We start from the raw sequence: 144,179 nt of genomic DNA, 5'->3' as shown, positions 1-144,179 counted from the left end.
ATTACAATTTAGCAGATTAACACTGGAGTGATAAATCATCAGATAATCATGTGCAGGTAGAGATACTGGTGTGCAAAAGAGCAGAAAAGTAAATAAATAAAAGCATGGACTATATACAGCTGCAGCGATCGGTTAGCTGCTCAGATAGCAGGTGTTTAAAGTTGTTGAGGGAGATAAAAGTCTCCAACTTCAGTCTCCTCAAACATTATAAGTAAATCAATATGCCCTGAATGCCCGTCTTTTATTTCTTTCTTAATTCTCCCTGACTGTCTAGCTTTTATTTGGTTGTTAGTTCTCAAAGATGGTATTATTAAAATGTATATATAAACTCAGCAAAAAAAGAAACGCCCCCTTTTCAGGACCTTGTCTTTCAAAGATAATTCCGTACAATCCAAATAACTTCACAACTTCACAGCTCCTGGCTGTTGGCTGTTGGCTCCTGGCTGTTGGCTGTTGGCTCCTGGCTGTTGGCTGTTGGCTCCTGGCTGTTGGCTGTTGGCTCCTGGCTGTTGGCTGTTGGCTCCTGGCTGTTGGCTGTTGGCTCCTGGCTGTTGGCTGTTGGCTCCTGGCTGTTGGCTCCTGGCTGTTGGCTCCTGGCTGTTGGCTCCTGGCTGTTGGCTGTTGGCTCCTGGCTGTTGGCTGTTGGCTCCTGGCTGTTGGCTGTTGGCTCCTGGCTGTTGGCTGTTGGCTCCTGGCTGTTGGCTGTTGGCTCCTGGCTGTTGGCTGTTGGCTCCTGGCTGTTGGCTGTTGGCTCCTGGCTGTTGGCTGTTGGCTCCTGGCTGTTGGCTCCTGGCTGTTGGCTGTTGGCTGTTGGCTCCTGGCTGTTGGCTGTTGGCTCCTGGCTGTTGGCTCCTGGCTGTTGGCTGTTGGCTCCTGGCTGTTGGCTCCTGGCTGTTGGCTCCTGGCTGTTGGCTCCTGGCTCCTGGCTCCGGGCTGTTGGCTCCTGGCTGTTGGCTCCTGGCTGCTGGCTGTTGGCTCCTGGTTCCGGGCTGTTGGCTCCTGGCTCCGGGCTGTTGGCTCCTGGCTCCTGGCTGATGGCTACTGGCTCCTGGCTGATGGCTCCTGGCTGATGGCTCCTGGCTGTTGGCTCCTGGCTGGTTCCTGGCTGACTGTTGGCTGACTCCTTGCTGACTCCTGCCTGACTGAGATACCACAGCAGGTACTGTTGCAAAGTCATTTAAACAACATAGCACCAACATCATGAATAAAGACGACTTTACCCGGTTGTAATCTAATCTGGTGCCTGCGCTACTTCTACAAAACCAGTATACAAACAGGAAATAAAGTGATTCTGCCATCCCGTACCAAATTTTACACAAGCAGGGCACAATCCTTCCAAACACAGTTCTACCCAGGTGAAACCCTCTGTGAGAGGAGGGACATTACAAATGAGTGAAAGGAGCTTAGAAAAAGAAGCGGGAGGAGGGAGCCCCTGGCTATGCAAGCTGTCTCAATTCCCAATGACCAGAAGCACAGGTTACATAAACCAGCCAGTCACAGTGTGGTGTCTGTCTGTTCCTAGGCCCTGTGATCACTGTTCAACACAGTGAAGACAACACTACAAACCCCACATGCAGACACTGTTTGGTTTTTGTCTCTTGATTTTCTTAATTGAGGACCTTTGTTACTGTTAATAAGTTCTCATGCCAGGATGTAGAGAAAACAACCCATTCATTTCATTAGTTTCATTCATTCATTCCGATCCTGTCCTGAGACATGATTCTGTATGTTCTCACATGATGTCTGTAGAGAGCCCAGTGTCATCCCCCTTCTACAAGCCAAGCCCAGTGTCATCCCCCTTCTACAAGCCAAGCCCAGTGTCCTCCCCCTTCTACAAGCCAAGCCCAGTGTCCTCCCCCTTCCTTCTACAAGCCAAGCCCAGTGTCCTCCCCCTTCTACAAGCCAAGCCCAGTGTCCTCCCCCTTCTACAAGCCAAGCCCAGTGTCCTCCCCCTTCTACAAGCCAAGCCCAGTGTCCTCCCCCTTCCTTCTAAAAGCCAAGCCCAGTGTCCTCCCCCTTCTACAAGCCAAGCCCAGTGTCCTCCCCCTTCCTTCTAAAAGCCAAGCCCAGTGTCCTCCCCCTTCTACAAGCCAAGCCCAGTGTCCTCCCCCTTCTACAAGCCAAGCCCAGTGTCCTCACCCTTCCTTCTAAAAGCCAAGCCCAGTGTCCTCCCCCTTCTACAAGCCAAGCCCAGTGTCCTCCCCCTTCTACAAGCCACGCCCACAGCAGGCAGATCAGTCCTGTGTGGGCTCTAAAGCCCTCTCTCTCTCTCTCTCTCTCTCTATCTCTCTCTCTCTCTCTCTCTCTTTCTCTCTCTCTCTGGAAGTTAAACAGATTTATTTCCCAAGTTAAATAAAGCCAGTATCTAGCGGCAGTAATCTTGGTGCCAGGGAATGAGCCTTGTGGTGAGATGTACCGGATTTAAAGGGTTTCAGTCATCGTGTAGTCCCATCGATGAATCTGGTCCCGCTGTAGTGTGTCTGGACATTTCTGAGAAGAAGAGGCTTATTGTTTCTAAACATACTGCACTGTCATTATAACGATTACATTTCATTCCACTGTCACCATTATCACAAAGACAGACAGACAGGCAGACATACACACACACACACACACACACACACACACACACACACACACACACACACACACACACACACACACACACACACACACACACACACACACACACACACACACACACACACACACACACACAACGCTGATCTGATCCCTCAAAGCAATTTATTTTCCCTCTAATCACTTATCTGTCCTTTCTATCACATCCAGCTTCACTAACGAATGATTTCCACTTTGTGTTGATCACTGATGACATGATCACATGATCACATGATGAAATGATGACATGACATGATCACATGATCACATGATCGCATCACATGATGACATGATGACATGACATGATCACATGATCACATGAAATGATGACATGATCACATGATCACATGACATGATGACATGATGACATGATCACATGATCACATGATCGCATCACATGATGACATGACATGATCACATGATCACATGAAATGATGACATGATGACATGATCACATGATCACATCACATGATGACATGATGGCATGATGACATGACATGATCACATGACATGATGACATGATGACATGACATGATCACATGATCACATGATGACATGATGAAATGATGACATGATCACATGATCACATGATGACATGATCACATGATGACATGATCACATGATGACATGATCACATGATCACATGATGACATGTCACATGATGACATGATCACATGATCACATGCACAGTGTAGCATGGAGAGGAACCAACCAAGGAATGAGACCTCAAACGGGGGCATCTCCATGCCTCCATACAAATTGCCTTTTCTGAAAATGTATGTCCGTAATATTCTGTGAAGGCTAGCTTCTGAAATGTCAACAACAACAAAAAACACTGCCTTCCCCCTCTATTGCAGTTGTGTGTACTTAACATGGCCTGGCATGACTTTAGTCCAGAGTCAATGAGCCGGGGGGAGATTAATACAGAGTTAAAGCAACACAAACCCCAACATGCAGATTACAGCAGAAAGCAGGGGTAGTGTTATTCCTCTGAGATGGACTCATTCACTAATTTGATGGTGAATTTTTCTGTTAGATTGATTTCCCTCTCCGTGGATCTTCTGAGTATAATTCTGTGTTACAAACCAGCCCTCCGTCCTTGTATAGATAAAAGGAGAACTGAAAGTCCCACCCAAAGTCCCACCCGGTTCACTTCCGGGCGCCGAGCGAGATGGCTGCCACGCTTCGCGTTCCTTGGAAAATATGCAGTATTCTGTTTTTTTATGTGTTATTTCTTACATTGGTACCCCAGGTGATCTTAGATGTCATTACATACAGTCGGGAGGAACTACTGAATATACGATTAACGTCAACTAACCACCGTTCCTACCAGGAATATGACTTTCCCGAAACGGATCCAGTGTTTTGCTTTCCTCCCAATACAATGGACCTGATCCCAGCCGGCGAAGCTACACGACGCCGTAAAAGGGGAAAACGTAGCGGTCTCCTGGTCAGGCTTCGGAGACGGGCACATCGCGCTCCACTCCCTAGCATACTACTCGCCAATGTCCAGTCTCTTGACAATAAGGTCGATGAAATCCGAGCACGGGTAACATTCCAGAGAGACATCAGGGATTGCAACGTGCTCTGCTTCACGGAAACATGGCTAACTCAAAAGACGCTAACGGAGTCGGTGCAGCCAGCTGGTTTCTTCACGCATCGCGCAGACAGAAACAAACATCTTTCTGGTAAGAAGAGGGGCGGGGGGGTATGCCTCATGATTAACGAGACGTGGTGTGACCATCATAACAACACTCAGGAACTCAAGTCATTCTGTTCACCTGATCTAGAACTCCTCACAATCAAATGTCGACCGCATTATCTACCAAGGGAATTCTCTTCGGTCATAATCACAGCCGCATATATTCCCCCCCAAGCAGACACATCGATGGCCCTGAACGAACTCTATCTGACTCTCTGTAAACTGGAAACCACACACCCTGAGGCTGCATTCATCGTAGCTGGGGATTTTAACAAGGCTAATCTAAAAACAAAACTCCCTAAATTCTATCAGCACATCGATTGTCCTACCAGGGCTGGCAAAACTCTGGACCATTGTTATACTAACTTCCGCGACGCATATAAGGCCCTCCCCCGCCCTCCTTTCGGAAAAGCTGACCCACGACTCCATTTTGTTGATTCCAGCCTACAAACAGAAATTAAAACTACAAGCTCCCGCGCTCAGGTCTGTTCAACGCTGGTCCGACCAATCTGATTCCACGCTTCAAGACTGCTTCGATCACGCGGATTGGAATATGTTCCGCATCGCGTCCAACAACAACATTGAAGAATATGCTGATTCGGTGAGCGAGTTCATTAGGAAGTGCATTGACGATGTCGTACCCACAGCAACGATTAAAACATTCCCAAACCAGAAACCGTGGATTGACGGCAGCATTCGCGTGAAACTGAAAGCGCGAACCACTGCTTTTAACCAGGGCAAGGTGACCGGAAACATGACCGAATACACACAGTGTAGCTATTCTCTCCGCAAGGCTATCAAACAGGCTAAGTCCCAGTACAGAGACAAAATTGAATCACAATTCAACAGCTCAGACACAAGAGGTATGTGGCAGGGTCTACAGTCTATCACGGATTACAAAAAGAAAACCAGCCCCGTCGCGGACCAGGATGTCTTGCTCCCAGACAGGCTAAATACCTTTTTTGCCCGCTTTGAGGACAATACAGTGCCACTGACACGGCCCGCTACCAAAACCTGCGGGCTCTCCTTCACTGCAGCCGAGGTGAGTAAAACATTTAAACGTGTTAACCCTCGCAAGGCTGCAGGCCCAGACGGCATTCCCAGCCGCGTCCTCAGAGCATGCGCAGACCAGCTGGCTGGTGTGTTTACGGACATATTCAATCAATCCTTATCCCAGTCTGCTGTTCCCACATGCTTCAAGAGGGCCACCATTGTTCCTGTTCCCAAGAAAGCTAAGGTAACTGAGCTAAACGACTACCGCCCCGTAACACTCACTTCCGTCATCATGAAGTGCTTTGAGAGACTAGTCAAGGACCATATCACCTCCACCCTACCGGACACCCTAGACCCACTCCAATTTGCTTACCGACCCAATAGGTCCACAGACGACGCAATCGCAACCACACTGCACACTGCCCTAACCCATCTGGACAAGAGGAATACCTATGTGAGAATGCTGTTCATCGACTACAGCTCAGCATTTAACACCATAGTACCCTCCAAACTCGTCATCAAGCTCGAGACCCTGGGTCTCGACCCCGCCCTGTGCAACTGGGTCCTGGACTTCCTGACGGGCCGCCCCCAGGTGGTGAGGGTAGGTAACAACATCTCCACCCCGCTGATCCTCAACACTGGGGCCCCACAAGGGTGCGTTCTGAGCCCTCTCCTGTACTCCCTGTTCACCCACGACTGCGTGGCCATGCACGCCTCCAACTCAATCATCAAGTTTGCGGACGACACTACAGTGGTAGGCTTGATTAGCAACAACGACGAGACGGCCTACAGGGAGGAGGTGAGGGCCCTCGGAGTGTGGTGTTAGGAAAATAACCTCACACTCAACGTCAACAAAACAAAGGAGATGATTGTGGACTTCAGGAAACAGCAGAGGGAGCACCCCCCTATCCACATCGACGGGTCAGTAGTGGAGAAGGTGGAAAGTTTTAAGTTCCTGGGTGTACACATCACGGACAAACTGAATTGGTCCACCCACACAGACAGCGTTGTGAAGAAGGCGCAGCAGCGCCTCTTCAACCTCAGGAGGCTGAAGAAATTCGGCTTGTCACCAAAAGCACTCACAAACTTCTACAGATGCACAATCGAGAGCATCCTGTCGGGCTGTATCACCGCCTGGTACGGCAACTGCTCCGCACACAACCGTAAGGCTCTCCAGAGGGTAGTGAGGTCGGCAGAACGCATCACCCGGGGCAAACTACCTGCCCTCCAGGACACCTACACCACCCGATGTCACAGGAAGGCCATAAAGATCATCAAGGACAACAACCACCCAAGCCACTGCCTGTTCACCCCGCTATCATCCAGAAGGCGAGGTCAGTACAGGTGCATCCAAGCAGGGACCGAGAGACTGAAAAACAGCTTCTATCTCAAGGCCATCAGACTGTTAAACAGCCACCACTAACATTTAGCGGCCGCTGCCAACATACTGACTCAACTCCAGCCACTTTAAAAATGGGAATTGATGGAAATTATGTAAAAATGTACCACCAGCCACTTTAAACAATGCCACCTAATATAATGTTTACATACCCTACATTACACATCTCTTATGTATATGTATATACTGTACTCTATATCATCTACTGCATCTTGCCATCTTATGTAATACATGGACCACTAGCCACTTTAAACTATGCCACTTTATGTTTACATACCCTACAGTACTCATCTCATAGGTATATACCGTACTCTATACCATGTACTGCACCTTGCCTATGCCGTTCTGTACCATCACTCATTCATATATCTTTATGTACATATTCTTTATCCCTTTACACTTGCGTGTATAAGGTAGTAGTTGCGGAATTGTTAGGTTAGATTACTTGTTGTTATTACTGCATTGTCGGAACTAGAAGCACAAGCATTTCGCTACACTCGCATTAACATCTGCTAACCATGTGTATGTGACTAATAAAATTTGATTTGATTTGATTTGAAAGAACAGGAAACTATAAAGATGTGCGCATATCACCCAAATGCTTCGGAATTCAGACTGTCTACACTGCGCTGTGTAAATCTGTTATTCTCCTGAGCTCTGAAAAATAAACAAGCAAATCTTTATTTTATAATATCCACCACAATGGTTAGCTAGCACTGAATTCATCAGTGTTTATGGTTATGTCCCCCCAAGGAGGAACCATCATAGCTTTTGAAGTACCTGGTTTAAAACAGACTGAGAAACGCTGCGGTAGCCCACTGTGAACTTCCATTCGTACTGTAGTGTGGCTGGCTGACTCCCTCCACTGCTGAATGACATCTGGCCTGTCTGACTGGTGCTATCATCTGGCCTGTATGACTGGTGCTATCATCTGGCCTGTCTGACTGGTGCTATCCTCGGGCCTGTCTGACTGGTGCTATCCTCTGGCCTGTCTGACTGGTGCTATCCTCGGGCTGTCTGACTGGTGCTATCCTCTGGCCTGTCTGACTGGTGCTATCCTCGGGCCTGTCTGACTGGTGCTATCCTCTGGCCTGTCTGACTGGTGCTATCATCTGGCCTGTCTGAATGGTGCTATCCTCTGGCCTGTCTGACTGGTGCTATCATCTGGCTTGTTCACACTATTATTCCCATGCAGCATCACGTCTGGGGTTAAACACATCTCTCTGGACTACAGTGACGAAGAATTCAGGGAGGACAGGAAGGAAGGGCTGGAGGGAGATACAGACACAGGAAGGATGGGGCTGGAGGGGGATACAGACAGAGAAAGGAAGGGGCTGGAGGGAGATACAGACACAGAAAGGAGGGGCTGGAGGGAGATACAGACACAGGAAGGATGGGGCTGGAGGGAGATACAGACACAGGAAGGAAGGGCTGGAGAGAGATACAGACACAGGAAGGAAGGGCTGGAGGGAGATACAGACACAGGAAGGAGGGGCTGGAGGGAAATACAGACACAGGAAGGAAAAGAATGGAGGGAGATACAGACACAGGAAGGCAGGGCTGGGGGGAGATACAGACACAGAAAGGAGGAGCTGGAGGGAGATACAGACACAGGAAGGATGGGGCTGGAGGGAGATACAGACACAGAAAGGAAGGGGCTGGAGGGAGATACAGACACAGGAAGGATGGGGCTGGAGGGAGATACAGACACAGGAAGGAAGGGCTGGAGGGAGATACAGACACAGGAAGGATGGGGCTGGAGGGAGATACAGACACAGGAAGGAGGGGGCTGGAGGGAGATACAGGCACAGGAAGGAAGGGGCTGGAGGGAGATACAGACAGAGAAAGGAAGGGGCTGGAGGGAGATACAGACACAGAAAGGAGGGGCTGGAGGGAGATACAGACACAGGAAGGATGGGGCTGGAGGGAGATACAGAAACAGGAAGGAAGGGCTGGAGGGAGATACAGACACAGGAAGGAAGGGGCTGGAGGGAGATACAGACACAGAACGGAGGGGTTGGACGGAGATACAGACACAGGAAGGATGGGGCTGGAGGGAGATACAGACACAGGAAGGAAGGGGCTGGAGGGAGATACAACCAAAGGAAGGAGGGGCTGGAGGGAGATACAGACACAGGAAAGATGGGGCTGGAGGGAGATACAGACACAGAAAGGAGGGGCTGGAGGGAGATACAGACACAGGACGGAGGGGCTGGAGGGAGATACAGACACAGGAAGGAGGGGCTGGAGGGAGATACAGACACAGGAAGGAGGGGCTGGAGGGAGATACAGACACAGGAAGGAGGGGGCTGGAGGGAGATACAGACACAGGAAGGAGGGGCTGGAGGGAGATACAGACACAGGAAGGAAGGGGCTCGAGGGAGATACAGACACAGGAAGGATGGGGCTGGAGGGAGATACAGACACAGGAAGGAAGGGCTGGAGGGAGATACAGACACAGGAAGGAAGGGGCTGGAGGGAGATACAGACAGAGAAAGGAAGGGGCTGGAGGGAGATACAGACACAGAAAGGAGGGGCTGGAGGGAGATACAGACACAGGAAGGATGGGGCTGGAGGGAGATACAGAAACAGGAAGGAAGGGCTGGAGGGAGATACAGACACAGGAAGGAAGGGGCTGGAGGGAGATACAGACACAGAAAGGAGGGGCTGGAGGGAGATACAGAAACAGAAAAGATGGGGCTGGAGGGAGATACAGACACAGGAAGGAAGGGGCTGGAGGGAGATACAGACAAAGGAAGGAGGGGCTGGAGGGAGAAACAGACACAGGAAGGATGGGGCTGGAGGGAGATACAGACACAGGACGGAGGGGCTGGAGGGAGATACAGACACAGGAAGGAGGGGCTGGAGGGAGATACAGACACAGGAAGGAGGGGCTGGAGGGAGATACAGACACAGGAAGGAGGGGGCTGGAGGGAGTTACAGACACAGGAAGGAGGGGCTGGAGGGAGATACAGACACAGGAAGGAAGGGGCTGGAGGGAGATACAGACAAAGGAAGGAGGGGCTGGAGGGAGATACAGACACAGGAAGGATGGGGCTGGAGGGAGATACAGACACAGGACGGAGGGGCTGGAGGGAGATACAGACACAGGAAGGAGGGGCTGGAGGGAGATACAGACACAGGAAGGAGGGGGCTGGAGGGAGTTACAGACACAGGAAGGAGGGGCTGGAGGGAGATACAGACACAGGAAGGAAGGGGCTCGAGGGAGATACAGACACAGCAAGGAGGGGCTGGAGGGAGATACAGACACAGGAAGGAAGGGGCTGGAGGGAGATACAGACACAGGAAGGAAGGGCTGGAGGGAGATACAGACACAGGAAGGAAGGGCTGGAGAGAGATACAGACACGGGAAGGAAGGGGCTGGAGGGAGATACAGACACAGGAAGGAAGGGGCTGGAGGGTGATACAGACACAGGAAGGAAGGGGCTGGAGGGAGATACAGACACAGGAAGGAAGGGGCTGGAGGGAGATACAGACACAGGAAGGAAGGGGCTGGAGGGAGATACAGACACAGCAAGGAGGGGCTGGAGGGAGATACAGACACAGGAAGGAAGGGGCTGGAGGGAGATACAGACACAGGAAGGGTGGGCTGGAGGGAGATACAGACACAGGAAGGAGGGGCTGGAGGGAGATACGGACACGGGAAGGAGGGGCTGGAGGGAGATACAGACACAGGAAGGAAGGGCTGGAGGGAGATACAGACACAGGAAGGAAGGGGCTGGAGGGAGATACAGACACAGGAAGGAAGGGCTGGAGGGAGATACAGACACAGGAAGGAGGGCCTGGAGGGAGATACAGACACAGGAAGGAAGGGGCTGGAGGGAGATACAGACATAGCAAGGAGGGGCTGGAGGGAGATACAGACACAGGAAGGAAGGGGCTGGAGGGAGATACAGACACAGGAAGGAAGGGCTGGAGGGAGATACAGACACAGGAAGGAAGGGCTGGAGAGAGATACAGACACAGGAAGGAAGGGGCTGGAGGGAGATACAGACACAGGAAGGAAGGGGCTGGAGGGAGATACAGACACAGGAAGGAAGGGGCTGGAGGGAGATACAGACACAGGAAGGAAGGGGCTGGAGGGAGATACAGACACAGGAAGGGTGGGCTGGAGGGAGATACAGACACAGGAAGGAGGGGCTGGAGGGAGATACGGACACGGGAAGGAGGGGATGGAGGGAGATACAGACACAGGAAGGAAGGGCTGGAGGGAGATACAGACACAGGAAGGAAGGGGCTGGAGGGAGATACAGACACAGGAAGGAAGGGCTGGAGGGAGATACAGACACAGGAAGGAGGGGCTGGAGGGAGATACAGACACAGGAAGGAAGGGGCTGGAGGGAGATACAGACACAGGAAGGAGGGGCTGGAGGGAGATACAGACACAGGAAGGAAGGGCTGGAGGGAGATACAGACACAGGAAGGAGGGGCTGGAGGGAGATACAGACACAGGAAGGAAAAGAATGGAGGGAGATACAGACACAGGAAGGCAGGGCTGGAGGGAGATACAGACACAGAAAGGAGGAGCTGGAGGGAGATACAGACACAGGAAGGATGGGGCTGGAGGGAGATACAGACACAGAAAGGAAGGGGCTGGATGGAGATACAGACACAGGAAGGATGGGGCTGGAGGGAGATACAGACACAGGAAGGAAGGGCTGGAGGGAGATACAGACACAGGAAGGATGGGGCTGGAGGGAGATACAGACACAGGAAGGAGGGGGCTGGAGGGAGATACAGACACAGGAAGGAAGGGGCTGGAGGGGTATACAGACACAGAAAGGAAGGGGCTGGAGGGAGATACAGACACAGAAAGGAGGGGCTGGAGGGAGATACAGACACAGGAAGGTTGGGGCTGGAGGGAGATACAAACACAGAAAGGAGGGGCTGGAGGGAGATACAGACACAGAAAGGAGGGGCTGGAGGGAGATACAGACACAGGAAGGATGGGGCTGGAGGGAGATACAGACACAGGAAGGAAGGGGCTGGAGGGAGATACAGACACAGGAAGGAGGGGCTGGAGGGAGATACAGACACAGGAAGGATTGGAATGGAGGGAGATACAGACACAGAAAGGAGGGGCTGGAGGGAGATACAGACACAGGACGGAGGGGCTGGAGGGAGATACAGACACGGGAAGGATGGGGCTGGAGGGAGATACAGACACAGAAAGGAAGGGGCTGGAGGGAGATACAGACACAGGAAGGAGGGGCTGGAGGGAGATACAGACACAGGAAGGAAGGGGCTGGAGGGAGATACAGACACAGGAAGGAGGGGGCTGGAGGGAGATACAGACACGGGAAGGAGGGGCTGGAGGGAGATACAGACACAGGAAGGAAGGGCTGGAGGGAGATACAGACACAGGAAGGAAGGGGCTGGAGGGAGATACAGACACAGGAAGGAAGGGCTGGAGGGAGATACAGACACAGGAAGGAGGGGCTGGAGGGAGATACAGACACAGGAAGGAAGGGGCTGGAGGGAGATACAGACACAGGAATGAAGGGGCTGGAGGGAGATACAGACACAGGAAGGAGGGGCTGGAGGGAGATACAGACACAGGAAGGAAGGGGCTGGAGGGAGATACAGACACAGGAAGGAGGGGCTGGAGGGAGATACAGACACAGGAAGGAAAGGGCTGGAGGGAGATACAGACACAGGAAGGAGGGGCTGGAGGGAGATACAGACACAGGAAGGAAGGGCTGGAGGGAGATACAGACACAGGAAGGAGGGGCTGGAGGGAAATACAGACACAGGAAGGAAAAGAATGGAGGGAGATATAGACACAGGAAGGCAGGGCTGGAGGGAGATACAGACACAGAAAGGAAGGGGCTGGAGGGAGATACAGACACAGGAAGGATGGGGCTGGAGGGAGATACAGACACAGGAAGGAAGGGCTGGAGGGAGATACAGACACAGGAAGGATGGGGCTGGAGGGAGATACATACACAGGAAGGAGGGGGCTGGAGGGAGATACAGACACAGGAAGGAAGGGGCTGGAGGGGTATACAGACACAGAAAGGAAAGGGCTGGAGGGAGATACAGACACAGAAAGGAGGGGCTGTAGGGAGATACAGACACAGGAAGGATGGGGCTGGAGGGAGATACAGAAACAGGAAGGAAGGGCTGGAGGGAGATACAGACACAGGAAGGAAGGGGCTGGAGGGAAATACAGACACAGAAAGGAGGGGCTGGAGGGAGATACAGACACAGGAAGGATGGGGCTGGAGGGAGATACAGACACAGGAAGGAAGGGGCTGGAGGGAGATACAGACACAGAACGGAGGGGTTGGACGGAGATACAGACACAGGAAGGATGGGGCTGGAGGGAGATACAGACACAGGAAGGAAGGGGCTGGAGGGAGATACAACCAAAGGAAGGAGGGGCTGGAGGGAGATACAGACACAGGAAAGATGGGGCTGGAGGGAGATACAGACACAGAAAGGAGGGGCTGGAGGGAGATACAGACACAGGACGGAGGGGCTGGAGGGAGATACAGACACAGGAAGGAGGGGCTGGAGGGAGATACAGACACAGGAAGGAGGGGCTGGAGGGAGATACAGACACAGGAAGGAGGGGGCTGGAGGGAGATACAGACACAGGAAGGAGGGGCTGGAGGGAGATACAGACACAGGAAGGAAGGGGCTCGAGGGAGATACAGACACAGGAAGGATGGGGCTGGAGGGAGATACAGACACAGGAAGGAAGGGCTGGAGGGAGATACAGACACAGGAAGGAAGGGGCTGGAGGGAGATACAGACAGAGAAAGGAAGGGGCTGGAGGGAGATACAGACACAGAAAGGAGGGGCTGGAGGGAGATACAGACACAGGAAGGATGGGGCTGGAGGGAGATACAGAAACAGGAAGGAAGGGCTGGAGGGAGATACAGACACAGGAAGGAAGGGGCTGGAGGGAGATACAGACACAGAAAGGAGGGGCTGGAGGGAGATACAGAAACAGAAAAGATGGGGCTGGAGGGAGATACAGACACAGGAAGGAAGGGGCTGGAGGGAGATACAGACAAAGGAAGGAGGGGCTGGAGGGAGAAACAGACACAGGAAGGATGGGGCTGGAGGGAGATACAGACACAGAAAGGAGGGGCTGGAGGGAGATACAGACACAGGACGGAGGGGCTGGAGGGAGATACAGACACAGGAAGGAGGGGCTGGAGGGAGATACAGACACAGGAAGGAGGGGCTGGAGGGAGATACAGACACAGGAAGGAGGGGGCTGGAGGGAGTTACAGACACAGGAAGGAGGGGCTGGAGGGAGATACAGACACAGGAAGGAAGGGGCTGGAGGGAGATACAGACAAAGGAAGGAGGGGCTGGAGGGAGATACAGACACAGGAAGGATGGGGCTGGAGGGAGATACAGACACAGGACGGAGGGGCTGGAGGGAGATACAGACACAGGAAGGAGGGGCTGGAGGGAGATACAGACACAGGAAGGAGGGGGCTGGAGGGAGTTACAGACACAGGAAGGAGGGGCTGGAGGGAGATACAGACACAGGAAGGAAGGGGCTCGAGGGAGATACAGACACAGCAAGGAGGGGCTGGAGGGAGATACAGACACAGGAAGGAAGGGGCTGGAGGGAGATACAGACACAGGAAGGAAGGGCTGGAGGGAGATACAGACACAGGAAGGAAGGGCTGGAGAGAGATACAGACACGGGAAGGAAGGGGCTGGAGGGAGATACAGACACAGGAAGGAAGGGGCTGGAGGGTGATACAGACACAGGAAGGAAGGGGCTGGAGGGAGATACAGACACAGGAAGGAAGGGGCTGGAGGGAGATACAGACACAGGAAGGAAGGGGCTGGAGGGAGATACAGACACAGCAAGGAGGGGCTGGAGGGAGATACAGACACAGGAAGGAAGGGGCTGGAGGGAGATACAGACACAGGAAGGGTGGGCTGGAGGGAGATACAGACACAGGAAGGAGGGGCTGGAGGGAGATACGGACACGGGAAGGAGGGGCTGGAGGGAGATACAGACACAGGAAGGAAGGGCTGGAGGGAGATACAGACACAGGAAGGAAGGGGCTGGAGGGAGATACAGACACAGGAAGGAAGGGCTGGAGGGAGATACAGACACAGGAAGGAGGGCCTGGAGGGAGATACAGACACAGGAAGGAAGGGGCTGGAGGGAGATACAGACATAGCAAGGAGGGGCTGGAGGGAGATACAGACACAGGAAGGAAGGGGCTGGAGGGAGATACAGACACAGGAAGGAAGGGCTGGAGGGAGATACAGACACAGGAAGGAAGGGCTGGAGAGAGATACAGACACAGGAAGGAAGGGGCTGGAGGGAGATACAGACACAGGAAGGAAGGGGCTGGAGGGAGATACAGACACAGGAAGGAAGGGGCTGGAGGGAGATACAGACACAGGAAGGAAGGGGCTGTAGGGAGATACAGACACAGGAAGGGTGGGCTGGAGGGAGATACAGACACAGGAAGGAGGGGCTGGAGGGAGATACGGACACGGGAAGGAGGGGATGGAGGGAGATACAGACACAGGAAGGAAGGGCTGGAGGGAGATACAGACACAGGAAGGAAGGGGCTGGAGGGAGATACAGACACAGGAAGGAAGGGCTGGAGGGAGATACAGACACAGGAAGGAGGGGCTGGAGGGAGATACAGACACAGGAAGGAAGGGGCTGGAGGGAGATACAGACACAGGAAGGAGGGGCTGGAGGGAGATACAGACACAGGAAGGAAGGGCTGGAGGGAGATACAGACACAGGAAGGAGGGGCTGGAGGGAGATACAGACACAGGAAGGAAAAGAATGGAGGGAGATACAGACACAGGAAGGCAGGGCTGGAGGGAGATACAGACACAGAAAGGAGGAGCTGGAGGGAGATACAGACACAGGAAGGATGGGGCTGGAGGGAGATACAGACACAGAAAGGAAGGGGCTGGATGGAGATACAGACACAGGAAGGATGGGGCTGGAGGGAGATACAGACACAGGAAGGAAGGGCTGGAGGGAGATACAGACACAGGAAGGATGGGGCTGGAGGGAGATACAGACACAGGAAGGAGGGGGCTGGAGGGAGATACAGACACAGGAAGGAAGGGGCTGGAGGGGTATACAGACACAGAAAGGAAGGGGCTGGAGGGAGATACAGACACAGAAAGGAGGGGCTGGAGGGAGATACAGACACAGGAAGGTTGGGGCTGGAGGGAGATACAAACACAGAAAGGAGGGGCTGGAGGGAGATACAGACACAGAAAGGAGGGGCTGGAGGGAGATACAGACACAGGAAGGATGGGGCTGGAGGGAGATACAGACACAGGAAGGAAGGGGCTGGAGGGAGATACAGACACAGGAAGGAGGGGCTGGAGGGAGATACAGACACAGGAAGGATGGGAATGGAGGGAGATACAGACACAGAAAGGAGGGGCTGGAGGGAGATACAGACACAGGACGGAGGGGCTGGAGGGAGATACAGACACGGGAAGGATGGGGCTGGAGGGAGATACAGACACAGAAAGGAAGGGGCTGGAGGGAGATACAGACACAGGAAGGAGGGGCTGGAGGGAGATACAGACACAGGAAGGAAGGGGCTGGAGGGAGATACAGACACAGGAAGGAGGGGGCTGGAGGGAGATACAGACACGGGAAGGAGGGGCTGGAGGGAGATACAGACACAGGAAGGAAGGGCTGGAGGGAGATACAGACACAGGAAGGAAGGGGCTGGAGGGAGATACAGACACAGGAAGGAAGGGCTGGAGGGAGATACAGACACAGGAAGGAGGGGCTGGAGGGAGATACAGACACAGGAAGGAAGGGGCTGGAGGGAGATACAGACACAGGAATGAAGGGGCTGGAGGGAGATACAGACACAGGAAGGAGGGGCTGGAGGGAGATACAGACACAGGAAGGAAGGGGCTGGAGGGAGATACAGACACAGGAAGGAGGGGCTGGAGGGAGATACAGACACAGGAAGGAAAGGGCTGGAGGGAGATACAGACACAGGAAGGAGGGGCTGGAGGGAGATACAGACACAGGAAGGAAGGGCTGGAGGGAGATACAGACACAGGAAGGAGGGGCTGGAGGGAAATACAGACACAGGAAGGAAAAGAATGGAGGGAGATATAGACACAGGAAGGCAGGGCTGGAGGGAGATACAGACACAGAAAGGAAGGGGCTGGAGGGAGATACAGACACAGGAAGGATGGGGCTGGAGGGAGATACAGACACAGGAAGGAAGGGCTGGAGGGAGATACAGACACAGGAAGGATGGGGCTGGAGGGAGATACATACACAGGAAGGAGGGGGCTGGAGGGAGATACAGACACAGGAAGGAAGGGGCTGGAGGGGTATACAGACACAGAAAGGAAAGGGCTGGAGGGAGATACAGACACAGAAAGGAGGGGCTGTAGGGAGATACAGACACAGGAAGGATGGGGCTGGAGGGAGATACAGAAACAGGAAGGAAGGGCTGGAGGGAGATACAGACACAGGAAGGAAGGGGCTGGAGGGAAATACAGACACAGAAAGGAGGGGCTGGAGGGAGATACAGACACAGGAAGGATGGGGCTGGAGGGAGATACAGACACAGGAAGGAAGGGGCTGGAGGGAGATACAGACACAGGAAGGAGGGGCTGGAGGGAGATACAGACACAGGAAGGAAGGGGCTGGAGGGAGATACAGACACAGAAAGGAAGGGGCTGGAGGGAGATACAGACAGAGGACGGAGGGGCTGGAGGGAGATACAGACACGGGAAGGATGGGGCTGGAGGGAGATACAGACACAGAAAGGAAGGGGCTGGAGGGAGATACAGACACAGGAAGGAGGGGCTGGAGGGAGATACAGACACAGGAAGGAAGGGCTGGAGGGAGATACAGACACATGAAGGAAGGGGCTGGAGAGAGATACAGACACAGGAAGGAAGGGGCTGGAGGGAGATACAGACACAGGAAGGATGGGGCTGGAGGGAGATACAGACACAGGAAGGAAGGGCTGGAGGGAGATACAGACACAGGAAGGATGGGGCTGGAGGGAGATACATACACAGGAAGGAGGGGGCTGGAGGGAGATACAGACACAGGAAGGAAGGGGCTGGAGGGGTATACAGACACAGAAAGGAAAGGGCTGGAGGGAGATACAGACACAGAAAGGAGGGGCTGTAGGGAGATACAGACACAGGAAGGATGGGGCTGGAGGGAGATACAGAAACAGGAAGGAAGGGCTGGAGGGAGATACAGACACAGGAAGGAAGGGGCTGGAGGGAGATACAGACACAGAAAGGAGGGGCTGGAGGGAGATACAGACACAGGAAGGATGGGGCTGGAGGGAGATACAGACACAGGAAGGAAGGGGCTGGAGGGAGATACAGACACAGGAAGGAGGGGCTGGAGGGAGATACAGACACAGGAAGGAAGGGGCTGGAGGGAGATACAGACACAGAAAGGAAGGGGCTGGAGGGAGATACAGACAGAGGACGGAGGGGCTGGAGGGAGATACAGACACGGGAAGGATGGGGCTGGAGGAAGATACAGACACAGAAAGGAAGGGGCTGGAGGGAGATACAGACACAGGAAGGAGGGGCTGGAGGGAGATACAGACACAGGAAGGAAGGGCTGGAGGGAGATACAGACACATGAAGGAAGGGGCTGGAGAGAGATACAGACACAGGAAGGAAGGGGCTGGAGGGAGATACAGACACAGGAAGGAAGGGGCTGGAGGGAGATACAGACACAGGAAGGAGGGGGCTGGAGGGAGATACAGACACAGGAAGGAAGGGGCTGGAGGGAGATACAGACACAGGAAGGAAGGGGCTGGAGGGAGATACAGACACAGGAAGGATGGGGCTGGAGGGAGATACAGACACAGGAAGAAAGGGCTGGAGGGAGATACAGACACAGGAAGGATAGGGCTGGAGGGAGATACAGACACAGAAAGGAGGGACTGGAGGGAAATACAGACACAGGAAGGAAGGGGCTGGAGGGAGATACAGACACAGGAAGGAGGGGGCTGGAGGGAGATACAGACACAGGAAGGAAGGGGCTGGAGGGAGATACAGACACAGAAAGGAAGGGGCTGGAGGGAGATACAGACACAGGAAGGATGGGGCTGGAGGGAGATACAGACACAGGAAGGAAGGGCTGGAGGGAGATACAGAAACAGGAAGGAAGGGGCTGGAGGGAGATACAGACACAGAAAGGAGGGGCTGGAGGGAGATACAGAAACAGAAAAGATGGGGCTGGAGGGAGATACAGACACAGGAAGGAAGGGGCTGGAGGGAGATACAGACAAAGGAAGGAGGGGCTGGAGGGAGATACAGACACAGGAAGGATGGGGCTGGAGGGAGATACAGACACAGAAAGGAGGGGCTGGAGGGAGATACAGACACAGGATGGAGGGGCTGGAGGGAGATACAGACACAGGAAGGAGGGGCTGGAGGGAGATACAGACACAGGAAGGAGGGGCTGGAGGGAGATACAGACACAGGAAGGAGGGGGCTGGAGGGAGTTACAGACACAGGAAGGAGGGGCTGGAGGGAGATACAGACACAGGAAGGAAGGGGCTGGAGGGAGATACAGACAAAGGAAGGAGGGGCTGGAGGGAGATACAGACACAGGAAGGATGGGGCTGGAGGGAGATACAGACACAGAAAAGAGGGGCTGGATGGAGATACAGACACAGGACGGAGGGGCTGGAGGGAGATACAGACACAGGAAGGAGGGGCTGGAGGGAGATACAGACACAGGAAGGAGGGGCTGGAGGGAGATACAGACACAGGAAGGAGGGGGCTGGAGGGAGTTACAGACACAGGAAGGAGGGGCTGGAGGGAGATACAGACACAGGAAGGAAGGGGCTCGAGGGAGATACAGACACAGCAAGGAGGGGCTGGAGGGAGATACAGACACAGCAAGGAAGGGGCTGGAGGGAGATACAGACACAGGAAGGAAGGGCTGGAGGGAGATACAGACACAGGAAGGAAGGGCTGGAGAGAGATACAGACACGGGAAGGAAGGGGCTGGAGGGAGATACAGACACAGGAAGGAAGGGGCTGGAGGGTGATACAGACACAGGAAGGAAGGGGCTGGAGGGAGATACAGACACAGAAAGGAGGGGGCTGGAGGGAGATAGACACAGGAAGGAAGGGGCTGGAGGGAGATACAGACACAGGAAGGAAGGGGCTGGAGGGAGATACAGACACAGGAAGGGTGGGCTGGAGGGAGATACAGACACAGGAAGGAGGGGCTGGAGGGAGATACAGACACAGGAAGGAAGGGCTGGAGAGAGATACAGACACAGGAAGGAAGGGGCTGGAGGGAGATACAGACACAGGAAGGAAGGGGCTGGAGGGAGATACAGACACAGGAAGGAGGGGGCTGGAGGGAGATACAGACACAGGAAGGAAGGGGCTGGAGGGAGATACAGACACAGAAAGAGGGGCTGGAGGGAGATACAGACACAGGATGGATGGGGCTGGAGGGAGATACAGACACAGGAAGGAGGGGCTGGAGGGAGATACAGACACAGGAAGGAAGGGGCTGGAGGGAGATACAGACACAGGAAGGAAGGGCTGGAGGGAGATACAGACACAGGAAGGAAGGGGCTGGAGGGAGATACAGACACAGGAAGGAGTGGGCTGGAGGGAGATACAGACACAGGAAGGAGGGGCTGGAGGGAGATACAGACACAGGAAGGAGGGGCTGGAGGGAGATACAGACACAGGAAGGAAGGGGCTGGAGGGAGATACAGACACAGGAAGGAAGGGGCTGGAGGGAGATACAGACACAGGAAGGAAGGGCTGGAGGGAGATACAGACACAGGAAGGAGGGGCTGGAGGGAGATACAGACACAGGAAGGAAGGGGCTGGAGGGAGATACAGACACAGGAAGGAAGGGGCTGGAGGGAGATACAGACACAGGAAGGAAGGGGCTGGAGGGAGATACAGACACAGGAAGGAAGGGGCTGGAGGGAGATACAGACACAGGAAGGAGGGGGCTGGAGGGAGATACAGACACAGGAAGGAAGGGGCTGGAGGGAGATACAGACACAGGAAGGAAGGGGCTGGAGGGAGATACAGACACAGGAAGGATGGGGCTGGAGGGAGATACAGACACAGGAAGGAAGGGCTGGAGGGAGATACAGACACAGGAAGGATAGGGCTGGAGGGAGATACAGACACAGAAAGGAGGGACTGGAGGGAGATACAGACACAGGAAGGAAGGGGCTGGAGGGAGATACAGACACAGGAAGGAGGGGGCTGGAGGGAGATACAGACACAGGAAGGAAGGGGCTGGAGGGAGATACAGACACAGAAAGGAAGGGGCTGGAGGGAGATACAGACACAGGAAGGATGGGGCTGGAGGGAGATACAGACACAGGAAGGAAGGGCTGGAGGGAGATACAGACACAGGAAGGAAGGGGCTGGAGGGAGATACAGACACAGGAAGGAGGGGCTGGAGGGAGATACAGACACAGGAAGGATGGGGCTGGAGGGAGATACAGACACAGGAAGGAAGGGGCTGGAGGGAGATACAGACACAGGAAGGAGGGGCTGGAGGGAGATACAGACACAGGAAGGATGGGGCTGGAGGGAGATACAGACACAGAAAGGAGGGGCTGGAGGGAGATACAGACACAGGAAGGAGGGGCTGGAGGGAGATACAGACACAGGAAGGAGGGGCTGGAGGGAGATACAGACACAGGAAGGAGGGGCTGGAGGGAGATACAGACACAGGAAGGAGGGGGCTGGAGGGAGATACAGACACAGGAAGGAGGGGCTGGAGGGAGATACAGACACAGGAAGGAAGGGGCTGGAGGGAGATACAGACACAGGAAGGAGGGGCTGGAGGGAGATACAGACACAGGAAGGATGGGGCTGGAGGGAGATACAGACACAGAAAGGAGGGGCTGGAGGGAGATACAGACACAGGAAGGAGGGGCTGGAGGGAGATACAGACACAGGAAGGAGGGGCTGGAGGGAGATACAGACACAGGAAGGAGGGGCTGGAGGGAGATACAGACACAGGAAGGAGGGGGCTGGAGGGAGATACAGACACAGGAAGGAGGGGCTGGAGGGAGATACAGACACAGGAAGGAAGGGGCTGGAGGGAGATACAGACACAGCAAGGAGGGGCTGGAGGGAGATACAGACACAGCAAGGAAGGGGCTGGAGGGAGATACAGACACAGGAAGGAAGGGCTGGAGGGAGATACAGACACAGGAAGGAAGGGCTGGAGGGAGATACAGACACAGGAAGGAAGGGGCTGGAGGGAGATACAGACACAGGAAGGAAGGGGCTGGAGGGAGATACAGACACAGGAAGGAAGGGGCTGGAGGGAGATACAGACACAGAAAGGAGGGGGCTGGAGGGAGATACAGACACAGGAAGGAAGGGGCTGGAGGGAGATACAGACACAGGAAGGAAGGGGCTGGAGGGAGATACAGACACAGGAAGGGTGGGCTGGAGGGAGATACAGACACAGGAAGGAGGGGCTGGAGGGAGATACAGACACAGGAAGGAAGGGCTGGAGGGAGATACAGACACAGGAAGGAAGGGGCTGGAGGGAGATACAGACACAGGAAGGAAGGGGCTGGAGGGAGATACAGACACAGGAAGGAGGGGGCTGGAGGGAGATACAGACACAGGAAGGAAGGGGCTGGAGGGAGATACAGACACAGAAAGAGGGGCTGGAGGGAGATACAGACACAGGATGGATGGGGCTGGAGGGAGATACAGACACAGGAAGGAGGGGCTGGAGGGAGATACAGACACAGGAAGGAAGGGCTGGAGGGAGATACAGACACAGGAAGGAAGGGCTGGAGGGAGATACAGACACAGGAAGGAAGGGGCTGTAGGGAGATACAGACACAGGAAGGGTGGGCTGGAGGGAGAAACAGACACAGGAAGGAGGGGCTGGAGGGAGATACGGACACGGGAAGGAGGGGATGGAGGGAGATACAGACACAGGAAGGAAGGGGCTGGAGGGAGATACAGACACAGGAAGGAAGGGGCTGGAGGGAGATACAGACACAGGAAGGAAGGGCTGGAGGGAGATACAGACACAGGAAGGAGGGGCTGGAGGGAGATACAGACACAGGAAGGAAGGGGCTGGAGGGAGATACAGACACAGGAAGGAAGGGGCTGGAGGGAGATACAGACACAGGAAGGAGGGGCTGGAGGGAGATACAGACACAGGAAGGAAGGGGCTGGAGGGAGATACAGACACAGGAAGGAGGGGCTGGAGGGAGATACAGACACAGGAAGGAAGGGGCTGGAGGGAGATACAGACACAGGAAGGAGGGGCTGGAGGGAGATACAGACACAGGAAGGAAGGGCTGGAGGGAGATACAGACACAGGAAGGAAGGGCTGGAGGGAGATACAGACACAGGAAGGAAGGGGCTGTAGGGAGATACAGACACAGGAAGGGTGGGCTGGAGGGAGATACAGACACAGGAAGGAGGGGCTGGAGGGAGATACAGACACGGGAAGGAGGGGCTGGAGGGAGATACAGACACAGGAAGGAAGGGCTGGAGGGAGATACAGACACAGGAAGGAAGGGGCTGGAGGGAGATACAGACACAGGAAGGAAGGGCTGGAGGGAGATACAGACACAGGAAGGAGGGGCTGGAGGGAGATACAGACACAGGAAGGAAGGGGCTGGAGGGAGATACAGACACAGGAAGGAAGGGGCTGGAGGGAGATACAGACACAGGAAGGAGGGGCTGGAGGGAGATACAGACACAGGAAGGAAGGGGCTGGAGGGAGATACAGACACAGGAAGGAGGGGCTGGAGGGAGATACAGACACAGGAAGGAAGGGGCTGGAGGGAGATACAGACACAGGAAGGAGGGGCTGGAGGGAGATACAGACACAGGAAGGAAGGGCTGGAGGGAGATACAGACACAGGAAGGAGGGGCTGGAGGGAGATACAGACACAGGAAGGAAAAGAATGGAGGGAGATACAGACACAGGAAGGCAGGGCTGGAGGGAGATACAGACACAGAAAGGAGGAGCTGGAGGGAGATACAGACACAGGAAGGATGGGGCTGGAGGGAGATACAGACACAGAAAGGAAGGGGCTGGATGGAGATACAGACACAGGAAGGATGGGGCTGGAGGGAGATACAGACACAGGAAGGAAGGGCTGGAGGGAGATACAGACACAGGAAGGATGGGGCTGGAGGGAGATACAGACACAGGAAGGAGGGGGCTGGAGGGAGATACAGACACAGGAAGGAAGGGGCTGGAGGGGTATACAGACACAGAAAGGAAGGGGCTGGAGGGAGATACAGACACAGAAAGGAGGGGCTGGAGGGAGATACAGACACAGGAAGGTTGGGGCTGGAGGGAGATACAGACACAGAAAGGAGGGGCTGGAGGGAGATACAGACACAGAAAGGAGGGGCTGGAGGGAGATACAGACACAGGAAGGAAGGGCTGGAGGGAGATACAGACACAGGAAGGAAAAGAATGGAGGGAGATACAGACACAGGAAGGCAGGGCTGGAGGGAGATACAGACACAGAAAGGAGGAGCTGGAGGGAGATACAGACACAGGAAGGATGGGGCTGGAGGGAGATACAGACACAGAAAGGAAGGGGCTGGATGGAGATACAGACACAGGAAGGATGGGGCTGGAGGGAGATACAGACACAGGAAGGAAGGGCTGGAGGGAGATACAGACACAGGAAGGATGGGGCTGGAGGGAGATACAGACACAGGAAGGAGGGGGCTGGAGGGAGATACAGACACAGGAAGGAAGGGGCTGGAGGGGTATACAGACACAGAAAGGAAGGGGCTGGAGGGAGATACAGACACAGAAAGGAGGGGCTGGAGGGAGATACAGACACAGGAAGGTTGGGGCTGGAGGGAGATACAGACACAGAAAGGAGGGGCTGGAGGGAGATACAGACACAGAAAGGAGGGGCTGGAGGGAGATACAGACACAGGAAGGATGGGGCTGGAGGGAGATACAGACACAGGAAGGAAGGGGCTGGAGGGAGATACAGACACAGGAAGGAGGGGCTGGAGGGAGATACAGACACAGGAAGGATGGGAATGGAGGGAGATACAGACACAGAAAGGAGGGGCTGGAGGGAGATACAGACACAGGACGGAGGGGCTGGAGGGAGATACAGACACGGGAAGGATGGGGCTGGAGGGAGATACAGACACAGAAAGGAAGGGGCTGGAGGGAGATACAGACACAGAAAGGAGGGGCTGGAGGGAGATACAGACACAGAAAGGAGGGGCTGGAGGGAGATACAGACACAGGAAGGATGGGGCTGGAGGGAGATACAGACACAGGAAGGAAGGGTCTGGAGGGAGATACAGACACAGGAAGGATGGGGCTGGAGGGAGATACAGACACAGGAAGGAAGGGGCTGAAGGGAGATACAGACACAGGAAGGAGGGGGCTGGAGGGAGATACAGACACGGGAAGGAGGGGCTGGAGGGAGATACAGACACAGGAAGGAAGGGCTGGAGGGAGATACAGACACAGGAAGGAAGGGGCTGGAGGGAGATACAGACACAGGAAGGAAGGGCTGGAGGGAGATACAGACACAGGAAGGAGGGGCTGGAGGGAGATACAGACACAGGAAGGAAGGGGCTGGAGGGAGATACAGACACAGGAATGAAGGGGCTGGAGGGAGATACAGACACAGGAAGGAGGGGCTGGAGGGAGATACAGACACAGGAAGGAAGGGGCTGGAGGGAGATACAGACACAGGAAGGAGGGGCTGGAGGGAGATACAGACACAGGAAGGAAGGGGCTGGAGGGAGATACAGACACAGGAAGGAGGGGCTGGAGGGAGATACAGACACAGGAAGGAAGGGCTGGAGGGAGATACAGACACAGGAAGGAGGGGCTGGAGGGAAATACAGACACAGGAAGGAAAAGAATGGAGGGAGATATAGACACAGGAAGGCAGGGCTGGAGGGAGATACAGACACAGAAAGGAAGGGGCTGGAGGGAGATACAGACACAGGAAGGATGGGGCTGGAGGGAGATACAGACACAGGAAGGAAGGGCTGGAGGGAGATACAGACACAGGAAGGATGGGGCTGGAGGGAGATACATACACAGGAAGGAGGGGGCTGGAGGGAGATACAGACACAGGAAGGAAGGGGCTGGAGGGGTATACAGACACAGAAAGGAAGGGGCTGGAGGGAGATACAGACACAGAAAGGAGGGGCTGTAGGGAGATACAGACACAGGAAGGATGGGGCTGGAGGGAGATACAGAAACAGGAAGGAAGGGCTGGAGGGAGATACAGACACAGGAAGGAGGGGGCTGGAGGGAGATACAGACACAGGAAGGAAGGGGCTGGAGGGAGATACAGACACAGAAAGGAGGGGCTGGAGGGAGATACAGACACAGGAAGGATGGGGCTGGAGGGAGATACAGACACAGGAAGGAAGGGGCTGGAGGGAGATACAGACACAGGAAGGAGGGGCTGGAGGGAGATACAGACACAGGAAGGAAGGGGCTGGAGGGAGATACAGACACAGAAAGAAAGGGGCTGGAGGGAGATACAGACAGAGGACGGAGGGGCTGGAGGGAGATACAGACACGGGAAGGATGGGGCTGGAGGGAGATACAGACACAGAAAGGAAGGGGCTGGAGGGAGATACAGACACAGGAAGGAGGGGCTGGAGGGAGATACAGACACAGGAAGGAAGGGCTGGAGGGAGATACAGACACATGAAGGAAGGGGCTGGAGAAAGATACAGACACAGGAAGGAAGGGGCTGGAGAGAGATACAGACACAGGAAGGAGGGGGCTGGAGGGAGATACAGACACAGGAAGGAAGGGGCTGGAGGGAGATACAGACACAGGAAGGAAGGGGCTGGAGGGAGATACAGACACAGGAAGGATGGGGCTGGAGGGAGATACAGACACAGGAAGAAAGGGCTGGAGGGAGATACAGACACAGGAAGGAAAGGGCTGGAGGGAGATACAGACACAGAAAGGAGGGACTGGAGGGAAATACAGACACAGGAAGGAAGGGGCTGGAGGGAGATACAGACACAGGAAGGAGGGGGCTGGAGGGAGATACAGACACAGGAAGGAAGGGGCTGGAGGGAGATACAGACACAGAAAGAGGGGCTGGAGGGAGATACAGACACAGGAAGGATGGGGCTGGAGGGAGATACAGACACAGGAAGGATGGGGCTGGAGGGAGATACAGACACAGAAAGGAGCGGCTGGAGGGAAATACAGACACAGGAAGGATGGGGCTGGAGGGAGATACAGACACAGGAAGGAAGGGCTGGAGGGAGATACAGACACAGGAAGGAGGGGATGGAGGGAAATACAGACACAGGAAGGAAGGGGCTGGAGGGAGATACAGACACAGGAAGGAGGGGCTGGAGGGAGATACAGACACAGGAAGGAAGGGGCTGGAGGGAGATACAGACACAGGAAGGAGGGGCTGGAGGGAGGTACAGACACAGGAAGGAAGGGTTAGAGGGAGATACAGACACAGGAAGGAGGGGCTGGAGGGAGATACAGACACAGGAAGGAAGGGGCTGGAGGGAGATACAGACACAGGAAGGAGGGGCTGGAGGGAGATACAGACACAGGAAGGAAAAGAATGGAGGGAGATACAGACACAGCAAGGAAGGGGCTGGAGGGAGATACAGACACAGAAAGGAGGGGCTGGAGGGAGATACAGACACAGGAAGGAGGGGGCTGGAGGGAGATACAGACACAGAAAGGAGGGGCTGGAGGGAGATACAGACACAGGAAGGAAGGGGCTGGAGGGAGATACAGACACAGGAAGGAGGGGGCTGGAGGGAGATACAGACACAGGAAGGAAGGGGCTGGAGGGAGATACAGACACAGAAAGAGGGGCTGGAGGGAGATACAGACACGGGATGGATGGGGCTGGAGGGAGATACAGACACAGAAAGGAGGGGCTGGAGGGAAATACAGACACAGGAAGGATGGGGCTGGAGGGAGATACAGACACAGGAAGGAAGGGCTGGAGGGAGATACAGACACAGGAAGGAGGGGCTGGAGGGGGATACAGACACAGGAAGGAAAAAAATGGAGGGAGATACAGACACAGGAAGGAAAAGAATGGAGGGAGATACAGACACAGGAAATAAGGGCTGGAGGGAGATACAGACACAGAAAGGAGGAGCTGGAGGGAGATACAGACACAGGAAGGATGGGGCTGGAGGGAGATACAGACACAGGAAGGATGGGGCTGGAGGGAGATACAGACACAGGAAGGAAGGGCTGGAGGGAGATACAGACACAGGAAGGATGGGGCTGGAGGGAGATACAGACACAGGACGGAGGGGCTGGAGGGAGATACAGACACGGTAAGGATGGGGCTTGAGGGAGATACAGACACAGAAAGGAAGGGGCTGGAGGGAGATACAGACACAGGAAGTAGGGGCTGGAGGGAGATACAGACACAGGAAGGAAGGGCTGGAGGGAGATACAGACACAGGAAGGAAGGGGCTGGAGGGAGATACAGACACAGGAAGGAATGGGGTGGAGGGAGATACAGACACAGGAAGGATGGGGCTGGAGGGAGATACAGACACAGGAAGGAAGGGCTGGAGGGAGATACAGACACAGGAAGGAAAGGGCTGGAGGGAGACACAGACACAGGAAGGAGGGACTGGAGGGAGATACAGACACACGAAGGATGGGTCTGGAGGGAGATACAGACACAGGAAGGAAGGGGCTGGAGGGTGATACAGACACAGGAAGGAGGGGGCTGGAGGGAGATACAGACACAGGAAGGAAGGGGCTGTAGGGAGATACAGACAAAGAAAGAGGGGCTGGAGGGAGATACAGACACAGGAAGGAAGGGCTGGAGGGAGATACAGACACAGGAAGGAAGGGGCTGGAGGGAGATACAGACACAGAAAGGAGGGGCTGGAGGGAGATACAGACACAGGAAGGATGGGGCTGGAGGGAGATACAGACACAGGAAGGAAGGGGCTGGAGGGAGATACAGACACAGGAAGAAAGGGGCTGGAGGGAGATACAGACACAGGAAGGAGGGGGCTGGAGGGAGATACAGACACAGAAAGGAGGGGCTGGAGGGAGATACAGACACAGGAAGGAAGGGGCTGGAGGGAGATACAGACACAGGAAGGAGGGGGCTGGAGGGAGATACAGACACAGGAAGGAAGGGGCTGGAGGGAGATACAGACACAGAAAGAGGGGCTGGAAGGAGATACAGACACAGGATGGATGGGGCTGGAGGGAGATACAGACACAGAAAGGAGGGGCTGGAGGGAAATACAGACACAGGAAGGATGGGGCTGGAGGGAGATACAGACACAGGAAGGAAGGGCTGGAGGGAGATACAGACACAGGAAGGAGGGGCTGGAGGGAGATACAGACACAGGAAGGAAAAAAATGGAGGGAGATACAGACACAGGAAGGAAAAGAATGGAGGGAGATACAGACACAGGAAATCAGGGCTGGAGGGAGATACAGACACAGAAAGGAGGAGCTGGAGGGAAATACAGACACAGGAAGGATGGGGCTGGAGGGAGATACAGACACAGAAAGGAAGGGGCTGGAGGGAGATACAGACACAGGAAGGATGGGGCTGGAGGGAGATACAGACACAGGAAGGATGGGGCTGGAGGGAGATACAGACACAGGACGGAGGGGCTGGAGGGAGATACAGACACGGTAAGGATGGGGCTTGAGGGAGATACAGACACAGAAAGGAAGGGGCTAGAGGGAGATACAGACACAGGAAGGAGGGGCTGGAGGGAGATACAGACACAGGAAGGAAGGGCTGGAGGGAGATACAGACACAGGAAGGAATGGGCTGGAGGGAGATACAGACACAGGAAGGATGGGGCTGGAGGGAGATACAGACACAGGAAGGAAGGGCTGGAGGGAGATACAGACACAGGAAGGAAAGGGCTGGAGGGAGATACTGACACAGGAAGGAGGGACTGGAGGGAGATACAGACACACGAAGGATGGGTCTGGAGGGAGATACAGACACAGGAAGGAAGGGGCTGGAGGGAGATACAGACACAGGAAGGAGGGGCTGGAGGGGGATACAGACACAGGAAGGAAGGGCTGGAGGGAGATACAGACACAGGAAGGAGGGGCTGGAGGGAAATACAGACACAGGAAGGAAAAAAATGGAGGGAGATACAGACACAGGAAGTCAGGGATGGAGGGAGATACAGACACAGGAAGGAAGGGGCTGGAGGGAGATACAGACACAGAAAGGATGAGCTGGAGGGAGATACAGACACAGGAAGGATGGGGCTGGAGGGAGATACAGACACAGGAAGGAAGGGGCTGGAGGGAGATACAGACACAGGAAGGAAGGGGCTGGAGGGAGATACAGACACAGAAAGGAGGGGCTGGAGGGAGATACAGACACAGGAAGGATGGGGCTGGAGGGAGATACAGACACAGGAAGGAAGGGGCTGGAGGGAGATACAGACACAGGAAGGAAGGGGCTGGAGGGGGATACAGACACAGGAAGGAGGGGGCTGGAGGGAGATACAGACACAGGAAGGAAGGGGCTGGAGGGAGATACAGACACAGAAAGGAGGTGCTGGAGGGAGATACAGACACAGGAAGGATGGGGCTGGAGGGAGATACACACACAGAAAAGAGGGGCTGGAGGGAGATACAGACACAGGAAGGAGGGGCTGGAGGGAGATACAGACACAGGAAGGATGGGGCTGGAGGGAGATACAGACACATAAAGGAAGGGGCTGGAGGGAGATACAGACACAGGAAGGAAGGGGCTGGAGGGAGATACAGACACAGGAAGGATGGGGCTGGAGGGAGATACAGACACAGGAAGGAAGGGGCTGGAGGGAGATACAGACACAGGAAGGAGGGGGCTGGAGGGAGATACAGACACAGGAAGGAAGGGGCTGGAGGGAGATACAGACACAGAAAGGAAGGAAGGGGCTGGGGGGAGATACAGACACAGGAAGGAGGGGCTGGAGGGAGATACAGACACAGGAAGGATGGGGCTGGAGGGAGATACAGACACAGAAAGGAAGGGGCTGGAGGGAGATACAGACACAGGAAGGATGGGCTGGAGGGAGATACAGACACAGGAAGGAAGGGCTGGAGGGAGATACAGACACAGGCAGGAAGGGGCTGGAGGGAGATACAGACACAGGAAGGAAGGGGCTGGAGGGAGATACAGACACAGGAAGGAAGGGGCGGAGGGAGATACAGACACAGGAAGGAGGGGGCTGGAGGGAGATACAGACACAGGAAGGAAGGGGCTGGAGGGAGATACAGACACAGGAAGGAGGGGGCTGGAGGGAGATACAGACACAGGAAGGAAGGGGCTGGAGGGAGATACAGACACAGGAAGGAAGGGGCTGGAGGGAGATACAGACACAGGAAGGAAGGGGCTGGAGGGAGATACAGACACAGGAAGGAAGGGGCTGGAGGGAGATACAGACACAGGAAGGATGGGGCTGGAGGGAGATACAGACACAGGAAGGAAGGGCTGGAGGGAGATACAGACACAGGAAGGAAGGGGCTGGAGGGAGATACAGACACAGGAAGGATGGGCTGGAGGGAGATACAGACACAGGAAGGAAGGGCTGGAGGGAGATACAGACACAGGCAGGAAGGGGCTGGAGGGAGATACAGACACAGGAAGGAAGGGGCTGGAGGGAGATACAGACACAGGAAGGAAGGGGCGGAGGGAGATACAGACACAGGAAGGAGGGGGCTGGAGGGAGATACAGACACAGGAAGGAAGGGGCTGGAGGGAGATACAGACACAGGAAGGAGGGGGCTGGAGGGAGATACAGACACAGGAAGGAAGGGGCTGGAGGGAGATACAGACACAGGAAGGAAGGGGCTGGAGGGAGATACAGACACAGGAAGGAAGGGGCTGGAGGGAGATACAGACACAGGAAGGAAGGGGCTGGAGGGAGATACAGACACAGGAAGGATGGGGCTGGAGGGAGATACAGACACAGGAAGGAAGGGCTGGAGGGAGATACAGACACAGGAAGGAAGGGGCTGGAGGGAGATACAGACACAGAAAGGAGGGACTGGAGGGAGATACAGACACAGGAAGGATGGGGCTGGAGGGAGATACAGACACAGGAAGGAAAGGGCTGGAGGGAGATACAGACACAGAAAGGAAGGGGCTGGAGGGAGATACAGACACAGAAAGGAGGGACTGGAGGGAGATACAGACACAGGAAGGATGGGGCTGGAGGGAGATACAGACACAGGAAGGAAGGGGCTGGAGGGAGATACAGACACAGGAAGGAGGGGGCTGGAGGGAGATACAGACACAGGAAGGAAGGGGCTGGAGGGAGATACAGACACAGAAAGAGGGGCTGGAGGGAGATACAGACACAGGAAGAATGGGGCTGGAGGGAGATACAGACACAGGAAGGAAGGGGCTGGAGGGAGATACAGACACAGAAAGGAGGGACTGGAGGGAGATACAGACACAGGAAGGAAGGGGCTGGAGGGAGATACAGACACAGAAAGGAGGGACTGGAGGGAGATACAGACACAGGAAGGATGGGGCTGGAGGGAGATACAGACACAGGAAGGAAGGGGCTGGAGGGAGATACAGACACAGGAAGGAGGGGGCTGGAGGGAGATACAGACACAGGAAGGAAGGGGCTGGAGGGAGATACAGACACAGAAAGAGGGGCTGGAGGGAGATACAGACACAGGAAGAATGGGGCTGGAGGGAGATACAGACACAGAAAGGAGGGGCTGGAGGGAGATACAGACACAGGAAGGATGGGGCTGGAGGGAGATACAGACACAGGAAGGAAGGGGCTGGAGGGAGATACAGACACAGAAAGGAGGGACTGGAGGGAGATACAGACACAGGAAGGATGGGGCTGGAGGGAGATACAGACACAGGAAGGAAGGGGCTGGAGGGAGATACAGACACAGGAAGGAGGGGGCTGGAGGGAGATACAGACACAGGAAGGAAGGGGCTGGAGGGAGATACAGACACAGAAAGAGGGGCTGGAGGGAGATACAGACACAGGAAGAATGGGGCTGGAGGGAGATACAGACACAGAAAGGAGGGGCTGGAGGGAGATACAGACACAGGAAGGATGGGGCTGGAGGGAGATACAGACACAGGAAGGAGGGGCTGGAGGGAGATACAGACACAGGAAGGATGGGCTGGAGGGAAATACAGACACAGGAAGGAAGGGGCTCGAGGGAGATACAGAAACAGGAAGCAAGGGGCTGGAGGGAGATACAGACACAGGAAGGATGGGGCTGGAGGGAGATACAGACACAGGAAGAAAGGGCTGGAGGGAGATACAGACACAGGAAGGAAGGGGCTGGAGGGAGATACAGACACAGAAAGGAAGGGGCTGGAGTGAGATACAGACACAGGAAGGAGGGGCTGGAGGGAGATACAGACACAGGAAGGAAGGGGCTGGAGGGAGATACAGACACAGGAAGGAGGGGCTGGAGGGAGATACAGACACAGGAAGGAAGGGGCTGGAGGGAGATACAGACACAGGAAGGAAGGGGCTGGAGGGAGATACAGACACAGGAAGGAGGGGCTGGAGGGAGATACAGACACAGGAAGGAAGGGGCTGGAGGGAGATACAGACACATGAAGGAAGGGGCTGGAGGGAGATACAGACACAGGAAGGAGGGGCTGGAGGGAGATATAGACACAGGAAGTAAGGGGCTGGGTTGGCATGATAAGCGAAGCTGTAGAACTCTACTGTGCTCACCGGTTTGGGATTTACTTGTGGTGATGACAGCGTTTTGATCTTGAATTGAACAGTAACTTTACCCGCCTTTTCTTTTATTCAACAGTGACGTGGCTTGTCTAATGAAAACCTTACGACAGATGTTGTCATAGTAACACGGGTAAGTTATTTCTGATGTAATGGAGAAACGTATGAATGAGATTGTACTGAAGTAGGAACAAGGAACCGAGTGGCTGACAGCCAATCACTGAATGTACGCTGCTCAAAAAAATAAAGGGAACACTTAAACAACACAATGTAACTCCAAGTCAATCACACTTCTGTGAAATCAAACTGTCCACTTAGGAAGCAACACTGATTGACAATAAATTTCACATGCTGTTGTGCAAATGGAATAGACAAAAGATGGAAATTATAGGCAATTAGCAAGGTAGCGCCTCCATGCTCTGGACACTACGCTGACAGACACAGCAAACCTTTTTGCCACAGCTCGCATTGATGTGCCATCCTGGATGAACTGCACTACCTGAGCCACTTGTGTGGGTTGTAGACTCCGTCTCATGCTACCACTAGAGTGAGAGCACCGGCAGCATTCAAAAGTGACCACTATCTTCATCACCAGTCAATCCTCTGGTGTCTCATCACCTGTCTGTTCACTACTCGCCACTAGTTTAAAAGCATTGGATTGGTGTAGGCATGGGCTAGAGGGAGTTTCCATATGCCGGTCGTTTCCTTTGGGGAATAAGAGAGATGATTGAAAATAATGGAGATGTCTGCTGTTTTACGATCCCGTAACCAATTGTACCATTGTGTATGTTTTTTTTTGTGTTATTTGTAACTTATTTTGCACATAATATTTCTGCCACCGTGTCTTTATGACCGAAAAGAGCTTCTTGATATCAGGGTAGCGATTACTCACCTCGTACTGGAGGAATTCTTCTTCAACAAGTCGGACAGGAAGGATTTACTTCAGATGCCCGACAGGGCCATAATTCCTGTCATTTGCAGGAGGAAAAGACTGAGATATCATGGACAACGGTCCGGGTGCCTTGTAAGGATCCGTCGCCGAGAGGGTCATCTACTTTTACCATCGGTCCTATTAGCCAACGTACAATCAGTCGATAATAAAATAGACGAGCTACGAGCACGTAAACTCAGCAAAAAAAGAAACGTCCTCGCACTGTCAACTGCGTTTATTTTCAGCAAACTTAACATGTGTAAATATTTGTATGAACATAACAAGATTCAACAACTGAGACATAAACTGAACAAGTTCCACAGACATGTGACTAACAGAAATTGAATATTTTGTCCTTGAACAAAGGGGGGGTCAAAATCAAAAGTAACAGTCAGTGTCTGGTGTGGCCACCAGCTGCATTAAGTACTGCAGTGCATCTCCTCCTCATGGACTGCACCAGATTTGCCAGTTCTTGCTGTGAGATGTTACCCCACTGGGGGGGAAATGGCCATAGCCCTCACCCTCCGATCCAACAGGTCCCAGACGTCCTCAATGGGATTGAGATCCGGGCTCTTCGCTGGGAATGGCAGAACACTGACATTCCTGTCTTGCAGGAAATCACGCTCAGAACGAGCAGTATGGCTGGTGGCATTGTCATGCTGTCATCCCGCTCCAGACCATGACAGACCCTCCACCTCCAAATCGATCCCGCTCCAGAGTACAGGCCTCGGTGTAACGCTCATTCCTTCAACGATAAACGTGAATCTGACCATCCCCACTGGTGAGACAAACCCGCAACTCGTCAGTGAAGAGCACTTTTTACCAGTCCTGTCTGGTCCAGCGACGGTGGGTTTGTGCCCATAGGCGACGTTGTTGCTGGTGATGTCTGGTGAGGACCTGCCTTACAACAGACCTACAAGCCCTCAGTCCAGGTGCTGACTCATCTTGGCCTCTCTAGCCCTGTAGAGCTGTCCTTGGTGCTGACTCACCTTGGCCTCTCTAGCCCTGTAGAGCTGTCCTTGGTGCTGACTCACCTTGGCGTCTCTAGCCCTGTCCATGGTGCTGACTCACCTAGGCCTCTCTAGCCCTGTAGAGCTGTCCATGGTGCTAACTCACCTTGGCCTCTCTAGCCCTGTAGAGCTGTCCATGGTGCTGACTCACCTTGGCCTCTCTAGCCCTGTAGAGCTGTCCTTGGTGCTGACTCACCTTGGCGTCTCTAGCCCTGTCCATGGTGCTGACTCACCTAGGCCTCTCTAGCCCTGTAGAGCTGTCCATGGTGCTAACTCACCTTGGCCTCTCTAGCCCTGTAGAGCTGTCCATGGTGCTGACTCACCTGGTCCTCTCTAGCCCTGTAGAGCTGACCATGGTGCTGACTCACCTTGGCGTCTCTAGCCCTGTCCTTGGTGCTGACTCACCTTGATCTCTCTAGCCCTGTAGAGCTGTCCATGGTGCTGACTCACCTTGGCCTCTCTAGCCCTGTAGAGCTGACCTAGATCCTGCTCCTTCCTTTGTAGCTCCCTGCTGCTGCTGCTGCCCCCCCCCCCCCCCCCCCCCCCAGAGTGTAGCTCCCCCCAGAGTGGAGACTATTGTACTCCACTCTGTGCAGTGGATCTAGGGTTATTAAATTAGCATTATATAAAAAAAACTATTTGCTTGAAGCTGATTCATAGACTGAAATAAATCCTCATTGCAATATCTACAGACTGGAATCTAGAGTAGTTCATATGATTAGCCACGTCCATTGTTGGAGTACGGTATTCCTTTTTTCAATGGCAGAAACTTAAGCACCCTCGAGGAAAGTTAAAAGGCTTGTCTTCAAAGCTATAAAGCTACAATGAACACAGTGTTTCTCTCTGGAAATAATGTTCTCTCTCAAGCAAGCGTTTTTGTCATACAGTAAATTTATCTCAACGTTCAATGACTGCCTGAACTCTCTTCTCTGTGGATTACGAAGGCTGTGTTTCAGCCTCTCCCTCAGAGAGATCTATTTTAAGCTTCCTTCTCTTTTCCCAACCTCCTTGCAGCTACTACTGATTTGAATAATAATAGTTATAAAACAGCCGGCCTCTGAAATTTGAGACGCAGCAACTCACACCTTCAGTTCTGTTTTTATTTTGGAACACCATTACGAGTATGATGACCTGTGTCTGGTGAGGTGCATGCTGGGATGTTAGATGGTATTCACTATGGACCAAATGGAAGCAAACTGTCTGAAACAGGCAGGGACTATTTGGAAATGTTTTGATACAGTACGCACCAGCCCAGTAAGCCTCGTTCAGGAAAGTAGAACATTATAGAATGTTCATGTACAGTATTGAGTAGAATAGAATATCTGTCCTTTTTAATTACATATAACATTTAATTTAATAAAAAAATATCTAGACCTCGTCTAGTGACTATGGATTAATGTCAGGGGGTTTGATACTGATACCAGTTACTCTGTATAAAATGTAATGTTTTAGTGCCATCTGGTGTTGAAATGATGTAACTGATCTCTCCTTGTCCTAGTCCACAGGTGTCAAACTCATTCCACGGAGGGCCGAGTGTCTGCGGGTTTTCGCTCCTCCCTTGTACTTGATTGATGGATTAACATCACTAATTAGTTAGGAACTCCCCACACCTGGTTGTCTAGGGCTTTATTGAAAGGAAAAACCAAAAACCTGCAGACACTAGGCCCTCCGTGGAATGAGTTTGACACCCCTGTCTAGTCTGTAATCCCAACATGTTTCAAACTGACCACCATTGTCCCTGTCCCTAAGAACTCAAAAAGGTAACCTGCCTACATTACTAATCGCCCCGTAGCGTTCACATCTGTAACTATGAAGTGCTGATGAAAGGCTGGTCAACGGTTTCTGCAATGATGGTGTTGATGTGAGCCATGATAACCAGCCTTTCAGTTACAGATGTTAGTGCTACGGGGCGATAGTCATTTAGACAGATTACTTTGGCGTTCTTTACCAATTCTTTCCCTTTAATAATTTATACCATTTGATAAATGATACATAACATTTGACCTTTCTCTCCAAATAAAATGAGTGAATGAAGACGATAATTTGAAACATAAAATACAAGGTAAATTAAAAGCAGAACAGGAGTTCATTGACAGCTGGAAGTATTTCTTCCTTCTCATCACATTGAGGTAGAAGAGGCACGAAAAACACAAAAGTATATAAACCAGTCTTCAGTATTTTTGCATAACTGAAGTGGTAAGAACGGAAACGGTACAGAAATGTTAAGAACTGAAATGGTAGGTGACAAAGGGATGTGTCATCAATACTGTGAGGTCGGCGTGAAAAACAGGAGTCTTGACGGCTTTATTTTCTTACAACATCGTTAAAATAATATTACAAACCATGCTGCACAACAGGGGAAAAAAGGCACATTTCAAAAGAAATGACAATAAGTAGTGTAGGATTGCTTTATGGCAGGGTTCCCCAACTGGTGGCCTGCGGGCCAGATTGATGTTATTTGGCCCGCAAAGCTTACTGAGCAATTGTTCTAAATTGTTGGACATAAAAGACTCTTAGAAAAAAAAACACCAGCGAAACAGCAACAAGTGATTTTGAACATCTTTTCAAAGTAGTCAGAGCGATATGTGATCGTATTCAAATGTAAGCAAGGTTCGTAATTATGTTTCAGTCAAATACATCTGTTTGGATTTCTTGCAGTCTATAAATTATTTTTAATTTATGTTCTCTTGCCCCACCGACCATCCACAAAAACAAAAGTTAAATAAAATAAAAATCGGCCTGCAGCAGAATCAACATTAGTTGATGATGCCTGGCTTTTGGCATCAAACCATTTCAAAACGGAGTGAATATTTATTATAAATCGGCAAATAACACGCAGTGCGAGAGAATAACAGCTTGTTATTCTTGTTGTAACATTGATATAAGCACGGTTTATTTTATACAACAAAAACATCTCAAAGTAACAGTGTTAAAAAAATAATAATAAATAAAAATAAAGGGTTTCTGATCAACTAAAGAAATTTGAATAAACAGAGATGCATTTGATCGTTGCATATACTGTTTAGTTTAACAGTTATCCGCATGAAACTAAACTAGTTCTGACCTAAATGTATGGCGTTCATGGCATTCCCCCTTCCGTATTTGCCGGGTTCACTTTTATACCTATTTTAAATAACTTGAAAAATGGACCGCTTTGAACACTTTTTAATAATAAATGTGGAGCTGTCAATGCATGAAAATAAACTGTTTGCAACTTAATAAGCTACTAGAGGACATTTCTCAGCAGCATTTGCACCGAATGACAACTTAACAAGGCATTGGAAACGGTATAATGTAGGAACTACTTGGTTGGAGGGAATTTCGGGCCCGTTCCAGATCGGCTGCAAAAAGCACACACACCAAATCTCAAAACACACCTCAAAACACACACAAGTGTTTAACAAGTCAGAAATCACATTGTGGAAGTGAAGATTTGCCCCTAAGTCAAGATTGTCTACCATTGGCATCGATGCATGACTAAGAGCAAATGTGAGTCAAAGTTAGTATTCACCCCCCAAGATTGGTTAATTTCTGCAGTGCAACTGCTTTGCATGCAAACTGGAACGTAGCCGTTGACAGCAGGGAACTTGCTGCCCAGTTAGGAAGTAATGGGCCTGACACCTAAACCCTCCTCGGCGTCACCAAGGGGGTTGGCTGACTTGTGGAAGGGCGTCTCCTTAAAGATAAACCAGCAGTTACCACCCCACAATATCAGGTTGAGGAATCCAAAGATCTGCCATAGAGGGGGACAAGAAAAATATATTTTAAACAGGACAAAAAAAAAAAAAAAAAAAAGTTTCTTAGTAAGGAACAATCACATTTCTCAAATGGCAATGGCTCCACGTCATTGAGGGTATATGTACGATACATGGATTGAATTCTGCAGCCAGGGCTGTAATTGAGGGGAAACGCAATGGAACTCGGTTCTCAAGCAAAAGCTCAGGTTAACATGCAAAACTTGTTTTTGAGTCGAGTTCCCAGGGTGATTTCCCCGATTCCACCCATGTACAGATTATTCAGGAGTGTACTGTATTATTGGCTCCCTGGGTACCAAATAATTATTTTATTCAAAAATAATTGTTATTGCATGACACAAGTCATTTTTCCAACAATTGTTTATACAGATTATTTCACTGCATCACAATTCCAGTGGGTCAGAAGTTGACTGTGCCTTTAAACAGCTTGGAAAATTCCAGAAAATTATGTCATGGCTTTAGAAGCTTCTGATAGGCTAATTGACATCATTTGAGTCAATTGGAGGTGTACCTGTGGATGTATTTCAAGGCCTACCTTCAAACTCAGTGCCTCTTTGCTTGACATCTAAAGAAATCAGCCAAGACCTCAGAAAAACAATTGTAGACCTCCACAAGTCTGGTTCATCCTTGGGAGCAATTTCCTAAACGCCTGAAGGTACCACGTTCATCTGTACAAACAATAGTACGCAAGTATAAACACCATGGGACCAAGCAGCCGTCATACCGCTCAGGAAGGAGATGCGTTCTGTCTCCTAGAGATGAACGTACTTGGTGCGAAAAGTGCAAATCAATCCCAGAACAACAGTAAAGGACCTTGTGAAGATGCTGGAGGAAAAGGTACAAAAGTATCTATATCCACAGTAAAACGAGACAAACTTAGAACTGTTTTGCCATAATGACCATCGTTATGTTGTTTGGAGGAAAAAAGGGGATGCTTGCAAGCTAAAGAACACCATCCCAACAGTGAAGCACGGGGGTGGCAGTATCATGTTGTGGGGGTGCTTTGCTGCAGGAGGGACTGGTGCACTTCACAAAATAGATGGCATCATGAGGTAGGAAAAGTATGTAGATATATTGAAGCAACATCTCAAGACATCAGTCAGGAAGTTAAAGCTTGGTCGTAAATAGGTGTTCCAAATGGACAATGGCCCCAAGCATACTTTCAAAGTTGTACCAAAATGGCTTAAGGACAACAAGGTCAAGGAATTAGAGTGGCAATCACAAAGCCCTGACCTCAATCCTGTAGAAAATTTGTGGGCAGAACTGAAAGTGTGTGCTAGCAAGGAGGCCTACAAACCTGACTCAGTTAAACCAGCTCTGTCAGGGGGAATGGGCCAAAATTCACCCAACTTATTGTGGGAAGCTTGTGGAAGGCTACCCAAAACATTTGACCCAAGTTAAACAATTTAAAGGCAATGCTACCAAATACTAATTGAGTGTATGTAAACTTCTGGCCCACTGGGAATGTGATAAAATAAATAAAAGCTGAAATAAATCATTCTCTCTACTATTATTCTGACATTTCACATTCTTAAAATAAAGTGGTGATCCTAACTGACCTAAAACAGGGAATTTTTACTAGGATTAAATGTCAGGAATTGTGAAAAACTGAGTTTAAATGTATTTGGCTAAGGTGTATGTCAACTTCCGACTTCAACTGTGTGTGTGATATATATATATTTTTTTTATCCCAGCCCCAGTCCCCGCATGAGGCTTTTTTCCTAGGCCGTTATTGTAGATAAGAATTTGTTCTTAATTGACTTGCCTAGTTAAAAAAAGTTGAAATAAAAATTAAATGTTGTGGGGCAGTTTTACTTCCAAAGACCCTGGGAACCTTGGTATGACACATGGCATTATGGACTCCGTCAAGTACCGGGAGAGTTTAGACCAGAACCGGTCTGCCTCTGCCAGGAGGCTAAAACTGGGTCGTTGTTAAATCTTCCAGCAGGACAACGATCCAAAGCATTCCTCCAAATCCACACGAAAATGGTTCACTGACCATAGAATCAAGCAAAGGCCATCCCAGTCCCCTGACCTAAACCCCATTGGAAACCTGTGGGGTGAGCTGAAGAGAGTCCACAAGCGAGGACCAAGGACTGAAGGATCTGGAGAGTTTCTGTATGGAGGAATGGTCTCAAACCCCTTCCTATGTGTTCTCCCACCTCAAACAATTCTAGGAGACGACTCAGAGCCGTTACCTTGGCAAAGGGAAGATGTGTTCTCCCACCTCAAACAATTCTAGGAGACGACTCAGAGCCGTTACCTTGGCAAAGGGAAGATGTGTTCTCCCACCTCAAACAATTCTAGGAGACGACTCAGAGCCGTTACCTTGGCAAAGGGAAGATGTGTTCTCCCACCTCAAACAATTCTAGGAGACGACTCAGAGCCGTTACCTTGGCAAAGGGAAGATGTGTTCTCCCACCTCAAACAATTCTAGGAGACGACTCAGAGCCGTTACCTTGGCAAAGGGAAGATGTGTTCTCCCACCTCATCAAACGACACAGCGATATTGTCAAAGGGAGGGTGCACAAAGTACTAAATTCAGGGGTGCCAATAATTGTGACATGCATTTATTTTAAATAAAATAATTATTTGTTGATGACAGAACATGTTTGAAGAATTTTAACTCAATTAAAATGTTAGATTCATATGATATTTTGAGTGTAAGATCAAGCTGATCAACAAATACTTCCCCCCCCCCCCCCACAGACTTTTGTTCATCTAGGGTGTCAATAATTCAGGAAGGCGCTGTAAGTAGCCACCATTAATAACACTACAGGTAATAGCCTACCACAGAGGAGTTGAGTCGTCCCATATGAGGCACTGCTCCTGGTGTGCACTTGTTGCCGACGTCCTCGCAGGTGGAGATTAAGTCTACCAGGTTAGAGGGGCTGGTAGCCCACTTGACGTTAGTCAGGCCTTGACCCCAGGCAGAGGAGGACACCAGCCACAGGAAGGTAAAGGCTGCTGTCACCAGCAGGTCCTGTTGAAAGGACAGGAGACATTGTAAATAAAAGTATATAAAATGCAGGTTCAAGAGGAAGGTTAGAACATAAAATCAGACAAACACGCATACAAACAGTATGTAAACAGCCCATATAACAAACCTCACTTGTTGGTAACAGCTTACTCCTCCTGCATCCCACCCCCAAATCCAAATAATTAGTCAACGTTTGATTTGAATTGTTATGCATCTGATTATGTGAAACTTGAATTAGTGAAGCAGACAACGTCAAAGATTTGAAATTATTTGATGTTCGCTTGATTCAGCTTTGATTTTGCACTTTTGGAAATAATATATTAGTTCCATTGTACTGGGGAAACTAAATCAAGTGCTAAATCAAATATCTGACAACGTACTTGACCCAGATCCATTGGTCCACAAGAAACCAAAATGTTCAATGACAGTTTCTTGAAATATGACTAGCAGCTTCATTATTGCTAGAGGAGTCGACTTCATGAGGAACACACCCCTGACCCCCCCCCCCCCCCCCCCTTCCCAGAGGAACACACCCCTGACCCCCCCCCAGTTCTGGTTCTTCATTTACAGACCACTGTTAAGTGCCCATCTCACGCAGATGTCAAGTGTCGATAGCTATTCCGTGCCACTGCTCTTTAGCCTTGTTGGGATCTGAGAATATGAAATAAACTTATTCATGTCACTGAGGGAGAGAGGGTAATGTATAATGTTTACACTATGTCAGGATATGTTATTGTTAGCCATCAGGGGTCCTCTGGGAGGAGAAGAGACCCAGTCTGCTACCAATTACCATGACAGCCGTGAGTTGGGGAGGAGTGAGCACTTTGGGGTAGCGGTCAGGTTAGATGAAGTGAGGAAGAACAGATATCACTAAGGCTCTGTCGAGCAACAGAGATGCATTGGCTGTTCAGATGTGTAGAAGGAGACTCAGCATAGGAGAAAGGGTTAAATATCAGTGTTTGTGTGAACAATGTCTTTGTCTAATGCAGCTGTATTGATCCTCTGGGAAGAATAAACTTGGTTTAAGCTTTCATAGTGTCCGTCGAGTTTTTAACTCAGGATTAGAACCTAACAGCCTTCAAGTCATTCTATAGACTGGGATTTTGCTCAACGCCTAACATCAACACCTTCCATTGAACACTACAAAGAGCATGAACAAAACAATTCCCAGTTAACTCACCACAATGGGGCCACGGCTGGTCTGCCTGTAGACGTGCTGGTAGCCCAGGTAGATCACCAGGCTGGCGATGCTGTAGAGGAAGGCAAACACCCCGATACAGACGTAGAACTCAGCTGAGGAAGAGTAGTCGCCGGTCAGATAGAGCTGGATAGTACTGGAGTCGTTCATACAGGAGGGGACGCTGTATGGATGGACCATCAGCCTGTGAGAACAGAGATACGTACCAGAGAGGGTGGTGTTCAGTAAGGAGAATACAAAGTGAAACAGGGATGTACTACCAGAAATTGTCCAATAAGAACACATGATCTTTTGAGTGTAGAGACATGTAGTATAGGGTCATGTTCAGTAGGGAGACGTTTAGGAAATGTTTTGTATCGGGAGGAAAAACAGCGAGGTACTCGGCTGAGCTTGTCCAGTAAAAATATAGATTTTTTATGTTTTGCTTCAAAATATTTTGCTTCAGTGTGCCCCGCTGAACACGACTAAAATAATAACAACAAACCACTTAAAACAGAAACATCACACACCCATACGAATCATCCGTTCACTCCTCTTCTGCTTACCTGAACGGGTAGTGAAAGACAGCAGTGATTTCTTGGCTGGTGCTGCTGCCCTGGCACTGCACATTGACGCTCGTAGCGCCGGCATAACCAGACGTCGTAGCGAAGGCAAATATGGAGAAGATCTGCAGACAGACGAAGCCAAATAAGGACATGACACAATGTAATTAAAGAAACAGTTGACAGTTTATAACTGGATATATACACACACAAACACACCTCTTTCTGAAATGACATCCAATCCAAACAGGGCAGATTAGAACATGTGACTATGCTGCTCTAACAAGCAAATAAAAAAAAGCCACTGACTGCTCATTTGGTCAAAAATGTGTTAATGTCATTTTTTGTTACATTAAATACATGCTTAATCATGTGGACAAGTATCCTGCCTCTATTGTCTTGTGTTTTGGAGAAATAGGGGGGTCATGTTAGCAGTAACTGCATAAAGTTACTGTGAAACCAAGGCAAAGAAACGCCCCCCCCCTCCCCTCCCCTCAGTTCCACGCTATGAGCAGAGTGCCTTTTTGCTTGGTAGGGCAGTAGGGTACCCTGTGCTATAACTAAGGGCAGTTTGCTTTACAGGTTCAAAGCAGTGGGAAGGTGTGACGGGAGTTGAGCGGTCAGGTAACAGTAGAATGTTGAACAAGACAACTAGAACTCAAAATCATGCCCAGCGAGTCATCGTGGATGATTCACAGGCTTCCCTCTCCCTCACACACACACAATTTCCTCTACAGAAGGGCATCCTTTCCTCACAGGAAGTGATTATCACTAGCTTATAGAAAAGCAGGAAAACCACAGTAGAGAAATCAACTAGTGGTCGTACTGTCATGACGGTCTTACGCCGTAGGGAGCAGTAGATTTTATTAACCTCAATAAAACAATCCTTTAATAAATGTGGTACAGGATTCATGTCTAAAAACACTTTTCTCAAGAGACGCCACCTCACATATGGCTGTGTAGAGCCTTGGATTGATACACTACAGAGGCCATAGTATAGGGTGGTGAATACTGCAGAATATTAAGCATTTACTGGTAGAATATCACATTTCAGCTAGATCTAAAGGAGACTGGAGTCGGTCTATGTCTGGTGCCACACTAGTCACAGACAGTCAACATGATTTGCAGAAAATATATATATATTTGTAGCATCTTGTAAATGATCAGATTGCTACAATGTTTCATATTTAGTTTGCAACAATTAAGTTGTTACAGCCTAGGTCGGGACTCCCAAGTTGTTACAGTCTAGTCTAGGTCGGGTCTCCCAAGTTGTTACAGCCTAGGTCGGGACTCCCAAGTTGTTACAGCCTAGGTCGGGACTCCCAAGTTGTTACAGCCTAGGTCGGGACTCCCAAGTTGTTACAGCCTAGGTCGGGACTCCCAAGTTGTTACAGCCTAGGTCGGGACTCCCAAGTTGTTACAGCCTAGGTCGGGACTCCCAAGTTGTTACAGCCTAGGTCGGGACTCCCAAGTTGTTACAGCCTAGGTCGGGACTCCCAAGTTGTTACAGCCTAGGTCGGGACTCCCAAGTTGTTACAGCCTAGGTCGGGACTCCCAAGTTGTTACAGCCTAGGTCGGGACTCCCAAGTTGTTACAGCCTAGGTCGGGACTCCCAAGTTGTTACAGCCTAGGTCGGGACTCCCAAGTTGTTACAGCCTAGGTCGGGACTCCCAAGTTGTTACAGCCTAGGTCGGGACTCCCAAGTTGTTACAGCCTAGGTCGGGACTCCCAAGTTGTTACAGCCTAGGTCGGGACTCCCAAGTTGTTACAGCCTAGGTCGGGACTCCCAAGTTGTTACAGCCTAGGTCGGGACTCCCAAGTTGTTACACCCTAGGTCGGGACTCCCAAGTTGTTACACCCTAGGTCGGGACTCCCAAGTTGTTACAGCCTAGGTCGGGACTCCCAAGTTGTTACAGCCTAGGTCGGGACTCCCAAGTTGTTACAGTCCAGCCTAGGTCGGGACTTCCTAGTTGTTACAGTCCAGTCTAGGTCGGGACTCCCTAGTTGTTACAGTCCAGTCTAGGTCGGGACTCCCTAGTTGTTACAGTCTAGGTCGGGACTTCCAAGTTGTTACAGTCTAGGTCGGGACTTCCTAGTTGTTACAGTCCAGTCTAGGTCGGGACTTCCTAGTTGTTACAGTCTAGTCTAGGTCGGGACTCCCAAGTTGTTACAGTCTAGGTCGGGACTTCCTAGTTGATACATGATGAATAGGTGAACTGCAGTACATCACAACACCAGCTAGTTTCAATCGATTTGAAACCCATTCTGCTTCTATGCAGGGTGGCTGGTGACACAGCTATTAAAAAAAGGCACTGTCTGTAATACATACAGCCTAAATCAAATGACTGCAACGTCATGCAGATGTTCCTTACAAGCCAGAATGATGAATTGAATTACATTTGAACTTACTCTACCGGTTATCTGTGCATTTTAATACTTCATTTGAGAACATTAACATTTCTCTTACCTTGACCATGTAAATACCTGCTGATTTTAAGTTCGTATGCTTGCATCGCGTGCACACGTTCGCTCGTGACTGAAGGTATGTGCACAAGACGTAAGTACATGCACACATACTAACCATACCGTAGTGATACAAACTGAAGTCAGCAGGTGTTTACTTGGTTTTAAACATGTTCCAGGTGAAAGAAATTTCACAACTTCCATACCAGCACTCTAAAAAAAAAAACGTTGGGTAAACATAACAATGCTTTCCTTTGGATATTTTGTCTCAAATTTCAGCCATCTGGACGAAACGCCACAGACAACCAGTAGAGTCATTTAAAATGTAACTGTATTCAACCATATGACTTGTAAAGAGCATTTACACAATTTTGCCGTCTTATTTTCACGCTCTATATACCAATTAATTGTGTTTTACAGTCTGATTAATCAGACTACCGCTACATAGACCGAGCATTACATATTTATGCAAAAAAAAACATGAATTTCAAGGCATTGAAGTTCTCCCTATAATGTCAGATGATAGTGAGCCCTTGATTTATTCCATTCCACATAAGGGTCATTGGACTAAAGGCATCTTCTGTGCGGGGGGTTTTAAGAGCCAGACACTAAACTGAACATTAACACACTGTTTGCGGTACGGTTTTTTTGTTGCATAAGAACCTTATCTTTCATATCAGCAAGGAATTATATTTAAAAAAAAATGTTAAAACGTTCAATTGACATACACCTTTATTTAACTAGGCAAGTCAGTTAAGAACACGTTCTTATTTACAATGACGGCCTATCCGTCATTGGTCCTTAAGGGGTAATTGTCTAGTTAAGGTCCTTAAGAGTACATTTGAGCTACATAGCATAATAATAATAATAATAATAATAAGTATCTAGATAAACAAACTTACCCATTCGAGCACTCTAATAAATGCCAGGGGCTCTTTCAAGGGTCCCAAGTCCATTGTAAATCCTGGAGTCTGAATGTTCTTTTGATATTCAACAAACAAACAAAAAGGTAAACCGTTTATTAGCTAACTCAGTAGACAAAGTTGAGTTGTCATTCGAGGATAGGCATGCAACCAAACACACAAATAGATTACCACGCAATCCTTTTGCGCAATAGAAGAAAATGGAATTTAGCAAACATAAACATTTTTTTCAGAAGCTGTTTTTACCTGGGATATCCCGTCCATTGTACCACTGTCGCAAGTCAATTTTCTCCGACAGTTTGCAGTACTTTCTCTTTAGACGATTGTTGGTAGGGGAGAGGAAAAAAATTGGATGACTTCCTTGGTAATTTCAGAAATTTATGTCAAACTTTATTTTTCTCCAAGTGAAGAGCGCTGCACACGTGTTCCCCGACGTTCTTAAAGTGACACGTCCACCCAATTGTATTCATTTGTATTAACAAGAACACACACATACAAAAGGTACATGGGGAATATAACAGTACCAGTCAAAAGTTTGGACACACCTACTCCTTCCAGGGTTTTTCTTTATTTGTACTATTTTCTACATTGTAGAATAACAGTGAAGACATCAAAACTATGAAGTGACACATATGGAATCATGTAGTAACCAAAAAAAAGTGTTAAACAAATATTTGAGATTCTTCAAAGTAGCCACGGTGTCACCAGCCACCCTGCATAGCAGCAGAATGGGTTTCAAATAGATTGAAACTAGAAGACTTGGTTGATCTACGAGGACAGGTTCTCAACTGGTTCAAATCATACCTCTCTGAGCGGTATCAATTTGTTCAGATGGGCAACAATTCATCTGGATGTTTCCAAGGTATAGTGTGGTGTTCCCCAAGGTTCTGTGCTTGGACCCCTTTTATTTTCCTTGCACATGCTACACCTTGGTAATCTCTTTAAGTATGCACATCATGCACTTTGTTTGCTACGCTGATGATACCCAATTGTATTTATCTTTTAAACCAGACAATGCTTTTACAGTCAGCCCGCCTTGTGACTTGCATCACAGATGTTAAACACTGGATGCCAACCAAACTTCTTGCTTTTACATTCTGATAAGACGGAAATGATGCAACCTGGCCACAAGAAACTTACAAACAACGTGTCAGACCTCACGCTCAACATTTGATGGTTGCCTCTGTAACGGATGTGAAATGGCTAGCTAGTTAGCGGGTACGCGCTAGTAGCGTTTCAATCAGTTACGTCACTTGCTCTGAGACTTAAGTAGTGTTGCCCCTTGCTTTGCAAGGGCCGTGGCTTTTGTGGAGCGATGGGTAACGCTGCTTCGTGGGTGACTGTTGTCGATGTGTGCAGAGGGTCCCTGGTTCGCGCCCGGGTCGGGGCGAGGGGACGGTTTAAAGTTATACTGTTACATTGGTACCGTGACCCGGATCACTGGTTGCTGCGGAAAAGGAGGAGGTTGAAAGGGGGGTGAGTGTAACGGATGTGAAATGGCTAGCTAGTTAGCGGGTACGCGCTAGTAGCGTTTCAATCAGTTACGTCACTTGCTCTGAGACTTAAGTAGTGTTGCCCCTTGCTTTGCAAGGGCCGTGGCTTTTGTGGAGCGATGGGTAACGCTGCTTCGTGGGTGACTGTTGTCGATGTGTGCAGAGGGTCCCTGGTTCGCGCCCGGGTCGGGGCGAGGGGACGGTTTAAAGTTATACTGTTACACCTCATTACACCAAACATGGTTGTTAAAAACCTTGGTGTTACCTTTGACCCCGGCCTAACTTTTGACAACCACATAAAGAGCACATTCAAAACAGCATATTTCCATCTCAGGAACATTTCCAGAATTACACACTTCATCTCTCAGCCAGATTTTTAAAAACATTTTATTTAACTAGACAATTTACAATGACAGCCTAGAAACCGTGGATATACTGCCTTGTTCAGGGGCAGAATGACAGATTTGGGGATTCTATCTAGCTTGGGGATTCTATCTAGCAACCTTTCGGTTACTGGCCCAATGCTCTAACCACTAGACTACCTGTCGCCCCAGATGCCGAGAAACTGGCCCATGAATTTGTTTCATCTAGGCTAGACTACTGTAATGCCCTCCTCTCCAGCTGGTCAGACTTTACTATTAGAAGCCTGTGGAGGCTAGGTCATCTGATGCAGCACTGCATCACTCTCCTTCTTGGTCAAATAGCCCTTACACAGCCTGGAGGTGTGTTGGGTTATTGTCCTGTTGAAAAACAAATGATAATCCCACTAAGCGCAAACCAGATGGGATGGCGTATCGCTGCAGAATGCTTTGGTAGCATACTGGTTATGTGTGCCTTGAATTCTAAATAAATCACTGACAGTGCCACCAGCTAAGCACCCCGACACCATCACACCTCCTCCTCCATGCTTCACGGTGGGAACCACACATGCAGAGATCATCCGTTCACCTAGTCTGCGTCTCACAAAGACACGGCGGTTGGAACCAAAAATCTAAAATTTGAACTCATCAGACCAAAGGACAGATTTCCACCGATCTTAAGTCCATTGCTCGTGTTTCTTGGCCCAAACAAGTCTATTTTTCTTATTGGTGTCCTTTAGTAGTGGTTTCTTTGCAGAAATTCAACCATGATGGCCTGATTCATGCAGTCTCCTCTGACCAGTTGATGTTGAGATGTGTATGTTACTTGAACTCTGTGAAGCATTTATTTTAGCTGCAATTTCTGGTAACTCTAATGACCTTATCCTCTGCAGCAGAGGTAACTCTGGGTCTTCCTTTCCTGTGGCGGTCCTCATGAGAGCCAGTTTCATCATAGCGCTTGATGGTTTTTGCGACTGCACTTGAAGAAACTTTCAAAGTTCTTGAAATTTTACGTATTGACTGACCTTCATGTCTTAAAGTAGTGGTGGACTGTCGTGTCTCTGCCGTGTCGTGTCTCTGCTTATCTGAGCTGTTCTTGTCATAATATGGACTTTCACCAAATAGGGCTATCTGATGTATACCATCCCTACCATGTCACAACACAACTGATTGGCTCAAATGCATTAAGAAGGAAAGAAATTCCACAAATTAACTTTTAACAAGGCACACCTGTTAATTGAAATGCATTCTGGGTGACTATCATGAAGCTGGTTGAGAGAATGCCAAGAGTGTGTAAATCTGTCATCAAGGCAAAGGTTGGCAACTTTGAAGAATCTCAAATAAAAAATATATTTTGATTTGTTTAACACTTTTTTGGTTACTACATCATTCCATGTATGTTATTTAATAGTTGTGATGTCTTCACTGTTATTCTACAATGTAGAAAATACTCCAAATAAAGAAAAACCCTTGAATGAGTAGGTGTGTCCAAACTTTTGACTGGTACTTTATATACATTATTTTAATAGCAGGATACTGTAAAGTCCATTCTTCTTCTGAAGAGTATGAATTAGGCTGTTTGAGAAAGTCTGAATCCGTAGCAACCTGCATACACATAGCTTGAAGTACAATACCAACATCGCTACTGTAGTAGGTCAAAGCTGTGTGCTGAAAAACCTTTTACACTGGATGGTGATTATTTGAAAAAAAGTATTTCGAAAAAATATTTCGAAAATGACATTTGCGCTTCAAATTATGTAAAAAAATATATATATTTTTGTCTCACATAGTTTATTGTTCAGGGCCCGGTTTCCCAAAAGCATCTTAAGGCTTAAGTTCATCCTTAGAACCTTCATAGGTGTATCGTTAAATCTCTGAGCTGTTTCCGTCACTAATAAAGTTTGTCGACTTGTTCAACAGAGGACATAGTGATCAATATTGTGAACGTTTTATTGTCAATTTTTGGCTTCAGGCCAATGTCTACTTTTCACATAAAACACAGTATTATGTTTTTATTATGTTTTACGACCATTAATAAAGTTGCACTTGAAAACCCTCGTTATTTGCCGACTGCCTCAGACCACTTGGCTGTTCTATTCAATCATCCGACTACGAGCAGCTGGGGACAACTGTTATGAGCAGCTGTGATGTGAACAGACATTATGCTGCATGGCATCTATTCAACTCTTAATAATCACTTAAATTCAGCCAATCTAGGAGATAAACACATTCAATTTGACTAGAATTTAGGATTTTGCATGGGATTTAAATGCCTGATATGACCGAATTTAAATTACCCCCGATCACAATGGTGATAGGAGTGCTGTATTACTCCGCTAAATAATGTCAGGGGACACAGGCAGCTCTTCAGCACAAGGGGGCGCTACTTCTACATACAGCAAGGCAAATGTATTTAATGAAATTGTCCCATCTCATTCATATCAGAAGATTAGAGAGTGTGTTATAATTAACCTCTAACAGTTCTGTCCCATATATACTCTTTCCAGTTATTGACCCTGTTAAAATAGTCAGTTATGAAGTAGGTAGGCTAATCGGTTTACTCGTGACGTATTAAAGACAGATGCATGACAATAAAACGTTGTTCACAATATTGCACTATGTATCTAGTCCCCCCATTTTTGATGGTGTCATAAGTATTTTGACAAATTCCCTTGTAGTATTAAAGTATTCAAAATTGTAGTATTTGGTCACATTCCTAGCATGCAATGACTACATCAAGTGACTACAAACTTCTAGGATGCTTTTGCGGTTTGTTTTGGCTGCGTTTTCATATTGTTGTTCGCAATAGAAATGAATGGTAAATGTAAACTATATCCTCTGTTGAACAAGTCGACAAACTTCAGTGACGAACCTTCCTTCCTCTTAATATCTATGACTCAATTTCACTGGTTTCTCCCTGAACACAGAAGCCTAGCCCACCTTGTGGCCAGACCAGGAATTATTGTTAGAAAGGGCACAGTCACCAGTCTTCATATCGTGGAGCACATCTCCAAGAAGGAATGAGAGTTTCTTTGTTCTCCACCTTTTGACAGTTGACTGGGCGGCCATTTTGGGGCCGTGGGGGAGGAGTTGCCTGTGTATTGTACAGTTCTGGGTTAGGTTCCAAATGACACCCTTTTCTCTAAAATAGTGCACCACCTTTGGCCAAAAGCAGTGCACTTTGTAGTTAATAGGGCTCCAGTTGGGATACAGCTTTCCATCTCACAGGAATGCTGCTCTGCAGATCATTGTGCTGCTGTGAGCTTCGGTGGAATGGCCTCGACCAGACCGGTTGCTTTGCTTTTTTTGTTAATAGTGAATCTGGGAGAGAGAGAGAGAGAGAGAGGAATATGTAGCCGGGAACCACTATAGAGTGGTTGGGGTTGTTTTTCAGAAAGAGAAGTAACTCACCACGCCGGGTAACTCACCACCGTGGATTCACGTGGCCAATGTTTTGACAGTAGGTCACACGGAGACACGGTTGTTGACCGTTCTCAGGGCATCTTACTTCAGTAGACTTATTAGGGTCAAGTTTTGGTTCACCAACTTCAACAGTTTCAGTAAATCTGTCTCACGTTGTTTGTTTACCATGTTTCTGTCCTTCTGTCTCTAGTTCTGAAACTATTGTCACCAGTAGATGTTAAATAGTGGGTGTAACAATATATCTTTAGTCCGTAACCCTCGCGAACCAGGGACCCTCTGCACACATCAACAACAGTCACCCACGAAGCATCATTACCCATCGCTCCACAAAAGCCACGGCCCTTGCAGAGCAAGTGGAACCACTACTTCAAGGTCTCAGAGCAAAGTGACGTCACCGATTGAAAGGCTATTAGCGCGCACCACCGCTAACTAGCTAGCCATTTCACATCGGTTACATGGGCTTAGATATGGTATCAAGAGTCCAACACAATGTGGGAAATTACACTCAATCTATGGATGGGGATTGTGTGGATCCACTCTGACTGTTTGGATATTGCAATGTTTTTGGACAACAGGTCACACAGGCTTTTGTAGGGTTATCATCCCTGTCATCTAAATTCTCAAAAGAGACTGTGGTTAGGGTCAGGTTTACAGAACGGGTCAGAAAATTAGTCAGGTAGCCAAACAGGTTTGTCTGACCCATGTTGTTTATCTTGACCATTTGGAGTTCTGGAACTGTTATGTTCATGTTTTCACTGTACACATGTTTGCGGGCGTGAAAACATGGGATCAAAATGAACAGTATAAACCAACGTGTAAAATCTGCCTGAAACTATGGGTGGGGATTGGATGGACACCAGGTCCTCTAACATCAGCTGGCTAGAGTTTTCATCACCCTGGTTGTTATGTCTTGTGGGTTTCATAACCACGTCTTTATAACAATTAAATAATGATGAGACGGGAGACAGGAATTCAGTTCAACCATTTATATGAACACGCTCATCTCAACACACACAACTCCCATGATGCTCTGCGGCACAACTCCTATACACAACACTGGTAGTGTGAATGTACCTCTCCTCCTTTCCTCCTCCCGTCCTCTCAGCGACTTGTTGTGGAACTATTCCAGGAGTGGAGTGTGATTCAGCATTCTGAAACTCCGGACGACTCTAGAATGTCTCGGGCTCGACGTTCCGCTGCCTGGGAAGAGGGATAGGTGTTGGTGAAGGGTCCCGTGGTTGTGGTGGTCACTGAATTTTAAAGCCAGCTGGCTGGCGAGAGACTTCAGTCCTTTCTTTCTCTCCGACACCACATGATGTCCAGTCATGGGTTCACCCTGGCACAAGGGGTGTCCCATCACATGGCACATTTAAAATCTGTTTCTGACTCACTCCATCTTGTAAAATGAATTAAATCTAATTTAAGGTTGCGTACGGCAAACAAATCACGGAGTTATTTCAGGAACAAACAGGAGAATATTGTAGGGTCAATGAGGCAAGGTTTAACTTTTGACCTGAATGACCCACCCTTGCCAGCACCTCTATCAATTTAGCCTATGGAAGGATGTAAGTTACAGACGTGTGGACGGGCAGCCCAACAGACAGGCGAGTGGCCAGACAGACAGACAGACCGACAGGGCAGGTGAGTGGCCAGATAGACAGACAGGCCGACAGGACAGGCGAGTGGCCAGACAGACAGACAGAACGACAGACAGACAGACAGACAGACAGACAGACAGACAGACAGACAGACAAGGCAGGCGAGTGGCCAGACAGACAGACAGACAGACCGACAGGGCAGGCGAGTGGCCAGCCAGACAGCCAGACAGACAGACAGACAGACAGACAGACAGACAGACAGACAGACAGACAGACAGGGCAGGCGAGTGGCCAGACAGACAGACAGACAAGGCAGGCGAGTGGCCAGACAGACAAACAGACAGACCGACAGGGCAGGCGAGTGGCCAGACAGACAGACCGACGGGACAGGCGAGTGGCCAGACAGACAGACTGACAGGACAGGCGAGTGGCCAGACAGACAGACCGACAGGACAGGCGCGTGGCCAGACAGACAGACCGACAGGACAGGCGCGTGGCCAGACAGGACAGGGCAGGCGAGTGGCCAGACAGACCGACAGGACAGGCGAGTGACCAGACAGACAGACAGACAGACAGACAGACAGACAGACAGACAGACCGACAGGGCAGGCGAGTGGCCAGACAGACAGACAGACCGACAGGACAGGCTATTGGCTAGACAGACAGACAGACCGACAGAGCAGGCGAGTGACCAGACAGACAGTCAGACAGACCGACAGGGCAGGCGAGTGGCCAGACAGACAGACCGACGGGACAGGCGAGTGGCCAGACAGACAGACCGACAGTACAGGCGAGTGGCCAGACAGACAGACAGACCGACAGGACAGGCGCGTGGCCAGACAGACAAACAGACAGATCGACAGGGCAGGCGAGTGGCCAGACAGACCGACAGGACAGGCGAGTGACCAGACAGACAGACAGACAGACCGACAGGGCAGGCGAGTGGCCAGACAGACAGACAGACCGACAGGACAGGCTATTGGCTAGACAGACAGACAGACAGACAGACAGACAGACAGACAGACAGACCGACAGGGCAGGCGAGTGGCCAGACAGACAGATCCCTTTTAATTAGCTTTTTCTTAACCAACCCTTTTAATTGGCTTTTTCTTAACCAACCCTTTTAATTGGCTTTTTCTTAACCATCCTTTTTAATTGGCTTTTTCTTAACCATCCCTTTTAATTGGCTTTTTCTTAACCATCCTTTTTAATTGGCTTTTTCTTAACCATCCTTTTTAATTGGCTTTTTCTTAACCATCCTTTTTAATTGGCTTTTTCTTAACCATCCCTTTTTAATTAATTTATCGATTTCAGTCCCTCCATATGATTATTACTACCCACTGATCCAACATGGTCACATGAACTACACCTGATATCTAAAGAGCCTGACACAACTAGGCTGGCTATGCCATCACATAAACTACACCTGATATCTAAAGAGCCTGACACAACTAGGCTGGCTATGCCATCATATAAACTACACCTGATATCTAAAGAGCCTGACACAACTAGGCTGGCTATGCCATCATTTAAACTACAGCTGATATCTAAAGAGCCTGACACAACTAGGCTGGCTATGCCATCACATAAACTTGTTTTCTCATTCTTATTTTTCTCATGATTTGCATGCTTATAAACATGCATTCCTAATGATGTAAATTTAATTTGATAATTGTACATATTCGGGAATCAAACATATTAACAAATATTGACCAAGCTCACTGAAGGGACAAATCATTCCATAATGCAATAACTGTCGTGCCCTCAACCAAGCTTGGCAAAGCTATTGTGAGGTAGGATGTACTATTGAGGTCTTAACCAATCAGAAGACAAATTTCTCGTGTCAAACACAGTAAAAGCCAATCACAGTGGGCTGTCTGCAAAGGACTATCCAATATCAATGCCATTGACACAATTTCTGGCCAAGCAGTTGCACCGTGGACAAATGGACGTAATGCATCTCAGCAAATTAATGCGCCTGATTTGTTTTAATAAACGGAGTTTATGACCGGTGGAGAGGATACAGAGCCGCAGTAGGCTACCACTCGCTGTCAGGATTACTGTTTTGTTGTTGATGTCATCGGCAGCCTTGTTAGAACTGGAGCGACCGTCAATTTATAGTCAGGATTACTAGAATAAGAAGATAAAGCCGACAATAAAAGTAGCTAGTTTTTTTCCGGCGCACAGTGAGTATGGGAATTCTACCGCACTGTGTTCTACTTTTTATATTCCAGCATTTGACGTCCGCTTATGATTTTAAAGGACGACTAGACAACAACGGACAGTATGTATTTGTGAAAGATCCTAGTTTGAATATCGAAAAGAGATCTGCAGATGTAGAATTAGACCAGTTTGACTCGAAATCATCCGACCACATTCGGAGCAGGAGAAGCGCTGATCAAGGGGACTGTAAAAGTCTCCAGGGATTCGACACCAAGTTGACTAACAACACCCACACGGTAAGTTAACCCTGCAGGTCCGGTTTGACTTCTCTTCTCACCGGTATAATAGGCTAATGTTCTACAGGTGACACGTTACCGCGACAATTATCCTCACAATAAGAAAATGACTTGGGGTTTTAACAGTACAGCTGATTTTTACCGTTAACATGCAACTAACCACACATTATCTATTCGCCAGCTTCTTGCATGAGATCAATCTGTCATGTTTCACAGCTCACTCAATTGTAGTCAAGCCAGTTGATACTGACACAAGTATGCTACTGTATTTAAAGATGACTTTAACCCCATACAGAGCAGGATTATGGGTTAATATTCAGTTTAGCATTTCTGTAGCTAATTGTTTAAGGGTACTTTTAAGTAATTGATCAAATTTAATCTTTAGTGAGTTTCGCATCCAGGTGGTCTGTAATACAGGATATAGGTATACAATGATCAATTCTAAAGGTGTATCTTGCCCAGGGCCTAACTGCATTGAGGCCATTATCTAGTCAGTCTAGTGTATGTACACACTTACTTACAGTAGGGTCCTGAAATTATTGACACCCTTGATGAAGATGAACAATAATGTGTAAAATGAATCATTCAAATACTAAGCTGTTGTATGCTCAAATCTTTGTTGGGAAGTTATTTTATTTTATACTAATACAATTGCTCAGAGAAAGAGGCTATTGTTTAACAAGTCAGCTTTTATTTTCCCCTGAAAGGTCCGGGGGTCAAATTTATTGACACCCCTAAAGATTCTTCTAAAATAAATGAGTCCAAAGTGTAGTATTTGGCCCCATATTTCTATCACTCAATGACTACATCAAGCGTGTTAATCTACAAACTTGTTGGATGCATTTGTAGTTTGTTTTGGTTGTGTTGCAGATACATTTGTGCCCAATAGCAATGAATGGTAATAATGTGTTGTGTCACTTTTTTCCGTTTATCATGGTAGCATCCACATTTTAATGTAGAAGTGTTTAGACGAGTTTGTAGAGTCACAAACTTCATGTAGTCATTGGGCTCTAGAAATATGGGGCCAAATACTTCACTTTGGACTACTTTATAAGAATCTTTAGGTGTGTCAAAAAATTTGGACCCCTATTTATTTTATTTTTTTTGAGAATAAATGATTACTTGTTAAACAAAATATATTTCTCAGGTTGTATTAGTATAATATAATTTCCACATTGATATGAGCATACAATCTATCTCAGCATTTGAATTTAATTTAATACAGTCCTGTATTGCTCATCTTTATCAAGGGTGTTACTCATTTCAGACCCTGCTGAATGTCTCTCACCTGTTCCCTAACGGTTAGGAGTCTGACCTAGATTTCCTCCCAGGAATGATGCTGCTGTACTTCATACTAGGCCTGGCCTAACTGCCGTCTTTTCATTTTCTGCGTCAGTGTGTACAGAGGGGGGAAATTAGCATTATTTTTCAATAAGAGAACAGGTGAAACCTAGTGTTTGTTTGGCAATTTAGGTGACTCATAGAATCCTGCTACCTATAGTTCTGACTAGGCCTGGCCTGACTTCCTTAGTTTTTATGATCTGCCTCTGTGTGTCTGGAGGCCTATTGGTGGTTTTATATAGGCAATCTGTTTTTTCATGAATTTCTATTGCCTGTGTGTGTATAGAGGAAGTGTTTGTTTGTAAGGCGAAGCGTGTGTGTGTGCGTTTGGTTGTTAGGCAATTAGGTTACAAGATACACGCATGCAAAGTGTTTCTGCATTTTGAGAGCACATTAACATTTAGACTATACAGTAGAACAGATGCATTGTGGCTAGACCCATAATCCTATGTTTTTGACTATACATTTTGTACATTTAGACTATGCAGTAGGCCTATACTGTAGGCAGAAGTGATTTTAAATTTGGCAGTATATTATGAAGTTCTTGCCACTGACTGGCCACCCCTCATAGCATGGTTTCTTCCTATGTTCTGGCCTTTTGTAGGGAGTTTTTCCTAGCCACCGTGCTTCTACACCTGCGCTGCTTGCTGTTTGGGGTTTTAGGCTGGGTTTCTCTACAGCACTTTGTGACATCAGCTGATGTAAGAAGGACTTTATAAATCAATTTGACTGACTGTCTTTCTTAATGATGTTGTCCTCAACTACTGTGTAGCCAGCTCTAACTAAGGATGTAGTCTAATTTAGGATCACCAGATGTCTTTTGGAAGCAGGGTTATCTTACTATCCGGCTGTGTCAACACTGGACAGCTAGGCCGCGTCGACACTGGACAGCTAGGCCGCGTCGACACTGGACAGCTAGGCCGCGTCGACACTGGACAGCTAGGCCGCGTCGACACTGGACAGCTAGGCCGCGTCGACACTGGACAGCTAGGCCGCGTCGACACTGGACAGCTAGGCCGCGTCGACACTGGACAGCTAGGCCGCGTCGACACTGGACAGCTAGGCCGCGTCGACACTGGACAGCTAGGCCGCGTCGACACTGGACAGCTAGGCCGCGTCGACACTGGACAGCTAGAGTTAGTTCGTAATTCCTGCTAAGAATTTGTGTTTGTCCAATTCTTGATTCCCCCCCCCCCCCTCTCTCTACCACTGTCCTTCATTTCCTTGTAGCAACAAATTGCATTTAGTATAAACATTTAGTGGGAATTAGTACCTTTTTTAAAAATATATATGTCCTTCTAAATAATACATTCCTCCAATGTCTGACTGTGTATGATGTCATGATAATTACGTCAGCCAGCTCGACATGCGTCAGAGGAGGAGGACTAAAGATCCTCCTCCTCTTACGAGCACATGGAGGGCTGTGCGGCCCCACAGAAATGCCACCCCACACCATGACTGACCCACCGCCAAACCGGTCATGCTGAAGGATGTTGCAGGCAGCAGAAAGTTCTCCACAGCGTCTCCAGACTCTGTCACGTCTGTCACATGTGCTCATGTGCTCAGTGTGAACCTGCTTTCATCTGTGAAGAGCACAGGGCGCCAGTGGCGACTTTGCCAATCTTGGTGTTCTCTGGCAAATGCCAAACGTCCTGCACGGTGTTGGGCTGTAAGCATAACCCCCACCTGTGGACGTCGGGCCCTCATACCACCCTCATGGAGTATGTTTCTGACCGTTTGAGCAGACACATGCACATTTGTGGCCTGCTGGAGGTCATTTTGCAGGGCTCTGGCAGTGCACCTCCTTGCACAAAGGCGGAGGTAGCGGTCCTGCTGCTGGGTTGTTGCCCTCCTACGGCCTCCTCCACGTCTCCTGATGTACTGGCCTGTCTCCTTGTAGCGCCTCCATGCTCTGGGCACTACGCTGATAGACACAACAAACCTTCTTGCCAGAGCTCGCATTGATGTGCCATCCTGGATGAACTGCACTACCTGAGCCACTTGTGTGGGTTGTAGACTCCGTCTCATGCTACCACTAGAGTGAAAGCACCGCCAGCATTCAAAAGTGACCAAAACATCAGCCAGGAAGCATAGGAACTGAGAAGTGGTGTGTGGTCACCACCTGCAGAACCATTCCTTTTTTGGGGGTGTCTTACTAATTGCCTATAATTTCCACCTTTTGTCTATTCCATTTGCACAACAGCATGTGAAATTTATTGTCAATCAGTGTTGCTTCCTAAGTGGACAGTTTGATTTCACAGAAGTGTGATTGACTTGGAGTTACATTGTGTTGTTTAAGTGTTCCCTTTATTTTTTTGAGCAGTGTATTTTTGTTCAGTGTATAAATGGAATAACCTGTTGACGTCACACCATTCATTCCTATGTGAAGACTCAATGGTGCATTTGAAATCAAGGAAGTAGATTTTTACCAACAAAGATGGCATGTCGTGGAAGGATATTTTCAAGACATAACATGCCCAGTTGGAGCTAGTCCAGGAAGTGACGTTGAAGGCTAGCTCAGTGTTGCCCCCTCTCATTGAGGATCTCAAGATGAAGGCCAACTTGGGTACTGCAGGCTGCCGGTAGCAACTAAATTATCCTTAACTTCTTCTGTGGTGTTTATAATAAAAAAAATAAAAAAAATCAAGACATCTTGTGTAATAGAAGCAAGTATTCGTTCCATGATTGATTGTCTTAGAAAAAATTGTATTTATACAAATGTTGTCAATTACCGATTCACTATAATGGTAATCCTGCTTTCTGGATCTTCAAAGAGACGAGCAGTTCTCCCCTGGGTCCAATATACTGCTGTTTGGGTACCGTACAGTAGAGCTCTGCTACCCGACATTATACATTGGGTTGTGGCCGGGTAGGTCCTGGTTTTGTTTTTCATCAATAACTAGGGTACGGGTAGATATCACACAATTGTTGAAGTTGAGCCATTCTGCACATGCTCAGTCATATCTGACTAAGATCATTTAGATGATGCTATTATCCAGAGCAGTAGTGATTGCAAGCATTTTTATTGATAATGGTCCCTCCCTGTGGGACTCAAACCCACAACCCCGGCGTTGCAAGAGCCAATGCTCTACAAACTGAGTCACACGGGACCACTGTAAAGTACTTCAACCTCATCAAATATAAGACTGGAGAGATTATTTTATAAAAAATAATAATGAACCTTGAGTTTTTTGTCCTGAGTTTTATAATTATAAGTAGCTAACAGCTAGCTGTTCTCTCATGTCTTCATTTATTTATTTAGATTTATTTATTTAACTAGGCGAGTCAATTAAGAACAAATTCTTATTTTACAATGACGGCCTACCAGAAGGTAAAAGGCCTCCTACGGGGACTGGGATTAAAAATGTAGGACATAACACACGTCACAAGACACCACAACATAAAGACCTACAGTAAGACAACAGCATGGCAGCAACACATGACAACATGACAGCAGTACAACATGGCAGCAGCACAAAACGTGATACAACACAAAAGACAAGAAGGTAACAACAATCACACAAAGCAGCCACAACTGTCAGTAAGAGTGTCCATGATTGAGTCTTTGAATGAAGAGATTGAGATAAAACTGTACAGTGTTGAGTGTTTGTTGCAGCTCTTTCCAGTCGCTAGTTGCAGCGAACTGAAAAGAGGAGCGACCCAGTGATGTGTGTGCTTTGGGTAATTTTAACAGAATGAGACTGGCAGAACGGGTGTTGTATGTGGAGGAGGAGGGCTGCAATAGATATCTCAGAGGGGGAATGAGGCCTGATCAGATCAGCCCAAGTGAAGCTGTTGCTATGGATACTCAGACTCAGAGAGCCATGAGAAGACTGCATGCAGAGCAAGCTGCACGCAGGGAGTGAGTGACTGACAGAGGAGCAGCTAATGGATTTACTAACAGAATAAGTGATTTTGGGTTTCGGGCTGGGCCTTTGCTTCTGCCAAATTTAATCAGGCCTGGATAGGGTAGGGCCTGAACATTCACAGGCATGGGTAGGGCTTCAAATCATGCCCGTACAGGGCTCTACCACACAGCATAGTTCCAGAGCAGTTTATAGCAGACCTTGGTTTAAATACTATTTGAAATCTTTCAAACGTATTCGAAACTTTGAGAGTTTGCCTGAAGTGTCCAAGTGGGTTGGATGTTTTCTATTGCAACAAGCAATCTCAATAAAGCATAATGTATTTGAACACATGTCTGGTTTCTAGACCCAGCTGTAGTTCTGTTTCAGGTACGGTTCTGTTCCAGATGTATTTGAACCCCGGTCTGGTTTCTAGACCCAGCTGTAGTTCTGTTTCAGGTACGGTTCTGTTCCAGATGTATTTGAACCCCGGTCTGGTTTCTAGACCCAGCTGTAGGACTGTTTTAGGTACGGTTCTGTTCCAGATGTATTTGAACCCCGGTCTGGTTTCTAGACCCAGCTGTAGAAACTGTTTTAGGTACGGTTCTGTTCCAGAGCATTACAGGGCTACTGACTGCAGCCTGGGCCCAATCTATGGATGAGTAGAGTAACCGCAATTACACATTTAACAGACATCCTTATACAGATAGTGCATACATGTGTTGCTACCATGCTGTTGTCATGTTCTGCTGCCTTGTTATGTCTCTCTTGTTGTCATGTGTTTTTGTCCTGATATTTATATTGTATTTTTAAAATGTTTAATCCCAGGCCTGCGTCCCCGCAGGAGGCCTTTCTCCTTTTGGTAGGCCGTCATTGTAAATAAGAATTTCTTCTTAACTGACTTGCCTAGTTAAATAAAATCCATGTTCATACTGGTCCCTCGTGGGAATTAAACCCACACCCCTGGTGTTACAAGCACCATACTCTAACCAACTAAGCCACACAGAACCTCGATGAGATTTAGTTTTCTTTTAAAGTGGGTTATTCAGGCCAGCAGGACCAACAAGCTCGTGTGTACAGGGCAAAATGGTAAATTATATTTCAATCAATGTCACTTAGTTTTAAAATGTTATATGACATCGTCCCACCCATGAACTGTTATTGAAGACTTCATGACATGAAGTTTGACTTCATTTAAAGTGGGGTTGACAGTTGGGAAAGATATATGTTGGTGCAGCTTCTGCCAGTGAGGACACTGTCTTAATGAACTCTTTATGCAGACATCATGACGTGGACCTAATGATATCCAGGTTTATCCTTTCTTTTTCCAGAAGGTTTGACAGTTGATTGACAGTACTAGTGCAGCCTCAGCCTGTGAGAACATTAAGGGTCTGAAGCCTATGCTACTGGTCGGCACGCTAAGGATTAAGGGTACTTGATCATGTACACTTTAACACTTCACTGTCTACATGAGATGTTTTGTAATACTTAGTGAGGGGCGTGGCGCAGCCTTGGGGTCGTGAGGGGCGTGGCGCAGCCTTGGGGTCGGGAGGGGCGTGGCGCAGCCTTGGGGTCGGGAGGGGCGTGGCGCAGCCTTGGGGTCGGGAGGGGCGTGGCGCAGCCTTGGGGTCGGGAGGGGCGTGGCGCAGCCTTGGGGTCGGGAGGGGCGTGGCGCAGCCTTGGGGTCGGGAGGGGCGTGGCGCAGCCTTGGGGTCGGGAGGGGCGTGGCGTGGGGCAGCATTAGGTTCACGGCAGGGTGAACACATGCTACTGGAGCTACTTGTATGTGGACATTTAGGTATGTGGACACAGTCAGATTAGGGGAATTACTTTATTGCATTATCCTTTATTACTATATGAGGCCTACATTATCAGACCCACTGCTGCTAATATTAAAGATCATGTCTGAATTAAACCATTTGTGGATGACTCACACACTGCCTGACTGATGTGATGGCTTGGGTCTATACATGATGTTGTGATGGATATCAGTCTGTGAACAATAACCAGACCGTGGCTGCTTTTCTCTCTCTTCCCCTCAGTTTTCCTTCAATGACCTGAGTGGGTCCGTGTCACTGGCCTGGGTTGGAGACGCCACCGGGGTGAGTTTTACCATGTTCCATTCTGTCACTGTTACGTAATGATATAACTAAATGATCGTTATGTCAAACCTGGGTCTCAAACTTATAGATGGAATATAATTATCCTTACGGGTGTTCTGTAGTAGTCCTCACGGGTGTTCTGTAGTAGTCCTCACGGGTGTTCTGTAGTAGTCCTTACGGGTGTTCTGTAGTAGTCCTCACGGGTGTTCTGTAGTAGTCCTCACGGGTGTTCTGTAGTAGTCCTCACGGGTGTTCTGTAGTAGTCCTCACGGGTGTTCTGTAGTAGTCCTCACGGGCGCTCTGTGCCAGTCCTAAAGCTAGACTTGTTCTCTACAGGTCATCCTGGCTTTGACAACATTCCAGGTTCCATTCTTCATGTTGAGATTCGCCCAGTCCAAACTCTATCGAAGGTAAGAGCAGACTGATTCATCACCAGTTGTGTCAAGGAATTTCTGTGTTAAAATATAGCCAGATAATATTTGAGCTGATGAGTTGTTGAATATTAAGTGTGCTTCCTCAGTGAGAACTATGGGAAGTCGTTCCAGGATGTCACAAACCTCATCAACAACACTTTCATCAGGACAGAGTTCGGGATCGCCATCGGACCAGAGAACTCTGGGAAGGTAAGATACGTTTTTAGAACCTGTGAGAACTATCTTTTGTGTTAATGGCATGTTCTAGAAGAAACGCTTCTGAAAATAATGGCAACACTTTACTTTGTTTGTTTTCTAAGCATGTATGAACCTTTTACTGTCACGTGTCGAGGCTTATAATATGTTATATCTCCGTAATGTATCAAAAGACGCGTGATGTTATAGACCACTGTTGAATGTTCAGAATAGTTCAATGGGACATATCATCATTTGGTTTGCCTGTCCTGCTCCTCCCAGGTGATCCTGACAGGTGACGTGTCTGGCAGCCTGGGATCTCGTATCTTTATCTCCAGAGACTTTGGGAACAGCTTTGAACACCAGGACCTTCCCTTCAACCCCCTGATGCAGATTACATACAACCCCAGAGACTCCAACGTACTCCTAGTTATCAGCAACACTGTGAGTCTGGGGGGGTCAGGGGGCGTGTGGAGGGTGGGGAGTACTACAAAGTATTCTTACTACTTCTAACACCCAGACCCGTCGACACACAACTTATCAGTACTTTTACAACACCAGTGGTCTACCCCTCAGGGTTGATAGGAGCTGTTCAGATCCTCTCTGTCTAAATCCCTTTATTTTAGAGCTAAATTGAAATGTTTCTTACAGAAGAAATATGAGAAACATATGCATGAGCGTGGTAGCAATGGAATGGGAACAGTTTAGAGATCATGGGGAAATGATTAGACCAAAGTTGAGGACACAACAGTTCACCTGACACAAGACTGAATAGAAACATTACACTTGATTTTTTTTTTTTGGGGGGGGGATTTTACATTTACTGTAGTTTCTACTGCATTTGTTGATAAATAAATCTGAAAATTGTCTGAATCCATTCATTAGCATGATTAGAATGTCTGGATAATGTGGGGTAGGTGCAACCATAAGGATGTACATGTGACCACAAACGTTTCTATAGAAGGTGCAACGTAAGACAAAAACAAAATGACAAGTATTTCAGTGAGAGAGCTAACACCTCTCCAAAGTGTGCACAGTGCCTAAGCAAATTCAAGTCTTCAACTATTAGGTGCTTTTTGGAGCTCTCCTAGCTGTGTTGTTGAGGAACTAGAGCAAGTAACACTTGTAGATGTTTTGTTTGGAACACAACCCAGCTTCTCAGCCATCACGCAATTACTGTTTACGCAATTCAAAAATGGTTCCTTTTTTATAAACCTCAATCTAGGTCAGGTTGTCATGATATGAAAGTCTGATCTATTGCCAACATGATTTGATTAAGTTATAAAAATATGATCTTACAGTGTTAGGCTTACGCAGGGTAATTCAGGAAAAATAGACCGTAATGTTGATGCACATAGAAAAGAGGTCATGCAATTAAGGTGTGTTTTCCACTGCAAATGTTCTTCACAATAAACCCCCGGGCGCATTCTGTTTCGGAACGACCCCCCCCCCCGGGCGCGTTCTGTTTCGGAACGCCCCCCCCCCCCCCTCCCCCCCCCCCCCCCGGGGGCGTTCTGTTTCGGAACGACCCCCCCGGGCGCGTTCTGTTTCGGAACGACCCCCCCCCCCCGTTCTGTTTCGGAACGACCCCCCGGGCTCTGACGACAGGTCATCTTGTAACTGTACATCAAACATGGCGATCGTAAACGTTGACACTGTGTATAATGACGTGAGTTTTATGATATGGAAATGTGAAGTGCATATATGGACAGACGGTTGTCTGGCTTGCTTGTATGACATCAAAGCAGTATTTTATTATAAACCGTCTCATCTTTCAAAATAAATAGTCCTCTTAATTTACAGCACCCCCCCCCCCCCCCAAGTCAGACAACAATCATTTTAACAAAAGTAGCTCCATATTCTGAAGGGATGACGGGGCAACTTGCTGTGGTGCTCCAGTTCAGAACGTCTGTCAGTCTAAACCCATACAGAGGCTGTGAAGCACAGAGCCAGAGCTCTGACATCATGTTACTGTGCAGGCGCTGCATTCCAATGAAGGCGCTTATCATTTCCAACCCGGATACGAGTCTAAAGGGCTACATGTGTCAGTTGGAGCGTAAAGCTGTGGGAATCAAAACAAAACTACAGAGGACATTATTGGGGCCATATCTTTTGTTGTGTGTGTGTATAGGGGCCATATTTTATTGTTCGTGTATGGCAACAAAAGTTGTTCTTATTATTTTACCCCATTTATTTGTATTTTTTTATCTTGTATAATTGCTGCAACTCACCAACGGTTTCGGGAGGCAAAGGTCGAGTTATGCGTCCTCCGAAACATGACCCGCCAAACTACACTCCTTAACACCCGCCTGCTTAACCCGGAAGCCAGCCGCACCAATGTGTCGGAAGAAACACTGTTCAACTGACAACCGAAGTCAGCCTGCAGGCGCCTGGCCCGCTATGAGCCTAGTAAAGCTCCCCGGGCCAAACCCTCCCCCAACCCGGATGTAACCGGGCCTCCCGGTCACTGCCGGTTGTGACATCCTGGGTCTCTAGTGGCGCCTCAATCACTGCGATGCATTGCCTTAGACCGCTGCGCCACTCGGGAGGCTCAATTTATGTATTTTTAATACCCTTTGAAACCCTTTACAGAACGAGCTCTGGCTGTCCGAGGACTTTGGAGAGAACTGGGTGAAGATCCACGACATGGTGTGTCTGTTCAAATGGTAAGAGACGTCCACTTTGGGTCAAGATGTATATAGCAAAGAGACGTCCGCTTTGGGTAAAGATGTATATAGCAAAGAGACGTCCGCTTTGGGTCAAGATGTATTTAGCAAAGAGACGTCCGCTTTGGGTCAAGATGTATTTAGCAAAGAGACGTCCGCTTTGGGTCAAGATGTATATAGCAAAGAGACGTCCGCTTTGGGTCGAGATGTATATAGCAAAGAGACGTCCGCTTTGGGTCGAGATGTATATAGCAAAGAGACGTCCGCTTTGGGTCAAGATGTATATAGCAAAGAGACGTCCGCTTTGGGTCAAGATGAACCTATCCTTACATGGCTGCCCACAAGGTAAGAGTTTGTAAAAAAACAAGGATCTTTTAGCAGCCAGTTATCCCATTGCTCATGGTCTGTTTTGAGTTCCTATAATGACCACTGTTGTTATGTAGACTGAACTGTATGTTCATTCCCTCTTAACTGCAGCTCAGTCCCTGTGGTTGATTTGGAGGAATTATATTAGCTTGACCTCTGCTCCCTCAGGCAGCTAGCTGATTGGTTGATGTCGTATGTTGAATAAACCCATAGAATTTGAATACTAGACTGGATATGAACCTTATGATGGTTCAAAGGTCAGACATATTGATGGTCGACCAAGTTTTGCCAGTGCTGTGCTAAGATATTGTTTAAAACAATGAATGTATCTGTATGTTATACACTGGCAAAAACATACACTGTATGTGTTTTTAGAGGAATGATTCCATAAATGCACTGTATGTGTTTTTAGAGGAATGATTCCATAAATGCACTGTATGTATGTTAGCTAGAGGAATGATTCCATAAATGCACTGTATGTGTTTTTAGAGGAATGATTCCATAAATGCACTGTATGTGTTTTTAGAGGAATGATTCCATAAATGCACTGTATGTGTTTTTAGAGGAATGATTCCATAAATGCACTGTATGTGTTTTTAGAGGAATGATTCCATAAATGCACTGTATGTGTTTTTAGAGGAATGATTCCATAAATGCACTGTATGTGTTTTTAGAGGAATGATTCCATAAATACACTGTATGTGTTTTTAGAGGAATGATTCCATAAATCTTTCTAATTAACTGCCAATATGCCAACATTCCATTCTAACAAGGCAGTCAATCGCCAGCCATACACTGGCTCGAATCAGTTTATGATAGGATTTAGACTGGCAGGTAGCCAGTATGGTCAGGTAGCCTAGCGGTTCGAGCATTGGGCCAGTAACTGAAAGGTCGCTGGTTTGAAAACCCGAGTCAACAAGGTGAAAAATCTGTCGGCGTGCCCTTCTGCAAGGCACTTAACCCTCATTTTCTTCAGGGGTGCTGTACTACTATGGCTGACCCTGTAAAACAACACATTTCACTGTGACATATATAATAATAATTTTTTGTATAAAGTTGTAAATATACTGATTGTATCATATATTAGCACTTGCAGCTTTCCAAGAAAACCAAATCTGAGACTTTTATGGTCTGTTAACATATATATTTTAGAGGCTATTAATATAGAAAATGCGTTTACAACATTTGTAATTATGACAATATCCTAGGTTGACTATAATTCCATTACACAATTTGTGATACATCACATGCCTGTTATTGTCCTGCATCAGTAAAAGCAGGAATTGCATCACCAATGCCACTACTGCCATTCAATCCAATTAGACAGGTTTTGGATTTCTCCCTGACCAAGATGGCTGCCATTTTCACCCAGTTATGGAACTTTGAGGGTTTAGTCCCTCTAGTAATTTAATAGGATCTCTATGAATAGACCGATGAGCTAGCTGATTAGTTTTTTTAGATGTAGTATGTTGAATAAACATACTAAATGAACATCAATATTGCCCCGACTGTTATCAGGGCACCATACGCACCGTAAAACACACACCGTAAAACACACTGTAAAAGCAGGCAGTAAACTGGAATTGCAGTTATGTTAATGTTTGACTATGTGTTCTCTGGGCCCTACCCTGCAGAAGCTCTATTTTTGTGTAGAGGTATTTCCTGGTTCTGCCTGCATTGTGCTGAAAGGGCGTCAGTAGTAGCTGAGTTTTGTTTACCCTCGCTGGTTCACTTTCTGGCGCTGCGACACCCAGAGCGTCACAAGTAGTGTACACACACACACACACACACACACACACACACACACGCAGTCGATATCACACCACCCATCCTCTTCTCCCAGTCCCTAAAGACCTAACCTTGATAGAAACACAGGAATATAGGTCAAACTTAACTTAACTATGGCATGACAAGACTTTCTGAAGACAAACACAGCAAAGTAGATATTTGAGAAGGGCATGGCTGTACAGTATGTATGTGGGAGGGAATGTGTGATTTAAACTGTAACCAAGACGATAAAGCACGTCACCAAGGTCCTTTTAGGACAGCAGGATCAGCTGTTTGTCTCTATAGCCTGTCACAACTTCCATCATATCTCCAGCTGTACCCGTGTGTCCCAAACTATATCAGTCCAGTATACATTGAAAACAGTGATCTTGGTGCTGTACCAGCAACTAAACTTGTTTGGTACAGCGGCAGGTAGCCTAGTGGTTAGAGCGTTGGGCCAGTAGCCGAAAGGTTGCTGGATCGAATCCCCAAGTGGACAAGGTTAAAAAAGATCTGTCATTCTGAACAAGGACGTTAACCCACTGTTCCCCGGTAGGCTGTCATTGTAAATAAGAATTTGTTCTTAACTGACTTGCCTAGTTACAATTTCAAATAAATGTTTACAAAGCCTAGTGATGTGTGGTGACAGCTTGTCGTCTTCTCTGTTTCCAGGGGGATGGACAGTAACATATTCTTCTCCACCAGCCTCAATGGATCCTGCAGTAAGTGACACCGACACCCATTCAATAGCTAATAAACTCTAGAATGTGTATATAGTCTACAGTCGTAATAGTCTATAGTCGTAATAGCCTCTTGTGACAGACTGTCGTAAATAGTTCATGTGGTTCTGGATTCCAAGATAAATAACTTGATATTTAACTTTGAGAATAGATAAGGAGAAGATCTGTCTCTCCCTCTCAGATGACCGGGGGATGCTGGACTTGAGGAGGACAACGGACTACGGGAAGACCATCAAGACTGTTGCCACTAAGATCTTCTCTTTCGGCCTGTGGGGAAAGTTCCTGTTTGCCTCTGTTATGACTGGAACTGTAAGTATGAGGAAGTGTGTGTGGTCTACTTGTTTGCATAATGTTTGTGGTCCTGCTTTGAATGTAAGCTTGTTCTCTACGCCTAAGGCCCTTCTCACTCTCTGTTTCTCTCTCTCTGTTTTTCTCTTTCTTTCTCTCTCTGTTTTTCTCCGACCCTCCTCCAGGGCACTCTGAGAATGATCCATGTGTCGACTAACCAGGGGGAGGAGTGGAACATGGCTCAGCTGCCTCCGGTTGGCCACGAGGAGTTCTATTCCATCCTGGCAGCCAATGAGGACATGGTGTTCATGCACGTGGACGAACCAGGAGGTGAGTCAATAGCCTATACTGTGTTCTTTCTTTTTATCTTAAAGTATTTCCACAGTGTCCCTCTAGTTAACCATGTTGGATATGACCCTAACAGGACAATGTTCTCTCCTCTTCCTGTCCCTCTAGTTAACCATGTTGAATATGACCCTAACAGGATAAATGTTCTCCTCTTTTCATCCTTTCATGTCCCATTGTCCTCTACTCTTCTATTCCTGTCTTCTTCTTCACTTCTTCCCCTTTCTCCTCTTAATACAGCTCTCTAAGTTTCTAAATGCACTTCATGAACCATGCTGTAGCCTGCAGTCACTACTTCCCCATCTTAACACAGCTCTCTTTAAGTTTCTAAATGGATCGTGACTTGGTTCTGTATGTGTCTAGACACTGGCGTTGGCACCATGTACGTTCTCTATGACAGAGGTACTGTTTTAAAATTCTTAAGTCTATTGACGTACCCATCTCCATCTAAGTAACGTAAATAAATAAAAATCTCCATCATAATCCATCTGTTTTAGAGTAAATCTCTCTTCCTCTTCTACTCTCCTCCTCCCATCATCTCATCCTCTGTTCCTCCTTTCCTCATCACCTCCTCTCTTCCTCTAATACAGTAATAGAACTGTCTCTCTCCTATATGTCCCCAGACACAGGCTATGGCAGCATCTACGTATCAGACGACAGGGGTACAGTGTACTCTAAGTCTCTGGAGCGTCACCTCTACACCACCACAGGGGGCGATACTGACTTCACCAACGTCACCTCTCTACGAGGGGTCTTCATCACCAGTATACTGGCAGAGGGTAAGGTCTACACACACACCTAAATGCAAGCACACACACCTGCTTTAAATGCCCCAACACTTAGAGCACTCAGACTCCTGTGTCCTCAGTCTATGGTGTATTATATGCCAATTATGAGGCCCAGTATGACTTTCCTCAGCTGTTCAGTGTGAAATCAGCTGCATGTCTACAGCAGCTCAGAAAGACCAGTAGAACCATATACACTGGATTATATATACACTCCCCTAACTTTAAGCATCAGCTGTCTGAGCAGCTTACCGATCACTGTACATTTACATTTACATTTAAGTCATTTAGCAGACGCTCTTATCCAGAGCGACTTACAAATTGGTGCATTCACCTAATGACATCCAGTGGAACGGCCACTTTACAATAGTGCATCTAAATCTTTTAATGGGGGGGGGGGGGCAGAAGGATTGCTTTATCCTAGGTATTCCTTAAAGAGGTGGGGTTTCAGGTGTCTCCGGAAGGTGGTGATTGACTCCGCTGTCCTGGCGTCGTGAGGGAGTTTGTTCCACCATTGGGGTGCCAGAGCAGCGAACAGTTTTGACTGGGCTGAGCGGGAACTGTACTTCCTCAGTGGTAGGGAGGCGAGCAGGCCAGAGGTGGATGAACGCAGTGCCCTTGTTTGGGTGTAGGGCCTGATCAGAGCCTGAAGGTACTGAGGTGCCGTTCCCCTCACAGCTCCGTAGGCAAGCACCATGGTCTTGTAGCGGATGCGAGCTTCAACTGGAAGCCAGTGAAGAGAGCGGAGGAGCGGGGTGACGTGAGAGAACTTGGGAAGGTTGAACACCAGACGGGCTGCGGCGTTCTGGATGAGTTGTAGGGGTTTGATGGCACAGGCAGGGAGCCCAGCCAACAGCGAGTTGCAGTAATCCAGACGGGAGATGACAAGTGCCTGGATTAGGACCTGCGCCGCTTCCTGTGTGAGGCAGGGTCGTACTCTGCGGATGTTGTAGAGCATGAACCTACAGGAACGGGCCACCGCCTTGATGTTAGTTGAGAACGACAGGGTGTTGTCCAGGATCACGCCAAGGTTCTTAGCGCTCTGGGAGGAGGACACAATGGAGTTGTCAACCGTGATGGTGAGATCATGGAACGGGCAGTCCTTCCCCGGGAGGAAGAGCAGCTCCGTCTTGCCGAGGTTCAGCTTGAGGTGGTGATCCGTCATCCACACTGATATGTCTGCCAGACATGCAGAGATGCGATTCGCCACCTGGTCATCAGAAGGGGGAAAGGAGAAGATTAATTGTGTGTCGTCTGCATAGCAGTGATAGGACAGACCATGTGAGGTTATGACAGAGCCAAGTGACTTGGTGTATAGCGAGAATAGGAGAGGGCCTAGAACAGAGCCCTGGGGGACACCAGTGGTGAGAGCGCGTGGTGAGGAGACAGATTCTCGCCACGCCACCTGGTAGGAGCGACCTGTCAGGTAGGACGCAATCCAAGCGTGGGCCGCGCCGGAGATGCCCAACTCGGAGAGGGTGGAGAGGAGGATCTGATGGTTCACAGTATCAAAGGCAGCCGATAGGTCTAGAAGGATGAGAGCAGAGGAGAGAGAGTTAGCTTTAGCAGTGCGGAGCGCCTCCGTGATACAGAGAAGAGCAGTCTCAGTTGAGTGACTAGTCTTGAAACCTGACTGATTTGGATCAAGAAGGTCATTCTGAAAGAGATAGCAGGAGAGCTGGCCAAGGACGGCACGTTCAAGAGTTTTGGAGAGAAAAGAAAGAAGGGATACTGGTCTGTAGTTGTTGACATCGGAGGGATCGAGTGTAGGTTTTTTCAGAAGGGGTGCAACTCTCGCTCTCTTGAAGACGGAAGGGACGTAGCCAGCGGTCAAGGATGAGTTGATGAGCGAGGTGAGGTAAGGGAGAAGGTCTCCGGAAATGGTCTGGAGAAGAGAGGAGGGGATAGGGTCAAGCAGGCAGGTTGTTGGGCGGCCGGCCGTCACAAGACGCGAGATTTCATCTGGAGAGAGAGGGGAGAAAGAGGTCAAAGCACAGGGTAGGGCAGTGTGAGCAGAACCAGCGGTGTCGTTTGACTTAGCAAACGAGGATCGGATGTCGTCGACCTTCTTTTCAAAATGGTTGACGAAGTCGTCTGCAGAGAGGGAGGAGGGGGAGGAGGATTCAGGAGGGAGGAGAAGGTGGCAAGGAGCTTCCTAGGGTTAGAGGCAGATGCTTGGAATTTAGAGTGGTAGAAAGTGGCTTTAGCAGCAGAGACAGAAGAGGAAAATGTAGAGAGGAGGGAGTGAAAGGATGCCAGGTCCGCAGGGAGGCGAGTTTTCCTCCATTTCCGCTCGGCTGCCCGGAGCCCTGTTCTGTGAGCTCGCAATGAGTCGTCGAGCCACGGAGCGGGAGGGGAGGACCGAGCCGGCCTGGAGGATAGGGGACATAGAGAGTCAAAGGATGCAGAAAGGGAGGAGAGGAGGGTTGAGGAGGCAGAATCAGGAGATAGGTTGGAGAAGGTTTGGGCAGAGGGAAGAGATGATAGGATGGAAGAGGAGAGAGTAGCGGGGGAGAGAGAGCGAAGGTTGGGACGGCGCGATACCATCCGAGTAGGGGCAGTGTGGGAAGTGTTGGATGAGAGCGAGAGGGAAAAGGATACAAGGTAGTGGTCGGAGACTTGGAGGGGAGTTGCAATGAGGTTAGTGGAAGAACAGCATCTAGTAAAGATGAGGTCAAGCGTATTGCCTGCCTTGTGAGTAGGGGGGGAAGGTGAGAGGGTGAGGTCAAAAGAGGAGAGGAGTGGAAAGGAGGCAGAGAGGAATGAGTCAAAGGTAGACATGGGGAGGTTAAAGTCACCCAGAACTGTGAGGTGAGCCGTCCTCAGGAAAGGAGCTTATCAAGGCATCAAGCTCATTGATGAACTCTCCAAGGGAACCTGGAGGGCGATAAATGATAAGGATGTTAAGCTTGAAAGGGCTGGTAACTGTGACAGCATGGAATTCAAAGGAGGCGATAGACAGATGGGTAAGGGGAGAAAGAGAGAATGACCACTTGGGAGAGATGAGGATCCCGGTGCCACCACCCCGCTGACCAGAAGCTCTCGGGGTGTGCGAGAACACGTGGGCAGACGAAGAGAGAGCAGTAGGAGTAGCAGTGTTATCTGTGGTGAGCCATGTTTCCGTCAGTGCCAAGAAGTCGAGGGACGCATAGGCTGAGATGAGCTCTGCCTTGTTGGCCGCGGATCGGCAGTTCCAGAGGCTACCGGAGACCTGGAACTCCACGTGGGTCGTGCGGGCTGGGACCACCAGGTTAGGGTGGGCGCGGCCACGCGGTGTGAAGCGTTTGTATGGTCTGTGCAGAGAGGAGAGAACAGGGATAGACAGACACATAGTTGACAGGCTACAGAAGAGGCTACACTAAAGCAAAGGAGATTAGAATGACAAGTGGGCTACACGTCTCGAATGTTCAGAAAGTTAAGCTTACGTTGCAAAAAATAAAAAAAATAAAAAAATAAAAGTAAAATAAAAGATCTGATTGACTAAAATGATATAGTACTGCTGGCTGGTGAAGTAGCCTGGCTAGCAGTGGCTGCGTTGTTGAAAGTGAAGCTGGCTAGGTGACCTCGACAATTTCTCTAAATTTCTCTAAACTACACAATTATCATGGATACAAGGACAGCAAAGACAACTAGCTAACACTACGCTAATCAAGTCGTTCCGTTGTAATGTAAGTTTCTACAGTGCTGCTATTCGGTAGAAGTTGGCTAGCTAGCAGTGTTAGCTAGCAGTGTTGGCTAGGTAGGAGGACGGCAGCGCGGCAGGCGAAAATAGCTGGCTAGCTAACCGATAATTACTCAAAGCTACACAATTATCTTAGATGCAAAGAAAACTATGTAGCTAGCTAACACTACACAAATCAAGTCGTTCCGTTGTAATGTAATCGTTTCTACAGTGCTGCTAATCGGTACATGTACACAGCCAATCTGTAAATAGCACACCCAACTACCTCATCCCCATATTGTTATTTATCCTCTTGCTCTTTTGCACCCCATCATCATCATCTGTACATCGAACACTCCAGTATTAATACTAAATTGTAATTATTTTTGCCTCTGGGGCCTATTTATTGCCTACCTCCCTACTCTTCTACATTTGCACACACTGTACATCAATAGAAAAATATTTTCTTTTCTTTTGTGTTATTGACTGTACGTTTGTTTATGTGTAACTCTGTTGTTGTCTGTGTCGCACTTCTTTGCTTTATCTTGGCCAGGTCGCAATTGTAAATGAGAACTTGTTTTCAACTGGCCTACCTGGTTAAATAAAGGTGAAATATACAAAAATGTATTTATATGGACAGTGAAGCTACAACTTTTAGTCTCTTTACACCAGTATTTGGGATTTGTTTCATATGAGGCGACAGTACAGAATGTCACCTTTATTTTAGGGTATTTTCATGCATATTTGTTTTACTGTTTAGAAATGAAAGCACTTTATGTATCTAGTCCCCCCATTTTTGAAGATGTTATAAGTATATGGACAAATTCACTTGTGTGCATTATAATGTAGTCAAAAGTGTAGTATTTGGTCTCATTTTCCTAGCATACAATGACTACATGTACGCCCAATAGAAATGGATGGTAAATAATGTATTGTGTCATTTTGGAGTCAATTTTATTGTAAATAAGAATAAAATATGTTTCTGAACACTTCTACATTTTAAAGTGGATGCTACCATGATTTTAGTGAGAATAATGAGTGAAAGTTACAGGGGTACAGATCATACCCACAAGACATGCTAACCTCTCAGTATGACCAATAACGGGGGGAGGATAGCAGTATTTTTTTTGGTGGTGTGTGATCCTTGTTCTTACTTTAATACACTATACTATAAGTGGATTTGTCCAAATACTTATTCAAATGGAGGGACAAGATGCACAAAAGATGCATAAAGTGCTTTAATTTCTGTACTGTCGCCTCATGAAATATTTGATCGAAAATCCAAAATGCTGGAGTATAGAGACAAATAATACATTAAAAAATAGCTTCACTGTCCAAATAAATACGTAGGGGAGTGTAAATATCTCTTGTTGTATTGTTGTCCAGATGGCTCGGTGCAGTCCGTGGTGTCCTTCGACCAGGGAGGGGAATGGGTGCCCCTGCAGAAGCCTGCCAACACCAAGTGTGACTCCACAGCCAAAGACCCCGACGAGTGCAGTCTCCACATCCACGCAGCTTACAGCACAGCTATGAAGCTGAATGTCCCCATGCTGCCTCTCAGTGAACCAAACGCTGTAGGACTCATCATGGCTCACGGTAAATGGCACACATCTCCTTACTCATTCACCTGTTCATGACTGTGTCAATTTGACTAAGGAAAGAAAACGGCAGGTCGTTGTGCCAGAGTCATTATCCATTACAATTATATATATATATATATATATATATATATATAATGTCATTATCCATTACAATTATATATATATGTCATTATCCATTACAATAACATATATATGTCATTATCCATTACAATAACATATATATGTCATTATCCATTACAATAACATATATATGTCATTATCCATTACAATAACATATATATGGCATTATCCATTACAATAACAAATATATGGCATTATCCATTACAATAACAAATATATGGCATTATCCATTACAATAATATATATGGCATTATCCATTACAATAATATATATGGCATTATCCATTACAATAATATATATATATGGCATTATCCATTACAATAATATATATATATGGCATTATCCATTACAATAATATATATATATGGCATTATCCATTACAATAATATATATATATGGCATTATCCATTACAATAATATATATATATATGGCATTATCCATTACAATAACATATATATGGCATTATCCATTACAATAACATATATATGGCATTATCCATTACAATAACATATATATGTCATTATCCATTACAATAACATATATATGTCATTATCCATTACAATAACATATATATGTCATTATCCATTACAATAACATATATATGGCATTATCCATTACAATAACAAATATATGGCATTATCCATTACAATAATATATATGGCATTATCCATTACAATAATATATATGGCATTATCCATTACAATAATATATATGGCATTATCCATTACAATAATATATATATATGGCATTATCCATTACAATAATATATATATATGGCATTATCCATTACAATAATATATATATATGGCATTATCCATTACAATAATATATATATATATATATGGCATTATCCATTACAATAACATATATATGTCATTATCCATTACAATAACATATATATGTCATTATCCATTACAATAACATATATATGGCATTATCCATTACAATAACAAATATATGGCATTATCCATTACAATAATATATATGGCATTATCCATTACAATAATATATATGGCATTATCCATTACAATAATATATATATATGGCATTATCCATTACAATAATATATATATATGGCATTATCCATTACAATAATATATATATATGGCATTATCCATTACAATAATATATATATATGGCATTATCCATTACAATAATATATATATATATATGGCATTATCCATTACAATAATATATATATATATATATGGCATTATCCATTACAATAATATATATATATATATATATATGGCATTATCCATTACAATAATATATATATATATATATATATGGCATTATCCATTACAATAATATATATATATATATATGGCATTATCCATTACAATAATATATATATATATATATGGCATTATCCATTACAATAATATATATATATATATATGGCATTATCCATTACAATAATATATATATATATATGGCATTATCCATTACAATAATATATATATATATATGGCATTATCCATTACAATAATATATATATATGGCATTATCCATTACAATAATATATATATATGGCATTATCCATTACAATAATATATATATATATATATGGCATTATCCATTACAATAATATATATATATGGCATTATCCATTACAATAATATATATATATATGGCATTATCCATTACAATAATATATATATATATGGCATTATCCATTACAATAATATATATATATATGGCATTATCCATTACAATAATATATATATATATGGCATTATCCATTACAATAATATATATATATATGGCATTATCCATTACAATAATATATATATATATGGCATTATCCATTACAATAATATATATATATATGGCATTATCCATTACAATAATATATATATATATGGCATTATCCATTACAATAATATATATATATGGCATTATCCATTACAATAATATATATATATGGCATTATCCATTACAATAATATATATATATGGCATTATCCATTACAGTAATATATATGGCATTATCCATTACCGTAATATATATGGCATTATCCATTACCGTAATATATATGGCATTATCCATTACCGTAATATATATGGCATTATCCATTACCGTAATATATATGGCATTATCCATTACCGTAATATATATGGCATTATCCATTACCGTAATATATATGGCATTATCCATTACCGTAATATATATGGCATTATCCATTACCGTAATATATATGGCATTATCCATTACCGTAATATATATGGCATTATCCATTACCGTAATATATATGGCATTATCCATTACCGTAATATATATGGCATTATCCATTACCGTAATATATATGGCATTATCCATTACCGTAATATATATGGCATTATCCATTACCGTAATATATATGGCATTATCCATTACCGTAATATATATGGCATTATCCATTACCGTAATATATATGGCATTATCCATTACCGTAATATATATGGCATTATCCATTACCGTAATATATATGGCATTATCCATTACCGTAATATATATGGCATTATCCATTACCGTAATATATATGGCATTATCCATTACCGTAATATATATGGCATTATCCATTACCATAATATATATGGCATTATCCATTACCATAATATATATGGCATTATCCATTACCATAATATATATGGCATTATCCATTACCATAATATATATGGCATTATCCATTACCATAATATATATGGCATTATCCATTACCGTAATATATATGGCATTATCCATTACCGTAATATATATGGCATTATCCATTACCGTAATATATATGGCATTATCCATTACCGTAATATATATGGCATTATCCATTACCGTAATATATATGGCATTATCCATTACCGTAATATATATGGCATTATCCATTACCGTAATATATATGGCATTATCCATTACCGTAATATATATATATGGCATTATCCATTACCGTAATATATATATATGGCATTATCCATTACCGTAATATATATATATGGCATTATCCATTACCGTAATATATATATATGGCATTATCCATTACCGTAATATATATATATGGCATTATCCATTACCGTAATATATATATATGGCATTATCCATTACCGTAATATATATATATATGGCATTATCCATTACCGTAATATATATATATATGGCATTATCCATTACCGTAATATATATATATATGGCATTATCCATTACCGTAATATATATATATATGGCATTATCCATTACCGTAATATATATATATATGGCATTATCCATTACCGTAATATATATATATATGGCATTATCCATTACCGTAATATATATATATATGGCATTATCCATTACCGTAATATATATATATATGGCATTATCCATTACCGTAATATATATATATATATGGCATTATCCATTACCGTAATATATATATATATATGGCATTATCCATTACCGTAATATATATATATATATGGCATTATCCATTACCGTAATATATATATATATATGGCATTATCCATTACCGTAATATATATATATATATGGCATTATCCATTACAGTAATATATATATATATATGGCATTATCCATTACAGTAATATATATATATGGCATTATCCATTACAGTAATATATATATATGGCATTATCCATTACAGTAATATATATATATGGCATTATCCATTACAGTAATATATATATATGGCATTATCCATTACAGTAATATATATATATGGCATTATCCATTACAGTAATATATATATATATGGCATTATCCATTACAGTAATATATATATATATGGCATTATCCATTACAGTAATATATATATATATGGCATTATCCATTACAGTAATATATATATATATATGGCATTATCCATTACAGTAATATATATATATATATGGCATTATCCATTACAGTAATATATATATATATATGGCATTATCCATTACAGTAATATATATATATATATGGCATTATCCATTACAGTAATATATATATATATATGGCATTATCCATTACAGTAATATATATATATATATGGCATTATCCATTACAGTAATATATATATATATATGGCATTATCCATTACAGTAATATATATATATATATGGCATTATCCATTACAGTAATATATATATATATATGGCATTATCCATTACAGTAATATATATATATATATGGCATTATCCATTACAGTAATATATATATATATATGGCATTATCCATTACAGTAATATATATATATATATGGCATTATCCATTACAGTAATATATATATATATATGGCATTATCCATTACAGTAATATATATATATATATATGGCATTATCCATTACAGTAATATATATATATATGGCATTATCCATTACAGTAATATATATATATGGCATTATCCATTACAGTAATATATATATATGGCATTATCCATTACAGTAATATATATATATGGCATTATCCATTACAGTAATATATATATATGGCATTATCCATTACAGTAATATATATATATGGCATTATCCATTACAGTAATATATATATATGGCATTATCCATTACAGTAATATATATATATGGCATTATCCATTACAGTAATATATATATATGGCATTATCCACTACAGTAATATATATATATGGCATTATCCACTACAGTAATATATATATGGCATTATCCACTACAGTAATATATATATGGCATTATCCATGACAGTAATATATATATATGGCATTATCCATGACAGTAATATATATATATGGCATTATCCATGACAGTAATATATATATATGGCATTACAATAATATATATATATTCCATTACAATAATATATATATATGGCATTATCCACGACAATATATATATATGGCATTATCCACGACAATATATATATATGGCATTATCCACGACAATATATATATATGGCATTATCCACGACAATATATATATATATGGCATTATCCACGACAATATATATATATGGCATTATCCACGACAATATATATATATGGCATTATCCACGACAATATATATATATGGCATTATCCACGACAATATATATATATGGCATTATCCACGACAATATATATATATGGCATTATCCACGACAATAATATATATATGGCATTATCCACGACAATAATATATATATGGCATTATCCACGACAATAATATATATATGGCATTATCCACGACAATAATATATATATGGCATTATCCACGACAATAATATATATATGGCATTATCCACGACAATAATATATATATGGCATTATCCATGACAATAACATATATATGGCATTATCCATGACAATAACATATATATGGCATTATCCATGACAATAACATATATATGGCATTATCCATGACAATAACATATATATGGCATTATCCATGACAATAATATATATATGGCATTATCCATGACAATAATATATATATGGCATTATCCATGACAATAATATATATATGGCATTATCCATGACAATAATATATATATGGCATTATCCATGACAATAATATATATATGGCATTATCCATGACAATAATATATATATGGCATTATCCATGACAATAATATATATATGGCATTATCCATGACAATAATATATATATGGCATTATCCATGACAATAATATATATATGGCATTATCCATGACAATAATATATATATGGCATTATCCATGACAATAATATATATATGGCATTATCCATGACAATAATATATATGGCATTATCCATGACAATAATATATATGGCATTATCCATGACAATTGTTAGGTGGGCGGAGCAGGTGAACCCATGTGCAGACTTAGACTAGGAGACAGGGATAAGGTAACTAAGGTATTTGTTGAAAAGTTGGGGGGGGTAGATGGGGTGCAGGCCAGGGGAATCTCGGGCGCATAGCAGGGAACTGAGGCTGGGGCAAGGGGAAGCTCGGGCGTGTAGCAGGGAACTGAGGCTGGGGCCAGGGGAAGCTCGGGCGTGTAGCAGGGAACTGAGGCTGGGGCCAGGGGAAGCTCGGGCGTGTAGCAGGGAACTGAGGCTGGGGCCAGGGGAAGCTCGGGCGTGTAGCTGGGAACTGAGGCTGGGGCCAGGGGAAGCTCGGGTGTGTAGCAGGGAACTGGGGCCAGGGGAAGCTCGGGTGTGTAGCAGGGAACTGAGGCTGGGGCCATGGGAAGCTCGGGCGGGTAGCAGGGAGTTTTTCCTTCCAGGTCAAATTGTGCTGAAGGTTTCCCATATAATGTAATTTAAAGGGTCAGTCTGGGATTGGTTCATTTATTTATTTTTTTACTTAAAAATATGATATACTGTATAGCCATTGATTCTTGAAGAATATAACTTGTAAATGCCTCATGGGCATAGACGACCTACACCTTGCTGTCACTTTTTACTTGACCTCTGACCCCCTAACCCTCAGGGAGTGTGGGCGATGCCATCTCTGTGATGAAGCCTGACGTATTCGTGTCAGATGATGGAGGTTACACCTGGCTGCAGGCCCTGGAGGGACCTCACCACTATGCCATCCTGGACTCTGGTGGACTCCTGGTGGCCGTGGAACACTCTACTCAGCCCATCAAAGACATCAAGTACGTCTGTGTGTCAAAAGAAGGGCTCTGTTCTAAGTAGTGTACTATATAGGAAAAGGAAGGGCTCTGTGTTAAAAGTAGTGAACTATATAGGAAAAGGAAGGGCTCTGTGTTAAAAGTAGTGAACTATATAGTGAATAGGTCAGGGAGTCATTTCAGAGGGCGAGGCGACGCAGGTAGCCTGGATCCCAGTCTCAGCCTATTCTGCTGTAAGACAAGACTGGTATCCAGGCTAGAATGCAGAGGCCTAAAAAAAGATGAAAGAACTGAAACATCTGATAGGACTTCCGTAGAAAACCACGTTACGATTTAACACACCCCGTGGCAAATGTTCTGACTTACGGTAATGTGTTCTTTCCTGTCAGGTTTTCCACAGACGAGGGCCAGTGCTGGCACGTTCACCAGTTCACTAGCGATCCCATCCACTTCTCAGGGCTAGCGGCGGAGCCGGGGGCGAGGTCTATGAACGTCAGTGTCTGGGGCTACAGAGACGCTCTGCTCAGTCAGTACTGGGTATCAGTCACCGTCGACTTCAGAGAGCTGCTCACTAGAACCTGTGAGTACCAGGATATACAACTGAACACTTCACACTACTTAGCCAACCTGAGCTGCACTGTATTGGCCTGGTTATGCATCCGCATAACCAGTCTAAAGGAAACTGATGTAATATAGATGGGACTGACTGGGGTTCAAACCTGGTTCTCTTACACCTCAAAGAGCTGTGTTAGCCTGCTGAGCTAAAGCCTCATGTCTGTTTCTCAGGTGAGGACCAGGACTACGTGCAGTGGCTGGCACACTCTGATGACATCAGCGACCCTAACGACGGCTGCATGCTGGGTTATAAGGAGAAGTTACTGCGTCTCAGGAAGGCCTCGGTCTGCTGGAATGGACGGGACTATGAGGTCAACAAGCAACCCACCCCCTGCTCCTGCACCCTGGATGACTTCATGTGGTCAGTGGTTCAATTACTTCAACTGTTGTTTGTAAACTGTAAATCCATGAGCATATTGCAGTATTGTAATGGAGAATAGATTCAACTAGATTAGAATAGATTCAACTAGATTAGAATAGATTCAACTAGATTAGAATAGATTCAACTAGATTAGAATAGATTCAACTAGATTAGAATAGATTCAACTAGATTAGAATAGATTCAACTAGATTAGAATAGATTCAACTAGATTAGAATAGATTCAACTAGATTAGAATAGATTCAACTAGATTTAGATTCAACTAGGATAGAATAGATAAAACCAGATTAGTATAGATTAGCTTCATTTATTTTGTTCAGGTCAGCACATTAGAAACATACAAACAATTCACAATGTTGTCTGTCCCGGTCTATCCCTCCCTCCCTCCTGCTCTGTCTCTGTCCCTGTCTCTCTGTCCCTGGCTAACCTGTTCCACGCTGCCCCCCTTTAGTGACTTTGGATACTATCGTAAAGAGAACAGCTCTGAGTGTGTGGAGCAGCCGGACCTGAAGGGCCACCTTCTGGAGTTCTGTCTGCAAGGCAAGGAGGAGCTGCTGCAGACCAGAGGGTAAGGCTTTAGTCTCTGTTCCAACCTGGGTCTCCTGTGCATAACGAGACCGTGTTAGCCCACTGAGTGAAAGCCTAGGCATTAGCTTGGGGAGCTAACGCAAGCCTTCAAAGTCTCAGACAAAGCTACTCATCACACAAGTGTGGCTCACCAAACCACCTCCATGAAGATGCTCTCTTTGTGACCATGACTGACCACTAACCATGTCCTCTTGGTCCACAGCTATAGGAAGATCCCTGGGGATAAGTGTGAGGGAGGAACACAGCCGGAGAGAAAAGAGATAGACCTCAGTAAGAGGTGTGTCAGTGATCTGCTGGGACCTCAGGAACTACTGGTTAGTAGAAATATATATGTGTTAGTGAATCTCATTGGTCGTGGTCTACGATGGACCATAATCCATTGGTAGTCTGGTGAGTTTTGACTCCACCCCTAGCAGAAAAGCTGTCATTTACATCCAGTTGAATTGCGTCATAATGACGTTCTATCAACCAGTTTAGCCTGCTGGGGGTGGAGTCAAAACTCCCCAGACTACCAATGGATCTCATTGGTCCTGTTATGCAATGACTGACCACTGCATAACATGACTATGGAGGTGATGCTGCATCACTGTCAGTAGTAATGTTAACATGACTTATTTCTGTAAGTCTTACTCTACTCTCTCTTTCTCTCTCTCTCTCTCTCTCTCTCTCTCTCTCTGTATCTCTCCGCTCCTACAGATGGATGGCCATCTGTCCAGCTCTGCACCCATCATAGTGACTGTTTTAATCATTATGCTGCTCGCAATCGTAGCTGGGGTCCTCATCGTCAAGAAGTATGTCTGCGGTGGCAGGTCGGTAGAGCTGTTTTATGATTCATTATGTTTTAAATCAGGACAGTAGAGCTGTTTTTATGATTCATTATGTGGTTTTAGATCAAGAGAGTAAACTCTTCCAAGGAATGTACTGTATGTCCAGTTGTAGCCAAGTATACATTTGGAAAGTATTCAGACTACTTGACTTTTTCCACATTTTGTTACGTTACAGCCTTATTCTAAAATTGATTAAATAAATAAAATCCTCATCAATCTACACACAACTCCATAATGACAAAGTGAAAACAGGTTTTTAGATTTTTTACAAATGTATAAATAATAATACCTTATTTACATACAGTGGGGCAAAAAAGTATTTAGTCAGCCACCAATTGTGCAAGTTCTCCCACTTAAAAAGATGAGAGGCCAGAAAATCACATTGTAGGATTTTTAATGAATTTATTTGCAAATTATGGTGGAAAATAAGTATTTGGTCACCTACAAACAAGCAAGATTTCTGCCTCTCACAGACCTGTAACTTCTTCTTTAAGAGGCTCCTCTGTCCTCCACTCGTTACCTGTATTAATGGCACCTGTTTGAACTTGTTATCAGTATAAAAGACACCTGTCCACAACCTCAAACAGTCACACTCAACTCCACTATGGCCAAGACCAAAGAGCTGTCAAAGGACACCAGAAACAAAATTGTAGACCTGCACCAGGCTGGGAAGACTGAATCTGCAATAGGTAAGCAGCTTGGTTTGAAGAAATCAACTGTGTGAGCAATTATTAGGAAATGGAAGACATACAAGACCACTGATAATCTCCCTCGATCTGGGGCTCCACGCAAGATCTCACCCCGTGGGGTCAAAATGATCACAAGAACGGTGAGCAAAAATCCCAGAACCACACGGGGGGACCTAGTGAATGACCTGCAGAGAGCTGGGACCAAAGTAACAAAGCCTACCATCAGTAACACACTACGCCGCCAGGGACTCAAATCCTGCAGTGCCAGACGTGTCCCCCTGCTTAAGCCAGTACATGTCCAGGCCCGTCTGAAGTTTGCTAGAGAGCATTTGGATGATCCAGAAGAAGATTGGGAGAATGTCAGATGAAACCAAAATACACTGCTCAAAAAAAATAAAGGGAACACTTGAACAACACAATGTAACTCCAAGTCAATCACACTTCTGTGAAATCAAACTGTCCACTTAGGAAGCAACACTGATTGACAATAAATTTCACATGCTGTTGTGCAAATGGAATAGACAAAAGATGGAAATTATAGGCAATTAGCAAGACACCCCCAAAAAAGGAATGGTTCTGCAGGTGGTGACCACAGACAACTTCTCAGTTCCTATGCTTCCTGGCTGATGTTTTGGTCACTTTTGAATGCTGGCTGTGCTCTCACTCTAGTGGTAGCATGAGACGGAGTCTACAACCCACACAAGTGGCTCAGGTAGTGCAGTTCATCCAGGATGGCACCAATGCGAGCTGTGGCAAAAATGTTTGCTGTGTCTGTCAGCGTAGTGTCCAGAGCATGGAGGTGCTACCAGGAGACAGGCCAGTACATCAGGAGACGTGGAGGAGGCCGTAGGAGGGCAACAACCCAGCAGCAGGACCGCTACCTCCGCCTTTGTGCAAGGAGGTGCACTGCCAGATCCCTGCAAAATGACCTCCAGCAGGCCACAAATGTGCATGTGTCTGCTCAAACGGTCAGAAACAGACTCCATGAGGGTGGTATGAGGGCCCGACGTCCACAGGTGGGGGTTGTGCTTACAGCCCGGCACCGTGCAGGGCGTTTGGCATTTGCCAGAGAACACCAAGATTGGCAAATTCGCCACTGGCGCCCTGTGCTCTTCACAGATGAAAGCAGGTTCACACTGAGCACATGAGCACATGTGACAGACGTGACAGAGTCTGGAGACGCCGTGGAGAACGTTCTGCTGCCTGCAACATCCTCCAGCATGACCGGTTTGGCGGTGGGTCAGTCATGGTGTGGGGTGGCATTTCTTTGGTAGCCTGACTGCCATTAGGTACCGAGATGAGATCCTCAGACCCCTTGTGAGACCATATGCTGACACATGCACATTTGTGGCCTGCTGGAGGTCATTTTGCAGGGCTCTGGCATTGCACCTCCTTGCACAAAGGCGGAGGTAGTGGCCCTGCTGCTGGGTTGTTGCCCTCCTACGGCCTCCTCCACGTCTCCTGATGTACTTGCCTGTCTCCTGGTAGCGCCTCCATGCTCTGGACACTACGCTGACAGACACAGCAAACTTTTTTGCCACAGCTCGCATTGATGTGCCATCCTGGATGAGCTGCACTACCTGAGCCACTTGTGTGGGTTGTAGACTCCGTCTCATGCTACCACTAGAGTGACAGCACCGCCAGCATTCAAAAGTGACCAAAACATCAGCCAGGAAGCATAGGAACTGAGAAGTGGTCTGTGGTCACCACCTGCAGAATCACTCCTGTTTTGGTGGTGTCTTACTAATTGCCTGTAATTTCCACCTTTTGTCTATTCCATTTGCACAACAGCATGTGAAATTTATTGTCAATCAGTGTTGCTTCCTAAGTGTACAGTTTGATTTCATAGAAGTGTGATTGACTTGGAGTTATATTGTGTTGTTTAAGTGTTCCCTTTATTTTTTTGAGCAGTGTATAACTTTTTGGCAAAAACTCAACTCGTCGTGTTTGGAGGACAAAGAATGCTGAGTTGCATCCAAAGAACACCATACCTACTGTGAAGCATGGAAGCATGCATCTTCAATGCCCTTGCATTGAAGATGAAACGTGGCTGGGTCTTTCAGCATGACAATGATCCCAAACACACAGGCCGGGCAATGAAGGAGTGGCTTCGTAAGAAGCATTTCAAGGTCCTGGAGTGGCCTAGCCAGTCTCCAGATCCCAACCCCATAGAAAATCTTTGGAGGGATTTGAAAGTCCGTGTTGCCCAGCAACAGCCCCAAAACATCACTGCTCTAGAGGAGATCTGCATGGAGGAATGGGCCAAAATACCAGCAACAGTGTGTGAAGACTAAGTGGGAGAACTTGCCTAATTGGTGGCTGACTAAATACTTTTTTGCCCCACTGTAGGTATTCAGACCCTTTGCTACGAGACTCGAAATTGAGCTCAGGTGCATCCTGTTTCCATTGATCATCCTTGATGTTTCTACAATTTGATTTGAGTCCACCTGTGGTTAATTCAATTGATTGGACATGATTTGGAAAGGCACATACCTGTCTATATAAGGTCCAACAGTTGACAGTGCATGTCAGAGTAAAAACCAGGTCATGTGGTTCGACGGAATTGTCCGTAGAGCTCTGAGACAGAATTGTATCGAGGCACAGATCTGAGGAAGGGTACCAAAACAAGATTATCTGGTCTGATGAAAGCAAGATTGAACTCTTTGGCCTGAATGCCAAGTGTCACACCTGGAGGAAAATTGGCACCATCCCTTTGGTGAAACAAGGTGGTGGCAGCATTATGCTGTGGGGATGTTTTTCAGTGGCAGGGACTGGGAGACTAGTCAGGATTGAGGGGAAAGATGAATGGAGCAAAGTACAGAGATCCTTGATGAAAACCTGCTCAGACTGGGGTGAAGGGAGAAACTCCCCCAATACAGGTGTGCCAAGCTTGTAGCGTCATACCCAAGAAGACTCGAGGCTGTAATTCAACAAAGTACTTATAAAGGGTCTGAATACTTATGTAAATATGATATTTCAGTTTTGTATTTTTTATACATTTTACAAACATTTATAAAAACCTTTTTTGCATTGTCATTATGGGGTATTGTGTGTAGATTGATGAGGGGGGGGGGGACATATTTAATAAATTTTAGAACAAGGCTGTAAAAAGTAAAGGGATACTGTACATCCACAAAGAAGTGCAAAGAGGCTGATCAGTAGTTTAAGAGAGCTGTAGAGGGCTTCTAATGATCCGAGCTATTCTGAGCCGAGCTATACTAAGCCAGTTTAGTTTCTGGCACAACAATCGTGTTTTAAGGGTCTCAGTGTATCTGTGTTTTGATTGGCTCCCCCAGGTTCCTGGTACACAGCTACTCTGTCCTACAGCAGCAGGCCGAGGCCCAGGGAGTAGACGAACCCCTAGACAGCAACCACACTCAGGCCAGCAACATGGCCGACTTCCACGACGATTCAGACGAGGTAATGTTACCATAGAAACACTTACACGTCCTTTTTATTTGGTTATTTGTGTGGCCTTAGCACGTATTAAACAGATGCAATATAGGTCAATACTTAGGTAGGGCGAATGGCTGTCTTTCCATTGCCTCAGTGTTTTCTCCAGTCCTTTCTGTGAAAAGTCCACTTTCATAGAAATGTTTTTGTTCTCTGTGCTTCTGTAGGATCTTCTGGAGTAACAGGTTGAACATGCAGCTCCCAAGAGGACCTTCTCGTCTCCTGTCTGTCCTATACAACCCAGAGACTCCTGCAGCTACAAGGGGAATCTAGTCTCCTGTCTGTCCTTTACAACCCAGAGACTCCTGCAGCTACAAGGGGAATCTAGTCTCCTGTCTGTCCTTTACAACCCAGAGACTCCTGCAGCTACAAGGGGAATCTAGTCTCCTGTCTGTCCTTTACAACCCAGAGACTCCTGCAGCTACAAGGGGAATCTAGTCTCCTGTCTGTCCTTTACAACCCAGAGACTCCTGCAGCTACAAGGGGAATCTAGTCTCTTGTCTGTCCTGAGGCTCACTGCTCTACATCGAAGAACACGTTTCTTCTATCTGTACAACCAGAGGCTCGCTGCTGCTGCTCTCTCCTTCGCCTCCTGCTACTTCCTCCTTCCCTCCCTCTAACCCCTGACCTTCCAGCGCCTGGCGGAGAGTTGTTCTAGTGCAGCTCTCATCATGTGATCTGAGTGAGACACAGCCAGAATTCAGCAGGAGAGCAGTGGTGTTGTGGGTGATTTAAAAATAATAATAATAATAATAATATTCTCCAAGTTCCTTTTCTGTTGGAACGGAATGATGTGATGGTTCTGGACTGCTGGTGAATCTGGAATCATGGAACTGCTGTTTTAGAAGCTGTTTTATGGTCATTGGGAGTTTCTCTTAATATCTACTGTAGCTAGACTCTTCAAACAAGTGAATGTACACAGCACCATGACATTACGGGTTATTCATGCCTCTCCCATTGCTTGGGACTGGGGATCTTGGGAAATATTACGTATACGTTTCTATTGAAGACCTGTCCTTTTTCCCCCTCCCCTGCATTTACATAAAGATTTCTCATTGATGTGATTTGGGGTTGGGACTATGGTAAATAGGTTGCAGTTGGTTACTGTGGCTTGGTAAAATTATTCTACCAAGCCACCCTATTCTTAACTATTTTTTTAACTCTTTTGCCTAAATGATAAGATGCAAGTGGAAATATTTTATAAGCATTTAAAGTTGGATAGCAATAACATGTTAAGATCCACTGTATCAACACGCTAAGCTTTCATAGCTGGAATCAACCTCTAAAGGGACGAAATCCTAACGTGATAAATTTGTACCTAACTCAAACATTCACCTCCTAAATCATGCATTGATGTCAATGGTGTGAAAATTAGTTTTTTTTTTTATATCTCAAGTTAAGATTTGGCTATATTGGAACAATAGAATAAGTCTATCTAAATGTTGTATGCAGTTGTGACTGCCTAAAGCTGTAAAAAACATCTGTTTGAGTCAGAGGGGGGAAATGTAGTATAACAAATAGCTATTGGCCTCATGCCTCATTTCTCTAAATAAATGATGCTTATGTTTAATATAGTGAGCTAATCCTACACTGGTGAAAGTAGTGTGAAGGATGGACTATAGGAATCTATCGACGTAAACACAGGCGCTAAGAGCACATTTTTAGAAATGTAGTAATTTCCAGAGATCTGGACATCTTTGACGAAGCCATTTTGTTAGAAGAAATAGTTTTTTAAGCTAACAACGTTGCATGGATGTCCAGGCGTTCTGCCACTGGCGTGCCTGTTTTCGGTGTGTAGAACACACCTCTGTCTGTATGTACTGTACGCTCGTATCTGAATATGATGAGCTGATACTACTGAATCACACATTTTATTATGGTCACCACATTACCTGAAAAATGTCATTGACTTAAGTTTCACCTAGACTAGGGTCATTCTAGCCTCGGAAGGCCATTTGGAACGATGGCCTTAGAATGACCTGTCTCCCAACTGGGAGTATACACCTGACAGGCCGTTTCTATTTGTTCCTAATACTATAGTCAGATACAATCTGTTTTTAGAATAATAAATGTACAGTAGAAGCTAAATGACCAGTGCTTGAATGTTGAAAAACAAGACGGTTGATAGCTTCCCATTTGAACTAGGTTACTTTAAATACTGTGGAGTCACATGTTCTCTCTCTCTCAATAGTTTGCTTTTTTAAAACATTTGTTGTGCAATCCTTTCCTCTTCCTATCTCTTCTGGTGTCTTATACGTCCCTTTTACATGGTGGACTTTTATTTATTTAGAATGATCTGATTGATTCTGAGTGCAGTAATGTAACTTATTGTGTGGATAGTTATCTAAATCACATTTTATTGGTCACATACACAAATGCTTGTAAAGTGTCTAGTATGGGGGTAGGGTCTGTCTAGTAGCGGCGGGGTAGGGTCTGTCTAGTAGCCGGGGGGGGGGGGGGAGGGGGTAGGGTCTGTCTAGTAGCGGGGGGGGGGGGGGGGGATAGGGTCTGTCTAGTAGCGGGGGGGGATAGGGTCTGTCTAGTAGCGGGTGGGGGGGGATAGGGTCTGTCTAGTAGCGGGTGGGGGGGGGTAGGGTCTGTCTAGTAGCGGGTGGGGGGGGGTAGGGTCTGTCTAGTAGCGGGGGGGGGGGGTAGGGTCTGTCTAGTAGCGGGGGGGGGGTAGGGTCTGTCTAGTAGCGGGGGGGGGTAGGGTCTGTCTAGTAGCGGGGGGGGGTAGGGTCTGTCTAGAAGCGGGGGGGAGGGGGGTAGGGTCTGTCTAGTAGCGGGGGGGGGGTAGGGTCTGTCTAGTAGCGGGGGGGGGTAGGGTCTGTCTAGTAGGGGGGGGGGGGGGGCTGTCTAGGAGGGGGGTGGGGTCTGTGCCTTCCCAACGAGTGGCGAGTGTATGTACTGCCTGTTTAGATGTTTCTAAGTATCAGATCTGTCTGTGTATCCTTACCACACGTTGTCAATGACACCCCATGATTGGCTAACTACAGTAAGAGCAATGTTAATAACAATTCCATTCCAAGAATTCAAACCAATAAGACATTACATGGTGACCTACAATACCAACTACCCTGTTGTTTTGTAGAATAGTCCTCAGACTTCTCCTCTACCCATAATGCAATGGAAACAACATAACCCAATTTAATTTTACTCCCTGATCATGCAATACAGCTTCATTTGTCCATTGTGAAACAGACAAATGCAATGTTTCATCCAACCTATATTTGGTTTGTACATTACTATACCCACATTTGCACAGGTTGGAAAGAATTGGCGAAATCTCAATTGGCAGAGTCAAGCCAACACGTACTGTAGCTGCTGAAACGCTAGGAAGACACTTGTTCTGAATGATTCATTCATGAAGGTTTTATGTATTGAGATTTGAAAGGTGACATCTATTACATTTTAAAATGGCTGTATAAAGTAATAATACAACGTGAGAAAGTTCTGGAATCGTTACATCTTTGTATCTGCTGTGTAGTTCAATATATTTGAGGTGATTTTGCTTTGGGTTATTGGCTAATAAATCAACTTGTTCCTTTAAGTTTTCTGCTCATATATATTGCATAAGAGTAGATTTTATTTTGTTAACGTTCAGAAAAACAACTTGATACAAGAATGTAAAATCAAACTTTAACAGATAAATGTGGCATTATCAGTAATTGTCATCTTTAAATAAAGTTAGCATATTACTACATTACAGAGAAATCATCAAAATATAAACATCTGAACTTCAGATTCTGTACAGGAAGTTTCCCTCAGAAGAAAATAACAATTTTCCATAATGTACCACAGGCCAGGGCTTTGTAGACTGCATTAGTGCCTCCAGTTCTTCCTCTGATAACGCCGTTCCATCCCATCTCTCCATCTGCTCGTCTTTCTCCTCCTCTCTCTAGAGTTCTCTTGTCCTGAGGTGCGTCTGCTGTGCAGGGCGGGTACGGTTGAGAGCGGGTGGGTAATGAGGCCGCAGGAGCAGGGCTGTTTCCAATAGTCATGGGTCTAGGGCAATCCTCCCCTCCCTGGGTATCAGACTCTGGCTGGTCAGGAGGACCAAGGCACCGGTGCCACTTCCTTTGGGTGGCATGGCTGGTGTGCTACTACTGCTGTCCAGAGCCAGGCAGCTGCCGCCTACCCCGTCCCACCTCCACCCCCAGGAAGGACCCGCCGCCTACCCCGTCCCACCTCCACCCCCAGGAAGGACCCGCCGCCTACCCCGTCCCACCTCCACCCCCAGGAAGGACCCGCCGCCTACCCCGTCCCACCTCCACCCCCAGGAAGGACCCGCCGCCTACCCCGTCCCACCTCCACCCCCAGGAAGGACCCGCCGCCTACCCTGTCCCACCTCCACCCCCAGGAAGGACCCGCCGCCTACCCTGTCCCACCTCCACCCCCAGGAAGGACCCGCCGCCTACCCTGTCCCACCTCCACCCCCAGGAAGGACCCGCCGCCTACCCTGTCCCACCTCCACCCCCAGGAAGGACCCGCCGCCTACCCTGTCCCACCTCCACCCCCAGGAAGGACCCGCCGCCTACCCTGTCCCACCTCCACCCCCAGGAAGGACCCGCCGCCTACCCTGTCCCACCTCCACCCCCAGGAAGGACCCGCCGCCTACCCTGTCCCACCTCCACCCCCAGGAAGGACCCGCCGCCTACCCTGTCCCACCTCCACCCCCAGGAAGGACCCGCCGCCTACCCTGTCCCACCTCCACCCCCAGGAAGGACCCGCCGCCTACCCTGTCCCACCTCCACCCCCAGGAAGGACCCGCCGCCTACCCTGTCCCACCTCCACCCCCAGGAAGGACCCGCCGCCTACCCTGTCCCACCTCCACCCCCAGGAAGGACCCGCCGCCTACCCTGTCCCACCTCCACCCCCAGGAAGGACCCGCCGAGGAAGATCTGAGGAAGATGTCACGATGTCACGATGGAAAGAGAAGCCCTCGGCCATATGGTCAACGGTCCATTCCTCTGGTAGCTTCTGCTTCAGATACCTGGGGTGAGTCATTGGTGTGGTCAGTCGTTGAGGCAAAACATTCACAAAGATGCAGATAGAAATGTAAGAAATAAAGTTAACATGACTCCCTCTTCTACCTGACAGACAATCAAACATGTCATACACATTACATTTCTTTCTGACTATTTAGTAACATTTCACCTGATCTGCTGCATGGTGTCCCAGCTCAGTCTCCTCTCTTCACTGAAAACAGGGAAGGTGACAGTCGGCATTAGGCCTAGAGTGTGTGGAGTGATGACTTGATAAATATGATATTATCTTAAATGCAGTGTGGAACGATCACTGACAGGGTGAAAGTGGCTAGTGTACCATGTAAGCTACCATTGTGGCAGTGCTTTTAACCAGCACATCATGTCATTCCGCTACAGTAACGGGTATCCTACAGTAGGATAGGCACCCTTCAATAGCCTGGTGGTCCCAGATATCTTTGCATCGCCAACTGTCTCGCGGTGGTTGTCAGAATGGCCACTTAAACAGATGTGGGACCAGGCTATGCCTATGATTCAGTTTTAGGATAGATGTTTCTCAACTGAGCCCAGCTGGGACCTTGTCACCTACATCACCCATATCTTCTTTAAACCTCTCCTCCCTCCCATTTGTCTTTGTGGGCCGAGGCCCTGTGTGTCTGCCTCTGTTTTATCCAGGCATCGCTGCTTGCATGTAGACACTGTGCCAAGCCTGGAGGCTATTAGGGAGACCTGAAGGCTCACCACTGGTTACCAGACACTACTTGAATAAAACTCTAAATCGGGCTGATTTTTATTTATTTTTTCTCCCCCTGGTCTTCTATTCAGTCAGATCTAGCTAAAAAGGTAACCTAACAGAAATAACCACAATGCAATGGAAAGTAACCTTGGCTAGTATACAGAACCGAACGCCTTAGCTATCTAGATGCATACTCCTTTCCGCTAACTTACATCCATTTAACATATCACCACGTGTTCAACCACAACCAGGTGTCTAACTAACATGGATAGACAGAATTAACCATTTTATTCACCCAAATAAGATTCTCCTACTAGACCAGATATAATTTGCTTAAAAATATCTGGCTATGCCTGCTTATCTCGTGGAAACTGTGGCACTTCCGCAAACATTCTAGTCGCCAGTCCCAAACACAGCCTACATCTGCACACACTGCCACCTACTGGAGTGGGGTATAAAAATAAGTCTCTACTTGGTCGAAAATACCAGACAACAAACCATTATTTTCCTAAATGCATTGATATTGATGCATTTTTACTAATTTATGCAGTGGTAACGCTTGTTAGAGATTACATACTAAAATAAATACCGGGTGATAGATCGGCCTTTTTCGTCTATCTTCGTCTAAAAGATCACATGCATCTCTTCGACATCGCTGTTTCTTTTGCGCCATTTTGTCCGCTCACTTTGGTGATTGGGCTTTAGAACCCTGTACTGGAGCCAATCAGAAGGATACCGGACAGCGAAGACACGGTAAGAGAGGTCCGATTGAAGGCTATGCTAGTTGTCGGCACGGATTGGTTTGTCATTGACCAACCAAATTACTAACGCTACAAAATACAGGAATCGAATGTTAAATTACGAACTCTAATGATTTCAGTATGATGTTAGTAAAACTAATTCCTTGCTAGTCAACTTGCGCGACCGAGATAGAGTTGCACGATAAATGCAACGTTGGATTTGAATGAAGCCAATAAATAATGGTGTCGTTTTGTAAACAAAGCAAATGATATACGCAAATATGCATGCATTTCCAACATGCCTCCGCTCTGTATGTGAGACTTTCTACAGACTACCTTAGTTGTTTACTTGCTAGCTAGTAAACTATCCAGTTAGCTAACTAAGATCATATGTTCGCCTTTTATCAAGATATGTATACAGCTGTGTACAATACCTAGCGAAACGTTTTGCTACCAACAGTATCAAACAAAGACTGAATGTTTGGTAGGCTACATTAATTGTTAGCTAGCTAGAACAAAGACAAAACAAAACTCGGCGCAACAATATGCCCTTCAACAAATGTAGCTAGCTTTTGTATTGATTTGCTGCATGATGGTTGGTGTATGCAGGCCATTCTGCAGCATATGGTCGGCAGATGGCGATATTGAGTCGTTTCAGTTTGCTGTCTGAACGCATTGTATGCAGCCGGCAATACATTCGTATCTAAACCATTCTCAATTCAGGCTGCATAAGCTTCTATTTCCTCCTTGACTTTTATTTAATGTGACAAAATATGCATACTTTTCTTATGAAACACAAGTGGCTAAATGTTAATCCCGAATGTTTAGCCAATCAGGTTGCAGCAGTATTATTTTTTCCCCCACCTCTAACCGAATGCGGGAAATTATATAATTACTCTGTACATCATGTAAACTGAGTAATGTCCCACTACAGACAATTGTAGTGTTTAATGCAAGATGGACAAGTCTCTAACCAGAGATCGCATTGGTTTTGGGAGATAGCAAAATATTACCTTTTCATTCAAGACAGTTTCAGTTGTTTACTTGCTAGTTAGTAAACTATCCAGTTAGCTAACGAAGATCATATTTTGGCCTTTTCTCAAGCTAACTAACGTTAGCGGGTTACAGTACCTAGCGAAATGTTTTGCTAGCAACAGTATCAAACAAAGACTAAACGTTTCAGTTGATAATAAAACATATTTAGTTACTTTTTCCTCAACTTCTTTCTCTAATTTATTTCTCCAAGGGCTCCCGAGTGGCGCAGCGGTCTAAGGCAAGAGGTGTCACTACAGACCCTGGTTCGATTCCAGGCTATATCATGACCGGCTGTGATTGGGAGTCTTTAGGGCGGCACACAATTGTCCCAGCGTAGTTAGGTTTTGGCCGGGGTAGGTCGTCATTGTAAATAAGATATAGTTTTTATTAACTGACTTGCCTAGTTTGATTAAAAATAAAATAACTTTATAGCAAGTCAAGCTAGCTTGCAGAGATAAAAAAAAAGTGTCATTAATGTTACCATCACAATACACTTAGGGTGTATTCGTAAATTCGTCAGTTATTCTGCGCTCTGGCACACTCAGGCGAGAGTGCTCTGAAATCGCTGTAGATAGCCAGAGTGAATTTACAAACGCACCCTTAGAAGCAAGGCAACAGTCATGTAATATAATTGGCAACCAAAGTTTAACATTTAAAATAGTACTCACTTATAGGTATGGGTAATTGTTTACAATTTGCTAGCTATCCAATAAAACCATCACTGAAGACCACATATTTTCATATGCTTCTGTGGTTTAGCCTGAGTGCAAAGAACAGGAAACGATTAGACTGAAGACAAAGCAAAGTTAGCAAAAATGGATAGTATGCAGAGTCTGTCTCGCAATGGGGTTTTCAAGTTACCTTTTGTAGCAGGTTAGGAGAACGTAGGTAGCAGGTTAGGGTAATTAACCTCCTCCTCACCTGCCACATTAAAGTTAAAAGAGACGGGGTTCACCCTAACCGCAGGGGTTTCAGGATTATTTCCAGCAACATCAAACTGTTTTAGAGACTGACGGACAGGGCCTGGTAGTGCTCCAGTTCTCCCTGTCAGAATAAGCAACAGAGGACTTGGAAAGCGTTTCGACTCCTGTAGAAATGGCACTATGGTTATTGTGAGTAACCTAATTTAGCTTCCTCTAACTCCACCTTCTAGTGAGTTTATACAAACTGTCATTTCCTACCATTCTAAAAGATTGGAGACTGTCAGAAAATGTTCATTATTTGATTGTTATTCCATTGGTTACCTCGGCAGTGGCCCACACTCATTGAATGTGGCGCTTTTAAATGTTAGAGGAATCACAAAAAAAACCTTTCTTGTGAATGACCTCTTTTACTGAGCGCAAAGTGGATTGCATGTTTCTCACTGAAACATGGCTGTCATCCGACTAGTGCCGCTCTTATTGAAGCCTCCCCCTGGACTACAGCTTCCCCCTGGACTACAGCTTTTCATACTCTATCGGGAAACAGGTGTGGGGTGGCAGCCTCTATTATTATTATTAATGCTCTCAGCTGTAAGGACATTTTGTTTGGCAACTTTAGGTCTTTTGAGCATCATGCTATACTGTTTAAATGTCAGCCACCAGTGCTGGCTATAACCCTGTAGAGGCCAACAAAACACTGCCCCACTTTATTTACTGATTTCTCTGAACTAATGTCTGTTGTCCTTGAGAACTATGATACAAATCATTGTTTTGGGCGATTGTAATATTCATGTTGACAAAGGCCATTGAATTTATGAATCTTTTTTGCTCTATGGACTTTATCCAACATGTTACTGGGCTCAGCCATAACCACAGCCATAGTCTGGACCTGGTTATTACTAAGAGGCTTTCTACTGGGCCCAGCCATAACCACAACCACAACCATAGTCTGGACCTGGTTATTACCAAGAGGCTTTCTACTGGGCCCAGCCATAACCATAACCACAGCTATAGTCTGGACCTGGTTATTACCAAGGCTTTCTACTGGGCCCAGCCATAACCATAACCACAGCCATAGTCTGGACCTGGTTATTACCAAGAGGCTTTCTACTGACATATTCTCTATTGTTGATGTTATCTGATCAAAACTATATTTTTTTTACTGACTTGTTGCCCACAGCACAGGGTAATACTGAACGCATTATTAAGAAACGCTATCTTACCTCTGACGTTGATGCAGATTTTATTGTGTATGAACAATACACCACCACCTATTCCGCCTTCCTCATGTGATGATTTAGTTGATAACTTTAATAACAAATGAATGGCAACCACCGATGCCATAGCTCCAGTAAAGTTGAAAATGGACACATCCAAACCGAGAGCCCGTTGGATGTGGTGAGGAAACAAATACATTTAAAGGGAAATTATAGAGCGGAAGTGGAGAAAGTCAAAGTTGCAGGTCCATTGTGATATTCTGAGAGAGCAACTTGGCGTATATAACAAGGTGATTAGAAATGCCAGACGGGGTTACCCTGGCGTGATGTTTTCATAACCATGTAAATCTCTCTCGGACAAGGTGACTTTTATTCATATATTCGACTCTATTTACTCTCAGATTCAAAAATCCTAATTAGCATCAATGTAGGCATCATGCATAACTACAAATCCCAGCCAGCTCTTGCACGTCATCTCTAGCGGACACCTTTGCTAACAGTTATTTTGTCAATTTAAAACTTGCACAAGACAGTTCACAGAATTGTCCATTTATTCTTTACTACATGTAGCTAACATTATATAGTTAATCCAGAGATTTTTTTAAACCTTTGCCTCCATTCGGCAGTCTCGTCCAGATTATCATGGCATTTATAGTTCTTTGACAGCCACTTTTAGCACCTAATTTTGGAGGGGTAAATACAGGCAAATACACTGCTCAAAAAAATAAAGGGAACACTTAAACAACACAATGTAACTCCAAGTCAATCACACTTCTGTGAAATCAAACTGTCCACTTAGGAAGCAACACTGATTGACAATACATTTCACATGCTGTTGTGCAAATGGAATAGACAAAAGGTGGAAATTATAGGCAATTAGCAAGACACCCCCCAAAACAGGAGTGAATTTGCAGGTGGTGACCACAGACCACTTCTCAGTTCCTATGCTTCCTGGCTGATGTTTTGGTCACTTTTGAATGCTGGCGGTGCTCTCACTCTAGTGGTAGCATGAGACGGAGTCTACAACCCACACAAGTGGCTCAGGTAGTGCAGTTCATCCAGGATGGCACATCAATGCGAACTGTGGCAAAAAGGTTTGCTGTGTCTGTCAGCGTAGTGTCCAGAGCATGCAGGCGCTACCAGGAGACAGGCCAGTACATCAGGAGACGTGGAGGAGGCCGTAGGAGGGCAACAACCCAGCAGCAGGTCCGGTACCTCCGCCTTAGTGCAAGGAGGTGCACTGCCAGAGCCCTGCAAAATGACCTCCAGCAGGCCACAAATGTGCATGTGTCAGCATATGGTCTCACAAGGGGTCTGAGGATCTCATCTCGGTACCTAATGGCAGTCAGGCTACCTCTAGCGAGCCCATGGAGGGCTGTGCGGCCCCACAAAGAAATGCCACCCCACACCATGACTGACCCATCGCCAAACCGGTCATGCTGGAGGATGTTGCAGGCAGCAGAACGTTCTCCACGGCGTCTCCAGACTCTGTCACGTCTGTCACATGTGCTCATGTGCTCAGTGTGAACCTGCTTTCATCTGTGAAGAGCACAGGGCGCCAGTGGCGAATTTGCCAATCTTGGTGTTCTCTGGCAAATGCCAAACGTCCTGCATGGTGTTGGGCTGTAAGCACAACCCCCACCTGTGGACGTCGGGCCCTCATACCACCCTCATGGAGTCTGTTTTATGACCGTTTGAGCAGACACATGCACATTTGTGGACTGCTGGAGGTCATTTTGCAGGGCGCTGGCAGTGCACCTCCTTGCACTAAGGCGGAGGTACCGGTCCTGCTGCTGGGTTGTTGCCCTCCTACGGCCTCCTCCACGTCTCCTGATGTACTGGCCTGTCTCCTGGTAGCGCCTGCATGCTCTGGACACTACGCTGACAGACACAGCAAACCTTTTTGCCACAGTTCGCATTGATGTGCCATCCTGGATGAACTGCAATACCTGAGCCACTTGTGTGGGTTGTAGACTCCGTCTCATGCTACCACTAGAGTGAGAGCACCGCCAGCATTCAAAAGTGACCAAAACATCAGCCAGGAAGCATAGGAACTGAGAAGTGGTCTGTGGTCACCACCTGCAGAATCACTCCTGTTTTGGGGGGTGTCTTGCTAATTGCCTATAATTTCCACCTTTTGTCTATTCCATTTGCACAACAGCATGTGAAATGTATTGTCAATCAGTGTTGCTTCCTAAGTGGACAGTTTGATTTCACAGAAGTGTGATTGACTTGGAGTTACATTGTGTTGTTTAAGTGTTCCCTTTATTTTTTTGAGCAGTGTATTTTGATAAAAGTCACGTTGTGCTCGACAGATTTACATGGTTATCAAAACGTCACGTCAGGGTAAGCCTACACCAAACACAGGCCTTATTAAGTGTTTCTAAAATCCCCTATGGGGAAAAATGAATGGTGGGGGAAAAAACGATTGGAACCATTTCCCTGTTTGACCACTAGGTTTTATGTGTATTATGACTCATACTGTGGTAGTCTATACACAACATCTGGGGCTAACCCAAGATAGACCAGAGCCTCTAGTTTTCAATGGGAGCAAATGAAACAACATAGTGGGGAGAACAAGCAAGGAGGTGGGCAGAGCCAAGCACGAGCTAGCGAGATCCTTTTGGCACTTTCTAGCATTGTATGTGCATATTTCCATCAGGGAATGCCTACTCTGAAGTGCACGTGTGCAATAACTCAATTCGCCCTTGCACTCCTTTTAAACAATCCCATTTTTTAAACTTAAAAAAAAAACTTTGGTAAAGTCTACAAAACGTAGTCCACTTTTTCGCTACATATTTTAGTTTTGGAAACAGAAAACTGTATTGACATCAACATGTTTCATTGAGGAGAAAATTAGCTAAATGTCGACCCAAGTCCATCTCGCTCCATCTTCTCCCACTGCCGGCCACTGGGCTTCCCCTCATTCCCATATTTGGTAGTGAGTGGGAACGGCAACCGGATGCACATTTGATACTTTCCGGTGAAATATCTGGCTCATTGTTCTATCTATGCTAGCATGGTGATGGAAAATGGTGTTTCATTGCCACTAACTTTAGCGCAATTACATGCTACCTGTTCCCATAGACTTCCAGTCATTGAGCCAACAACTATCAATTTAAAAGCGCGTCTTGGCAGAAACATATATGACTAAATTACATTTTTTTTTGCAGCGGTGGCAACAATGAGGCCTCGGCTGCTAAATGAATATTGGGAAAACACTGTCATAGGCTATTATTGCTTTTGTGACCCTAACCTTGGTATTGACATCCCAACCAACCTGCTTCACATTTTATTGACAAAACTCTGTACTTAACAGGAAGTGAAAATAACAGGAAGTGACAAGCTGACCATGGAGTACACCACCGCCACCACCTCGACTGGGGAGCAGATAGTAGTGCAGACGTCTAATGGACAGATACAACAACAGGTGGGTAACTTTCTACTATGAGCTGCTGCTGGTTTGAATTCATGTTCAAACCTCTCAATCAGTTAGGCCTTAAAATCATATCTAGGTTTTTTTTTTCAAATTCATGAGTGATTTTTAACAATGTATATCTTGATCTTTTAAATAAAATTTGTTGTACAAATTTAAAAGGTCAAATACACTGCATTTCAAACAGTCCCCAATAATCGAATGAATTCGGAGCTGGTGAAAATTTATACCTTGGCTAAATATAAGCCTACCACAACCATAACACCCACTAATAATATAATAGTTTAACCTGCTTTTTGGCAATAATAACTGATCTGGCTTTCAAGTCGGTCTCTGAAAATGCCCTTTTTGTTCCAAATTTAACCAGAACCTTGTATAATGCATATTCACTAATAATGACCAACTTTGTGTAGCAGGTGTTCTAGAACATTAACACAGGTCTCATAAACAGTCTCTCAGGCAAAGGCTCAAGTGCTAGTGAGTAGCCAGCTAATCTTTATATTCCGACTTGGACCTGTTTGCTCGCTAACAAGGTGGAACAGTTGAATTATGAACACACTCTTCTGTCTGTCTCCCAACTGTTTGAACAGCATGCAAACAATTTTGAAGAGTTCAGACATAACATTTCAAACTCTATTTAAAAAATAAAATAAAAATACTTCTCTGTTGCAGTAAAATAATTATGTTGGACCAAACCTCAAATGCAAATAGTGAGTTGAAACCGTTCGTCAGAGAGCAAATGGTGATCTCTCATCTTTGGTGTGAGTGCTAGGGGGCGGGGCCTGATGTCAGGGGGAGGGGCTTGGTGTGTGTAAATAGGAAGGTGCACGATCACAGCACAGAAGGAGAGGAGACAAAAAAGACATGAGAACAAGCGGACACAAACACTCATAAAAAGGAAAATAAACAAAACTAGATTGTTGCGATACAGACATTTAGACTGAGAAGCAGCGTAGAACACTATGTGCAGTTTATTTTTACCTCAGCCTTAGTTCAAACACCGGCTCCATCGCCGCATAGAACTAAAAAATATGTCCCTTTCTCTTTGGAAGAGCGGGGATGGCGTGTCGTCTGAAACCACGCGCAGCGCCTTGTCAGACTTTTGAAGGTAGATAGTTCGGCAGCCTCTGGTGAGGGTGAAGCAGGCCTCTGTTTCATGCAGTGCGCCAGAGCAGTTCTTCCACTGTCAGGAGTAATTCATCTTATTTGTATACAAATAGAAAATGAATTTGGTTAAGATGGCGTCTCATGGAGACATAACATCACAGTGTCTAAACCCAGAGGAACACTTGCGAAACAGATCAAACAGACCAGGCTGGGGTTTGGGGTTTTTAGAAGTCAATGAGAGAAGTGAAAGATTCTTCCTTTTTAGTTGTTCATTTTCTCAACATCGAATGGCATAACCTAGATTGGATCCCATGTCTTAAGTAGTTGAACATGTTATTACTCCAACCTTGTGAAAGTGACAAACTGACAGGTTTGAATTTTCGTCAAACACAACTTTATATCGAAGGAGTGACTGAGTTGACGGCGCGCAGTTGGGCGGGAGACGGCGGTTAGACCCGACGATGTGTTTCTACACATGCGCTTTGCTAGCCAACATCGCCATGACATCGCCTACAAGTGTGATCAGGGAATTCCATTAGGCTAAAACTCCTTCTCCATCTTCATACTGTACTGTTTAAAAAAAATGTTTTATTTATTTTTATTTTACCTTTTATTTAACCAGGTAGGCTAGTTGAGAACAAGTTCTCATTTGAAACTGCGATCTGGCTAAGATAAAGCAAAGCAGTTCGACACATACAACAACACAGTTACAGATGTAATAAACAAACATACAGTCAATAATACAATAGAACAATCTATATGCAGCTTGTGCAAATGAGGTAGGATAAGAGAGGGAAGGCAATAAATAAGCCATGGTGGTGAAGGAATTTCAATATAGCAATTAAACACTGGAATGGTAGGATGTGCAGAAGATGAATGTGCAAGTAGAGATACTGGGGTGCAAAGGAGCAAGATAAATAAATACAGTATGGGGATGAGGTAGATTGGATGGGCTATTTACAGATGAGCAATATATAGGTGCGGTGATCTGTGACCTGCTCTGACAGCTGGTGCTTAAAGCTAGTGAGAGAGGTAAGAGTCTCCAGCTTCAGAGATTTTTGCAGTTCGTTCCAGTCATTGGCAGCAGAGAACTGGAAGGAGAGGTGGCCAAAGGAGGAATTGGCTTTGGGGGTGACCAGTGAGATTTACCTGCTGGAGCGCGTGCTACGGGTGGGTGCTGCTATGGTGATCAGTGAGCTGAGATAAGGTGGGGCTTTACCTAGCAGAGACTTGTAGATCACCTGGAGCCAGTGGGTTTGGCGACGAGTATGAAGCGAGGGCCAGCCAACGAGAGCATACAGGTTGCAGTGGTGGGTAGTATATGGGACTTTGGTGACAAAACGGATGGCACTGTGATAGACTGCATCCAATTTGCTGAGTAGGGTGTTGGAGGCTGTTGGTGTTGGAGGCTGTTTTGTAAATGACATCGCTGAAGTCGAGTATCGGTAGGATGGTCAGTTTTACGATGGTATGTTTGGCAGCATGAGTGAAGGATGCTTTGTTGCGAAATAGGAAGCTGACTCTAGATTTCATTTTGGATTGGAGATGTTTAATGTGAGTCTGGAAGGAGAGTTTACGGTCTAACCAGACACCTAGGTATTTGTAGTTGTCCACATATTCTAAGTCAGAACCGTCCAGAGTAGTGATACGGGCGGGCATGTGCGGGCAGCGATCCGTTGAAGAGCATGCATTTAGTTTTACTTGCATTTAAGAGCAGTTGGAGGCCACGGAAGGAGAGTTGTATGGCATTGAAGCTCATTCGGAGGTTAGTTAACACAGTGTCCAAAGAAGGGCCAGAGGTATACAGAATGGTGTTGTCTGCGTAGAGGTGGATCAGGGAATCGCAAGCAGCAAGAGCGACATCGTTGATGTATACAGAGAAAAGAGTTGGCCCGAGAATTGAACCCTGTGGTACCCCCATAGAGACTGCCAGAGGTCCGGACAACAGGCCCTCCGATTTAACACACTGAGCTCTATCAGAGAAGTAGTTGGTGGACCAGGCAAGGCAATCATTTGAGAAGCCAAGGCTATTGAGTCTGCCGATAAGAATGTGGTGATTGACAGAGTCGAAAGCCTTAGCCAGGTCGATAAATACAGCTGCACAGTATTGTCTCTTATCGATGGCGGTTATGATATCGTTTAGGACCTTGAGCGTGGCTGAGGTGCACCCATGACCAGCTCTGAAACCAGATTGCATAGTGGAGAAGGTGCGGTGAGATTCGAAATGGTTGGTAATCTGTTTAACTTGGCTTTCAAAGACAGGCAGGGTAGAATATGATGACTGCGGCAGCTTTCAAATCTATGGTAATCTCAGACGATACGAAAGAGAGGTTGAACAGGCTAGTAAAAGGGGTTGCACAATTTTGGCAGATAATTTTAGAAAGAGAGGGTCCAGATTTTGCAGCTATTTGGGTGAAGAAGTGGTGGAGGTTTGGGCGAGTTGCTGGGGGGAGCGCAGGGCTGTTGACTGGGGTAGGGGTAGCCAGGTGGAAAGCTTGGCCAGCTGTAGAAAAATGCTTCTTGAAATTCTCATGGATTTATCGGTGGTAACAGTGTTTCCTAGCCAGTGCAGTGGGCAGTTGAGAGGAGGTGCTCTTATTCTCCATGGACTTTACAGTGCCCAGAACTTTTTTGAGTTTGTGCTACAAGATGCAAATTTCTGTTTGAAAAAGCTAGCCTTAGCTTTCCTAACTGCCTGTGTATATTTGTTCCTAACTTCCCTGAAAGTTGCATATCTCGGGGGCTGTTCGATGCTAATGCAGAACGCCACAGGATGTTTTTGTGCTGGTCAAGGGCAGTCAGGTCTGGAGAGAACCAAGGACTATCTTTTCCTGGTTCTACATTTTTTGTTTGGGGCATGCTTATTTAAGATGATGAGGAAGGCACTTTTAAAGAATAACCAGGCATCCTCTACTGACGGAATGAGGTCAATATCCTTCCAAGATACCCGGGCCAGGTCGATTAGAAAGGCCTGCTCGCTGAAGTGTTTTAGGGAGCGTTTGACAGTGATGAGGGGTGATTGTTTGACCGCAGACCCATTATGGATGCAGGCAGTGATCGCTGAGATCTTGGTTGAAAACAGCAGAGGTGTATTTGGAGGGCAAGTTGGATAGGATGATATCTATGAGGGTGCCCGTGTTTATGGATTTGGGGTTGTACCTGGTGGGTTCATTGATAATTTGTGTGAGATTGAGGGCATCAAGCTTAGATTGTAGGATGGCCGGGGTGTTAAGCATGTCACAGTTTAGATCACCTAGCAGCACGAGCTCTGAAGATAGATGGGGGGCAATCAATTCACATATGGTGTCCAGGGCACAGCTGGGGGCAGAAGGTGGTCTGTAACATGTGCAGTTTGATCTACTCCAGGAACTGACGTTGCAGGCTAGCTCTACTCCAGGGAGTGACGTTGCAGGCTAGCTCTACTCCAGGAACTGACGTTGCAGGGTAGCTCCGTGCTGCATGCTCTCTTTGAGTTACTCAAGTTGAAGGCTGACCAGGGTACTGCAGGCTGCCATTAGCAACTAAATTATATTTTACAATTTACATTTTTATTAAATAATTGGTTCAAATACACTATATATACGAAGGTATGTGGACACCCCTTCAAATTAGTGGATTCGGCTATTTTAGCAACACCCATTGCTGACAGGTGTATAAAATCGAGCACACAGCCATGCAATCTCCATAGACACACATTGGCAGTAGAATGGCCTTACTGAAGAGCTCAGTGACTTTCAACGTGGCCCCGTCATAGGATGCCACCTTTCCAACAAGTCAGTTCATCAGGTTTCTGCCCTGCTAGAGTGGCCCCGGTCAACTGTATGTGCTGTTATTGTGAAGTGGAAATGTCTAGGAGCAACAACGGCTCAGCCGCTAAGTGGTAGGCCACATAAGCTCACAGAATGGGATCGCCGATTGCTGAAGCGCATAACACGTAAAAATCGTCTGTCCTCGGTTGCAACACTCACTACCGAGTTCCAAACTGCCTCTAGAAGCAACGTCAGCCCAATAACTGTTTGTCGGAAGCTTCATGTAGTGGGTTTCCGTGGCCGTGCAGTCGCACACAAGCCTAAGATCACCATGCGCAATGCCAAGCGTCAGCTGGAGTGGTGTAAAGCTCGCCGACATTAAACTCTGGAGCAGTGGAAATGCGTTCTCTGGAATGATGAATTACGCTTCACCATCTGGTAGTCCGATGGAAGAATCTGGGTTTGGCGGAGGCCAGGAGAACGCTACCTGCCCCAATGCATAGTGTCAACTGTAAGGTTTGATGGAGCAGGAATAATAGGTCCCTTAGTTCAGGTGCAGGGAATCTTAACGCTACAGCATACACTGACATTCTAGACGATTCTGTGCTTCCAACTTTATGGCAACAGTTTGGAGAAGGCCCTCTCCTGTTTCAGCATGACAATGCCCCTGTGCACAAAGCAAGGTCCATACAGAAATTGTTTGTTGAGATCGGTGTGGAATAACTTGACTGGCCTGCACAGAGCCCTGACCTCGACTCCATCGAACACCTTTAGGACGAATTGGAACACCATCTGCAAGCCGGGCCGAATTGCGCAAAAATCGCACAACACCTCACTAATGCTCTTGTGGCTGAATGGAAGCAGGTCCCCGCAGTAGTGTTCAACATCTAGTGGAACGCCTTCCCAGAAGAGTGGAGGCTGTTATAGCAGCAATGTTCCAACATCTAGTGGAACGCCTTCCCAGAAGAGTGGAGGCTGTTATAGCAGCAATGTTCCAACATCTAGTGGAACACCTTCCCAGAAGAGTGGAGGCTGTTATAGCAGCGAAGGGGGGGACCAACTCCATATTAATGCCCATGATTTTGGAATGAGATGTTCGAGGAACAGGTCTCCACATACTTTTGGTCACGTAGTGTACATACCTCGAATGTATGAGAAGCAATTATTGGTACTGTGATCTAAAACTTTTTTTTTCTAAGATTCGTCGCCATTTCCTGGTTGTTCAAATTCTAGTAGTTTGCCTAATTTCAGTTTGACACAACAAGCATGTATAGTGTAGAGATTCATTGTACTATCTAAACAGCTGAGAAATCTTTTCCATAACCAAAAATATTGTATTTTTAGCTGTTTGACGCTGGTGTACCAAACCGAAAGTAAAAGATGCAAAAAAAAAACGTAACTTTTAAGAACGGGAAGCATAGAAATATCTCACATAGAACAGATCTACCGCTTCTTGCGCTTGCTTTCAACGAGAATGACAGATCTATAAAACACATTTTCTACGTGAATTTGGTCGGGTCACCCAAGAATTTTACATATATTTAAGTATTTTTATGCTAAATGTTTTCAAAGGCCCTTTTTTCATCTATTTGACTAGAAATCAAAGACTTTGCTTATTTCTCATTTTTACGATGGAAAATGGTTTTAAAAAATGAATATATGCCTTAATAAAAATCTAAATATCTTAGTGTTCATTTGACACCCAATTTGGTGAATTTCACATGTAATTGCTCATGGGACATTTTACATGGAAATGCAATTATACTGCTTATATTATCAAACAATTGTTATACCTCTCTGGGACGAGGCGTCTATTGTCACACCTCTCTGGGACCTCTGGGACGAGGCGTCTCTTGTTATGCAGAATCACTGATATCAACATCACCTTGCTTCCCCAAATATATCTACTAGTGATGTGATTAAGATTAGGGATTCTGCTCCTCGCCTTGCTCAAAGTGATCCAACGTATGCTGCCTTGTCTGCAGACTCAGGGCACAGTGACGGCAGTGCAGCTGCAGACCGAGGCGGCTGTAATGACGGCCTCTGGCCAGCAGGTGCAGACACTCCAGGTAGTGGTGTGACCGCCGGCCTGACTGTCACTCAGTTTCACAGTGTACTGCATGACCCTCTTCCATCCACCCATCTCAGTGCACTGAGCACCGCTAGCATGCTATTAGGCTATCGCTGTTCTGAACTGCAATGTAACTCCTTTTTAATGGAGGTATCAACATTTTGAAACAATAGTTCGGCCATCTTGTTGTCCATCGTATTTGACTTTGTTTTCCGCATAGTGTCAACTCAAAGAGCTGGCTCCATTCCAAGTGTGTGTGTGTGTGTGTGTATTTATCATTTTATTTCCTAAAAGCAGGAATGCTTTGTCAGAAATGTCAATTCATACGCCTGAATGATATGCATGGCATTCTATGGAACTCTGGCTGTGCCATGAAACGGTTATTTTATATGAAGCTATACATTGGATGATTTCTATTGACAAATTAACAACCAAATGAAGCAATGAACTTAACCCCTCCCCCCCCCACACACACACAGGTCCAGGGTCAGCCCCTGATGGTGCAGGTGAGCGGAGGGCAGTTGATCACGTCGTCAGGGCAACCCATCATGGTGCAGGCTATGGGTGGGGGACAAGGACAGACCATCATGCAGGTGCCTGTGTCTGGAGGACAGGGACTACAACAGGTGAGGAATGGGAGGAAGAAGAAAAACCATACAGAAATATATTTACTAGAATCCATTCAATGAGGATGCAGTCAAATTGCAGTGGTCTTAAGGGCTTTTCCCATTCTAGTAATCGTATTTCTTTGAGCCAGATTCAGGAGTTGGAATGATATTACGAACACAAAGCTATCATCTGATCATGTTTCACTGTCAGATCCAGCTACAGGGTGGTCAGCAGATCCAGCTACAGAACGGCCAGACGATCCATCTAGGGGGTCAGCAGATCCAGCTGCAGAACGGCCAGATGTTACAGCTAGGAGGACAGCAGGGTCAACCACAACAGATCATCATCCAACAGCCACAACAAGCCATCACAGCCGGACAGAACCAGGTATATACACACACAGGCGCATGCACACACTCTCTCTCACACACACGCACACACACACACACACACGCACACACACACACACACACGCACACACGCACACTCTCCCACACACACAGGCACATGCACACACTCTCCCACACACACAGGCACATGCACACACTCTCTCACACACACACACACACACACAGGCACATGCACACACTCTCTCACACAGGCGCATGTGCACACTCTCCCACACACACACCGGCGCATGTATACACACACACAAGCACACACAATTAGTTCAACTTCCACGTGATGAACTACACACCTCTTATTACGCACATTTGAGATATGAGTAAGACCTGTGAGTGTGTAAACTCTGGTGTGTGTGTTCCTGGATGTAGGGTCAGGAGTGGCCCCGTACGGTGTGATCCTGTATGTAGGGTCAGGAGTGGCCCCGGACTGTGTGTTCCTGTATGTAGGGTCAGGAGTGGCCCCGTACGGTGTGATCCTGTATGTAGGGTCAGGAGTGACCCCGGACTGTGTGGCTGCTCCGACCCAACTTTGCTATTTTGTAAAAAAAAAAAATTATTTTTATTTTTTACTTTATTTTCACAAATGTATCCACTATCATTACTTATAACCGACAAGAACGTTTTGAAGAACACAGATCAGGCAGTTACTTACCTCCAAATCCGGCTTCAATCTCGACTTCGACTCATCTGCCCTCGGGCTCTTTCTGTAACTCCTTCTCAATTGAGGGGTTATTTATACGGATTCTTCTGGATTTTTGACAATGAAGCTCACTATCTACTTGCCCAGAAGGAAGTTCGAGGTCGTTTTGTGAGCCAATGCTGACTAGCGTTACCCATAGACTTAGTCATTGCGCTATCTGCTAGCATAGACTTACAGTCATTATGCTAACGCTAGTTGGCAACTGCGCTAGTTAACAACTCCCTTCAAACTGCACGCAGATGTAAAAATTTGGGGTTAAGGCCCTGTTCTTGTACATCAAGTTGTCTCACGCTACAGAAACAGGAGATGGGCTCCTACTCCTATGAGCCGTTCCAGTTGGCACAAGCCAAGGCTGATGCTACTTACTTTACCTGTAGTCATATATGACCCAGTCCGGTGTGTTCCTACAGGGCCAGCAGGTCCAGTTGCAGCAGGGCCAGCAGGTCCAGTTGCAGCAGGGCCAGCAGATCCAGTTGCAGCAGGGCCAGCAGCTGGCGCAGACAGCTGACGGCCATACCATCGTCTACCAGCCAGTCAACGCAGACGGCACTGTCCTCCAACAGGGTTTGTTTACATTACACACACAGACACACACATACACACACACACACACTGATATGCATGGCCACACGCATGCCTACACACACACACACACACACACACACACACACACACACTGATATGCATGGCCACACGCATGCCTACACACACACACACACACACACACACACACACACACTTTATTTACTTTACACATTTCACAATAATTTCGCTGCCCCTGTGATAACATCTGCAAATCTATGTACGCGACCAATACATTTACACAGACACGAACGTGTGCAACACACACACACACACACACACTCGCACTTCCAGTAGTATACGTTCTGTACATTCTCAAAAGCTGTTAGTTATATGCCGTCACGTACCTTCTGGTGCCGCGAGTGGAGTGGAATGTCAATCTGATGACTATAGTAATGGTGATGGTGGTGGTGATAAGGAGGCTTTTTCTCCCCAGGAATGATCACCATCCCAGCAGGCAGCCTGGCGGGGGCCCAGATGGTACAGACGGGGGGCGCCAACACCACCACTACCAACAGTGGACAGCAGGGCACTGTGACCGTCACCCTGCCGGTCTCTGGCAACATGATGAACACCGGTGCCATGGTCATGGTAAGCCCTCCAGATACACCCACACATTACCTAGATCACTGAGGGGGTTGGAGCACCGGGTCTGTTATTACAGAACCTGTAGTGTGTTATTACCTGGTTATTACAGAACCTGTAGTGTGTCATTACCTGGTTATTACAGAGCCTGTAGTGTGTTATTACCTGGTTATTACAGAACCTGTAGTGTGTCATTACCTGGTTATCACAGAGCCTGTAGTGTGTCATTACCTGGTTATTACAGAGCCTGTAGTGTGTCATTACCTGGTTATTACAGAGCCTGTAGTGTGTTATTACAGAGCCTGTAGTGTGTCATTACCTGGTTATTACAGAGCCTGTAGTGTGTCATTACCTGGTTATTACAGAGCCTGTAGTGTGTCATTACCTGGTTATTACAGAGCCTGTAGTGTGTCATTACCTGGTTATTACAGAGCCTGTAGTGTGTCATTACCTGGTTATTACAGAGCCTGTAGTGTGTCATTACCTGGTTATTACAGAGCCTGTAGTGTGTCATTACCTGGTTATTACAGAGCCTGTAGTGTGTCATTACCTGGTTATTACAGAGCCTGTAGTGTGTCATTACCTGGTTATTACAGAGCCTGTAGTGTGTCATTACCTGGTTATTACAGAGCCTGTAGTGTGTCATTACCTGGTTATTACAGAGCCTGTAGTGTGTCATTACCTGGTTATTACAGAGCCTGTAGTGTGTCATTACCTGGTTATTACAGAGCCCGTAGTGTGTCATTTCCTGGTTATTAGAGCCCAAACTGAATCCGCACACACATAATTCTTACCTAGACTCAGTAAGGTATTGGGCAGTGAATTAGATATTACACAATCTCTATGGTATGGGGTGTTTTATTGGAAAGAATGGTCTCTGTCAGGCACATGCCATGTGTGTGTTTGTCCCTCCCTGCTAGATGATGCCATGTGTGTGTTTGTCTCTCCCTGCTAGATGATGCCATGTGTGTGTTTGTCCCTCCCTGCTAGATGATGCCATGTGTGTGTTTGTCCCTCCCTGCTAGATGATGCCATGTGTGTGTTTGTCTCTCCCTGCTAGATGATGCCATGTGTGTATTTGTCTCTCCCTGCTAGATGATGCCATGTGTGTGTTTGTCCCTCCCTGCTAGATGATGCCATGTGTGTGTGTTTGTCCCTCCCTGCTAGATGATGCCATGTGTGTGTGTTTGTCTCTCCCTGCTAGATGATGCCATGTGTGTGTTTGTCTCTCCCTGCTAGATGATGCCATGTGTGTGTGTTTGTCTCTCCCCGCTAGATGATGCCATGTGTGTGTTTGTCTCTCCCTGCTAGATGATGCCATGTGTGTGTGTTTGTCTCTCCCCGCTAGATGATGCCTAGCGGAGGTGCGGTTCCTCTAACTAGTTTGTCTCTCCCTGCTAGATGATGCCCAGCGGAGGTGCGGTGCCTGGTATGCAGCGTATCCCTCTACCTGGGGCTGAGATGCTAGAGGAGGAACCTCTGTACGTCAACGCTAAACAGTACCATCGCATCCTGAAGAGAAGACAGGCCCGCGCCAAGCTGGAGGCAGAGGGCAAGATCCCCAAAGAGAGGAGGGTGAGTAGCCTGGGTTAGGGTTAGTGTGTGATGACAGGCCCGATCCAAGCTGGAGGCAGAGGGCAAGATCCCCAAAGATAGGATGGTGAGTGGCCTGGGTTAGGGTTAGTGTGTGATGACAGGCCTGAGCCAAGCTGGAGAGGAGGGCGAGTAGCCTGGGTTAGGGTTAGTGTGTGATGACAGGCCTGAGCCAAGCTGGAGAGGAGGGTGAGTAGCCATAACTAGCTAGCCATTTCACATCGGTTACTAGGCAACAGGATATATAATAAACAGTAGCAGCAGCGTATGTGATGAGTCAAGAGCTATTGCTAAAATTATCAATGAAGATAGTCCAGGTGGCTATTGATTAGCTATTTAGCGGTCTCTTGACTTGGGGGTAGAAGTTCAGCGTCCTGTTGGTTCCAGACTCTGTGCATCGGTACCTCTTGCATTGCGTTAGCAGAGAGAACGGTCTATTACTTGGGTGACTGCAGTATTTGGCAATTATTTTTTGGGGGGGGGGGGCCTTCCTCTGACACCGCCTGGTATAGAGGTTCTGGATGGCAGGGACCTTGGCCCCAGTGATGTACTGGGCCGTACGCACTACCCTCTGTTGCGCCCTGCGGTCAGATGCCAAGCAGTTGACATACCAAGCAGTGATGCAGCCAGTCAAGATGCTTTCAATGGTGCAGTTGTAGACATTTTTGAGGAGCTGAGGGTCCATGCCAAATCTTTTCAGCCTCCTGAGAGGTAAAAGGTGTTGTCGTGCCCTCTTCGAGACTGTGTTGGTGTATGTGGACCATGATAATTCCTTCTGATGACTTAAGGCAACGCCGACGACGAAGAAGAGGAAGGAAAACTGGACTCCAAGCTAGGCTGAAAGACGGGCTACACGGCCTCGTCTTCCTAATACTCTGATGGCTAATGTCCAATCACTGGAACTCTGAGCAAGGCTATAAACGCAAAGGGACATCAGGGAAGGGAATGTCGTTATTTTTACTGAGACGTAGCTTACGGAAAACACACTCGACTCTGCTATTCAACCAGACGTCTTCTCCGTATTTCGAATGCCTCGAACGGTGGCTTCTGGTAAGAGTCGGTCGGTCTGGGAATGTTTCCTCATAAACAATTCCTAGCGTACCGAAGTTGAAAACATTGCGAGATGCTGTTCACCCGTCCTGGAGTTTCTGATACTAAAATGGCGACCCCACTATATGCAGAGGGTTTTTCTTTATTTTGACTATTTTCTACATTGTAGAATAATAGTGAAGATATCAATACTATGAAATAGCACATATGGAATCATGTAGTAACCAAAAAAGTGCTGAACAAATCAAAATATATTTGAGATTCTTCAAAGTAGACACCCTTTGCCTTGATGAAGGCTTTGCACACTCTGAAGAAATTTGACATGCCGCCCCAGGTCCTCTCCAAATACTATCCCAGCACCATCGAGAGTGTCTTGACTGGTCGCATCATGGCCTGGTAAGGGAATGGTGCTCCATCCACTACCGCAAGGCCCTCCAGCGGGTGGTAAAGACGGCCCAATACATCACTGGGACCGTGCTTCCACCCCATCCAGGACATCTCCTCGGAAACGGTTCATAAGGAAGGTACGCAGCATCATCACAGACCCCACACACTCCAACCGTGAGCTGTTCTCTCCCTTCCCGTTGGGCAGATGGTATCAGAGCATGAGGTCTGATACCAACAGGCTCAGACTGGACAGACTGGACTGACCAACTGCTCTGATTCTCTGCACCTTAGCAAACATCACAACTGCTGCTTCCAGACCCTTACTATACTGCTCAATTTATACACTTGCCCCACCATCCCCCTTTCCCAATACACGTGTAAATATTTTGTTCTATAAATTGTGCCTTCCTGTATTATACTGATGCTACAATGTTTATTATATTCTACTGAGACATTTACTTTATGTTCCTGTTCTTATCTTTCATTATTTCTTATTGTTGTTGCATTGTTCTATAAGGAACCTATAAGTAAGCATTTCATTGGACGATGTATACCGTACATACGACTAATAAAAACTAGAAACTAGTGAAGAGGACAGAGGAACGTGAAGCTCTTGACCCGCTCCACTACAGCCCTGTCGATGGGGGCAACCCGGCCCTCCGTTTCCTGTAGTCCACGATCGGTTCCTTTTGTCTTGATCGTGTTGAGGTACAGGTTGTTGTCATTGTGGTGCCAGGACAACAACAAGTCACTGACCTCCTCCCTATAGGCTGTCTCACCGTCATCGGTGATCAGGCCAACCACGTCGTGCCTTCAGTAAACTTAATGATGGTGTTGGAGTCGTGCGCGGCCAAGCAGTCGTGGTTGAACAGGGAGGGCAATAAAGGCGTCCGCGTGCTTCCCAGCCGAAACTGTTCGTTAGAGTTTATCCATATTTTGTGACGTTTTTGTTCGTTTTGGACTTTGGCGGGGGCACACCAAAACAATTCTAGAGGTGAGACAAAGTTCGGAGCCGAATTCTACGCTCCTTCGTCGGTGATTGGCAGGGATTCTTCAGTAAAGTCTTTGTTGTCATTCAATGAGAGACAACTTGCTTTCATGCACAACTTTTTTTTTTTTTATTGTTGAGAAATACTGCACTCAACATCTTAGTTAGATGTAAAATTGCGAGGCTAAGCTCTCCTCGGCAAAAATCCCAAAATTAATGACAACTCAATAAATCTATTTAGATAATTTCTGACTTTGAGGACGTGTATACTGGCTACAGCTTCTCAAAACACTACTATTGCTTATACAAGCGAAGGTCTTTTAAGGAAGTATGCGAGCACACTCGTTCAGTTCGTTCGGCTAGCCGAGTTTGGCAAGGCACCAGCCAACTGAAGGATGACGAAGCCTTAAAACACACACCACTGAGGGGCCCCCGTGTTGCGGGTCAGTGTGGCGGATGTGTTTTTATTTTTATTTTATTTAACTGACTTGCCTAGTTAAATAAAGGTAAAAACAAATTCTTATTTTCAATGACAGCCTAGGAACAGTGGGTTAACTGCCTGTTCAGGGGCAGAACGACAAATTTGTACCTTGCCAGCTCGGGGATCAGAACTTGCAACCTTTCGGTTATTAGTCCAACACTCTAACCAGTAGGCTACCCTGCCGCCCCGTTGTTGCCTACCCTCACCACCTGGGGGCAGCCTGTCAGGAAGTCCAGGATCCAGTTGCAGAGGGGGGTGTTCATTCCCAGGGTCCTGAGCTTAGTGATGAGCTTGGAGGGCACTATGTTGTTGAACGCTGAGCTGTAGGCAAAGAACAGCATTCTCACATAGGTGTTTATTTTGTCCAGGTGGGAAAGGGCAGTGTGGAGTGCAATAGAGATTGCATCATCTGTGGTCGGGCGGTATGTGAATTAGATTGGACCCAGGATTTCTGGGATGATGGTGTTGATGTGAGCCCTGACCAGCCTTTCAAAGCATTTCATAGCTACAGTTGAGTGCTATGGGGCGATAGTCATTTAGACAGGTTACCTTGGCTTTCTTGGACACAGGGACTATGGAGCTCTGCTTGAAACATGTAGGTTTTACAGACTGGGTCAGGGAGAGGTTGAAAATGTCTGAAGACATTTGCCAGCTGATCAAATCATGCTATTAAGTAAGCGTCCTGGTAATTTGTCTGGCTCCACGGCGTTTTGAATGTATTTTTTAATTTTGTGAACACATTTTTATTTAATTTTGCCTTGTGAATGTTAACCTGTTTAAGGTCTTACTCACATCGGCTATGGAAAGCGAGATCAGACAGTCGTCCAGAACAACTAGTGCTCTCATTCACAGTTCAGTGTTGCTTGCCTTGAAGTAAGAAGGAATTTACCTGGTCTGGTAGGCTCGTGTCACTGGGCAGCTTGCAGCAGGGTTTCTCTTTGCCCTGCCACATCTGACAAGCGTCAGCTGACGTAGTAGGGTTAGCGTTAGGCTATGACAGTGCCAAGCTAGAGGCTGAGAGAAAGACCCCCCAAAGAGAAGGATGAGTCAGAATGGTCTCACGCTTTTCTGAAGGGCTTTCACTATGAAGTATGGGAATTGATTATGTTCTTCTGATGCTTGACTGAAAGAACAGTGTTAGTGACTAACGTTTGTCTGTCTCTGTTTTGCAGAAATACCTGCACGAGTCCCGTCACCGTCACGCCATGCAGCGCAAGAGGGGAGACGGAGGACGCTTCTTCTCTCCCAAGGAGAGGGAGGAGATGGCCCTGGCCCTGGTAAGAGAGCTGGTGAGGGGGAACCACAACCAAATATTCAGGAGGGGGATGAGTTGAGGTCCTACTGGCTATCTCAATCTGCTTCCTCACTATAACCGCCATTATACAATTAAAAGAATCCTTACTAGTGCCAGTCTTTTCAGGTTTTATAAAAAATACACATAGATGATAATAATAATAATAATAATAGCTTTTAGAATGGGAAATGCTGTAATGTACAGTGCATTCTGAAAGTATTCAGACCCCTTGACCCACGTTTTGTTACATTACAGCCTTATTCTAAAATTAATTAATTAGTTTTTTTTCCCCCTCATCAATCCACACACAATACATTTTTGCAAATTAAAAATAAATAATAATAATGAAATATCACATTTTACATAAGTATTCATACCCTTTACTCAGTACTTTGTTGAAGCACCTTTGGCAGCGATTACAGCCTCGAGTCGTCTTGGGTATGATGCTACAAGCTTGACACACCTGTATTTAGGGAGTTTCTCCCATTGTTCTCTGCAGATCCTCTCAATTTCTGTCAGGTTGGATGGGGAGCATCACTGCACAGCAATTTTCAGGTCTCTCCAGAGATGTTCGATCGGGTTCAAGTACGGGTTCTGGCTGGGCCATTCAAGGACATACAGAGACTTGCCCTGAAGCCACTCCTGCATTGTCTTGGCTGTGTGCTTAGGGTCGTTGTCCTGTTGAAAGGTGAACCTTTACCCGAGTCTGAGGTCCTGAGTGCTCTGGAGCAGGTTTTCATCAATGATCTCTCTACTTTTCTCCGTTCATCTTTCCCTCGATCCTGACTCGTCTACCAGTTCCTGCCACTGAAAAACATCCCCACAGCATGATGCTGCCACCACCATGCTTCACCGTAGGGATGATGCCAGGTTTCCTCTAGATGTGACGCTTGGCACTCAGGCCAAAGAGTTAAATCTTGGCTTCATCAGACCAGAGAATCGTGTTTCTTATGGTCTGAGAGTCTTCAGGTGCCTGTTGGCAAACTCCAAGCGGGATGTCATGTGCCTTTTTACTGAGTAGTGGCTTTCGTCTGGCCACTCTACCATAAAGGCCTGATTGGTGTAGTGCTGCAGAGATGGTTGTCCTTCTAGAAGGTTCCCCCATCTCCACAGAGGAACTCTGGAGCTCTGTCAGTGACCATCAGGTTTTTGGGCACCTCCCTGACCAAGGCCCTTCTCCCCCGATTGCTCAGTTTGGCCGGGTGGCCAGCTATAGGAAGAGTCTTGGTGGTTCCAAACTTCTTCCAATTAAGAGCGATAGAGGCCACTGTGTTCTTGGGGACCTTCAATGCTGCAGAACTTTTTTGGTACCCTTCCCCAGATCTGTGCCTCGACACAATCCTGTCTCGGAGCTCAACAGACAATTCCTTCGACCTCATAACTTGGTATTTGCTCTGACATACACTGTCAACTGCGGGATCTTGTATAGACAGGTGTGTGCCTTCCCAAATCATGTCCAATCAATTGAATTTACCACAGGTGTACTCCAAATTGTAGAAACATCTCAAGGATGATCAATGGAAACAGGATGCACCTGAGTTTAATTTCGAGTCTCATAGCAAAGTCTTGAATAATTATGTAAATAAGGTATTTGTTTTTTATTTTTAATATATTTGCTAAAATTTCTGAAAGCCTGTTTTCGCTTTGTCATTATGGGGTGTTGTGTGTACATTCATTGCTATTTAATCCATGTTAGAATAAGGCTGTAACGTAACAAAATGTGGAAAAAAGTCAAGGGGTCTGAATACTTTCCGAAGGCACTGTACATGATGTTATAGAATGTACATGTTTAGGTTGACTGGTACCTTCCTCTCTCTCTCTCTCGCCTTCTCTTCCTCAGCAACAGGCAGAGCTGGCCGCCCAGGCAGGAGAAGACGATGTAGCCCAGATGGTCCGAGTTTCTTAACACCTACAACCCCCGACCACCCCTCCGTCAGCCAGTAGAGGCCCTCTGAGCCCCCCCACCCAGCTAGCCAGCACCCAGCTACACCTCTCATCTCCTAAGAATAATAATAATAATTTATTTGATTGATATAGCACTTCTCCAGACACTCCAAAGTGCTTTACAATGTAAGGAGGAAACTCATCCAAGACCTCACCACAAATATGTAGTTCCTATCCAGATGATGCAATGGCAGACATTTTGCCCCAGAAAGAAAGCATAAACCTGTATTCTCCCACCACCTCTTGCCCCTATACATCAACAATCTGATATCCCTGTGACTGGGGTCCTCCATGATGGGCCACTAGGAATTAACTTTAACCCTTGACCTCCCAGCTCCCTGGTCTTCCAGACCTGTCTCTGACTGGCTGCAGTGCCTGAGGTATTCGGACACACAGCAAGTAAAGATGTGAAAGGTAAGATTTACTGGGACTATAGTGCTCGGTCCTGGAAACCAAGACAACGATGAGATGTTTCACCTGCATAATACCCTGGTCAATGACTTCATGTTTGCCGAAGAAGTCATAACTGATGGTAGTTAGTTGCAGAATACATGTTTGTTTGGTCGTAAAAGCAGCAAAAATAATTTTGGTGGGTTTCACAAATGCAAAAAAAACTGTTTACAAATTCAGCTGAAAAAGAGTCAAAAAGATGGTACAAAATGATGGTACACTTATTTTTGCCCTGTGTGTGTCTTTTTGTTGAAACATGCACCATAGAAGCCCAGCCTTGGTCCATAAGAATTGTCAAATATTGTCTCCAATATGAAAATGAATATTAGTTAGAATGTTTTTTGTAAGCACTTCTCAGCAGGGTCCAATTTCAAAATGTTCTCATAGAGAATTAATAGAGGAAAATTGTAATTTCAGTTTACTTCCTGAATTGAAATGGAATTGACCCCAAGTCTTGCTTTTCAGACGTCTTTTCAATTTCCAGTACCCAGTTATTGTCTGTACAGGGAATGTATTTTATACAACTTTTTTTTCTTTGTAGCGAAATAGACGACACATTTATGTTGCCACGGCGTCTGAATGACATTTACATTACATTTAAGTCATTTAGCAGACGCTCTTATCCAGAGCGACTTACAAATTGGTGCATTCACCTTATGATATCCAGTGGAACAACCACTTTACATGACCCGTGTACTTTGCCTGTTCTACTTTAGGGCGTCTTTTTTAAATATTTGAAGTGTACATTTTATATTCTTCTGAAGCAGTCCTTTTTTTGTGGTTGACAACATTGTTTCACTGAGCTCATCTGTTCAATAAATTGTATTGTATAGTTCTGTATGTTTTCATTGATCATATTTCGTCTTGGGTTTTGTGTGTGTGTGTGTGTGTGTGTGTGATATTCTCCTGTTTAGGTTCTAGAGTGAGGATGAATTTATCAATATATCTTAACACTTTTAGCAGTAAATAAAACACTCACAGAGAACTATACTTGTGAACATTGACCGGTGGCCACCAATGACGCCAACATTCAGTTTATGAGCTGTGGCCACCAATGACGCTCCTCTCCTCTGTCTCGACCGGCAGGTGACAGGAGAGACACGTAATTGGTGGCCAATGGTCACACACACAGTGTCTTAGCACTTTTAACAGTAGATTAAAACAACCGCAGAGAACTACTGTATCCTTGTGACCGTTGTACACAGTCTCATACGTTCCAGGTAGATCCAACCGCCTGACAAACCTGTTAGCAGGAAGGATGTCCAGAACAGCACTAACATTCAGCATTCAACCTACAGAACACAACATATGCCTTATCGGGCTCCCGAATGGCTCAGCGGTCTAAGGCAACTGCATCTCAGTGCTAGAGGTGTCACTACAGACCCTGGTTCGATTCCAGGCTGTATCACAACCGGCCGTGATTTTGTGCGCCGCCCTATGGGACTCAATCGGCCCAGTGTTGTTAGGGTTTGGCTGGGGTATGCCGTCATTGTAAATAAGAATTTGTTCTTATTTACTGAATTGCCTAGTTAAATAAAGGTGAAATAACTATTTGTAATTATTAAAATGCTTCTAAAGATTCAAAACTACAATTGGAGATCATCAAACCCTCTAGCTACTGACTCCACTGCTACAACTTCTCAAAATAAGTAATTGTCATCTCAGAATCGTATTACAGAAGAGGGAAGGTGTCGAAAATGGCATCTTCTGAACCTGCTCTCTCTGAAGACTTACTTCTCCTGTCCTGAGTGCTGTAACATCTTCAAGGATTTAGTTTTCCTACCATGTACCCACAGCATCTGTAAAGTCTGTCTGCAGAAAATTCTGGAAACGGAAGAAGTCTCAGGAATTTCCAGTGTATCAGAAAATATTTTAGATGGAACTTCCTGTGACCTGGTCTTAAAGAAACCTGTGGTTGTAGGTTAGAAGTCTGAGCGCTTCAGCTGGGTCTGAGGTACAGGAGGGGAGGCAGAGCTTCAGCTGGGTCTGAGGTACAGGAGGGGAGGCAGAGCTTCAGCTGGGTCTGAGGTACAGGAGGGGAGGCAGAGCTTCAGCTGGGTCTGAGGTACAGGAGGGGAGGCAGAGAGCTTCAGCTGGGTCTGAGGTACAGGAGGGGAGGCAGAGCTTCAGCTGGGTCTGAGGTACAGGAGCTTCAGCTGGGTCTGAGTTACAGGAAGGGAGGCAGAGCTTCAGCTGGGTCTGAGTTACAGGAGGGGAGGCAGAGAGTTTCAGCTGGGTCTGAGTTACAGGAAGGGAGGCAGAGCTTCAATGGGTCTCAGGTGCTCTGCAGTCTGCACAGTGAGAAAGTCGAGCTCTGCTGTCTGGAGGATAAACAGCCTGTTTGGTGTGTTAGACTTCAAAGAAACATAAAAAGCATGACTGCATCCCAATAGATTAAGCTTCTGTAGAAATATGCTTAGACATACAGTACCAATCAGAAGTTTGCACACACCTACTCATTCCAGGGTTCCTCTGTTTCTATTTTCTACGTTGTAGAATAATAGTGAAGACATCAAAACTATGAAAAAACACATATGGAATCATGTTGTAACCAAAAAAGTGTTAAAGAAATCAAAATATATTTTTGATTCTTAGAAGTAGTCACCCTTTGCATTCTCTCAAACAGCTTCATGAGGTAGTCACCTGGAATGCATTTCAATTAACAGGTGTGCCTTGTTAAAAGTGAATTTGTGGCAAGACCAAGTCCATATTATGGCAAGAACAGCTCAAATAAGCAAAGAGAAACGACAGTCATGAAGGTCAGTCAATGTGGAAAATTTCAAGAACTTTGAAAGTTTCTGCAAGTGCAGTCACAAAAACCATCAAGCACAATGATGAAACTGTCTCTCATGAGGACCGCCACAGGAAAGGAAGACCCTGAATTATCTCTGCTGCAGAGGATACATTCATTCAGAGTTACCAGCCTCAGATTGCAGCAGAAATAACTGCTTCACAGAGTTCAAATAACAGACACATCTCAACATCAACTGTTCAGAGGAGACTGCGTGAATCAGGCCTTCATGGTCAAATTGCTGCAAAGAAACCACTAATAATAGTTCTGATGTCTTCACAATTATTCTACAATGTAGAAAATAGTGAAATTAAGACTAATCCTGGAATGAGTAGGTGTGTCCATACTTTTGACTGGTACTGTCTATTATTGAGATAATGGGCCTCTATTATTTTTGTTGAGCTTCTGTGACTCTGGACTCCAACACTGCCAACCTGTCTGAGGATCTGACCAGTGTTGAGAGACAGCAGCTTCCTGACAACACACACAGAGGTTTGATTACCTTGAGTGTGTACTGGGCTCTTAGGGATTTAACTCAGGGGACACAGATGAGAAGTGGAGGTTGTGGAAGAATATACACTGGCACCTGGGTGTGGTCACATGGTCTGTCAAGAGGAAGGGAACCAGTGACTTTTGGGGGTGGATCCTGGTGTAATATAACAGTGCACTTTTCAAACATGTACCACTAGACCCACAGTAAGTCCTCTCCAGAAGATCAGCTGGACTAAGGAACACTCACATTATTCTCTGACCCAGTCAGTAACACACAACTACTTAGAATAGTTTTCCCCACACCTTTGCAATTGTTGTAAACTTTTGTCCTTTTAAGATATTACATGTGAAGGTGTCTGTTTGGGGTTTCTGCCAGCTATCCATTCCTTTTTAGTAGACACTCTTATCCAGAACAATTTACAGTAGTGAGTGCATACATTTTTATACTTTTTCCATATTAGTCCTCTGGTGGGAATTGAACCCACGACCCTAGCATTGCAAGTACCATGCTCTTCCAACTGAGCCACATCATCACATCATCTCAAAGTTATTAAATGACTGTATTGTACATTGTTTTATCTCCATGGTGACAGAAAGTATATAGGTACAAACCTAGATGACCAGCCTGTGTACAATACATTAAGTGGTCTGTAAGGATGGTAAATTAATTACGCACAAAAAAAAGTGGTTGTTTTCCATGCTATTTGATCAAAGAAAAAATCTTTAATTTAAGGAGGATGTTTTGTGTCTTTGCCTCTAACTTTACACCTTTTTATGTAAATGTTGTGAGTACAGGGTTTTGTTCATTCTGGATTCCATTAGAATGACATCACAGAGAAAAGGACAGGCGCAACAACTTTTACAATTGCAACTGTTGAATCCTGTAAGATACTCTTCTTAATTATACAACTACTGTTTGGCAGCACCCCTACTGCCCGTGGCTATGAGCACCTTATAAACGAGTCAGTGTACGATTGTGACGGAGTTAAAGAGGACCCTTCACCATCTTTATCTCATCAATCATCAAAAACGTGTTTTAATTGAAGGGGTCTTTTTTTTCATATTTTGATGCAGTCCTTCGGGGGTGATAGATACAACAAATTGTGGTTATCTCGGTTTCCAATTAGTAAAATGACTGCTAAAGTTTGTCATTTACACTGAATCTGTCCACAGGAGATTAACGTTAGTGGTTAACAAATTATTTGACTGTGAACTCTTTCGTGTAACATCTGTTCATTAAATTCTATTAACATGGTGTCGCTATTGATACACTTCATTGAACATCAATACACAAAAAAATCTAAACATGAACAAAACTGACTGTGGACATGCACTGGTCATGATGCTATCAAAAGTGAGATGGGCCCAGTCCAGCTCTCATTGGGCACACGAGCGGTCCCTTCTCACCATCTCGGCTGGCCATTGGCCGAGAGCCTTCCACATCCCGCCCACTCATTCAGGTGACTGCTCTAACAAGACGCCCACATCGGATGCTGAGCTTGTGACTGAGACAACCGACTGTAACTGGTGAACCGGCGGATGACCGACAACAAGAGTTGACTACACACTCTCCACTGCTCAGTGCTTACATGCCAGCTAATAATATTCAGTATAGTAACGTTACATGGTCCATCTCTTGATTTTGCGCTCAGCAGACAGTTTCGGTTCGGAAATTCCAAACACGAAGCAGTAAAGCTCACCGGTCAACGAAAAGCGAGCAGTGCGTGACAGCAGAGAGAAGACTAGCCTACCAAGTCGGACATCATCACAATTCTCATCCAAAAGGTCGGAATCACTTGAATGCGAAGATGACAGACGCGGTCGTGGACGGTAAATTGGAGGTGGTGAAACAGGCAACGAAATATGTAAAAGAGACCGAGAACGTCGCGGAAAAATATTCTGCGATGACCGTTAGCAAGAACAGTGACATGAACATGAACGTCGGTGAATTGCAGTCTGCCGCATTCACTGCGGTGCCCACTCTCAAATCTGTCAAGAAGGTAAGACTGACAAAACCGTGAGCACTGAGCACCGTCATCAACATCCAGTACAGTATAGGCTAATTGTGGGAAAACTGCATCTATGCGGGATAATGGATGAGTGGGTGCAGGACCTGCCTGCTGTATCATAGTGACTAATGTTTCTTAAAGAAAAAACATCCTATTGCGTCTCCGACCTTCTAAAATATCAAATATAAATAAACTTTATGAATATTTCACCTTATGTTACCCAATGATAAATATTGTATTTATTTACTGGGAAATTCCCTGAATTTATAGTAGGACCATAATTCTTATAATGTACAGCATTCGGAAAGTATTCAGACCCCTTCCCTTTTTTGATATTTTGTTATGTTACAGCCTTATTCTAAAATGTATTAAATAAAAAAATCCTCATCAATCTACACACGATACCTCATAATGAGTATTAACAGGCTTTTAGAAATGTTTGCAAATTTATAAAAAAGCAAATGCAGAATTACCTTATTTACATAAGTATTCAGACCCTTTGCTATGAGACTTGAAATTGAGCTCAGGTGCATCCTGTTTCCATTGATCATCCTTGAGATGTTTCTACAACTTGATTGGAGTCCACCTGTGGTAAATTCTATTGATTGGACATGATTTGGAAAGGCACACCTCTCTATATAACGTCCCACAGTTGATAGTGCATGACAGAGCATCAACCAAGCCATGACGTTGAAGGAATTGTCCATAGAGCCCCGACGCAGGATTGTATCGAGGCACAGATCTGGGGAAGGGTACCAAAACATTTCTGCAGGATTGAAGGTCCCCAAGAACAGAGTGGCCTCCATCATTCTTAAATGGAAGAAGTTTGGAACTTTCAAGACTATTCTTAGGACTGGCTGCCCGGCCAAACGGAGAAATTGGGGGAGAAGGCCCTTGGTCAGGGTGATTACCAAGAACCCGATGGTCAATCTGACAGAGCTCCAGAGTTCCTCTGTGGAGATGGGAGAACCTTCCAGAAGGACAACCATCTCTGCAGCCCTCCAACAATCAGGCCTTTATGGTAGAGTGGCCAGACGGAAGCCATTATTCTGTGAAAGACTCATGACAGCCCGCTTGGAGTTTGCCAAACGGCACCTAAAGGACTCTCAGACCATGAGAAACAAGATTCTCTGGTCTGATGAAACCAAGATTGAACTCTTTGGCCTGAATGCCAAGCGTCACATCTGGAGGAAACCTGCCACCATCCCTACGGTGAAGCATGGTGGTGGCAGCATCATGCTGTGGGGATTTTTTTCAGGATGAACGGAGCAAAGTTCAGCGAGATCCTTGATGGAAACCTGCTCCAGAGCGCTCAGGACCTCAGACTGGGGTGAAGGTTCATCTTCCAACAGGACAACGACCCTAAGCACACAGCCAAGACAACGCAGGAGTGGCTTCGGGACAAGTCTCTGAATGTCCATACATATGCAAAAATTTCAAAACACCTTTTTTTTCTTTGTCATTATGGGGTATTATGTGTAGATTGACGAGTTTAAAAAAACGGTTTAATTCATTTTAGATAAAAGGCTGTTCAAGACCCAGGCAAGTGCTTCCAGTCAGTGTCCAAGCTGAGCAGTGAGCACCTCGATCTATCTATTACTCAGACCCAGATAGAAAAGCTAATCCTCTGCATAATTGTAACTAATTAACTGCATTATTCATCAGTAGGCTACTTCAAAAACAATGACCAAACTCTACAATACTCCTAATCAGGTGCGTAACTTTGGTTTTATTAGTGGGCGGGACATGATCTGTCAGGGGGGGTTCCTCCCTCAGAATTGTCTCGAGCTAATTTCCTGCATTTCTATTAGGGCTGTCCCTGACTAAAATAAATATTGATCCACCAAAAAAGTGTAGTCTTTCCCAACCGATTAGTCAAAAGTTTAAAATGTCTATTTTTCCACAGGCCTATATAGACACATCCTATGTGTTTGAACTTGTACTGAACTTGTCTGATGCTTTAAGCACGATGTTTGATTAAATAATGATGATACACAAATGACTCGAGGGAGCCAGAGATCAAGATAGCCTAACCAGAAAGAAAAAAACCAGTTCCCAACCCTCTCGCTGCTGCTGGCCTCTGCCAATACGCCCCTGAAGTTGCTGGTAATAGGCTACACCAGCAGTCAGCAACCTTTTCCATCTGGGGTGCCAATTTATCTTGCCGTTTCTACCAATCTGCTCGCCAGTTATGATTTGCATATGCACTTTTTCTTGGAACAGTTTAATTTTAATTTATAATAGTCTTTATATCTCAAAATCATAGAATGTTGATTAACCACAGACAATCTAAATCTAAATGAAAATTATACAAATCTAAAAGTAACTTTTATTGCCATTGCCAACTATGTAATAATAACCTACATAAAGCCAACACAAAAACATTGCAGCCAGCAGGTAGAAAATAACCAATGTTTCAACGATCTTGAAACATTGTATCAACTATCAACGGGTGTCCCCAAAACTCGCACTAGCAATCTTGAGACGTTGTATCAAATATTCTGGGCCCTCAGTTTCCAGCGCCAGTGAGCTTGGGGCAGACACAGCTGTAGACTATTTGTGCAAAGGATAAGAAGTAATCAGGTATTTTATGACGTTTTCACTGGATCAGAGCATTACATTTTTCCCTTTTCATGCAGAGTGGTTATCGAAAGGGAGAGAGTTTGAAATATTGTTCAAATAGTTTGAGAAATTATTGTCATTCTCAATTGATTCTAAAAACAGACTTTTTAAAACTTTCTGTTTGGGGTGATGAAAAAAAATTACTTTGAGAAGCTCCACAGCTCATTAGTGTTTTGATTCGTTAAGACAATCATAAATACTGTCAGACATCCTCAAATGGGCACATTTATAGGCCTACATTTGCGCGCAGGCCAGGTAGACTAGTCCTACTTCTATATGCATAATCAGGTGTGCGTCTTTACTGAACAATGACAGGAGCGTTTCAAACCAAAAAAATAAAATAATAAATTGACAAAAGTTGTAAATGAAATGAAATAAACAAAAAAAAACGTGTTTCTCAAGAGTGTATCATTAACATCTGCTAAATACACGTCTACTCCCGACAATGACATCTGTAAATGACTCTACTAATACTATATTGAATGTATTAACAGAAATTACCATAACCAAACAAACATGGCAGATGATAAATGATGGGAATTAATGGTAAATGTAGGCTACTACTGGTGATTGATAGACACAGCAAAACACCGTACACAATGAATGTTATGAAACAATGAATAGCCATGAAATGGTGGGAGAGAGCTCATTCTGGGGAGAGAGAGAGACGTGCCTTGTGCATCTGGGTCACAATTCCAAGATTCCTTGGAACGTGGCATCCCCCAGCAGCCTTCTCAATGGACAGGGGGCAAAATCCCACAGGTGACTCGTGTGCCATTTACGGAAAAATATATCTATTTGCTACTGCTCTACAACAACAAAAATTATTCCAGCCTTCACATAATGCAAATATGTCCCCTTTTGTGTTTTACACTTCCAGCAGAGGAATAACATTTCTGAGTTCATGATATTCAGTTTCACTTGCATATAGTATGTTCTATGGATGGCCTTAAACTGCAGTAATTGATGTCTGAGATGATATGAACATGACTGGGCATTCAAACATATAGTATCTGTATCCATTCATCATCATCAATATTGTGTTGTGTGTTGACTGTGCACCATGACAGTGAAGCCTGTAGAGCTGTTTATACCGTGTCAGTGTGTAAAGTAGGGAATTATCTAGGGAAACTGACAGATCAATAACGTTACAATGCTATACTGACTGTAATAAAAACTCACATTGCGCTGTCAAAAGAAATCTGAATATCGGTCTTCGATCATTTGACCGCTGGTTTCATCGTTTGATTCAAGTCTACTGCAGTGTGATTGAGGCACAAATAATACCTAAAGTAAGTGAGCTAGCTAGCTAACGTTAGCCAACTTTTGGCTAGCGCTAATGATACATCTACTGGCGAAAACTAGCCAAGTTAATTTACTTCTGTTGAAACGGGACAAAAAGGCTACAAAACTGACAGATAGCTAGAGCTGAACTGGCTGTGGTAGCTACTAGCTAGCTAGCTAGTTAATTTTCTTCAGACAGAACTTCAGTCGAGAGAGGATGAAACATTATCTTACGTTCCATGTCAGCTACACTACTAGCTTAGCACTGGGAACAAATACATTTTTTTCATTTAAGTCAAAAAGCTGTTACCTTGCCAACTACATCAGCCAAATAAAGAGTAGCCAGTTTCTGCTCTGCTTGCTTTTACAACTCTGAGAAAAAGTGCAACACACAGACAGCAGCACCGTGCTGGTCAGAAGCTGCACAGCCTGTCTGCATGCTCTGTGGTGTCCACGTGGTCCTAAATCCAGCTGGCTGAAACCACCAAACAGCCTACTCGACGCTCTGAGGCATCTCCGGTGGGGGGGGGGGGGGGGGTCATGTGGCCAGGGAAAGTTGCACCCCTGCTCCCAATTGTAGCCAGTTTGTTTTGGGCAGTTATTTTAAAATGGAGCTAAATTGGTTTATGATTTCAACTGAACAGGGTATGGAAAAGTGGGGTCAGTTCAGATAAACGTAGGGTATGGCAAATTTGACAGTGTTGAAGCTCATTTACTGTATTTCTACACAATTTAAAAACTCGAAAATGCTATTCGGAGAACAGCAAAAACAAACAAAATTGACTCCAGCCATGATCACCTTGGCTGCTGTAACTTCATTCACCTCAGTTGATAAGGGACATAAATAACATTCTACGACAACATGTTTTACAGCAATTAGCTGTAATTAAAAACTGGGATTAAAAACTCTAGTTTAGTTTCATGTTAAGTCAAACAGCAGTTACCTAGCCATTTACAGCCATGCTGTTCACTGCAGCCAGGCAAACAGCCTTCCTGCCCGCTCCGAGGCGTCTGCATGGTCCTAAAGCCAACCCTAATATGCTAAAATGCTATTATTGTCTTTTAATCAGGATTGGAATGGTTTTAATACTCTGCCATACTTTGCCATACCCAATTGACACCCCTGCGATACATGTAGACAAATAGCAAAGGGCCAGGGGTATGCTGTATTTAGATTTTAGTTCCAGACTTGTGACACGGTGCCTTGCAGTCGGAGACTGAAGAAAGGCTTTAGGGATGTACATATACTAGAGACCATTTTGAGGATGTTAGTTTCAGACTTGTGACACGGTCCCTTGCAGTCGTAGACTGAAGAAAGGCGTTAGGGATGTACATATACTAGAGACCATTTTGAGGATGTTAGTTCCAGACTTGTGACACGGTGCCTTGCAGTCAGAGACTGAAGAAAGGCTTCAGGGATGTACATATACTAGAGACCATTTTGAGGATGTTAGTTCCAGACTTGTGACACGGTCCCTTGCAGTCGGAGACTGAAGAAAGGCTTTAGGGATGTACATATACTAGAGACCATTTTGAGGATGTTAGTTCCAGACTTGTGACACGGTCCCTTGCAGTCAGAGACTGAAGAAAGGCTTTAGGGATGTACATATACTAGAGACCATTTTGAGGATGTTAGTTCCAGACTTGTGACACGGTGCCTTGCAGTCAGAGACTTGAAGAAAGGCTTCAGGGATGTACATATACTAAAGACCATTTTGAGGATGTTAGTTCCAGACTTGTGACACGGTGCCTTGCAGTCAGAGACTGAAGAAAGGCTTCAGGGATGTACATATACTAGAGACCATTTTGAGGATGTTAGTTCCAGACTTGTGACACGGTCCCTTGCAGTCAGAGACTGAAGAAAGGCTTCAGGGATGTACATATACTAGAGACCATTTTGAGGATGTTAGTTCCAGACTTGTGACACGGTGCCTTGCAGTCAGAGACTGAAGAAAGGCTTCAGGGATGTACATATACTAGAGACCATTTTGAGGATGTTAGTTCCAGACTTGTGACACGGTCCCTTGCAGTCAGAGACTGAAGAAAGGCTTCAGGGATGTACATATACTAGAGACCATTTTGAGGATGTTAGTTCCAGACTTGTGACACGGTGCCTTGCAGTCAGAGACTGAAGAAAGGCTTCAGGGATGTACATATACTAGAGACCATTTTGAGGATGTTAGTTCCAAACTTGTGACACGGTCCCTTGCAGTCAGAGCCTAAAGAAAGGCTTCAGGGATGTACATATACTAGAGACCATTTTGAGGATGTTAGTTCCAGACTTGTGACACGGTCCCTTGCAGTCAGAGACTGAAGAAAGGCTTCAGGGATGTACATATACTAGAGACAATTTTGAGGATGAGAACACAATGAACTATTCCTGGCCGCAATCGGTGTCTGTAATGACACATTAGTGTTCTTTATTATATTCTGGTCGATAACAGATTGCTGTTGTTGAAACATGCTGTTGTTAAACCATGTTACAACATATTGAGGAACATTCAGAGAGTTTATATAGTTTATTTAAAAAAATAATGTATACCTTGTTTATTATCAGGAATGTGTTCCCTGTATGTTCCTAAATATGTCCCATTTCCTGCCTTGACCAATTTAGGAAAAAACATTGTTAAACAACCGCTAGAGACTAAGTAGTTAAATCCCCAGAGTGTTTCAGTAAAGACAGAGCCAGTATAGTGAAGGAATGACAGTAGGCTGCTATAGGAGGAAACACTCGCTTCAATATCATGGAGGGATGTGCATTGCAACGATGGACTGAGCTGCACTGAGCTAATTTAACTCTCGATTGTGACCGGGTCCCAAATGGCATTTCCCCAAGAGCATTATGGGCCATGGCCGAAAAGGAGCCATTTACGATGAATACTGTGATAGACTATTAACATTTAACATTATTATTATATTATTATTATTATTATATATATTCAACATTTATTGAACCTTTATTTAACATTTATTCAACAATTATTTAACATTTATTCAACATTTATTTAACCTTTATTTAACCTTTATTCAACATTTATTTAACCTGTATTTAACATTTATTCAACATTTATTTAACAGTTATTTAACCTGTATTCAACATTTATTTAACCTGTATTTAACATTTATTTAACCTGTATTCAACATTTATTTAACCTTTATTCAACATTTATTTAACCTGTATTCAACATTTATTTAACCTGTATTCAACATTTATTTAACCTGTATTCAACATTTATTTAACCCGTATTTAACATTTATTTAACCTGTATTCAACATTTATTTAACCTTTATTCAACATTTATTTAACCTGTATTCAACATTTATTTAACCTGTATTTAACATTTTATTTAACCTGTATTCAACATTTATTTAACCTTTATTTACCATTTTATTTAACCTTTATTTAACATTTATGAAACATTGTGTTTAACATTTTATTTAACATTTATTTAACATTTTGTTTAACATTTGTTTAACATTTATTTAACATTTTATTTAACTAGGCAAATCAGTTAAGAACAAATTCTTATTCTACAATGACGGCCTACACTGGCCAAACCCTGACGACGCTGGGCCAATTGTGCGTCGCCCTATTGGGACTCCCAATCACGGCCGTTTGTGATACAGCCTGGAATCGAACCAGGGTCTGTATTGTAGCACTGAGGTGCAGTGCCTTAGACATCTGCGCCACTCGGGAGCCTGCGCACGTAATATTTAGACCTAGTTCTGGGTTTGGATGAATTAAAAACAGAACATATCACTGCTGAGTGTTGGAACCCCTTGATTAGCCATAACAATATGTGGACTGAGTACTATCTAATTGCCAATTCCACTGACTGAGGTGCACTGTACTGCACTGTCTGGATTTGAATGATATGCTTAGTATCCCCAGAATGTATACAGCCCAAGTCTTTGGTTTATACTGTAGCATGACAGCCAGGGATACGTGCCAAATGGCACACTATTCTCTTTTTATAGTGCATTACTTTTGACCAGGGCTCCCATATGGGGCAACTAGGCTGCCACTTGGGACACATCACAGAGCTTATACAACCCAGAACTTATTGCTGCATAGCCCCTCTTAGACCTGGCAATATGTGGACTGAGTTTCCCAGAGCCTCAGTCTGCAGGGAGTCTGGGCCTTATACACAAAGCCTCTAACAGTAGGAGTGCTGATCTAGGATACATTTTCCCTTTTAGATCATAATAAATAAGATTATATGAACAGTGGGGATCTGATCCTAGATCAGCATTCCTGCTCTGATGTTCTTTGTGATTACGGGGGTCGTGGTGTTTTTGAACACACTGGATATTGGAGGAATGTGGTCTTGAGTCTTATGAAAATAAATCTCTGTGTTATGAATTCATGTGAGAGGCTGAGAGCCAGGGCTCCCTGTTGTGGTCAAACTGGGACACCTGTAGAGTGTTAAAGTCTTGAGTAAGAAGATGGATTTACAGGGTCAAAATAGTGAATAAGACTATCTAAAACACTGAAGTTGAACATGGATTATGGCAATTATTTAAAAAATAATTATTTTGCTGTAGTGCTGAGCAGTATTTGGGGAAGATAAATAAGTGTTATGGTTTTCTAAAACAAAAGACATGTCCAATAGAATATTTATTTGTTTATCCAACCGTGGTCTTTCTCTCTCCATACCAACCGTGGTCTTTCTCTCTACATACCAACCGTGGTCTCTCTCTCTCCATACCAACCATGGTCTCTCTCTCTCCATACCAACCGTGGTCTCTCTCTCCATACCAACCGTGGTCTCTCTCTCCATACCAACCGTTGTCTCTCTTTCTCCATACCAACCGTGGTCTCTCTTTCTCCATACCAACCGTGGTCTCTCTCTCTCCATACCAACCGTGGTCTCTCTCTCTTCCTCCATACCAACCGTGGTCTCTCTCTCCATACCAACCGTGGTCTCTCTTCCTCCATACCATGTGGTCTCTCTTTCTCCATACCAACCGTGGTCTCTTTCTCCATACTAACCGTGGTCTCTCTCTCCATACCAACCGGGGTCTCTCTCTCTCTTTCTCCATACCAACCGCGGTCTCTCTCTCTCCATACCAACCGTGGTCTCTCGCTCTCTCCATACCAACCGTGGTCTCTCGCTCTCTCCATACCAATTGTGGTGTCTCTCTCTCTCCATACCAACCGTGGTCTCTCGCTCTCTCCATACCAATTGTGGTCTCTCTCTCTTTCTCCTTACCAACCGTGGTCTCTCTCTCTTTCTCCATACCAACCGTGGTCTCTCTCTCTCCATACCAACTGTGATCTCTCTCTCTCCATACCAACTGTGATCTCTCTCTCTCCATACCAACTGTGGTATCTCTCTCTCCATACCAACCGTGGTCTCTCTCTCCATACCAACCGTGGTCTCTCGCTCTCTCCATACCAACCGTGGTCTCTCTCTCTCCATACCAACCGTGGTCTCTAGCTCTCTCCATACCAATTGTGGTCTCTCTCTCTTTCTCCATACCAACCGTGGTCTCTCTCTCTTTCTCCATACCAACCGTAGTATCTCTCTCTCTCTCCATACAAACCGTGGTCTCGCTCTCTCCATACCAACCGTGGTCTCTCTCTCTTTCTCCATACCAACCGTGGTCTCTCTCTCTCCATACCAACTGTGATCTCTCTCTCTCCATACCAACTGTGGTATCTCTCTCTCCATACCAACCGTGGTCTCTCTCTCCATACCAACCGTGGTCTCTCGCTCTCTCCATACCAACCGTGGTCTCTCTCTCTCCATACCAACCGTGGTCTCTAGCTCTCTCCATACCAATTGTGGTCTCTCTCTCTTTCTCCATACCAACCGTGGTCTCTCTTTCTCCATACCAACCGTAGTATCTCTCTCTCTCTCCATACCAACTGTGGTCTCTCTCTCTCTCTCCATACCAACCGTGGTCTCTCTCTCTCTCTCTCTCCATACCAACCGTGGTCTCTCTCTCTTTCTCCATACCAAACGTGGTCTCTCTCTCTCCATACCATCTGTGGTCTCTCTCTCCATACCAAACGTGGTCTCTCTCTCTCTCTCTCTCCATACCAACTGTGGTCTCTCTCTATCCATACCAACCGTGGTCTCTCTCTCTCTCTATCCATACCAACCGTGGTCTCTCTCTCTCTCTCTCCATATCAACCGTGGTCTTTCTCTCTCTCTCCATACCAACCGTGGTCTCTCTCTCTCTTTCTCTCTCCATACCAACCGTGGTCTCTTTCTCCATACCAACCGTGGTCTCTCTCTCCATACCACATGACAGTAAATTGGACAGTAATGCAAGTTGGAAGTGTAATTCTAGGTCTATTTAGTGTATTTGCTGTCACTACACTGTCACGACACTGTCACTACACTGTCACTAGCCACAACATGGAATTGAGCTTCACCCACCGAATCTCCAGTGTGTGTGTCCGTCTATGTGTCCATGTCTGTGTGTGTGTGTGTGTGTGTGTGTGTGTGTGTGTGTGTGTGTGTGTGTGTGTGTGTGTGTGTGTGTGTGTGTGTGTGTGTGTGTGTGTGTGTGTGTGTGTGTGTGTGTGTGTGTGTGTGTGTGTTGTGTGTGTGTGTGCAATAGCACTCCCTCCTCTTTATTCATCTACCCACTATAGTTACACAACACACCTCCTGGGAGGTGACCGAGAATGGATTCAGTATTATATTATATATCTATTCATGCTTTTTTTCTTTTGTTGTCACTTATCATGAAAGACTACCTCTTAGGAAATGTTCTCCTACATTAGAGTTCAGTAACACTGTGAGTCCAACGTTCAAATCTACTTTATTTTGTGATAGAATCGTACTTTGGTTTATGTCGAGGTCAAGTCATTTTAATATACAGTTAATACATTTGTATTAGTTAAAAGTTACATGTAATTAACATGTGTTTAAAGAACATATAGAATGGAATACCATATAGCCATAGAAAGAGATATTATATTAATGTAGAGTCAGGGTAACCTAGTGGTTAGAGTGTTGGACTAGTAACCGAAAGGTTGCAAGTTCGAATCCCCGAGCTGACAAGGTACAAATCTGTCGTTCTGCCCATGAACAAGGCAGTTAACCCACTGTTCCTAGGCCGTCATTGAAAATAAGAATTTGTTCTTAACTGACTTGCCTAGTTAAATAAAGGTGAAATAAAATAGCTTGGCTTGGTGTTCAAAGCTGTTATAAGGAGCCTTTTGGTCCTAGACTTGGCGCTCTGGTACCGCTTGCCGTGCAGTAGCAGAGAGAACAGTCTATGACTTGGGTGGCTGAAGTCTTTGACAATTTTTGGGGCCTTCCTCTGACACCGGCTAGTATAGAGGTCCTGGATGGCAGGAAGCTTAGCCCCAGTGATGTACTGGGCCGTCTGCTCTACCCTCTGTAGTGCCTGCGGTCGGATGCCGAACAGTTGCCATACCAGGCGGTGATGCAACCAGTCTGGATGCTCTTGATGGTGGAGCTGTAGAACTTTTTGAGGATCTGGGGACCCCATGCCAAATCTTTTCAGTCTCCTGAGGAGGAATAGGCGTTGTCGTGCCCCCTTCACGACTGTCTTTATGTGTTTGGACCATGTTAGTTTGTTGGTGATTTGGACACTGAGGAACTTGAAGCTTTAATGAGAGCAAGGTTCTGGTGCCTCGTACATCTAAAGGTTCTGGTACCTCGTACATCTAAAGGTTCTGGTGCCTCGTACATCTAAAGGTTCTGGTGCCTCGTACATCTAAAGGTTCTGGTGCCTCGTACATCTAAAGGTTCTGGTGCCTCGTACATCTAAAGGTTCTGGTGCCTCGTACATCTAAAGGTTCTGGTGCCTCGTACATCTAAAGGTTCTGGTGCCTCGTACATCTAAAGGTTCTGGTGCCTCGTACATCTAAAGGTTCTGGTACCTCTTACATCTAAAGGTTCTGGTGCCTCGTACATCTAGAATCTAATTTCAACACTGATACCACAGAGTAACTCTATTGATAACAATGTTTATTCTGGAACCGATTCCTTTAAGTAACTTCTCTATGTCGGCCATTACCAGCAGTACTGAAGTTGTCATGCTCAGGGTTGGAAAATTATGGGAACTTTCAAAACTTTCACTGGTTTTCCAGAAATCCTGGTTGGAGGCTTCCGGATTTCCTGCTTATTCCTTCCTGATTCCGCTCATCCTCCAACCGGGATTTCGGGGAAAACAATGTAATTTATTGACAGTTACCAGAATTTTCCAGCCCTAGTCATGCTGCAGTGTTGTGCTGCTTACACAGTACTGACTGTGTCGTGCTGCAGTGCTGTGCTGCTTACACAGTACTGACTGTGTCGTGCTGCAGTGTTGTGCTGCTTACACAGTACTGACTGTGTCATGCTGCAGTGCTGTGCTGCTTACACAGTACTGACTGTGTCGTGCTGCAGTGCTGTGCTGCTTACACAGTACTGACTGTGTCATGCTGCAGTGTTGTGCTGCTTACACAGTACTGACTGTGTCGTGCTGCAGTGTTGTGCTGCTTACACAGTACTGACTGTGTCATGCTGCAGTGCTGTGCTGCTTACACAGTACTGACTGTGTCATGCTGCAGTGCTGTGCTGCTTACACAGTACTGACTGTGTCATGCTGCAGTGTTGTGCTGCTTACACAGTACTGACTGTGTCGTGCTGCAGTGCTGTGCTGCTTACACAGTGTTTGACTATCAGCGTACGAGTCATTTAACACTGAGAGAAAGTAGCAATAAGCTGATACATTTGGCACATCCATACTGACTGGTCAAGAACGTTTGTCTTGCTGCTTTTGAAGTAATGTCCTGACATTTAGAATGTTTGCCTTCCTAATGGCACCCGTCTTCCCTGTACAGCCCTATGTGCCCCAGTCAAAACAAGTGCATCATAAAGGGAATTAGATGCCATTTGTGATGCAAGCAAATGTCTCCAAATGTAACGTGATGCACTAACAGGTACCTGTCTCGGTCCTGTTAACATTGCCTACCTGTCTCGATTCCTGTTAACGTTGCCTACCTGTCTCGGTTCCTGTTAACGTTGTCTACCTGTCTCGGTTCCTGTTAACATTGCCTACCTGTCTCGATTCCTGTTAACGTTGCCTACCTGTCTCGGTTCCTGTTAACGTTGTCTACCTGTCTCGGTTCCTGTTAACGTTGCCTACCTGTCTCGGTCCTGTTAACGTTGCCTACCTGTCTCGGTTCCTGTTAACGTTGTCTACCTGTCTCGGTTCCTGTTAACGTTGTCTACCTGTCTCGGTTCCTGTTAACGTTGCCTGCCTGTCTCTGTTCCTGTTAACGTTGCCTACCTGTCTCGGTTCCTGTTAACGTTGCCTACCTGTCTCGGTTCCTGTTAACGTTGTCTACCTGTCTCGGTTCCTGTTAACGTTGCCTATCTGTCTCGGTTCCTGTTAACGTTGTCTACCTGTCTCGGTTCCTGTTAACGTTGCCTACCTGTCTCGGTCCTGTTAACGTTGCCTACCTGTCTCGGTTCCTGTTAACGTTGCCTACCTGTCTCGGTTCCTGTTAACGTTGCCTACCTGTCTCGGTTCCTGTTAACGTTGTCTACCTGTCTCGGTTCCTGTTAACGTTGCCTACCTGTCTCGGTCCTGTTAACGTTGCCTACCTGTCTCGGTTCCTGTTAACGTTGCCTACCTGTCTCGGTTCCTGTTAACGTTGTCTACCTGTCTCGGTTCCTGTTAACGTTGCCTACCTGTCTCGGTTCCTGTTAACGTTGTCTACCTGTCTCGGTTCCTGTTAACGTTGTCTACCTGTCTCGGTTCCTGTTAACGTTGCCTACCTGTCTCGGTTCCTGTTAACGTTGCCTACCTGTCTCGGTTCCTGTTAACGTTGTCTACCTGTCTCGGTTCCTGTTAACGTTGCCTACCTGTCTCGGTTCCTGTTAACGTTGCCTACCTGTCTCGGTTCCAGTTAACGTTGTCTATCTGTCTCGGTTCCTGTTAACGTTGCCTACCTGTCTCTGTTCCTGTTAACGTTGCCTACCTGTCTCGGTTCCTGTTAACGTTGCCTACCTGTCTCGGTTCCTGTTAACGTTGCCTACCTGTCTCGGTTCTGTTAACGTTGCCTACCTGTCTCGGTTCCTGTTAACGTTGCCTACCTGTCTCGGTCCTGTTAACGTTGTCTACCTGTCTCGGTCCTGTTAACGTTGTCTACCTGTCTCGGTTCCTGTTAACGTTGCCTACCTGTCTCGGTTCCTGTTAACGTTGTCTATCTGTCTCGGTTCCTGTTAACGTTGCCTACCTGTCTCGGTTCCTGTTAACGTTGCCTGCCTGTCTCTGTTCCTGTTAACGTTGCCTACCTGTCTCGGTTCCTGTTAACGTTGCCTACCTGTCTCGGTTCCTGTTAACGTTGTCTACCTGTCTCGGTTCCTGTTAACGTTGCCTACCTGTCTCGGTTCCTGTTAACGTTGCCTGCCTGTCTCTGTTCCTGTTAACGTTGTCTACCTGTCTCGGTCCTGTTAACGTTGTCTACCTGTCTCGGTTCCTGTTAACGTTGCCTACCTGTCTCGGTTCCTGTTAACGTTGTCTACCTGTCTCGGTTCCTGTTAACGTTGCCTACCTGTCTCGGTTCCTGTTAACGTTGCCTGCCTGTCTCTGTTCCTGTTAACGTTGCCTACCCGTCTCGGTTCCTGTTAACGTTGCCTACCTGTCTCGGTTCCTGTTAACGTTGTCTACCTGTCTCGGTTCCTATTAACGTTGCCTACCTGTCTCTGTCCTGTTAACGTTGTCTACCTGTCTCGGTTCCTGTTAACGTTGTCTACCTGTCTCGGTTCCTATTAATGTTGCCTACCTGTCTCGGTTCCTGTTAACGTTGTCTACCTGTCTCGGTTCCTGTTAACGTTGCCTACCTGTCTCGGTTCCTGTTAACGTTGCCTACCTGTCTCGGTTCCTGTTAACGTTGCCTACCTGTCTCGGTTCCTGTTAACGTTGCCTACCTGTCTCGGTTCCTGTTAACGTTGCCTACCTGTCTCGGTTCCTGTTAACGTTGTCTACCTGTCTCGGTTCGTGTTAACGTTGCCTACCTGTCTCGGTTCCTGTTAACGTTGCCTACCTGTCTCGGTTCCTGTTAACGTTGCCTACCTGTCTCGGTTCCTGTTAACGTTGCCTACCTGTCTCGGTCCTGTTAACGTTGTCTACCTGTCTCGGTTCCTGTTAACGTTGCCTACCTGTCTCGGGTTCCTGTTAACGTTGTCTACCTGTCTCGGTTCCTGTTAACGTTGCCTACCTGTCTCGGGTTCCTGTTAACGTTGCCTATCTGTCTCGGTTCCTGTTAACGTTGCCTGCCTGTCTCGGTTACTGTTAACGTTGCCTACCTGTCTCGGTTCCTGTTAACGTTGCCTACCTGTCTCGGTCCTGTTAACGTTGCCTACCTGTCTCGGTCCTGTTAACGTTGCCTACCTGTCTCGGTTCCTGTTAACGTTGTCTACCTGTCTCGGTTCCTGTTAACGTTGTCTACCTGTCTCGGTCCTGTTAACGTTGCCTACCTGTCTCGGTTCCTGTTAACGTTGTCTACCTATCTCGGTTCCTGTTAACGTTGTCTACCTGTCTCGGTTCCTGTTAACGTTGTCTACCTGTCTCGGTTCCTGTTAACGTTGCCTACCTGTCTCGGTTCCTGTTAACGTTGCCTACCTGTCTCGGTTCCTGTTAACGTTGCCTACCTGTCTCGGTTCCTGTTAACGTTGTCTACCTGTCTCGGTTCCTGTTAACGTTGCCTACCTGTCTCGGTTCCTGTTAACGTTGCCTACCTGTCTCGGTTCCTGTTAACGTTGCCTACCTGTCTCCGTTCCTGTTAACGTTGTCTACCTGTCTCGGTTCCTGTTAACGTTGCCTACCTGTCTCGGTTCCTGTTAACGTTGCCTACCTGTCTCGGTTCCTGTTAACGTTGTCTACCTGTCTCGGTTCCTGTTAACGTTGTCTACCTGTCTCGGTCCTGTTAACGTTGCCTACCTGTCTCGGTTCCTGTTAACGTTGCCTACCTGTCTCGGTTCCTGTTAACGTTGCCGACCTGTCTCGGTTCCTGTTAACGTTGCCGACCTGTCTCGGTTCCTGTTAACGTTGCCTACCTGTCTCGGTTCCTGTTAACGTTGCCTACCTGTCTCGGTTCCTGTTAACGTTGCCTACCTGTCTCGGTTCCTGTTAACGTTGCCTACCTGTCTCGGTTCTGTTAACGTTGCCTACCTGTCTCGGTTCCTGTTAACGTTGCCTACCTGTCTCGGTCCTGTTAACGTTGTCTACCTGTCTCGGTCCTGTTAACGTTGTCTACCTGTCTCGGTTCCTGTTAACGTTGCCTACCTGTCTCGGTTCCTGTTAACGTTGTCTATCTGTCTCGGTTCCTGTTAACGTTGCCTACCTGTCTCGGTTCCTGTTAACGTTGCCTGCCTGTCTCTGTTCCTGTTAACGTTGCCTACCTGTCTCGGTTCCTGTTAACGTTGCCTACCTGTCTCGGTTCCTGTTAACGTTGTCTACCTGTCTCGGTTCCTGTTAACGTTGCCTACCTGTCTCGGTTCCTGTTAACGTTGCCTGCCTGTCTCTGTTCCTGTTAACGTTGTCTACCTGTCTCGGTCCTGTTAACGTTGTCTACCTGTCTCGGTTCCTGTTAACGTTGCCTACCTGTCTCGGTTCCTGTTAACGTTGTCTACCTGTCTCGGTTCCTGTTAACGTTGCCTACCTGTCTCGGTTCCTGTTAACGTTGCCTGCCTGTCTCTGTTCCTGTTAACGTTGCCTACCTGTCTCGGTTCCTGTTAACGTTGCCTACCTGTCTCGGTTCCTGTTAACGTTGTCTACCTGTCTCGGTTCCTATTAACGTTGCCTACCTGTCTCTGTCCTGTTAACGTTGTCTACCTGTCTCGGTTCCTGTTAACGTTGTCTACCTGTCTCGGTTCCTATTAATGTTGCCTACCTGTCTCGGTTCCTGTTAACGTTGTCTACCTGTCTCGGTTCCTGTTAACGTTGCCTACCTGTCTCGGTTCCTGTTAACGTTGCCTGCCTGTCTCTGTTCCTGTTAACGTTGTCTACCTGTCTCGGTCCTGTTAACGTTGTCTACCTGTCTCGGTTCCTGTTAACGTTGCCTACCTGTCTCGGTTCCTGTTAACGTTGTCTACCTGTCTCGGTTCCTGTTAACGTTGCCTACCTGTCTCGGTTCCTGTTAACGTTGCCTGCCTGTCTCTGTTCCTGTTAACGTTGCCTACCTGTCTCGGTTCCTGTTAACGTTGCCTACCTGTCTCGGTTCCTGTTAACGTTGTCTACCTGTCTCGGTTCCTATTAACGTTGCCTACCTGTCTCTGTTCCTGTTAACGTTGTCTACCTGTCTCGGTTCCTGTTAACGTTGTCTACCTGTCTCGGTTCCTATTAATGTTGCCTACCTGTCTCGGTTCCTGTTAACGTTGTCTACCTGTCTCGGTTCCTGTTAACGTTGCCTACCTGTCTCGGTTCCTGTTAACGTTGCCTACCTGTCTCGGTTCCTGTTAACGTTGCCTACCTGTCTCGGTTCCTGTTAACGTTGCCTACCTGTCTCGGTTCCTGTTAACGTTGCCTACCTGTCTCGGTTCCTGTTAACGTTGCCTGCCTGTCTCTGTTCCTGTTAACGTTGCCTGCCTGTCTCTGTTCCTGTTAACGTTGCCTACCTGTCTCGGTTCCTGTTAACGTTGCCTACCTGTCTCGGTTCCTGTTAACGTTGCCTACCTGTCTCGGTTCCTGTTAACGTTGCCTACCTGTCTCGGCTCCAGTTAACGTTGTCTATCTGTCTCGGTTCCTGTTAACGTTGTCTACCTGTCTCGGTTCCTGTTAACGTTGCCTATCTGTCTCTGTTCCTGTTAACGTTGCCTACCTGTCTCGGTTCCTGTTAACGTTGCCTACCTGTCTCGGTTCCTGTTAACGTTGCCTACCTGTCTCGGTTCTGTTAACGTTGCCTACCTGTCTCGGTTCCTGTTAACGTTGCCTACCTGTCTCGGTCCTGTTAACGTTGTCTACCTGTCTCGGTCCTGTTAACGTTGTCTACCTGTCTCGGTTCCTGTTAACGTTGCCTACCTGTCTCGGTTCCTGTTAACGTTGTCTATCTGTCTCGGTTCCTGTTAACGTTG

At 46.2% G+C, this 144,179-nt stretch overlaps 5 protein-coding genes across 10 annotated transcripts in view; 3 read left to right on the top strand and 2 right to left on the bottom strand.

The window, feature by feature from the left end:
• Positions 1–37,646: 37,646 nt before the first annotated feature.
• On the bottom strand, positions 37,647–47,653 carry LOC129829508 (synaptophysin-like protein 2). Its single transcript, XM_055891231.1, has 6 exons — positions 47,474–47,653; positions 47,207–47,284; positions 43,845–43,966; positions 43,282–43,483; positions 41,913–42,104; positions 37,647–39,099 (listed from the first exon to the last, which is right to left on the bottom strand). Exons 1-6 carry the CDS (start codon positions 47,489–47,491, stop codon positions 38,965–38,967), a joined length of 747 nt encoding a protein of 248 aa, XP_055747206.1. The 5' UTR covers positions 47,492–47,653; the 3' UTR covers positions 37,647–38,964.
• An 8,339-nt stretch (positions 47,654–55,992) lies between these two features.
• On the top strand, positions 55,993–91,437 carry LOC129829507 (sortilin-like). The gene is made up of 19 exons (XM_055891229.1): positions 55,993–56,559; positions 63,788–63,847; positions 64,184–64,257; positions 64,368–64,470; positions 64,738–64,899; positions 67,048–67,121; positions 69,927–69,976; positions 70,176–70,303; positions 70,468–70,612; positions 71,251–71,406; positions 76,460–76,669; positions 83,171–83,339; positions 83,705–83,895; positions 84,102–84,291; positions 84,762–84,878; positions 85,101–85,212; positions 85,595–85,707; positions 89,711–89,834; positions 90,035–91,437. The coding sequence occupies exons 1-19, from the start codon at positions 56,293–56,295 to the stop codon at positions 90,047–90,049; spliced, it is 2,460 nt and encodes an 819-aa protein (XP_055747204.1). The 5' UTR covers positions 55,993–56,292; the 3' UTR covers positions 90,050–91,437.
• A 1,787-nt stretch (positions 91,438–93,224) lies between these two features.
• On the bottom strand, positions 93,225–95,980 carry LOC129829514 (neugrin-like). Its single transcript, XM_055891242.1, has 4 exons — positions 95,442–95,980; positions 95,025–95,066; positions 94,726–94,860; positions 93,225–93,763 (listed from the first exon to the last, which is right to left on the bottom strand). Exons 1-4 carry the CDS (start codon positions 95,477–95,479, stop codon positions 93,607–93,609), a joined length of 372 nt encoding a protein of 123 aa, XP_055747217.1. The 5' UTR covers positions 95,480–95,980; the 3' UTR covers positions 93,225–93,606.
• Positions 95,981–96,147: 167 nt separating this feature from the next.
• Positions 96,148–121,766, top strand: LOC129829506 (nuclear transcription factor Y subunit alpha-like). Of its 6 annotated transcripts, none has more exons than XM_055891227.1 (10): positions 96,148–96,341; positions 102,820–102,930; positions 109,778–109,861; positions 110,343–110,489; positions 110,683–110,859; positions 111,987–112,140; positions 112,595–112,749; positions 114,145–114,318; positions 118,415–118,519; positions 120,377–121,766. In XM_055891227.1, the coding sequence occupies exons 2-10, from the start codon at positions 102,853–102,855 to the stop codon at positions 120,440–120,442; spliced, it is 1,140 nt and encodes a 379-aa protein (XP_055747202.1). In that variant the 5' UTR covers positions 96,148–96,341; positions 102,820–102,852; the 3' UTR covers positions 120,443–121,766. The 6 variants fall into 6 exon arrangements, with proteins under 6 accessions (XP_055747202.1, XP_055747199.1, XP_055747200.1 ...); XM_055891224.1 differs by having other exon boundaries at positions 112,577–112,749; XM_055891225.1 differs by having other exon boundaries at positions 109,778–109,864.
• A 3,927-nt stretch (positions 121,767–125,693) lies between these two features.
• The window catches only part of ahcyl1 (adenosylhomocysteinase-like 1), a 58,882-nt gene continuing 40,396 nt past the window's right edge, over positions 125,694–144,179 (top strand). The window contains exon 1 of the mRNA XM_055891222.1: positions 125,694–126,213. Coding sequence (XP_055747197.1) covers positions 126,022–126,213 — 192 coding nt within the window. The 5' untranslated portion in view covers positions 125,694–126,021. The remainder of the gene's footprint in view (positions 126,214–144,179) is intronic.

The sequence above is a fragment of the Salvelinus fontinalis genome, chromosome 31 (assembly GCF_029448725.1).
Source record: "Salvelinus fontinalis isolate EN_2023a chromosome 31, ASM2944872v1, whole genome shotgun sequence".
In the NCBI taxonomy this organism is placed as follows: domain Eukaryota; kingdom Metazoa; phylum Chordata; class Actinopteri; order Salmoniformes; family Salmonidae; genus Salvelinus; species Salvelinus fontinalis.
The sequence above is the reverse complement of the archived record's forward strand: the minus strand, read 5'-3'. Positions and strand labels throughout refer to the sequence as shown.

Bases quoted from the DNA above. Each gene is read 5' to 3' on its own strand.
- LOC129829507 (XM_055891229.1), top strand. From the start codon at position 56,293: ATGGGAATTCTACCGCACTGTGTTCTACTTTTTATATTCCAGCATTTG. The intron at 83,340-83,704 runs GTACGTCTGTGT...CTTTCCTGTCAG, and splicing joins CAGCCCATCAAAGACATCAA to GTTTTCCACAGACGAGGGCC. The intron at 85,213-85,594 runs GTTAGTAGAAAT...CCGCTCCTACAG, and splicing joins TGGGACCTCAGGAACTACTG to ATGGATGGCCATCTGTCCAG.
- LOC129829508 (XM_055891231.1), bottom strand. The intron at 43,967-47,206 runs GTAAGTTTGTTT...GTCTGTCTGCAG, and splicing joins TTATTAGAGTGCTCGAATGG to ATCTTCTCCATATTTGCCTT. The intron at 39,100-41,912 runs GTAGGCTATTAC...CCTCTATGGCAG, and splicing joins GACGACTCAACTCCTCTGTG to ATCTTTGGATTCCTCAACCT.
- LOC129829514 (XM_055891242.1), bottom strand. From the start codon at position 95,479: ATGGGAGGGAGGAGAGGTTTAAAGAAGATATGGGTGAT. The intron at 95,067-95,441 runs GTAGGTGACAAG...CCCTGTTTTCAG, and splicing joins TTAAAGAAGATATGGGTGAT to TGAAGAGAGGAGACTGAGCT. The intron at 94,861-95,024 runs GTGAAATGTTAC...GACTCACCCCAG, and splicing joins GACACCATGCAGCAGATCAG to GTATCTGAAGCAGAAGCTAC.
- LOC129829506 (XM_055891223.1), top strand. From the start codon at position 102,853: ATGGAGTACACCACCGCCACCACCTCGACTGGGGAGCAGATAGTAGTG. The intron at 102,931-109,777 runs GTGGGTAACTTT...CCTTGTCTGCAG, and splicing joins ATGGACAGATACAACAACAG to ACTCAGGGCACAGTGACGGC. The intron at 118,520-120,376 runs GTAAGAGAGCTG...TCTCTTCCTCAG, and splicing joins AGGAGATGGCCCTGGCCCTG to CAACAGGCAGAGCTGGCCGC.